The 144,179-nt window shown below is 37.4% G+C and overlaps 3 protein-coding genes across 9 annotated transcripts; 1 reads left to right on the forward strand and 2 right to left on the reverse strand.

The window, feature by feature from the left end:
- The first annotated feature begins 5,885 nt into the window (after positions 1-5,885).
- On the forward strand, positions 5,886-65,489 carry KPNA5 (karyopherin subunit alpha 5). 5 transcript variants are annotated; one of them, XM_033234383.1, is made up of 15 exons: positions 5,886-6,121; positions 6,275-6,334; positions 14,277-14,410; positions 16,588-16,689; positions 16,828-16,927; positions 21,291-21,385; positions 24,889-25,020; positions 27,931-28,019; positions 46,558-46,657; positions 52,275-52,438; positions 54,460-54,538; positions 55,916-56,041; positions 56,673-56,800; positions 60,048-60,226; positions 62,578-62,839. In XM_033234383.1, exons 1-15 carry the CDS (start codon positions 6,118-6,120, stop codon positions 62,763-62,765), a joined length of 1,680 nt encoding a protein of 559 aa, XP_033090274.1. In that variant the 5' UTR covers positions 5,886-6,117; the 3' UTR covers positions 62,766-62,839. The 5 variants fall into 5 exon arrangements, with proteins under 5 accessions (XP_033090274.1, XP_033090273.1, XP_033090275.1 ...); XM_033234382.1 differs by having other exon boundaries at positions 5,887-6,334; positions 62,578-65,489; XM_033234384.1 differs by lacking the exon at positions 6,275-6,334 and having other exon boundaries at positions 5,887-6,121.
- A 1,118-nt stretch (positions 65,490-66,607) lies between these two features.
- FAM162B (family with sequence similarity 162 member B) lies at positions 66,608-80,770 on the reverse strand. The gene is made up of 4 exons (XM_033234387.1): positions 80,154-80,770; positions 79,896-80,004; positions 76,449-76,557; positions 66,608-67,106 (listed from the first exon to the last, which is right to left on the reverse strand). Exons 1-4 carry the CDS (start codon positions 80,395-80,397, stop codon positions 67,008-67,010), a joined length of 561 nt encoding a protein of 186 aa, XP_033090278.1. The 5' UTR covers positions 80,398-80,770; the 3' UTR covers positions 66,608-67,007.
- Positions 80,771-105,364: 24,594 nt separating this feature from the next.
- GPRC6A (G protein-coupled receptor class C group 6 member A) lies at positions 105,365-134,153 on the reverse strand. 3 transcript variants are annotated; one of them, XM_033236527.1, is made up of 6 exons: positions 133,900-134,153; positions 123,343-123,646; positions 120,152-120,988; positions 114,312-114,524; positions 109,030-109,153; positions 105,365-106,536 (listed from the first exon to the last, which is right to left on the reverse strand). In XM_033236527.1, exons 1-6 carry the CDS (start codon positions 134,091-134,093, stop codon positions 105,422-105,424), a joined length of 2,787 nt encoding a protein of 928 aa, XP_033092418.1. In that variant the 5' UTR covers positions 134,094-134,153; the 3' UTR covers positions 105,365-105,421. The 3 variants fall into 3 exon arrangements, with proteins under 3 accessions (XP_033092418.1, XP_033092420.1, XP_033092419.1); XM_033236529.1 differs by having other exon boundaries at positions 120,677-120,988; positions 133,900-134,130; XM_033236528.1 differs by lacking the exon at positions 114,312-114,524 and having other exon boundaries at positions 133,900-134,130.
- Between the last annotated feature and the right edge of the window lie 10,026 nt (positions 134,154-144,179).

Here is a 144,179-nt window from a genome sequence, read left to right on the forward strand (position 1 = left end):
TATTTTGGAGCTAGAAGCAAAAGACAGGAGGCACTGGTAAGGGAAAGGTAAAGAATGATTCGTAAGTTTTTTTTTTTTTTGAGACACAGTCTCACTCTTTCGCCTAGACTGGAGTGTAGTGGCACGATCTTGGCTCACTGCAACCTCTGCCTCCCGGGTTCAGGCAATTCTCCTGCCTCAGCCTCCCAAGTAGCTGGGACTACAGGCACCCGCCACCATGCCCAGCTAATTTTTTTATTTTTAGTAGAGATGGGGTTTCACCATATTGGCCAGGCTGGTCTTGAACTCCTGACCTTGTGATCCGCCTGCCTCGGCCTCCCAAAGTGCTAGGATTACAGTCATGAACCACCACGCCCGGCCGATTCGTGAGTTTTTTAGCTGGAGTTTCTGGCTGCATAGTTGTATCATTACAGAGCTAAAGAAGCCTGAGAAAGGAACAAAGCGGAATGGGATAGAATCAAGAAACCTGTTTTGGCTTATTAAATTTGAAATGCCCATCAGACATCCAAATGGAGGTTTGATATATGAGTTTAGACCTCCAGGAAGAGGTCAGGGATGGAGATTTGAATTTGGGAGAAAGTGGTTTATAGGTAGATGGCTTTTAAAAATACAGGAGTATGTTGTATCACCTAGAGAGCCAATGCAGCAAAGTAAGAGGCCTGGCACCAACATTTATAGGTTGTTTAGAGGAGGAAGACCAAATAAGGAGGATGAGAAAGAGGAGGCATGAAGCTGAAAGAAGACCATTCATTTCTTTGTCTTTGGAAAACTGAAAAAGTATGTGTGGTAGGACCTTTGGTACACTGCCCAGATCCTTGTTCAGGACTAAAGGATTTTCTTCCCTCACTGATGAGGGCTCTAGGCCAAGTTCCACTTCAAAAACTGCACTCTGGTTAAAGGGAGCTGCTGCCTCACCCAAGATTAACCCTCCTCTCTGGATTTGATTCAGTGATATCCAAAGACTTCTTGATTCATTGATAGAAACATGACCCTCTAGCCTCAACAGTGACAATTCTGGAGGGCCATCCCAACTTCTGTACTTCCTGTAAGATTGTCTGAAGATTCTGTTGCTAATAATGCAACATAATTTATCTCTCTGTAGAATCCTGCCTCCTCACTCCTGACAGTTATTATTCCCAAAGAGCACTCTGCAATAAATATCAGGTGGCAATTCTGGAATCTCAGTCTGTTTCCCTGTGTTCTGTGAAAGGGCTGTATATGCAAAGCAATCCCCAAATGCTGAAGAAGCCAAGAACCCCAAAAGGCAGAAAAATCGAGTTCATTGGTCTTGGGTGATTCATTAGGGTAACTTACAGAAAGAAGTGTGGTCTTGGGTGGTTGCAAGACAGGTAGATCTCCATACCACTAAACTCAGGGCTAACCCTCTAAACCCAGGGCTTATATCTTGGGGAAAATATACATACTCTGGAAGGAATGTTTAGGTGGCTACAGGTTTCACAGCCTATGATTTCTGTGACAGCATCAAAGGTTGTTTTGGAGGAAACTTACAGTGAATAGGTGTTCCTACTTAAAGAGTAATACATCGACTAGACATTTTGGGAGCATTCCTGGACTTGGGGTTAGTCAGAAGTTACATGGCAGATTAGCATTTCAAATAAAGTCACTCTTGTCCCCACACCCTGGATCAGACCTATCGACAGCAGCAAGGATACATGCTGTTCTGTGGAATGACTTGTGCTACAGAAGTGACGGAAATGTAACAATAATTTACAACTTCAGCAATTGGGATGGTCATGTGTCCCAGTTTGCTCAGGACAGTCATCTCAAAAAAGTTATTAATAGTATCCCATTCCACTATCAAAAATGTCCTGGTTCACACAAATTATATGATCCTGCTACTAATAACTTTGAGTCTTCATCTAGTTCTCATTAAGATAAACTACTTAGGTACGAATCACAGCTGCTTCTTACTAGCCCTGTGACAGTGGAAAGTTTACTTATACATTCATCTGTGCCTCAGTGTCCTCTATCTCATGGGGTCATTGTAAAGTTAAGTATATCAAATTTTAACTTGGCAGTGATCAACAGGATCTCAGAAGAAGTATGTTCTTTTTTTTTTTTTTTTTTTTTTTTTGAGACGGAGTCTCGCTCTGTCGCCCAGGCTGGAGTGCCGTGGCCGGATCTCAGCTCACTGCAAGCTCCGCCTCCCGGGTTTACGCCAAGAAGAAGTATGTTCTTACTTTGATAACTTACCTGTTGCCTTATTCCATTTGGGCTGCCATAACAAAAATACCAAAAATGGGTTGACTTATAAACAGTGAACATTTACAGACAGTCCCCGACTTATGATGGTTTGACCTATATGACATTCCAACTTTACAATGGTGCAAAAGTGATACACATTAACAATAAACCATACTTCAAATTTTGAATTTTGATTCAAAAATTCTTTATAACTTTATTCTAACATATGCTTTGTGGTACACAACTTTGCCCAATTGTAGGCTGAGTGTCATGACCATGTTTAACGTAGTCTAGGATAAGCTATAATGCTCAGTAGGTTAGGTGTATTAAATGCATTTTTGACTTACAATATTTTCAACTTACTGATGGGTTTATTGGGAAATAATGCCATTGTAAGTTGAGGATCATCTGTATTCCTCACAGTTTTGGAAACTAGAAGTCCAAGATCAAGGCTTAGACAGATTTAGTCTCTGATGATAGCCAGTTTCCTCATAGACAGTACCTCTACCTTCACATAGTGAACGGGGCAAGGCATTTCCTTTGACCTTGTTTTACAAGAGCACTAATCCCATCATTAGAACTCCATCCCTGTGATGTAATCACCTCCCAAAGGCCCCACTTCTCAGTACCATCACTTTGAGGGTTAGGTTTCAACACATGGATTTGAGGGGGACAAAAATATTCAGACCATAGCATCTGCCTAAGTAAAAAGAAATTGTTGAACCCATGGGCTAGAAACCTTTCTTTTCCATCGTGGCCTGTGGAGGAGGTAATCTAATAGGGCAATAAGCTCTCTACTTTTGAGGCAGCAGCTTTTGGGACAAAAGGACCACTGAGAAGTGGATTTTATTTTGATAGGCAGATTGGGAAAGATGCCATAGAAGGTCAGTTCTTGGTAGGAAGTTGCTGTGATTGGCATTGCATACAACTAATGAAGTCAGCATCTTGATACCAATCCTATTCCTCCAGTTCTTTCCTGGATATGAAAAGCCAGGACTGTCTTAGACCCTTCTGAGCAGTGGTCTAAAAGACACCATTACCATCTCTTCTGCCATATCTATCCAGAGGGAAGACATGTCCAGATAGCAGGAATCTTCTTCAGGAGTATAAAAACAAGTGCAGACCATCTAAATGAGAACAAGCAAAGCCAAATTTATTTGGAGCTTACAATAGGAAGGGAGTCAGCCACCATCACTTGGCATTTGTCAGCGACTCAGTGGCAGGCAGAGGAGTGGGAAAGCTTTAGAGTGGAAAAAAAGGGAAAGCTTCAGGTATGCCAGTTCAAGGCTGTTGGCATGGAGAAGCTGCAGGTGGGCTAATTAAAAGCAGGGCATCCTGTGTAATTATTTAGGGATGGGTAGATATTTGGCTTTCTCTAGCTGGCCTTGAGTTGGAAGCCCAGACAAAAATTAGAGAAGCTGTCAGTTATTAATCACATCCTGGTCATTTGGGGTAGATGGCTACAAGGGTTATCGCTTGGCTTCCTGGACTGGTTGCTACATTTAGTAATCTGATTTCTTGGACTGGTTACTGGACATAGCAGGTTGCCTTCCTGGACTGGTTGTTGAAGATTACAGGTTAGTGTTCTATTTGTATATATTGTCTGGCCATTGCCTCTTTGAATTCAGTCTCCCAGGATGGAGGAGTAGGGAGGAAATAAGAAAAGGATAAGGTGACCAGGTGATTAAGGCAAGTAAACTCCTATCAATACTTTAATAGTGCTGTTGTCAGAGGCGTTTGAACCAGAGTGACTCCAACTTGAACAGGTGCTGGGTAGAATGAGGCTGAGACCTACTGAGCTGCATTCCCAGGAGGTTAGGCATTCTTAGTCACAGAAGATAGGCGGTCCATGCAAGATACAGGTCACAAAGACCCTGCTGATAAACAGGATGTGGTAAAGAAGACAGGCAAAACCCACCAAAACCAAGATGAAGACAAAAGTGACCTCTGGTCATCCTCACTTCTCATTATACGTGAATTAGAGTGTATTAGCGTTCTAAAAGACACTCCCACCAGCACCATAACAGTTTACAAATGCCACAGCAACATCCAGAAGTCATACAGTCTAAAAGAAGGTAGAACCCTAAGTTCCAAAAATTGCCTGCCCCCTTCCTTGAAAACTCATGAATAATCCACCCCTTGTTTAACATATAATTAAGAAATAACTGGCCAGGCTTGGTGGCTCACGCCTGTAATCCCAGCACTTTGGGAGGCCAAGCCGGGAGGATCACAAGGTCAGGAGATCGAGATCATCCTGGCTAACACGGTGAAACCCTGTCTCTACTAAAAATACAAAAAAATTAGCCGGGCGTGGTGGCAGGCGCCTGTAGTCCAGCTACTGGGGAGGCTGAGGCAGGAGAATGGCGTGAACCTGGGAGGGGGAGCTTGCAGTAAGCCGAGATCGCACCACTGTACTCCAGCCTGGGCGACAGAGCGAGCCTCTGTCTCAAAAAAAAAAAAAAAAAAACTATAAGTATACTCAGTCCGGCAGCCCAAGCCACTGCTCTGCCTATGGAGTAGCTATTCTTTTGTTTCTTTACTTCTCTAATAAACTTGCTTTCACTTCACTACATGGACTCATGATAACATGAGTTATCTTTCCTGTAACAGTGTCCCCGTTTCCTCTGTCAAGCTTGCCTTTCTCAGCCCTACATACTCACAGTTAAATAATCCCTTCTCTCCTGTTTGTTTTTTAACTATTGAAAATAGCAAACATCTTAAAACAATTTGTCTTCATGTTTTTCCTCTTAAAAAATTGCAAAGGTCTTCTGGGCAGGATTCATGTATTGTTTATCTTGTTTATTGTCTTCCTAGCATTGCATCTGGAACACAGTCTGCTTTCAACACCGTTTGTTGAACTCCAGGGTAGATTACAGGGCTGTGTGTTATCATCTACAGTACTTTAACTGAAGTTACTCGTTTACTGGTGACTACATTGTTGTCAAAAATCCACAGATGTGGCTGGGTGTGGTGGCTCATGCCTGTAATCCCAACACTTTGGGAGGCCGTGGCGGGCGGATCAGGAGGTCAAGAGATCAAGATCATCCTGGCCAATACAGTGAAACCCGGTCTCTACTAAAAATACAAACATTAGCTGAACGTGGTGTTGCATGCCTGTAGTTCCAGCTACTTGGGAGGCTGAGGCAGGAGAATCGCTTGAACCTGGGAGGCGGAGGTTGCAGTGAGCCGAGATCACGAGATCATGCCACTGCACTCCAGCCTGGTGACAGAGCGAGACTCCGACTCAAACACAAACAAACAAACAACAAAAACCCACAGATGTTACAGAATATAAAATTATAAATGACAAATTAAAAAGCTTGAAACAAAATGAGCAGAGCATATAAAAGGAAGTTAATGATGCTGAAGAAAACGTGAGCCTCTCTGTACACTCAACAAGGCTACGATTTTTACCATCTTTTTTGCACTGTTGTAGCCCCAATAATGAATCTAAAATGGTACTTGACACAGTTTATATCCTTAAGAATGTATGCATGCATGCACGCGTGAAGAATTAATGAATGAGGGGGTCGTCCCGTTGCACACACAGAGGTCTAGGGGCTGCAGAGTACCTACAGCCTGGCCACCGCAAGCGCAACTAAAATCTAGGGGTTGTCGCAGGCGCAGGCTCCTCCTTCGGTGGGTGGGGCGGAGGCGCGCACTTTCTCTACGCCCCACTGCTAGGATGTGCGGCCACCACTCCTTCGCCGCCGCCGCCGCCGCGTCGAGTGCAAGGGCTTCTGGGAGCCAAGCCTCGGGGTCTCGGAGAAGGGGCGCAGGTGGCCGCCATCTTGGATTGCAAACTGGGTCGCTAGGCTTCACGCCAGGGGCGGAGTGGCGGCCCTTCTGTTACCCGCCACACACGTCGCCGCTGGGGACTGGGAAATCAGGGCATCGGAGAGTGCCACATTAATGGGTAAGTTGGAGTGAACACGGGCTAGGTTGGGGGAGCCTCGGGTTTCGTCCCTTTGGGAACTACTAGTTCTGGAGCCATGGTTTTTATTTACCTCTTCCTTTGCGAAGGTCTCTGGAACCTGGCGGTGCCGGGTGTTTCTCATGTTTTCCCCAGGGCGACAGCGGTCGCGGGGGCGTGGCAGCCGGACCTTTCTCTTGCGGACGCGAAGGCGTGGTGAGTTCAGATTCTTTCAGCAGGTCGTCAGAAGGAGTGGTGGGCAACCGGTCTCATCTTCGCCTCCCCGCCTCACCGTTTCCCGGTAGTTCTTTTCAGTTAATGGAATTGCCAAACGTTGCCACTCATACCTGTTACCCAGCGGTTGTGTCCAGCAGCTTATGGAAATTCCACAGTGTCCAAAGAAGAGACAGGTTCCATCCCGGGGGCCTCCTAGCCTCGCCCTCTCCCTCCGCCAGCTGCCCTGCTCCACCTGCGTGCAGGTGCCTCTAGTGCTCATTCCCGACGACAAGGCAAGCCTGGGTTCCACGCTTCTAATAGTCGGTCAGCTCCGTTCTAAGATGAAAACTTAGTTTTTCATCGATAATGCATAAGAGATGGAAGTATTTGAAAGCTGTGAAATGACAGTGATATGTCTAAAGAATGTGACACTGGCAGCGGGCGCGGTGGCTGACGTCTGTAATCCCAGCACTTTGGGAGGCCGAGGCGGGCGGATCACGAGGTCAGGAGATCGAGACCATCCTGGCTAATGTGGTGAAACCTCGTTCTACCAAAATACAAAAAAAAAAAAAAAAAAAAAAAAAAAATTGCCTGGCGTGGTGGTGGGCGCCTGTGGTCCCAGCTACTCAGGAGGCTGAGGCAGGAGAATGGCGTGAACCCGGGAGGCGGAGCTTACAGTGAGCCGAGATCTCGCCATTGCACTCCAGCCTGGGCGACAGAGCGAGACTCTGTCTCAAAAAACAAAAAACGAACAAAAAAAAGAATATGATACTGGCATTTACTTTTGAGCTTTTTGGACACGTTTTTTAAAAAAGACAAAAACACTAATGATTTATCTCTCAATTACAACACCCAATAATGACTCATAATCTGTAGGAAAATGGCTTTCTTAGTAGGTCGGGAACAACTCTGTCCCTCCGACCTAAGTATTGCTTGTTTGGTTGTAAGGGCTCTCTAGTTGGCACTTTCCCCGCTTTGTGCAGTCTTTCACTTTCTCTAATGAGGTGTCCAGCCCTATGGAAATGAAGGCTTTACTGGCATAAGAAATAATGTTGTTTGATATTAAAGAAAGAAAATTGTAAGTTCAGATTCTAGTTATTTGCTCAACTTAAACATGGTTTTTCTAAGAGCCGTTGAAAGCTTATGAATGAAAAAAAATTCCTCTATTCTGTAGCTTTAAAGTGCCTGAATAACATTTCTTATATTTAAGTTTTGTGAGACCTCAGCCTTTGAAGTGCAGCCTTTAAATTTATTTTTCAGTGAAAGAAGCAATCCCATTGGGTGGGGCCCCTTTAGAGATAATTTCCCTTGATTTATTGTCCCCTTTAAATCAACTGCAGTGAGGATGGATGCAGGTGTTAAATCTGAAGCCGGAAGTCAGTACTATTGAAGAAAAAGGAACAAGTGATAGATGAGTTGTTGGGGCTACATTTATTTGGCTAAAATTCATGCTGAACAGGTTGCAATGTGGTTGCTTGGATTAATGGTATCATAAGTAGTGCCTTTGTGTGTGTGTGGTAGGGCACAAGATGATCCAGTCAGATGTGGTAAGAAAATATTAGAACTTCTATTTGTTTACCTTTTCAAACTTTTATTCTTAGAAATGTCTATTGTGAATTTTATGCTAGAGTAGTATATTAGAATAGTAATGCATGTATAGAAATAAATATATTGAGGATGAATGCACAAATACATTTTACATATGTAGGATGTGTGATTAAAAACGTTTACAGCCAGTGGCCTAGAATATGCTACATATATAGGTGATAAACATTTTAAGAGTTTTATTTCCATGAGCATTTTATTTTACTTAAATATTTTATACATATTGTATAATTCAACAACTAATACTGTGGTCAGTTTGCTCTGTAATGAACTTTGATCTCTATTTTTTTCCTTTCAAGAGTCTAGCATTTTATAGATATAAAATAGAGAATAATACCAAACATTGTTATTAGTAAAGTTATGTTGAGCAGTTCCCTCCTTTTCTTTTTTGAGACAGAGTCTCCCTGTGTGGCTCAGGCTGGAGTGCAGTGGCATGATCTTGACTCACTGCAAGTTCTGCCTCCCGGGGTTCATACCAATCTTCTGCCTCAGCCTCCCAAGTAGCTGGGACTACAGGCACCCACCACCACGCCTGGCTAATTTTTTGTATTTTTAGTAGAGACAGGGTTTCACCGTGTTAGCCAGAATGGTCTCAATCTCCTGATCTGGTGATCTGCCCGCCTCGGCCTCCCAAAGTGCTGGGATTACAATTACAGGCGTGAGCCACCGCGCCTGTCCCTTTTTTTTTTTTTTTTTTTGGAGCGATCTTGGCTCACTGCAACCTCTGCCTCCTGAGTTCAAGTGATTCTCCTGCCTCAGCCTCCCAAGTAGCTGGGATTACAGGCTCCTACCACCATGCCCAGCTGATTTTTGTATTTTCGGTAGAGATGGGGTTTCACTATATTGGCCAGGCTGGTCTTGAACTCCTGACCTCAAGTGATCGACTCTCCTTGGCCTCCTAAAGTGCTAGGATTATAGGCCTGAGCTACCCTGCCTGGCCATATTGAGCAGTTACTAATGGTAACTATTTGTAGGTGCACATAGTATTGCTGAATCCATTAAATATTTTAAAGAAGGAATTTTGGCAGATTAATCATGCATTTCTTTTCAATCATTCTCAAGGCCTCAGCCCCTTCTTTTCTACCTTGAGCTCCACCAGTAGTGAGATTTGTCTCACTATCTTTACCAGTGACATAATTACCAAATCTGATGCCTGATATGGTACTTGGATTATTACAGGCACTTTTATTTTCCGGATGAATCAATGAATGAATAAACCGAGTGGCCTGTTATCAGTGGTACTACATCTTAAATATTCCTTTATCTTTTGAACTCCTTTCCTTTGCAGGACTCTTATATTTTTCCTTATTCTTCTACTTCTCTGACCTTCTTCTTTTTGGTTTCTTTTGCTCTTGCTTTTTCCACTAAAATATAATTGTCCCCAAGGTTTCTCCTTTGGTCATCCTTCTTCTGTAGCTCTACATGATACTGAATGATCACTCCAGATCCCTGTCCTGAGTTCTGATCCATATTTTCAACCATCTATAGATCAGTGCCTCCTACATGTGCACCAAGTACTATACATTTAACATGTTTAAAACCGGAGTCACTATATGCCTATTAGAATGGCTATGACTGGGCCGGGCGCTGTGGCTCAAGCCTGTAATCCCAGCACTTTGGGAGGCCGAGATGGGCGGATCACGAGGTCAGGAGATCGAGACCATCCTGGCTAACACGGTGAAACCCCGTCTCTACTAAAAAAAAAAATACAAAATACTAGCCGGGCGCGATGGCGGGCGCCTGTAGTCCCAGCTACTCAGGAGGCTGAGGCAGGAGAATGGCGTAAACCCGGGAGGCGGAGCTTGCAGTGAGCTGAGATCCGGCCACTGCACTCCAGCCTGGGCGACAGGGAGACTCCGTCTCAAAAAAAAAAAAAAAAAAAAAAAAGAATGGCTATGACTAACAACAGCAACAACAAAACCCCTTACATTATCAAGTGGAGACAGGATGCAAAGCAACTGGAACTCTCATGCATTGCTGATGGGAATGCAAGATGGAATACTCACTTTGGAAAGAAGTTTGGCAGTTTCTTATGAAGTGAAACATAAACTTGCTATATTATCCATCAGTTCTACTCCTAGATATTTACTGAGTGAGATGAAAACTTATGTTTACACAAACACCTTTACATGAATGTATGTAGCAAATTTATTCATAACCTCCAAAAACTGGAAACCACTCAGATGTTCTTTAACTGGAAAATTGATAAACCATGACATGTCCCTACAGTGGAATAATAGCAATAAGAAAGGAGAGTTGATAGATGCCAACAACGTGGATGACTGAAATACCGCGCTAAATGAAAGAAGCCAGATTTATTTTGTTGGTTTTGTTGTTGTTTATTTTACCTTTTAGGCTCAGGGTCACATGTGCAAATTTATTATATAGGTAAACTCATGTCATGGGCGTTTTACAGATTGTTTTGTCACCCAGGTACTAAACCTAGTACCCAATAGTTAATTTTTTCTGCTTCTCCCCCTCCGCCTACCCTCCACCCTCTGGTAGGCCCCCAGTGTCTGTTGTTCCTTTCTTTGTGTCCGTGTGTTCTTATCATTTAGCTCCCACTTATGAACATGTGGTATTTGTTTTTCTGTTACTGCATTAGTTTGCTAAGGATAATGTCCTCCAGCTCCATTCATGTTCCCATGGGAGACATGATCACATTCTTTTTTGTGGCTGCATAGTATTTCATAGTATTTATGTACCACATTTTCTTTATCCAGTCTGTTATTGATGGGCATTTAGGTTGATTGCATGTCTTTCCTATTGTGAAAAGTGCTGCACCGAACATTCGTGTGCATGTGTCTTTATGGTAGAATGATTTATATCCCTCTGGATATATACCCAGTAATGGAATTGCTGGGCTAAATGGTAGTTCTATTTTTAGCTCTTTGAGGAATTACCACACTGCTTTCCACAGTGATTGAACTAATTTACGTTTGTTTTTTGACTTTTTTTCTTTTCTTTTTTGAGGCATGGTCTCACTGTTGCCCAGGCTGGAGTGCAGTGGTGTGATCATGGTCACTGTAGCCTTGACCTTTGGGCTCAAGTGATTCTCCCACCTCAGCCTTCCGAGCAGCTGAGACTATAGTCACGTGCCACCCTGTGTGGATAATGTTTTGATATTTTGTTGAGACTTGGTTTCACTGTGTGGCCCAGGCTGGTCTCGAACTCTTGAGCTCAAGCGATCCTCATGTCTCCAGCTCCTGAAGTCCTGGGATTACAGGGATGAGCCACCATACCTGACTCTTTTTGACCTTTTAGTAATAGCCATTCTGACTGGTGTGAGATAGCTTTTCATTCTGGTTTTGATTTGCATTTCTCTAATGATCAGTGATGTTGACCATTTTTTCATATGCTCCTTAGCTGCATGTATGTCCTTTGAAAAGTGTCTGTTCATGTCCTTTGCTCACTTTTTAATGGTGTTGTTTGTATTTTTCTTGTAAATTTGTTTAAGTTTCTTATAGATGTTGGATGTTAGACCTTTATCAGATGCATAGTTTGGAACAATTTCTCCATTCTGTAGGTTGTCTTTTACTTTGTTGATAGATTCTTTTGCTGTGCAGGAGCTCTTAAGTTTAATGAGATCCCATTTGTCAATTTTTGCTTTTGTTGCAATAGCCCCTTCGTCATGAAATCTCTGACTATTCCTGTGTCCAGAATGGTATTGCCTAGATTATCTTCCAAGGTTTTTATAGTTTTGGGTTTTACCTTTAAGTCTTTAATCCATTTTGAGTTGATTTTTGTATATGGAACGGGTCCAGTTTCAATCTTCTGCATGTAGCTAGCCAGTTATCCCAGCACCGTTTATTGAATAGGGAGTCCTTTCCCGATTGCTTGTTTTTGTCAGCTTTGTCAAAGATCAGATGGTTGTAGGTGTGTAGCCTTATTTATGGGCTATTTTGTTTCATTGGTCTATGTGTCTGTTTTTGTACCAGTACCCTGCTCTTTTGGTTTCTGTAGCCCTACATGTAGTACAGATTGAAGTCAGGTAATATGATATCTCCAACTTTGTTCTTTTTGCTTAGGTTTGCCTTGGCTATTCAGCCTCTTTTTTGGTTCCATATGAATTTTAAAATAGTTTTTTCTAGTTTTGTGAAGAATATCATTGGCAATTTGATAGGAATAGCATTGAATCTGTAAATTCCTTTGGCCAATATGGCCATTTTCATGATACTGATTCTTCTTGTCCATGAGCATGGAATAATTTTCCATTCATTTGTGTCATCTCTCATTTCTTTTAGCAGTGTTTTGTAATTCTCACTCTAGAGGTCTTTCACCTCCCTGGCTGGCTATATTATGAGGTATTTTATACTTTTTCTGAGAAGCCAGATTTAAAAGACTACATGCTGTATGATTCCATTTTTCTGAAATTCAGGAAAAGGCAGGACTGTAGGGATGAAGAATTCAGTTTTTACTAGATGTTAAGGGTCAGGGAGGGCTAATAGGAGCAGCTTGAGGGAGTTTTTGGGGGTAACAACTGTTCTGTATCTTGATTGTGATAGTTACATGCCTATACATTTGTTAAATTCATAGAACTGTATACCAAAAGAGTGATTTTTACTAAATATAAATTTAAAAATAAACTTAAAATAACGAAATTCATTATTCTTGTCTCAGAAAAAAGCCGATATGTAAACAGAACAACCACTATTCTGATCCTCCATCTGTATTCTCTGTCTTATGTTATCTTGCCATACTACTCAAATGGCTCAGTTAAAAACAATGGAGTCATCCTCAACTCCTTTTTCTTCCTCACCAGATATCTGTTACATTCATATGGCTTCTAATTTTTACTGAATCACTTTCAGAAATGTTTCTGTAATCCAACCTGTCTTCTATGTTTTCATTGTAGTAACTTGTTTAGTTCACGCCTTCAGCATCTCTCCTCTCTCTCTCTGAACTATGTAAAAGAACCTTTTCCTTAATTTCTTTAGTTCTGTTCCTTAGGATCAAGTCCAAATTTCACACCTGCATTATAGGAACCATACGGGCTCTAACCTACCTTTATAGCTTTATGTTCTCCCATGCATCCTCATTTTGGACACACTCAATCTCTTACTGTTCTTGGTTATGCAAGGCTTCTTCAAAAACCTTGCCTTTGCATATATTCCTTCTGCTTGAAATGCTTGATTCTTCCCATTTCTCTTTCCTGCTTTTCCTTTAAGGTAGGATACCCATGAAGCTTTCAGAAGTCCCTAAGGCACAATTAGTTGCCATATTTTCACTGCTCTCACAAGACTTAAAGCATGTATTTTAGTGTACTTTACTGCTTACAATAAAATTTGCCAATTCATTAGTCTGTTTCTTCAGTAACGGATGGTAGACAGATGCCAGCCTCTCCTTCTCTTGTGTTTACTTCATAAGCTAATTGGTCACAATATTGTCTCTGGTTAGACATGGATATGTCCTCTGAATTTAACAGAATAACATACTGGGTACTCACTATCTAATGTTAAACTGAAGTTGGCACCCTGCTTTAGGCTGATTTTTTTTGTGTGTGTGATGTATACATCCAGAATAGGATTTTTATTCTTATTCCTATAAGATAATATCAAGATATCAATACTGTTACATTGTTAAAAAGTTTATAATTCACTTTCTAAAAGTAAAACTAGCACATATATTTCAAATATATTGAAATATATTTGCATGTATTTTATGTATTTATAAAATATGTATAAAAATGTTGGTTTTAAAATACATTTGCAATAAAACTACTTAAAAATAAAGTATACATGTATTTTAGTATTTCAAGAGAACTAATTATATTGGAGTACTAAAAACTGATATTGTAGTCATAATTCAAGTCCTGACCCTTGTGGCCATAGCTCTTAAGGCAGAGCCTTCAGTAAGAAGCCAGACCCCAATAAATATTTGAGATGTGCTTACTGGAGCCTAATATCATACTCCGTTAAAAATAAGACACTTCAATGCTGGTTATTTCTTGATCTAGCCAGAAACTGTAATTTAGAAGACTTTTTTACCCAAATAATTCGCGATTATTTCCTGACGGTAATTATGTTTCAGAAAGGTTAAAACACTGTGGGGGCTAGGGAGACAGGAAAGGTTGTGGCATCTTAGAATCAATGAGATAGGGTAAACTTTGTCATTGTTTATTCCAAAATTATTTAAGATATTATTTCTCAAATATGTGGTCATTTTGCTCTAATCTTGATGTGGAATAAAGGGAATGTATTCTTTGTACATAATTTTTAGAATGGGTTTTGTTAGCCTGTTAATCAGTGAGCCTAAATTTAATTGTTAGATTAAGTGTCTCCTGTTGTTTTAAGAGAGTGAGTTATCAGTGTCTGTTTTCTTTTCTCCTTCCTTTAAGATGCCATGGCTAGTCCAGGGAAAGATAACTATAGAATGAAAAGTTACAAGAATAAAGCCCTAAATCCTCAAGAAATGCGTAGACGAAGAGAAGAAGAGGGAATACAGCTTCGAAAACAAAAAAGGGAAGAACAGGTAGGTGTTTTTAGCTATTTAATTTTGTTTTTTTAAAAGTTTAATTATTTGCTAATTATTGGATAATTTAAAATGGAAATGTTTTAAGAAATTGAATATAGCTAAATCTATTATTTATTAGACTCCAGACATCATAATTGCAAATTTGTGAAACAGAACTCTGTGCTACTTTTAGTCACTGAGAGAAATGGATTTTCTGTTTTATTGGTAAACCTGTTGTGTTAATTATATTTTTACCTCACTGCTAATACATTTTTCCCCTTGTGTCTATATAGATCACTTCCATTTGTCATTATAAAATTTGCTCCCTAAAGAAACATTATATATTATTTGCTGCTTTGTAGTTTTCAAAATTCTTGCCCATAAGTAAATTATTGTCATCTTCCCATGCTACTCATACTGTTCCCCCATTGTCTTATTAGCCGGATCTCTGCTTATACTTTGCATATGTGACATAAAGAATGTAAAATCATTTAAGAGAGTATATCTCGGGCCGGGCGCAGTGGCTCCAGCCTGTAATCCCAGCACTTTGGGAGGCCGAGACAGGCGGATCACGAGGTCAGGAGATCGAGACCATCCTGGCTAACCCGGTGAAACCCCGTCTCTACTAAAAAATACAAAAAACTAGCTGGGCGAGGTGGCGGGCGCCTATAGTCCCAGCTACTCGGGAGGCTGAGGCAGGAGATTGGCGTCAATCCGGGAGGCGGAGTTTGCAGTGAGCTGAGATCGCGCCACTGCATTCCAGCCTGGCTGACAGAGTGAGACTCCATCTCAAAAAAAAAAAAAAAACGATATTTATTTAGCTATCAAAAATAATATAATCAGATTTTGTTTTCCTCAAATTTTGATTTAGGAAATGTAGAGTCATCCCTTGGTTCCAGGATCCTCTGCAGATATCAAAATTCACTGATGCTCAGGTCCTTTATGTAAAGTGGCATGGTATTTGCATATTACCTGCACACATCCTCTGGTATATTTTAAGTCATCTGTAGATTACTTATAATATCTAATACAGTGTAAATGCTATGTAGTTGAGTTGTTATACTGTATTGTTTAAAAATACATATTATTGTCGGACTCAGTGACTTATGCCTGTAATCCCAGCACTTTGGGAGGCCTAGGTGGGCGGGTCACCTGAGGTCAGGAGTTTGAGACCAGCCTGACCAACATGGTAAAACCTCGTCTCTACTAAAAATACGAAAATTAGCCGGGCATGGTGAGCGCATGCCTATAATCCCAGCTACTCAGGTGGTTGAGGCAGGAGGATTGCTTGAACCCAGGAGGTGGAGGTTGCAGTGAGCTGAGATTGCGCCACTGCACTGGCAGCAGAGCGAGACTCCATCTCAAAAAATAAAATAAAATAAAAATAAAGTAAAATAAAATATGTGTTTTTTTTTATTTTCGTATTTTTTTTGTTGTTGATTTTTAAGAGATGGGGTCTTGCTGTCTTGCCCAGGTTGCCCTCCAACTCCTGGGCTTGCTCAGTCCTCCCACCTCAGCTTCTCAAGTAACTGAGACCAGAGGCATGTGCTGCCATGTTTGGCTTATTATTTTTTATTATTATCATTATTTTTGATCCGAGGTTGGTTGAATCTGGAAATGTGGAACTCACAGATATGGAGGGTCAACAGTACCTATAAATCTCCCTTAGTGAACTCACCATGTTTCTTTCTTCTTTTTTTCTGCTTCATTTTTATCTGCTTCTGAATTAATAAGCATAGGACTGTTACTCCTAAGAATTGTTTCCTGTTCCTTGTTAATCAGATATACTAAATCTGTTAATGTATCAGATGTTATCTTTCCTGTGTCACAGATGTGCTTTTTAAGTTTTCTTGCAAAAATTCTTAGATACCTCATAATCCAGTGTGGAAATATGTGCTTTTTAAAGTGCTATAAAATGACTATGTGTATTCCATTTACAGGCTTACTGTTGGTAAAAGATCTGAGATTTAAGTGATGTGAAGTAGTCTGTGCAGCCAAAAGCTAGCCCAGAAATTCTGACTTCTCATAAATACCTTACTTCCTAGTATAATGATTGGGAAATACTCAAATATTCAGAATTTTAAGTTATAAAATTGGTAGGATTTTTTTGTCCACTCAAATGAAAACATGGAATTCTATGGCAATTGAATATTTTATGGAAACTCAATGTGTAAACTGATTTCTCTTTATTACAGTTATTCAAACGCAGAAATGTCTCTTTGCCCAGAAATGATGAATCTATGCTTGAAAGTCCTATACAGGATCCAGATATTAGTTCTACTGTACCCATTCCAGAGGTATACTTTACAAAAATATATTTCAAATTATACCTCAATAAATTTAGCAATAGTGTATATATAACAAATATTTATGCATACAAAATTATTCATGTAAAATATTTAAATGTTGATTATATTTTTGTGTGCGTGTTTTAGGAAGAAGTTGTTACTACGGATATGGTTCAGATGATTTTTTCTAATAATGCTGATCAACAGCTAACAGCAACACAGAAATTTAGAAAGCTGCTTTCTAAAGGCAAGAATTATTTTCATTATGCTTATTTGATATTACAGGATTTTGTAGTAGAGGTTTATTTTATTTTATTATTTTTTAAATTTTAAAATGCCTTTCTTTGCTAGACACAGGTGTTATATTTTCTGTAAAATATATTGTAAAGTAACATCCATTTTTGAACATGATGTTACCAAAGTAACATATGTTGACTGTAGAAAAATTGTAAAAATATGAAAAAGTTAAAGAGGCAAATATGAAAAGACTAATCCTGCTGCCAAGAAATAAGGTTAGAGATATATATTTTTTAATTATTGTAGAAATATTTTTCAGACATGATTTTTTAAATGGTACCATAACATAAGAGTATGAACATAAAATGATGTAATCAGGCATTTAATAACAAAATAGTGTATTCAGGCATTTACATTTTTCTCAATTTTAGATTACCATAAACATGCTACAATAATTGTTAAGCAATATAAATTTCCTTAATATACATTCATAAAAGTGAAGTAGGGGGTCAAAGGGAATAAACTGTATTAATTTACACTCCCATCTTCAGTTTGCACAAGCATTCATTTCACTGTTTTTACCAACATTCACAATTCTCTTTTTCTTTTTTTTTGAGACAACATCTCACTCCCGTCACCCAGACTGGAGTGCAGTAGCAGAGTCACAGCTCACTACAGCCTCTACTTTCCAGGCTCAGGTGATTCTCCCACTTCAGCTTCCTGAGTAGCTGGGATGACAGGCATGGATCACCACGCGCAGCTAATTTTTTGTAGTTTTAGTAGAGTCAGGGTTTTGTCATATTGCCCAGGCTGATCTCAAATTCCTGGGCTCAAGTTATCTTCCCACCTTGGCCTGCCAAAATTCTGTGATTACAGGTGTGAGCCACCATGCCTGGCCTCACAGTTATCTTTAAGAAAAAAATGCTTATATAATAGTAATTCATTATTTGGCTTTTTTTTTTTTTGTAGTTAGGTGGAATATTTTGCCTTATTTATTGGTTCTTTATAATACATAATTGCCTGTTTCTGTTATTTGACCAATTTTATATTGAGTTAATAAGAATTCATTTAAGTAAAAATTTAAATCTTTGTCTTGTGTTTCATATATGGAATTTATTGAACTAGTAATTCTAATTTTATGGGATTTTATATATGAGCTGATAAGATTTCAAAAATGCCCTTAGTTCAACTGCCTAATCGTCCTAAGAGAGACAGGTTAGTGACACATGAAGAATGAAAGAAATCTTGTGATCAGGTTAGCATAGAATACAAGGCTTTCACTTTTGCTTTCTTACTGTAATTTATGTTCGTAAATTTAACTTTCAATTTCTGTTCCTCACATACCTTAGCAATGTCAAGAAACCCTTATGCAATCAAGAATGGCTTCTCTCTTCTTCACAATACTTCACAGTTTTGGTTTTTATAATTGGGATTATTTTCTGAGTCAGATTAATATTGTTAAATTGTTTTTTAATTATATTTCTTCAAGATTTTATTTTGACATGTCATACTGTTAACAGAATTTATTTAGATTTGTTTAAGAGTTTTAGAGTTTGCTGCCAGTGTTTTTGTACCATTTCCTCGTTATTGAATTCTTTATCTTGATTAAATTTTTATTAAAGCATTGCTTGAAGGATTTTCTACCCCTTTCTTACCCCTATTCTAGGAAAATTGCATTGGTATAATTTTTTTAAGCCTTCATATGTCTAAATACTATATTTCTGATGTCTTTAAGCAAGTTGTCTGGGTATCGAATACCTTGATCAGAAGATTTTGTCCTCATTTACTCTAATTCCTAAAGGTATTCTGTTTCCGTTAAACTGTACTATTTTTCACAGACACAATTGTGTTCTCTGTTTCTTCTTTGTAATGGAATTATGCTTGCCTAGTTGGACATACAGCAAGGAGTTAATAGATGTTTTCTTTCACTGATTGATGTGAGTTCCTGCCAAATCTATCAGGCCTAGAAAAATAATAGATTTACTGTATTTTTATTTGATCTGTCAAAGTAGGAAATACGAGAAAGCAAGCATCTAGAGCCCAGAACTGGAAGCAGAAACCACAGGAAACTTTGCCTCTTTTGCAAGCATTTCTTTATTGTAATTAGTGTTCTTACTGTAGACACTAGGAAGATATGAATATGTCCTGGGTACTGCACAGCCTGTCTTAGCTCTAGCTTTTACTCCTCTGACTTAAGTCTGTGACGGTGACCTTTTGTTATATCTTCTATTTATTTCCTTGTCATGGCCACTCTGTGGATGTAAATCACAAACCATCCTTTTCTTCAATCCCAGTTTTGTAGAACGTTCTCCAAAGCTTTTTTCTTTTGCTTGACTCTTGCTTAGTTTTCAGTTCTGAAGGAGATATTCCCCATATACTACTTATTGCCATAATGACTAAAAGTCTTCTCGGTAGCAGTTTATCACCATTATAAGATTATATAGACTATCATCCTGTCTATATAATACTAATAGTAGTTCATGATACCTGTTAGATTAGCTGGCAATCCAAGTGCACTTTAATTGCTTTCTTTTAGATGAAGATAAATATAAATGTGTTGCTTTTAATTTACCAGGAAGAAACTACATTTGGGTTCTAATGTGTATGTGTGGGTATATATCATATCGTATCTATATTTACTTTTATATATATAGCTGACAGTCTCAATGCCCACCTCGCCCTACCCGCCAGCCACAAAACCCTGTATTTTCTTCCTTCTCTCTCATCTCTTTCTCTCATAAAGAGCAAGGCAAAATTTCTGTCCATTAAATTTAAAACAAAATAAGATAATATATTTATGATTTTCTTTGGAAATAAAGAAAAAACAAGAAAGTGAAGGTGATAATTGCAATCCTATAATTTTGTTTTGATTTTTTTAAGGTGGAAGGTAAAATGATTAAGAATACTTACTGTTTTATCCTGTCAATGTTTTATAACAGTGTAAGTTAGGATCTGGAATTCATTTTTCCATTTTGAAGAATTGGGGCTTTTCATTTAGAACACCCAAACAAAACTTGATGGGTATAACTTTACTAACTTTGCAGAAATTTTCTAAGTTTTGCCCAAGTTAGAAGAATAGCAAATTTGTAGAAAAATGAAAAGGAAGAAGGAAGTCTGTTTCTAAGTAAATCTTTCTTAACAATTGAGAGCAAGGTTTCTAGGATTTGAGCTGACTTAAAACTTAATGAAAATATTTTTCTATATCAAAAAGAACGATTTGTACAGATCTTTTATGTCCACCATTTGCTTATTCATCCTACTCATTAAACACAGTATGTTAACATTAATATATGAGTTCTTTATGATCAGTAACACAGTCAAATAGAGTAAGTTAAGAAGAAAAGGAAGAATCAGAAGTGGAAATGAGTATTCTCTTTTGCATGACTACATGAATACATAACTCAGTAATATGCAATTTGGCTGGTGGATGCAGGGCAAGGGAAGGAATAACCATGATGATATAATGAGTTTGATTTTGGGTATGCTGCATTTTGAAAGAAGGTGTGAAAATACATTTTAAAAGGTGTGATTATAAAAATACATCTTATAGTCACTTAGGAATATGGTCTGAAATCTAGGAAAGGAGAATTCAGTTAAGGTTGTTAGGTTTGTGAATTATCACAAATAGTAATAATATCTGGTACTTGAATTAACAAAATAGGTATATTTTCTAAGATGAGAATAAGCAGGAATAAGACTATCCCAAAGGAGCACCAATAGGGAAGTTACTGAAGAACCATAGAGGGTACGTTTTGCTGAAGCCAAGGTAGAAGAAAGAGTTCTTTATACTTAGATGACCAGTACCTGAAATGTCTTTGTCTGGATTTTATATAAGCTTCCTAGATATTCTATGATTCTCAAAAACTGTCTGCATTTCATGAAAATTTATCAATAATTGTAGACAGTCCATTAGCATTTCTGTAAAAAATAATTCCCGGACAAAAAAGAATCTCGTTTGGCAGACATTAGGTAAATTGTGGTTGATAATGAAGGAGATATGCTTAGAAATTGAGGGTAGTACTATAAAGAATTAGTGGAAACTTTATTCCTCTGTTGGTATTTTGAGTTTTGGACAGAAATAATCAGTGTTTTGAAGGTGTCCTCAATAGCCTTCAATTTATAAAATTTAAATGTTTATGTAGGAAATATTTTTAAAATTTCTTGCAGTGAATGAGAAGCGGAATTTGCAAAATGTACAAAAAAAATTGTAATCTGGAGAAAATTTGACTTCAGTTACATCTAGCTAAGGGTTTTAATCTTGGGTCAGGGAAGCCTAGGAAAGAGTTATTTTATGTGCCCTGTTAATGGACACAGGGACCAGATTGTTTTCTTTTTGTGTCTTTGTAATAACTTAAGTCTTTTTAAATTTTTAGAACCTAATCCACCAATAGATCAAGTTATACAGAAACCAGGAGTTGTACAGAGATTTGTGAAATTTCTTGAAAGAAATGAAAATTGTACTTTACAAGTGAGTCTAAAGTTTTCTTTCTTTATTTTTCTCTAGAAATGACATGTTAAAGTTTCTAGTGAAAGCAACTGCTGCAGTATTGACTCTATTGTAAGCATTAAGTAAATACTTGGTAATTAAAAGAAAAGGTAGTGCCACCTGTCTTGCCTTGGACATGGTTGCAGTGCTAGTTTTTTCTAGGAATTGTTATTTTATTAAGCAATTTTGGAAAAAGTATATTAAATCATTACTACTGTTAATAAACAATTTATAGTCGTTAACCTTTAATAACTTTTTTGTTTTAGAAAACTTCGGACTAAAATGTTAAATTTATTTTGATTCTTAGCTAGCTGGGGTTTTAACTTTTACCTCTTAAAACACTTTTAGCTGATTAATTAGTTCTTTTTTTCAAAACAGAATAAATTAGTATTTAGTGTTATCTAGTAGAAATGTGATCAGAGTTAAGTTTGTCATAAAGAACATGGGTTCTCAACCATGATATAGTTACAATTTTAAAATGTCTTCCAAATAATTTGCTAATGGTAATTTACTGAAGTTTGTGAATATTTTAGTGTTAAAAAAAGATTGGTTTTCCCGACATTCATTGCTATGTATATTCTTAAGTCAGAGTACAGGTTGGAATTTTATCTATGTGTCAGGAATTGCACAAGACATACACCTAACTTATAAATGCTATTGTCAATAATGGAGGACTGTTACTTCAGTAACAATTATTGAATTTATGACTTAAGAGTAGTGGTCTACCTAGCTGAATAATTTGGGAAAGATCCTCACGTTTTAGGTATAAGCAAAGGAATGTATTGCATGTGTGAATGTGAGAAATTGTTGAGAATGTTTACAATAAGAGTCTCTAAGAGGCTACTTTAGTCATGTTACAGTTTTATTGTCAATTATTTTGAACTAGAGATCATGAAATCTGGTTCCATTGCTTTATACAAGCCGTAAGTCCAGACTAAAACCCAGACCCCTTGATACCTATTATTGGCTTTTTAATTCCAGTTGAATGAAAGAAGAAATGATTGAATGTGAATAAATAAAGTTATTGAGAGCTAGTTTGAGCCAAGCATCATCTAAGATATTGTAGTTCCAAAATTCAGATGTCCTGTCCAGAGAAATTCCTCACTTTCTCCTGGGAAAGACAGACACAAAAAAGATCTGTGGTAACGTCGTATCCTTAGTGCTCTAACAGAGCTATAAACAAAGTACTCTGGGGACACAGAACATAGTAACTTACTCTGTTTAGGGGAAGTTTAAGTTTAAGACTTCACAAAGGTAGTGTTGCAGGACTAGTCTTGAGGATGAAGGAGCCTTTGGCAGACTGAAAAGAGGGAAATTAATACTAGGTTTAGAGGATAGCATGTGTAGACAGCACAGTGTGGGGAGATTTGCTGGGTGTGGTGGCTCACACCTGTAATCCTAGCACTTTGGGAAGCTGAAGAGGGAGGACCTCTTGAACCCAGGAGTTTGAGACCAGCCTGGGAAAATAGTGAGACCTCATCTCTACCAAAAAAATAAAAGTTAGCTGAATGTGGTGGCATGCATCTGTATTCTCATCTACTTGGGAGACTGAAGTGAGAGTATAACTTGAGCCCAGACGTTTGAGGTTACAGTGAGCTGTGATCACACCACTGTACTCTAAATAAACACACACACACACACACACACACACACACTGAGAAGTTAAGCATTTATTAATCACTGTAATTAAAAACTATAGAAATTCAACAGTGTGGTCTTGGGACAGCTACATGTTGTGCCATGTTACCCAAGCACATGTGAAGCATGTTAGTTCATATGATCGGTCCATCTAACTAACAGGCCTCACATTGGGGGCCTACAAACAAGATTTGTTGGCCTGCACATGTTTTAAAACATGAATTAGATATTAAATGTTAAAAAATTGGGGGATTTCAAATGAATATCCAGGTTTTTGGCTCCTTTTGACAAATCAGAGGTGTTGGCATTGTTGTCAGATAGTTAAAATGAAAGGAGGCTGAATAGGCATTCTATCTCTCTTTTCTTTTTTTAACTGGAAAGTTTACCTTTTTTTTTTTTTAAATTGTAGCCACACACTCTAGGTTTTCACAGTTGTCACTTGCTTATCACTCGTTTTATGTTTGATTGGTTGCTGGTAGGCTTCTGACTTTACCAGTCTTCACTAAGGCTTTCTGGGGGATACTAGGGGCAAGTTTGTAGAGTAACCCTTTAGTTGTCTACTAGTTTATTTCATTATCTACAATTGGTTAGAACTATGGTCTCCATTATTTTCAAATATAAATTCCCTTTAAAATTTGTTCTTAATCCTACACGTAAAAGTAACTGTACTTTTTAGTATTTAGGTAACGCTTTTGGGTACATTTTTTGTTACTTATAATGACATCTACATTTATGTGAAAAGTTATTTATGTGAAATATTAAAAAAATTTTTTCATGGTTAATTTTATATGTCAAATATGTGAAATATTTTTTAAGCTATAGTCGCTGCTTAGTTTGCCTGTGGATTTGTGGGTTGCTTTCAGTAATTCACTAGTTCATTGTTTTGGAGCCATGGTTGAATTTTCTCTGTTGCTTTTATTTTAAACCCATAATGTATATGTATATTCAGATTTTAATTGAGTTGATATGAGTAACTTCTCAGAGACTCTGCAGCTTAAAAAAATACCACAAGTCCCAGCACTTGAAAGCTTGATGTTGGACAAATACCTAAATCTCTCAACTTCTAATTTTTTTGTTTCTTTTTTTTTTTTTTTTTTTTTTTTTTTTGAGGCGGAGTCTCGCTCTGTCGCCCGGACTGGAGTGCAGTGGCCAGATCTCAGCTCACTGCAAGCTCCGCCTCCCGGGTTTACGCCATTCTCCTGCCTCAGCCTCCCGAGTAGCTGGGACTACAGGCGCCCGCCACCTCGCCCGGCTAGTTTTTGTATTTTTAGTAGAGACGGGGTTTCACCGTATTAGCCAGGATGGTCTCGATCTCCTGACCTCGTGATCCGCCCGTCTCGGCCTCCCAAAGTGCTGGGATTACAGGCTTGAGCTACCGCGCCCGGCCTAATTTTTTTGTTTCTTAAATAAGTAGAAAGTTACATGATCTGTAGAGAAATAAGTACCTCTTATGATTCTAAGTGTCCTAAGTATGCCGTTGTTATAAGTAGTGTCTTGTATTTATTTTTAAACTGCTTGCTTTAGAATGCTTGACTCTGTAATAATAAAGAGGAGTTTTATGAATTATAAATTCAAAGGAGTTTATATATTGTTGATTTTGTATATTTTCATTACATTTTTATCAGTTATTTTCCCATATTAAAGAATACTTTTCTGTAATCAGTGATCTTTGATGACAATTACTTTTTTTCCTAAGAGTTTTTAATCCTTAACTCTGACTTCACAATGAACCTTATTAAGTCGGTCTTTCACAGTTGTTCTAGCAGGTCTTTACTCCCTCTCTTTCCTTCTTTGCCTTTCTGACATTTCTTTGGTTCTTTCATTTATTTTACATTTTTTCTTCTTAGTTTGAAGCTGCATGGGCATTAACGAATATAGCATCTGGAACTTTTCTGCATACCAAGGTAGTGATTGAAACTGGAGCTGTTCCAATTTTTATCAAACTTCTTAATTCTGAACATGAAGATGTTCAAGAGCAGGTACGTTTCTAATTTGTATTGTTATATGTACTAGAATTCAGTTTTCTCTTGAAAGTACCATTTGTAATTACGATGCATAATTCATTTTTGTTTCTAATTGCTGTATATTGCATTAAATTACAGTAGTGTTTTTGGTGTTAAGTTAGAAGGGAGGAAGAAGGAACAGTTCCAGACATAATCCTGGGTTCTCTATAAATGTGATTGCAGCTAGCATAGGAATTACTATTCCTTTTTATAAAAGTGCATACTGAGGCTGGGCATGGTGGCTCATGTCTGTATTCTCAGCACTTGGGAAAGCTGAGGCGATCAGATCACTTGAGGCCCGGAGTTCAAGACCAGCCTGGCCAACATGGCAAAATCCCAGCTCTGCTAAAAATACAAAAATTAGCCAGGCGTGGTGCCACAGCTCCTCAGGAAGCTGAGGCACAAGAATTCCTTGAGCCTTTGGAGGCAGAGGTTGCAGAGAGCCGAGATCATGCCACTGTACTTCAGCCTGGCTGACAGAGCGAGATTTGTCTCCAAAAAAAAGTGCATACTGAGACTCAAAAGTTAGTAACTTACCTAAAGTCACAATGAATGGCAGAGCTGGGTTTTAAAGCTGGACTGGTTTGACTTCTTGTTCTCTGCATATATGTAGATTATTTTGTTGCTTGTTTTAAGAGTATCACATTACTTTGAATAGAACCATTTTTTAATAATAAAGTTTTGTTGTAAGAGGGAAAATTTAATTACATATAATTGTACCATCTGAATAAAATCAAGTCATTTGATTGTTTTGTGTCATTTTTATGTATATAAATCTGTTGATCTCTCTACCATTTTATTCATTTCATTTTATAGATGTATTTTTTCAGTTAACACTAACATTGGGAGCCTTTTCTTATGGCAGTAATTATTCTTCCAAGGAAATTTTACTGATTAGTCAATATCTGCTCAGATATGTACCATAATTTGTTATCTATTCCTCAATTGTTGTACACTTGGATTATTTCTAGCTTATTGGTGTTGTTAATAATATGAATATCATTATGTGTCATCACTCTTTATGTGCCTTTTGATTATTTTACTAGGAAAAATGACTACCCTGTCAAAAGAAAAATTTTCTTTTTCTTTTTTTTTTTTTTTGAGACGAAGTCTTGCTCTTGTCCCCCAGGCTGTAGTGCAATGGCACGATCTCAGCTCACTGCAACCTCTGCTCCCCAGGTTCAAGCGATTCTCCTGCCTCAGGCCTCCCGAGTAGCTGGGATTACAGGCGCCTGCCACCACGCCCAGCTAATTTTTGTATTTCTAGTAGAGACGGGGCTTCTCCATGTTGGCCGGGCTGGTCTTGAACTCCTGACCTCAGGTGATCCGTCTGCTTGGGCCTCCCAAAGTGCTGGGATTACAGGCGTGAGCCACTGCACCCGGCCAAAAGATAAATTTTTTAAAGCTTTTACTATGTATTTCAAAGTCAGACTCCAAGAATGTTATACCAGTTAAGATCTCCACCAACAGAATATTATATTCCACAAGGTAGAAAATGTCTTTAGTTTAAAGGTTTTTCTTAAAAACAAACAGAAAAATCTTAGGTCTAGAGTAGATGTTAAAAATACTAACTTATATTTTAAACATTAAAATAAAACTTTCCCAATTGAAAAGTAACATGTCTACTTTTGTACTAACATGAAAAGTTTATGGTGAGAATAAAACAAAATAATTAGCATTTGCATAATTTCTTACCTAATTGAAATTTAGTAAATCAAATCAGTATGTGTTCTGAGAAACACATTTTCATCATTGTGCAAATTCCATGGAGTCTGTTTACACAGACCTAGATGGTTTATAGCATGGCCTTTTGCATCCAGTCTACAAACCTATACAGCATGTTACTGTACTAAAAATGCTGTAGGCATTTTTTTTTTTTTTTTTTTGAGACAGAGTCTTGCTGTGTCACTCAGGCTGCAGTGCAGTGACATGATCTCGACTCACTGCAACCACCACCTCCTGGGTTTCAAGCAATCCTTACGCTTCAGCCTCCTGAGTAGCTGGGATTACAGGCACCTGCAATCACACCCAGCTAGTTTTTGTGTTTTTAGTAGAGACGGGGTTTCACCATGTTGGCCAGGCTGGTCGCAGACTCCTGACCTCAAGTGATCTGCCCACCTCACCTCCCAAAGTGCTGGGATGACGGGCATGAGCCACTGCACCTAGCCTACTATAGACTATAGTGGTAAGTATTTGTGTATCTAAAAATACAAAAGGTACAGTAAAGATATGGTGTTATAATATTTTGAGACTACCATCTTATATGCAGTCTGTTATTGACTAAAATGTTATGCAGTGCATGATTATAATTGGAAAATTTGCTAAATATATTTAGTCTTTCCGTGTAAATTCAGAGTAAACTATGCTCTTTGTTGAACAGTATAGATATTTCACTAGTATGCAAGGAAAACTTTTTTTTTTGGAGACAGAGTTTTGCTCTGTTGCCCAAGGTGGAGCATGGCTCATTGCAACCTCTGCCTCCTGGGCTCAAGTGATCCTCACACCTTAGCCTCCCAAGTAGCTGAGATGACAGGTGCGTGCCACCACACCCAGCTACTTTTTGTCATTTTTTTGGTAGAGACAGGGTTTTACCATGTTGCTCAGGCTGGTTTTGAACTCCTGGACTCAAGCGGTCTGCCCACCTCAGCTTCCCAAAGTGCTGGAATTACACATGTGAGCCACCCTGCTCAGCTGGAAAACTTTTTAAATGTCCTATCTTTCAATTTGAATAAAAATACTAAATTGCATTTTAAAAGTTTTTCTTCTTTACTTTTTTTTTAACGTGTCACAAACTGTTACTTTGTTCATTCTATACTAAAATCTCATTCCTGAAGGAAACCTCTAATTTAAAATATTGTTTTAAGATAATTTTTTTTTTTTCCTAAGGCTGTTTGGGCACTTGGCAATATTGCTGGTGACAATGCAGAATGCAGAGATTTTGTTTTGAATTGTGAAATACTTCCACCTCTTTTAGAGTAAGTACTTTGTCACAATTAAGTATGTATCAAAAACTATATACTCCACTCTATTCTATATATATAATTAAGTTCTTCAGTCATACTTTTAAATTTGTCTTGTGGTTATCAGGCCTACAGTAGCTTGAAAGTAGGTAGAACCAAGAGAAATTTTCAAATTGTTGTCGGTGTCTTTTATGTTCTCTTAAACCACACTTAACAGTGGTCATTGCTCACTTGATGCTTACTGATATAAAATAATTATTCTGCAAAAACAAGGATATATAGTAGTTTATAATACAATAAAATTTACATATTGCTATAGCAGGGAATCCTTAATACTTGAACAGATAGTGTATTTAGGATGTTGGTATGTTTTAAATTTTATTAAAAGAACAAAGATTTTAAGATGGAGATTTTTCTTTCAGGGTTAGAATTTTACCTAAAGTGATTTATCTAATAGTTTCCTCAATTACTTTATGTATTTTTTTAAAAAAGAAATTACCCTGTAATGTAAGGTCCTTTATAGAAATGACATAAAAACTTTTTGAAAGACAGGTTTATACATATTGTTTATGATTAAGAGGATCTTTATGTAGGATAAATGCCAATGGCAGGTAGTGAAGAAAAATACTAATCAAGGAGATGGTTAGAAGTAAATATTTTACTCTTCATTTCTGCGTGGAGGTGCATTCTTCATCCTCTCCAGCTGAGGAATTGAATAGGAAGAATAAATTTCTAGACACTAGTTTTCAAAAAACGTTTTACTCTAGCTTTCTGTGGACAGAAGTTATTTCTTGGCATGGTTTCATTTAACCAATATTAATCGAAGATCTGTATGCAAACCACTGAACCACTCACTATAATTTCATTTATTATGGGCTTAAAGTTAATGGTCCATATTATTTGAGAATTTAGCTGAGCTATAAAAGAAAGTACTGATTTAGAGTTCAATATTAATCCTTTTGAAGTCTGTACTATTAAAAACATTTCTTAAAGTTTCAATTTGATACTTGTCTCACCTGATTTATGTGGTATATAAATTAACTGAGCAATTTTTGTTTTTGTTGTTCTGTCTCTATTTCATTTTATTATTTGTTAATATCTCAAGTACGTAGTGGTTTATGAAGTAGTAAACATTTCTTAGGTCTAATCTCTTTAAATGTCCTAAGGTACTTTTTAACCGTGACTGCAGAAACCAAACTAAAAAATAAAATGAAGGAAGAATAACCAGTACCCAGCTATGTAGTAATAGTTATAAAAACAATTTCAGGCTGGGCGTGGTGGCTCATGCCTGTAATCCCAGCACTTTGGGAGGCCGAGGCGGGTGGATCCCCTGAGGTCAGGAGTTCGAGACCAGCCTGACCAACATGGAGAAAGACCCCGTCTCTACTGAAAATACAAAATTAGCCGGGTGTGGTGGTGCATGCCTGTAATCAAGAGGCTGAGGCAGGAGAATCGCTTGAACCCGGGAGGTGGAGGTTGCGCTGAGCTGAGATCATGCCATTGCACTCCAGCCTTGGCAACAAGAGTGAAACTCCATTTCAGATAATAATAATAATATTATTATAATAATAATTTCCAAAAAGGGTATTAGAAAGTTGGAAAGTTTCAGAGTTTCATTATAAAACTTCATCTTAAAAGTTTCAAAGTATTTAAAAAAATAAGGTAGTTAAAAGGAAGTTAAGTTAGATACTCTCACTGGAGTTAGGCAAAAGGAAAAGTTTTCAGCTTAAAAAATGATTATGCATTATTTGTTGTTCACATTGTAATTCACATTTGGTAATGCTTAAATAAATGTAAAACAAATGTGTCATTTTATCTGTTCTGTTTGAGTGATATTTTAATTTATTTTATTAGTATTGATTTGATTCTCAGTAAATGTAAATCTTTTCCTACTATAAACTATCCTGATACAACTTTGCTGTAATTTAACTCAACTTTATAATGTAGCATATTTGTACTTTCTCATAATGACTCCATTAACACAAAAAAAAGAACAATAATATACAACAGAGGTTGGCCAGCTTTATCTCTTAGGCCAAATCTGGCTTGCTTCACGTTTTTGTAAATTAAGTTTTATCGGAACACAGTCACACCTATTCACTTACTTAATGTCTTTGGTTGCTTTCATGCTACATCAGCATAGGTGAGTAATAGAAACGAGAAAGAGGGCCTGCAAACCCTAAAATATTACTGAAAAAAATTGTCAACTCTTAGCATACAAAATCAGTATAACTATTTTATTTCCAAATCTGTTGTATTTTGGAGAAATCTCACATCTGTTTTTAGGAAAGCCTTTAGAACAGAAACTTTTCTTTTAGTGTGGTAGAATACATGTAACCAGTTTAACCATTTTAAAGTGTACAATTTAGTGGCATGAAGTAGATTTGCAACATTGTACAACTATCACTACTCTCTAGTTCCCGAATTTTTTTTACCACCTTGAACAGAAACCCAGTACCCCCATTAGCAGTGACATCCCGTTTTGCCATCACCTTGTGCCTTGGAAACTACAAATCTGTTTTCTCTCTCTATGGATTTGCGTATACTGTATATATCACATATGTGGAATCATACAATATATGACCTTTGTGTCTGGCTTCTTTTAGCTTACTGTTTTCAATGTTCATCCATATTATAGTGCATGTATCAGTACTTCGTTCTTTTTGTGGCTGAATTATATTCCATTTTATGCATGTGCCACATTTTATTCATTCATTAATAGATGAACACTTCAGTGTGTCCACCTTTTGACCACTATAAATATTGCTCCTATGAACATTCATGTACAAGGTTTTGTTTCAGTACTAGTTTTTAATTCTTGTGGGTATATAAATACGTAGGAGTGCAGTTTGCCAGGTAATATGGTAATTCTAGCTTTAATTGTTTAGGGACTACCAAACTTTATCACAGCAGCTATACCATTTTACATTCTGCTAGCAATGTATGAGTGTTGTAATTTCTCTGTATCATCACCAACATGTATTATCTGTTACTCTGATTTAGATCTTAGTGGGTGTAAGTTGACTTTTTCATTTCTATAAAAGGGTCATTGTCATTTTGATAGGGGTTTCATTTACTCTGTAGATCACTTTAAGCAGTATTGCCATCTTAATAATATTAAGGCTTCCAATTCATGAACCTGAGATATCTTTTAATTAATTAAGCGCTTTCATTTTAACAATATTTTGTAGATTTTAGTAAACAGGTTTTATACCTCTTTGGTTAAATGTATTCCAAAGTCTTTTATTCTTTTTATTCAAATGTAAATGAAATTGTTTTCTTAATTTCTTTTTTTTTTTTTTCTTTTTTATTTTTTTTTAATGTTTTTTATTTTTTATTATACTTTAAGTTCTAGGGTACATGTGCATAACGTTTATATCATGTATAACTCCCCAGTGCAATCCCTCCCTCCTCCCCCCTCCCCATGATAGGCCCCAGTGTGTGATGTTCCCCTTCCCGAGTCCAAGTGATCTCATTGTTCAGTTCCCACCTATGAGTGAGAACATGCGGTGTTTGGTTTTCTCTTCTTGTGATAGTTTGCTAAGAATGATGGTTTCCAGCTGCATCCATGTCCCTACAAAGGACGCAAACTCATCCTTTTTGATGGCTGCATAGTATTCCATGGTGTATATGTGCCACATTTTCTTAATCCAGTCTGTCACAGATGGACATTTGGGTTGATTCCAAGTCTTTGCTATTGTGAATAGTGCCGCAATAAACATGCGTGTGCATGTGTCTTTGTAGTAGAGTAATTTATAATCCTTTGGGTATATACCCAGTAGTGGGATGGCTGGGTCATATGGTACATCTAGTTCTAGATCCTTGAGGAATCGCCATACTGTTTTCCATAATGGTTGAACTAGTTTACAATCCCACCAACAGTGTAAAAGTGTTCCTATTTCTCCACATCCTCTCCAACATCTATTGTTTCCTGACTTCTTAATGATTGCCATTCTAACTGGTGTGAGATGGTATCTCATTGTGGTTTTGATTTGCATTTCTCTGATGGCGAGTGATGACGAGCATTTTTTCATGTGTCTGTTGGCTGTATGGATGTCTTCTTTTGAGAAATGTCTGTTCATATCCTTTCCCCACTTTTTGATGGGGTTGTTTGTTTTTTTCTTGTATATTTGTTTGAGTTCTTTGTAGATTCTGGATATTAGCCCTTTGTCAGATGAGTAGGTTGCAAAAATTTTCTCCCATTCTGTAGGTTGCCTGTTCACTCTGATGGTAGTTTCTTTTGCTGTGCAGAAGCTCTTTAGTTTAATTAGATCCCATTTGTCAATTTTGGCTTTTGCTGCCGTTGCTTTTGGTGTTTTAGACATGAAGTCCTTGCCCATGCCTATGTCCTGAATGGTACTACCTAGATTTTCTTCTAGGGTTTTTATGGTATTAGGTCTAACATTTAAGTCTCTAATCCATCTTGAATTAATTTTCGTATAAGGGGTAAGGAAAGGATCCAGTTTCAGCTTTCTACTTGTGGCTAGCCAATTTTCCCAGCACCATTTATTAAATAGGGAATCCTTTCCCCATTTCTTGTTTTTGTCAGGTTTGTCAAAGATCAGATGGCTGTAGATGTGTGGTATTATTTCTGAGGACTCTGTTCTGTTCCACTGGTCTATTTCTCTGTTGTGGTACCAGTACCATGCTGTTTTGGTTACTGTAGCCTTGTAGTATAGTTTGAAGTCAGGTAGCGTGACGCCTCCAGCTTTGTCCTTTTGACCTAGGATTGTCTTGGCAATGCGGGCTCTTTTTTGGTTCCATATGAACTTTAAAGCAGTTTTTTCCAATTCTGTGAAGAAACTCATTGGTAGCTTGATGGGGATGGCATTGAATCTATAAATAACCTTGGGCAGTATGGCCATTTTCACGATATTGATTCTTCCTATCCATGAGCATGGTATGTTCTTCCATTTGTTTGTGTCCTCTTTGATTTCACTGAGCAGTGGTTTGTAGTTCTCCTTGAAGAGGTCCTTTACATCCCTTGTAAGCTGGATTCCTAGGTATTTTATTCTCTTTGAAGCAATTGTGAATGGAAGTTCATTCCTGACTTGGCTCTCTGCTTGTCTGTTACTGGTGTATAAGAATGCTTGTGATTTTTGCACATTAATTTTGTATCCTGAGACTTTGCTGAAGTTGCTTATCAGCTTAAGGAGATTTTGGGCTGAGACGATGGGTTTTTCTAAATATACAATCATGTCATCTGCAAACAGGGACAATTTGACTTCTTCTTTTCCTAACTGGATACCCTTGATTTCTTTCTCTTGCCTGATTGCCCTAGCCAGAACTTCCAACACTATGTTGAATAGGAGTGGTGAGAGAGGGCATCCCTGTCTTGTGCCAGTTTTCAAAGGGAATTTTTCCAGTTTTTGCCCATTCAGTATGATATTAGCTGTGGGTTTGTCGTAAATAGCTCTTATTATTTTGAGGTACGTTCCATCAATACCGAATTTATTGAGCGTTTTTAGCATAAGGGCTGTTGAATTTTGTCAAAAGCCTTTTCTGCATCTATTGAGATAATCATGTGGTTCTTGTCTTTGGTTCTGTTTATATGCTGGATTACGTTTATTGATTTGCGAATGTTGAACCAGCCTTGCATCCCAGGGATGAAGCCCACTTGATCGTGGTGGATAAGCTTTTTGATGTGCTGCTGAATCCGGTTTGCCAGTATTTTATTGAGAATTTTTGCATCGATGTTCATCAGGGATATTGGTCTAAAATTCTCTTTTTTGTTGTGTCTCTGCCAGGCTTTGGTATCAGGATGATGTTGGCCTCATAAAATGAGTTAGGGAGGATTCCCTCTTTTTCTATTGATTGGAATAGTTTCAGAAGGAATGGTACCAGCTCCTCCTTGTACCTCTGGTAGAATTCAGCTGTGAATCCATCTGGTCCTGGACTTTTTTTGGTGGGTAGGCTATTAATTGTTGCCTCAATTTCAGAGCCTGTTATTGGTCTATTCAGGGATTCAACTTCTTCCTGGTTCAGTCTTGGGAGAGTGTAAGTCTCGAGGAAATTATCCATTTCTTCTAGATTTTCTAGTCGATTTGCGTAGAGGCATTTATAGTATTCTCTGATGGTTGTTTGTATTTCTGTGGGGTCGGTGGTGATATCCCCTTTATCATTTTTTATTGCGTCTATTTGATTCCTCTCTCTTTTCTTCTTTATTAGTCTTGCTAGCGGTCTGTCAATTTTGTTGATCTTTTCAAAAAACCAACTCCTGGATTCATTGATTTTTTGGAGGGTTTTTTGTGACTCTATCTCCTTCAGTTCTGCTCTGATCTTAGTTATTTCTTGCCTTCTGCTAGCTTTTGAATGTGTTTGCTCTTGCCTCTCTAGTTCTTTTAATTGTGATGTTAAAGTGTCAATTTTAGATCTTTCCTGCTTTCTCTTGTGGGCATTTAGTGCTATAAATTTCCCTCTACACACTGCTTTAAATGTGTCCCAGAGATTCTGGTATGTTGTATCTTTGTTCTCATTGGTTTCAAAGAACATCTTTATTTCTGCTTTCATTTCGTTATGTACCCAGTAGTCATTCAGGAGCAGGTTATTCAGTTTCCATGTAGTTGAGCGGTTTTGATTGAGTTTCTTAGTCCTGAGTTCTAGTTGATTGCACTGTGGTCTGAGAGACAGTTTGTTATAATTTCTGTTCTTGTACATTTGCTGAGGAGTGCTTTACTTCCATTATGTGGTCAATTTTGGAATAAGTGCGATGTGGTGCTGAGAAGAATGTATATTCTGTTGATTTGGGGTGGAGAGTTCTATAGATGTCTATTAGGTCCGCTTGGTGCAGAGATGAGTTCAATTCCTGGATATCCTTGTTAACTTTCTGTCTCGTTGATCTGTCTAATGTTGACAGTGGAGTGTTGAAATCTCCCATTATTATTGTATGGGAGTCTAAGTCTCTTTGTAGGTCTCTAAGGACTTGCTTTATGAATCTGGGTGCTCCTGTATTGGGTGCATATATATTTAGGAGAGTTAGCTCTTCCTGTTGAATTGATCCCTTTACCATTATGTAATGGCCTTCTCTGTCTCTTTTGATCTTTGATGGTTTAAAGTCTGTTTTATCAGAGACTAGGATTGCAACCCCTGCTTTTTTTTGTTCTCCATTTGCTTGGTAGATCTTTCTCCATCCCTTTATTTTGAGCCTATGTATGTCTCTGCATGTGAGATGGGTCTCCTGAATACAGCAGACTGATGGGTCTTGACTCTTTATCCAGTTTGCCAGTCTGTGTCTTTTAATTGGAGCATTTAGTCCATTTACATTTAAGGTTAATATTGTTATGTGTGAACTTGATCCTGTCATTATGATATTAACTGGTTATTTTGCTCATTAGTTGATGCAGTTTCTTCCTAGCCTCGATGGTCTTTACATTTTGGCATGTTTTTGCAATGGCTGGTACCGGTTGTTCCTTTCCATGTTTAGGGCTTCCTTCAGGGTCTCTTGTAAGGCAGGCCTGGTGGTGACAAAATCTCTAAGCATTTGCTTATCTGTAAAGGATTTTATTTCTCCTTCACTGATGAAACTTAGTTTGGCTGGATATGAAATTCTGGGTTGAAAATTCTTTTCTTTAAGAACGTTGAATATTGGCCCCCACTCTCTTCTGGCTTGTAGAGTTTCTGCCGAGAGATCTGCTGTTAGTCTGATGGGCTTCCCTTTGTGGGTAACCCGACCTTTCTCTCTGGCTGCCCTTAAGATTTTTTCCTTCATTTCAACTTTGGTGAATCTGGCAATTATGTGTCTTGGAGTTGCTCTTCTGGAGGAGTATCTTTGTGGCGTTCTCTGTATTTCCTGAATTTGAATGTTGGCCTGCCCTACTAGGTTGGGGAAGTTCTCCTGGATGATATCCTGAAGAGTGTTTTCCAACTTGGTTCCATTTTCCCCCTCACTTTCAGGCACCCCAATCAGACGTAGATTTGGTCTTTTTACATAATCCCATACTTCTTGCAGGCTTTGTTCATTTCTTTTTCTTCTTTTTTCTTTTGCTTTCTCTTCTCGCTTCATTTCATTCATTTGATCCTCAATCGCTGATACTCTTTCTTCCAGTTGATCGAGTCGGTTACTGAAGCTTGTGCATTTGTCACGTATTTCTCGTGTCATGGTTTTCATCTCTGTCATTTCGTTTATGATCTTCTCTGCATTAATTAGTCTAGCTGTCAATTCTTCCACTTTTTTTTCAAGATTTTTAGTTTCTTTGCGCTGGGTACGTAATTCCTCCTTTAGCTCTGAGAAGTTTGATGGACTGAAGCCTTCTTCTCTCATCTCGTCAAAGTCATTCTCTGACCAGCTTTGATCCGTTGCTGGCGATGGGCTGCGCTCCTTTGCAGGGGGAGATGCGCTCTTATTTTTTGAATTTCCAGCTTTTCTGCCCTGCTTTTTCCCCATCTTTGTGGTTTTATCTGTCTCTGGTCTTTGATGATGGTGACGTACTGATGGGGTTTTTGTATAGGTGTCCTTCCTGTTTGATAGTTTTCCGTCTGACAGTCAGAAGGACTGTCTGTTGGTCTGTTGGAGATTGCTTGAGGTCCACTCCAGACCCTGTTTGCCTGGGTATCAGCAGCAGAGGTTGCCAAAGATAGAATATTGCTGAGCAGCGAGTGTACCTGTCTGATTCTTCCTTTGGAAGTTTCCTCTCAGGGATGACTCCACCCTGTGAGGTGTGGGGTGTCAGACTGCCCCTAGTGGGGGATGTCTCCCAGCTAGGCTACTCAGGGGTCAGGGACCCACCTGAGCAGGCAGTCTGTCCGTTCTCGGATCTCAACCTCCGCGTTGGGAGATCCACGGCTCTCCCCAAAGCTGTCAGACAGAGTCGTTCGCCTCTGCACCGCCCCCGCTGCTTTCCCTATTGGACCTCAGCTGTGGGCTGTCCCCAGAGGTGGAGTCTACAGAGACAGGCAGGTTTCCTTGAGCTGCTGTGAGCTCCACCCAGTTCGAGCTTCCCAGCGGCTTTGTTTACCTACTTAAGCCTCAGCAATGGCGGGCGCCCCTCCCCCAGCCTCGCTGCTGCCTTGCGGATAGATCGCCGCAGACGGCTGTGTTAGCAGTGAGGGAGGCTCCTGGGCGTGGGACCCTCCCGGCCAGGTGTGGGATATATTCTCCTGGTGTGCCTGTTTCCTTAAAGCGCAGTATTGGGGTGGGAGTTACGCGATTTTCCAGGTGTTATGTGTCTCAGTTCCCCTGGCTAGGAAAACGGATTTCCTTCCCCCTTGCGCTTCCAGGTGAGGCGATGCCTCGCCCTGCTTCAGCTCACGCTGGTCAGGCTGCAGCAGCTGACCAGCACTTATTGTCCGGCACTCCCTAGAGAGATGACCCCAGTACCTCAGTTGAAAATGCAGAAATCACCGGTCTTCTGTGTTACTCGCGCTGGGAGTTGGAGACTGGAGCTGTTCCTATTCGGCCATCTTGCTCCGCCCCCCTAATTTCTTTTTTGACTGTTCCTTGGTAGTATATAGAAATACAACTGATTTTTGTGTGTTGATTATTTATTTATGTATTTATTTTGAGACAGGGTCTTGCTGTGTCACCTAGGCTAGAGTGCAGTGGCGTAATCTTGGCTCACTGCAGCCTATGCCTTCCAGATTCAAGTGATTCTCATGCCTCAGCTTCCCAAGTAGCTGGGATTACAGTCATGTACAACCACACCTGGCTAATTTTTGTATTTTTAGTAGAGACGGAGTTTCACCATGTTGGCCAGGGTGGTCTTGAACTCCTGGCCTCAAGTGATCCATCCCCCCCTTGGCCTCCCAAAGCTCTGGGATTACAAGTGTGAGCCACCACATCCGGCCTGTGTGTTGATCTTGTATCTTGCAACTTTGTTGAATTTATTAGCACTAATAGTTTTTTTGTCGATTGTTGTGGATTTCCATATATTAGATCATGTCATCTGTCAATAATGGTAGTTTCACTGCTGAGCATAGTGGCATGTGCCTGTAGTCCCAGATACTTGGGAGGCTGAGTAGGGAGGGTCATTTGAGGTCAGGAGCCTCCTGGGTTCAAGTGGTTCTCATGCCTCAACCCTCCCAGGTAGCTGGGAATACAGGCATGCACCACCATACCAGACTGATTTTTGTATTTTTAGTAGAGATGGAGTTTCACCATGTTGGCCAGGCTAGTCTTGAACTCGAATTTGAGGTCAGGTTCATTTGAGGCTGTAGGGCACTATGATCATGCTTATGAATAGTCACTGCACTCTAGCCTGTGCAACATAGCAAGACCCCATCTCTAAATTTTTTTTTTTTTAAGATAGTTTCATTTCTTGCTTTCCAATTTGGTTGTGGTTGATTCTTTTTGTTGCACAATTGCTTTGGATAGAGCTTCCATTACAGTGTTATTTAGAAGTAGCAAAAATGAGTGTCTTTGTCTTCTTATCTTGGAGTAAAAACTATAACTCTTTCATCATTCAGTGTGATGTGAGCTATAGTTTTTGATACATGCCCTTTATCCTGTTGAGGTAGTTTCCTTCTATTTCTATTTTTTTTTTTTTTTTTTGAGACAGAGTCATGCTCTGTTGCCAAGCTGGAGTACAGTGGCACGATCTTGGCTCACTGCAGACTCCGCCTCTTGGGTTCAATGCTCCTGCCTCAACCTCCCAGGTAGCTGGGACTACAAGCGTGCACCACCATGCCCAGCTAATTTTTGTGTTTTTAGTAGAGACAGGGTTTCCCCATGTTGGCCAGGATGGTCGTGATTTCCTGACCTCATGATCCACCTCCCTCGACCTCCCAAAGTGCTGGGATTACAGGTCTGACCTGTTTAGTGTTTTTATCATAAAAGGATGTTGAGCTCTTTTAAATACTTTTTGCATCCAGTTGAAATGGTAACTTGTTTTTTAAATTCATTATATTAATATGGTTTATTATTTTGATTGATATTTGTATATTGAACCTTCTTTGCATTCGTTGGTTAAATGCCATGTGGTCATAGTATATGCTGCTAAATTCAGTTTCCTAGAATTTTGTTGAGGATTTTTGTATGTATAATCCAAAGAAATATTTTTTCTTTTGTAACTTTTGTTTTGATGTCTTTGGCTTTGGTATCACAGTAATGCTATCCTCATAGAATTGATGAGGAAGTGTTCTCTTATTTTTTAAAGAAAAATTTTGCAGTTACATAGTAGGTGTGTGTATTTATGGGGTACATGAGATGTTTTGATATAGGCATGCAATGTGAAATAAGCACGTCATGGAGAATGGGGTATCTATGCCCTCAAGCTTTAATCCTTTGAGTTACAAATAATCCAGTTACATTCTTTCCATTATTTTAAGTTTTCTCTTATTTTTTGAAAGAGTTTGAGAATTATTCATTAATGTTTGGTAGGATTCACTAGTGAAGCCATCGGATGCTGGACTTTTCCTTTCTGGGAAGTATTTGATTAGAATTCTATATCTTGTTAGAGTTCTATTTAGATTTTCTATTCTTAAGTCAGTTTGGTAGTTTCTGTGTTTCTAAGTGGTTTTTCATTTCCTCTAGCTTATTTTTCTTGGCTTTTGATGATAATATTCTCATATAGTTGTTTTTTTGTTGTTGAAATGCTGATAGTAGTGTCTCTACTTTCGTTCTTAATTGTAGTAATATGATTATATATGGAGTCTTGCTCTGTTGCACAGACTGGAGTGCAATGGCACGATCTTGGCTCACTACACACTTCACCTCCCGGGTTCAAGTGAATCTTCTGCCTCAGGCTCCCAAGTTGCTGGGATCACAGGTGCACACCACCACGCCTGGCTAATTTTTGTATTTTTGTAGAGACGTGGTTTCACCATGTTGGCCAGGCTGGTCTTGAACTCATGACCTCAGGTGATCTGCTTGCTTCAACCTCCTGAAGTGCTGGGATTACAGGTGTGAGCCACTGCACCCAGCCAAACTGTAGTAATATGAATCTTTTTCCTTTTGTCCATCTAGATAAAGGCTTGTTTTTGTTGATTTTTTTTTTTGGTCAAAGAACTACCTTTTTGTTTAATTGATTTTCTGTAGTGTTTTTCTATTCTGTATTTTATCTCTGGTCTTAACTTTATTTTCTTCCTCCTGCTAGCTGTAAGTTTCATGTACTCTAATTTTTCTACTTTCTGAAGGTGGAAGGTTATCTTTTTTCATATGGGTGTTAATAAATTTTTTTCTGAGTATTAATTTCACTACATCCCTTAAGTTTTGGTGTGTTTTTATTTTTATTTATCTCAAAATATTTTATCTGTGTGTCTGTGTGTTTTAACTCGCTAGTTATTTAAGAGTATGTTACTCTACTCATAGTTCTGAATTTTCTAATTTTCCCTCTTTATTTTTAGTTTCATTCCATTGTTGTCAGAGAAGATCCTTTTTATGATTTCACTTTTCAAAAATTTATCAGGGCCAGAGCCAGACATGGTGGCTCACGCCTGTAATCCCAGCACTTTGGGAGACCAAGGCAGGTGGATCACTTGAGGTAGGGATTTGAGACCAGCCTGGCCAACGTGGTGAAACCTCATTTCTACTAAAAATACAAAAATTAGCTGGGCTTGGTAGTGCATGTCGGTAATCCCCCAGCTACTCAGGAGGCTAAGGCAGGAGAATTGCTTGAACGCAGGAAGCAGAGGTTGCAGTGAGCGGTGATCATGCCACTGCACTCCAGCCTGGGTGACAGGGTGAGACTGTCTCAAAAAAAAACACTTATTGGAGCTGGGTGTGGTGGCTCATGCATGTAATCCTAACACTTTGGGAGACCAAGGCAGGTGGATCACTTGAGCTCACGAGTTCAAGACCAGCTGGACAACATGGCAAAACCCCATCTCAACACAAATACAAAAATTAGCTGGGTGTGGTGGTACGTGCCTATAGTCTTAGCTGCTCAGGAGACTGAAGTGGAAAGATAGCTTGAGCCCAGAGTCAGGCAGAGGTTGCAGTCAGCTGAGATTGCATTGCTGCACTCCAGCATAGGCAACAGAGAACAGTGAGAACCTGTCTCAAAAAAAAAAGAAAAAATTATTAGATTTGCTTTGTGATCTAACGTATAATGTATTCTGGATAACGTTGCATATGCGCTTGAGAAAAAATATATATTCTGCTATTTTTGAATGGAATATTGTCTAGATGTCTGTTATATCTAATTGATTTATAGTGTTGAAGTCCCCTATTTTCTTATTAATTACCTACCTAGAAGTTCTATTATTTGAAGCAGCATATTGCACTCTCAAATTTTCATTGCACAACTGTCTTTTTCTCACTCCAATTCTGTCAGTTTTTGCTTTGTATATTTTGGGACTTTCTTGTTAGACCATGTAAGTTTTTTTTTGTTTTGTTTTTGCTTTTTTTTTTGAGATGGAGTCTTGCTCTGTCGCCCAGGCTAGAGTGCAGTGGCGTGGTCTCAGCTCACTGCAAGCTCCGCCTCCCGGGTTCAGGCCATTCTCCTGCCTCAGCCTTCCTAGTAGCTGGGACTACAGGTACCCGCCACCATGCCTGGCTAATTATTTTTGTATTTTTAGTAGAAACGGGGTTTCACCGTAGTAGCCAGGATGGTCTTGATCTCCTGACCTTGTGATCCGCCCACCTTGGCCTCCCAAAGTGCTGGGATTACAGGCATGAGCCACCGTGCCTGGCCTAGACCATGTAAGTTTTTAAGTAATACTTCTTTTTTTTTTTTTTTTGAGACAGAATCTTGCTCTGTTGCCCAGGCTGGAGTGCAGTGGTACAGTCTCGGCTCATTGAACCTCCGCCCCCAGGTTTAAGCTATTCTCCTGCCTCAGCCTCCTGAATAGCAGGAACCACAGGCACATGCCACCAAGCCCAGCTGATTTTTGTATCTTTAGTAGAGATGGGTCTCACCGTGTTGGTCAGACTGGTCTTGAACTTTTGGCCTCAGGTGATCTACCCACCTTGGCCTCCGAAAGTGCCGGGATTATAAGCATGAGCCGCTGCATCTGGCCCATGTGTTACTTCTTCCTGATAGATTGACTTGTTATCAATATATTGTGTTCTTCTTTGTCTCTGAAAACAATTTTTGACTTACAGTCTAGTTAGTCTCATATTAATATAACTGTTCTGGCTCTCTGTTATTATTTACATGAAAAATCGCTTCTCGGCCTTTTGGCTGAGATCAAGTGTATTATTTGCGTGGAAGATCTTTTTCTATTTCACTTTCAACCTATTTATGTCTTTGATTCTATGAGTCATTTGTAGACGGCATCGTGGACTTATTATGGGTTTTGTTTTGTTTAATGTATTCTGCTAGTTACTGACTACTTTTGAGAGTTTAATTCATTTACATTTAGTATAACTACTGATAAATGGGGACTTACTGTTGCCAGTTTATTATTATATTATTATTATTATTATTTGAGCTTTTGTAGAGACAGAGTCTCATTATGTTGCCTAGGCTGGCCTTGAACTTCTGGCCTCAAGCGATCCTCCTGTATTGGCCTCCCAAGGCAAGGGGATTATAAATGTGAGCCATAGCACCTGGCCATTGTTATTTGTTTTCCAAATGTCACTTTTGTTTTTTTTTAATAATTTACAGTATTGATTCCTTTCTTGTTTCCTTTCCTATTTTTTTAAAAGTTTTTTTTTTTTAATGGTTACTCTAAGGAGTATAATTAACACCTTAAACTAGTAACCATCTTGATTGAATTACTTGCAGTTTACCTTCAAAATTATACAAAGAACACTACTCCTATACATTTCTGTCTCACCCTCCTTAAGTTGTTATTGCCATAAATTACATTATTATACATGGTGTGCCCATTACCCTAGATTTATAATGCTTTTTTTTTGCATTTTACTTTTAAAAAATTATTTATTTATTTATTTATTTATTTTGAGACGAAGTCTTGCTCTGTTGCCCAGGCTGGAGTGCAGTGGTGTGATCTCGGCTCACTGCAAGCTCCACCTCCCAGATTCATGCCATTCTCCTGCCTCAGCCCCCTGAGTAGCTGGGACTACAGGCGTCCGCCCCATGCCTGGCTAATTTTTTGTATTTTTAGTAGAGATGGAGTTTCACCGTGTTAGCCAGGATGGTCTCGATCTCCTGACCTCGTGATCTGCCTGCCTCGGCCTCCCAAAGTGCTGGGATTACAGACGTGAGCCACTGTGCCCGGCCCCTGCATTTTACTTTTAAGTCATGTAGGGAAAAAAAAGAGGATTTACAAACCAAAAATTCCGTAATACTAGCTCTTAGAGTTACCTATGTAGCTATCTTTAGCAGTATTCTTTATTTCTTTGTATGGTTTTGAGGTATTGTTTATTGCCCTTTCATTTCAGCACAAAGGATTCCCTTTAGCTCTTCTTGTAAAGCCAGTCTGCTAGTGATGCCTTTCCTCAGCTTTTGCTCATGTAGGAATCTCACTTTCTCCTTCTGTTTGGAAGGATTGTTTTGCCAGATATTCAAGTCTTGGTTGAGAGTTTCTTTCAGCACTTTCAATATGTCATCCCATTGCCTCTGTCCTTCATGGTTTTTGATGAGAAATCAGCTATTGATCTTTATGTGGAATCTTTGTATACTATGGGTCACTTCTCTCTTTTTGTTTTCAAGATTCTGTCTTTGTCTTTTGATTACATGTGTCTTCGTGTGTATCTCTTTGAGTTTATCCTTAGAGTTTATTTTGCTTCTTGGATGTGTAGATTCATTTCTTTTATAAAGTTTGAAAAATTTTCAATAATTATTTCTTCACATATTCTTTTCACTCCTTTTCTTCTTGGATTTCCATTATGCATATGTTGGTATGCTTGATGGTATTTTGCAGCTTTCTTAGATTGTGTTCATTTCTTGTCATTCGTTTCTTTCTGCTCCTCGGTTTGAATAATTTCAGTTACTCTATCTTAGGATTGTGGATTCTTTCTTCTCCCTGCTCAATCTGCTGTCATACCCCTCTAGTGAATTTTTAATTTCAGTTTTATACTTACAGCTTCATAATTCCTATTTAGTTCCTTTTTATAATGTCTGTTTCCATAGTGATGATTCTGTATTTGTTGAGACATTGTTTTTATAGTTTTCTTTAGTTTTTTTTGTACATAGGTCCTTTAGCTGTTTTGAGTGTATCAGACAATGAATTTAAAATCTTTGCATAGTAAATCCAATGTCTGTGATTTCTCAGGGAAAATTTCTTTTAATTTATGTATTTCACTGTTAATGGACTACACTTTTTTTTTTTTTTTTTTTTGAGGCGGAGTCTTGCTCTGTCCCCCTGGCTGGAGTGCAGTGGCGCGATCTTGGCTCACTGCAAGCTCCGCCTCCTGGGTTCACGCCATTCTCCTGCCTCAGCCACCCGAGTAGCTGGGACTACAGGCGCCCGCCACCGCGCCCGGCTAGTTTTTTGTATTTTTAGTAGAGATGGGGTTTCACCGTGGTCTCGATCTCCTGACCTTGTGATCCGCCAGCCTCGGCCTCCCAAAGTGCTGGGATTACAGGCGTGAGCCACCGCGCCTGGCATGGACTACACTTTTAAAATTTCTTTGCATGCCTCATAATTTCTTGTTGAAAAACTGGACTGATTATTGTAACTGTGGAACTATGGAAATCAGATTCTCCTCTCTTTCCAGGTTTTCGTGTTGCTCCTTGTTGTAGTTATTTATTTGGGGACTTTTAAAATTAATTTTATAAAGCCTGTATTCCTTGTCATGTGTGGTCTCTGAAATCTCTTTTCCCTTAACTCAGTGGGTAGCTAATGGTTTGACAGCAGAGAGTGCTTTAAATATCTGGAGCCAAAAATAAACAAAAAAAAAGTCTCCAGGTTTTTAAAGATTGGCCCTGCATTGAGCCACCTCTTCAATGCTTAGTCAGGCTGATTACAGCTGTGACTTAGCACTACTTTACTCCCTGCTGGTGCTAAGTCTAAAGGAAAACTAGAAGTGAAAGCGTAGGTCTCTTCATGTTTTTTCTGATTGTGGACTCTGCCCTGGACATGTGCATGGGCCTTCAGATTGTGTTATATATGTGGGAGCTTTTCACATCCCTCATAGCCCAAGTATCTTACTCCCCTCCTTTCCAGACAGGTTTTCAATGTGTCCCTTGTTTGCCTCAACTATGTCTTTTGCTCAGGTGTCAACATCTCATTCATTTGCCTTTTAATGTTTTTGAGGACCATTCCTTGTTTACAAAGCTGCTTTTCCACCCTGAGAGAATTCCCAGTTATGCAAAACAAAGGCAAGCCCTTTGCATCAGTTTTTCAGGGGGCCTCCAAATAGGTCAGAACAGACAAACACAATTCCTTGGAAACAAGTTCTGCTCTACTCCTTTCTGAACCAGGAACCCACAGTGAGAACTCAGACTGCTGTCTTAAAGGTTGCTGCCAGGCTGGGGAGGGGGTTGGGTAAGAGTAGGTTAAAATGCTGGAAACCTTTCCTACCACATTTCAGCCCTTTCCTGGTTAAAAGTTATCTTAGTTGCCATAAACTTTCGACTATCTTCAGAGTTCTAATCAACTTGATTCTGACAGTGTTTGCAGGTTTCTTGGTGTTCCCCCAGGAACAAGCACCTGGAGTTCTATTCTGTACCATATTTGCATATGTCACTCTAAAACAGGGATTTTTTTAACCTAGGTTCTTTGTACTTCTAGCAGGTTTGTGGAGGTCCTTAGGAGGTTAACAAACTCCTGAAATTGCATGCCAAATTTTGATGTATGTGCTTTTTTTCTGAGGTAAGGATCCATTATGGTCTCAAGGGGGTCCATAATTCTAAAAGTTTCAAGTACTACTATTTTAGGTGATCTCCTATTTAAATATAAATAGCTAAAACATAAAGTTATGCTTTGAAAAAAAAAAACAAACAAACCTGTAAGTAGTAACTCCTTAGGAGCTGAAGAAGAAAAATTCTCATTTTAAATACTCAGTTTCTTAGTAGATACCAAGGTTCATTGCAAACCAGGTAAAAAAATACTAAGACATACTCCGTTAAAAACACAACAAAAGAACTTCCCTTGTCAGTAGGTCATCTGTATATAATTTGAAACTGTATTCCTTGCTTTCTGAATTCATATAATATATTATTTTCATGATTAAAAAAATTAATCTGGCCGGGCATGGTGGTTCACGCCTGTAATCCCAGCATTTTGGGAGGCTGAGGTGGGTGGATCATGAGATCGGGAGTTCAAGACCAGCCTGGCCAAGGTGGTGAAACCTCATCTCTACTAAAAATACAAAAATTAGCCAGGTGCGGTGGCAGGCGCCTGTAATCCCAGCTACTCAGGAGGCTGCAGCAGGAGAATCGCTTGAACCCAGGGGGCAGAGGTTGCAGTGGGCTGAGATTGTGCCACTGCACTCCAGTGTGGGTGACAGAGTAAGACTCTGTCTCAAAAAAAAAAAAAAAAAAGAAAAGAAAATTAATCTAGTATTCTTTCTTTAATATATATAGAAATAAGTAAATTTCCCATGACATCCTCTTAAGAATTCAGATTGTAGATTCAAACTTTAGAAAATAGAACTGTAATATGCTTATTTTGCTTCTGAAAACATAATGAATTTTAGATTCTTTTTTCCAATTTTACTAGTTTGAATATCTTATAAAATATATTGGAGAGAAATTTTATGTTATGATAGCTGAAGAGGAGAAATGAATGTAAGGTGATAATTCCTTTTTTTCCTTTTTCTTGTCAGGTTATTAACAAATTCAAACAGACTCACAACAACAAGAAATGCTGTGTGGGCCCTCTCAAATTTATGTAGAGGCAAAAACCCTCCTCCAAACTTTAGTAAGGTATGAGTAAAATACACAAATTAAAAAATCTGTTTCCATAAACCTAAGTTTCTATATAATAGCTTTTTGATGTTTAAGGAACTCCGCTTTTTGCTTAGTAATTATTTTCTTTATTGACCATACAATGTTTGCACGTATACAACATTCAAAAGCTTTGCAATACAAAGGAAGTATCTCTTGTACTTTTCCTAACACACCTTAAATTCCTGTGCCCAGAGGCAGTCACTGCAACCACGTGTATGAGGGAATTGACTTTGGAAATCTCCTAGTCTAGTTCTCTCATTTATAGGAAAATAAGTCCCCCAAAAGATTAAATAATTCCTTTAGGTTCACTGTTTGTACTTTTCCGTTGTAACTTTTATCTCTTAGGATATCTGTTTCCATATCTACTGCATTTTGCCTCTAGAAATACAGATGATTAATTAATTCCCAGTTTAGTTTTATTGTTTAAGATGCTGTTAGGAAGGTAGAAAGGGGGTACATTTTTAGAATACCATTCTACTTCTTTTGAATTTAGTATCTAAATTTAGTATCTAGCACTAAGAGAAGTTTAAACTTTGGTAAAGTTTCTGGGGATAAAAAAATAATACATTTCTAATTCACAACGGTAAATCATGAACTAGTATGCCTTCTCATTTTTACTTTTCATTTCATTTCATAAAATATTCAAAGGACATAAACTCAAGAGTTGAGATTTAATAAAAGTAGTAATTTTTACTGTCTATTCACATAAACTCTTAAATAAAACTGGCTCTTCCCCACCCACTGCCCTTTTAACTGGAGGTGAAGAATACAAAGATATGCAGTACATTTTGATACCGCTGCTGTGATTTGTGCTGACATGCCAATAGTTTTACCTGCTAGTGTTTTTGTACCTTTAGTGCAAATGTCAACAAAATGAAAAAGACGAGTGATGTCTTAGTATTATTATGAAAATAGTTTTGATATCACATATACCCCCAAAAGGGTTTTAGGAATCCCCCAGGGGTCCATGGACCACACTTTGACAACCACTGTCTTACAACAGTCTCCTTGTAGGTAACTACTTGACTGATTCCCTCATCTTTGTTTGCTTAGAAGTCACATTTTTTATGAGCTCTACTGTTACCACTATTTTTAATAATGTAATCTGTCACTGTGGTGCCAGTGGAAGGTATCCAAGTTACTGGTGGCAAATCCCTATTGGTCTGCAGCAACCTCAATTCTTGCTTCCTCAGAAGAAATAATTCAACTGAGAGCATTAGGTAGAAAAAGAGACCAAGGCAAGTTTCAGAGCAGGAGTGGAAGTTTATTTAAAAGGCTTTAGAACAGGAAAGAAAGGAAAGTACTCTTGGAAGGGACCCAAGCAGGCACTGAGGTCAAGTGCCATGTTTAAATTAACCTTGATCCTAGGACTTTATAGACTGGCCCCTTTCCCATGATTCTTCCCTTAAGGGTGTGCTGCCTCCAAGCCCAGTGCCCTGCTTACCCTTGGGAGGTGAGCATGAGCAGTGTGTTTAGGAAGTTGTATGCATGCCCATCTGAGGCTTTCTTCCCTTTTCCAATAGTGTGCCTCCCACCCCTGGAAAGTTATACTCTGCCATTTTGTCTCTTAATGCACATGCCTGAGAAGTTGCGTCTCCCTGGTAACACTTTAGTGCAACAGGTGAGGATCATCAGGAAATGGCCTCTTCCTGGCATCGGCTGCCAGTTTATCACTTTTAAAGATGCAATGTGATAATTGCCAAATCATCACCTGACATTCCTAGTGGGTGGGGGAGCAGCCCTCTCATGCTCCGCTTAAGCCTGTCTACCTACTATAACAGCTGCCGTCAGCCCATGAGTATACCTGACCTTCTTCGTTCTTACTCTATTTTTTTCAAATCACCTTTTAACATAATATATGTGTTTTTCTATTTATGTATTTTAATTTATTTTTTATTTATTTATTTGTTTTTTGAGATGGAGTCTCGCTCTGTCGTCCAGGCTGGAGTGCAGTGGCACTCTCTTGGCTCACTGTAACTTCCGCCTCCTGGGTTCAAGCTGTTCTCCTGCTTCAGCCTTGAGAGTAGCTGGGATTATAGGCACACACTACCTCGCCTAGCTAATTTTTGTATTTTTAGTAGAGACAGGGTTTCACCATGTTGGTCAGGCTGGTCTTGAGCTCCTGACCTCAGGCAATCTGCCTGCCTCGGCCTCCCAAAGTGCTGGCATTACAAGTGTGAGCCACCGTGCCTGGCCCTTATATATGTATTTTAATTTTTAAAAATCTTCCACTAAAATGTGAACTCCTAAGGGAAACTTTGTTGTTTACTTATGTATTCCAAACTTATGAAATAATATCACATTTTGGGGCTTAAGACTTGTTTGTTAAGTACATTTTCTGTAATTTTATATGAGAGATTTGTTTTTTAATCATTCACTTTTTTTGAAATTTTCTTTTTTTTTTTTCCTTTTTTTTTGAGATGGAGTTTCGCTGTGTCGCCCATGCTGGAGTGCAGTGGTGCGATCTCAGCTCACTGCAACCTCTGCCTTCCGGGTTCAAGCAATTCTCCTGCCTCAGCCTCCCAAGTAGCTGGGATTACAGACACCTGCCACCACGCCTGGCTAATTTTTATATTTTTAGTAGAGACAGAGTTTCACCATGTTGGCCAGGCTGGTCTTGAGCTCCTGACCTCAGGAGATCTGCGCATCTCAGCCTTCCAAAGTGCTGGGATTACAGGTGTGAGCCACCACGCCAAGCTGGAAATTTTCATTTCTACAATCATATTTTATCTTTTTAATAACTAGTTTTCTTACTCTCTGGTTGCTCATCTTTAGGTAGAATTCTGTTCTTTTATGGACTCAGCAAATTGTCATATCTAAGGATTTATAGTGTTTTTGTTTGTTTGTTGGTGTCTCTGTTTCTTTGTGCTTTTTTTGTTTTGTTTGTGGTTTGTCTTAATCACTTTAATGTGATAATCTTCATTTATCTGGTGATCTTTGAACAAACTTTGGAAGAAACTAAAAAGCTGATTGGAAGATGAGTGTACAAATGGACTTCATTGTAGGACAATTGGGCAGCAAAACCATGTTTTCTTTGAGGAACACTAAATTTCAGTCTCTCTTCAGAGACCGTTCAGTTCTTTCAGAGACAGATTTTCCATTCTCTTGCTGGAAGATGGGTAGATTGGGTTGAGGTATAGAGTAGGTAACATACCTGGCTACTAAATATCCCGCAGCTGGGCACTGTGTCTCATGCTGTAATCTCAGCACTTTGGGAGGCTGAGGTGAGAGGATCGTTTGAGCCCAGGGGTTCAAGGCCAGCCTGGGCAACATTGTAAGAACCTGTCTCTACAGAAAATGAAATAATTAGCCGAGTGTGGTAGCACATGCCTGTACTCCCAGCTACTCAGGAGGCTGAGATGGAAGGATTGCTTGAGCCTGGGAGGTTGAGACAGCAGTGAGCTGTGATCATGCCATTGTACCTCCAGCTTGGGCAACAGAGCAAGACCCTGTCTCAAAAATAAAAAAAATACAAATAATAAACATCTGGGAACTGAGTATTGGAAGAGAGCTAGAGGTTTTCAGTTGTCAGTATGCAGACTTACACTTATCTCCTACTTTCTAGTCTAGTGCTTCATTTCAACCTCCACTGTGCTTTATATCCCGAAGTTCAGTTTCTGTGATTCACATTTTGTTGTCCAGTTTCTCCTTCAAATAAACTTCCAGTCTTTGGTAGCATTGAGAATGCTAGTCACCTACCTTTGTAGTAGGGACCCAAAGTCTAATCTGCTGCTTATCAGATTTTTAATCTCTTCCTCTATTTTAGCACCGTTTCCCCTGCCATCTGTGATACCTGATGCCTCTGATTTCTAAGCATTTGGAGGTGATGGTGGGGAGATAAATTAGCTTTGCTCTTATTGGTAGTTCCCTCTCCTGGCATTAAGGTTCCACTTTTCTCTCCTAAGTCAGTTACTGTTTCTTTATTCACTTTTGTCTTTATATATTGTGGACAGGATTATTAATGTCTACTGGCCTTTTCAGAGTTGGAATTTGTATTTCTGTTTCTTTTCTTTTTTCCTGAGAAGATACTGGGACAGAAATGTTTTTACTTTGCTCACTTAATACTGGAAATATGTATTAGTTCATTGTTTTTTAACTCAGCGAAAAGACATATGTCAGCTATATTAATTTTTTTAACATGCTTTATATTTGCTTTAAAAACCTGATATTTGGCTGGGCATGGTGGCTCATGCCTGTTATCCCAGCACTTTGGGAGGTTGAGGTGGGTGGATTGTTTTGAGCACAGGAGTTCTAGACCAGCCTAGGCAACATGGTGAAACCCTGTCTGTACAAAAATTAGCTGCGTATAGTGGCTCACACCTATAATCCCAGCTACTCAGGAGGCTGAGGCTGGAGGATTGCTTGAGCCCAGGACGTGGAGGTTGTACTCCAGCTTGGGCAACAGAGTAAGACCTTGTCTCAAAAACAAAACAAAAAAAAACAAAACAAAAAAAGAAAAACAAACCCTGATTTCTCTGTTCAAGGAAGAGGTGGTTGGCAAGGGTGGAAGCTTGATGGTTGGGGAGGGATCCAGTTGTGCTGATTTTATTTGCCCACTAACAGATGGACATACCTATTTTGTAAGCTAACTGATGTGTGTACATGAGTCCTAGGGTCATCTTTAGAGGACAGGCCCAGCAGAGATGGTAACTGCTTTCAGAAGAGAATGGTTTATATACTGATAATCTTTAAAATATGGTTAAAGGGAAAAGTCATCTAAAATATTAGAACATTTAAGAAAAATGTCATCACTTTTTATTTGTGGGGTACATAACATATAGTTCTTTTTTTTTTTTTTTTTTTTTTTTAGTAGAGATGGGGTTTCTCCATGTTGGTCAGGCTGGTCTTGAACTCCTGACCTCAGGTTATCTACCCGCCTCGGCCGCCCAAAGTGCTAAGATTACAGGCGTGAGCCACCGTGCCCAGCTTAACATAGTTCTTAACTGAGGAGAAAGACTACGGGATATGTTAGGTTGCTTATTTTAAAAAAAACAACTTTAAGGAACATAGCATCAATAGTGATCATGGGAGTTAAAAAAAAAGCCAACATTTGAGTGGCTACTCTATGTCAGGCACTGTTCTTAGGTGCTACATGCATTCTTATCAGTGTAATAGTTTATTAATGACTTCCACTTGAGTACCCTTCACAAATATATTTATTTTTGTACTTTCTGTACCTTAGTTCCTCAAATGATTAGTAGATTTATTTCCAGATAAGTACATGTAATGAGTAAAGTGAAGCTCATTAAAGTTAGATTATATTCTGTGATCCTCATAGCAAACACTTAACTAGAACTTTTGAACTTCTCAATTTTGGTATGCTTTTTTTGTGGGAGTGTGTATGATTTAGACACAGACAAGAGATCCCAAATATTTTACTGTTTTTTAAAACAAATTTTACTACATATCTTATTCAATATAAGATTAACAGTAGTCATAATCAGCTTCATATTCATATATCTGATTATAATTTTAAAACAATATAAATTTTTATAACATTAAATTTTTGTTTTAAATTAATTTCTATATTTTTCTGAGGAAACTTGGTTTTAAATAGAGAAAAAATTTAAATATGCTCTTTCTTCCCTTACAGGTTTCACCTTGCTTAAATGTCCTGTCACGACTGTTGTTTAGCAGTGACCCAGATGTGTTAGCAGACGTGTGTTGGGCCCTTTCTTATCTCTCTGATGGACCCAATGATAAAATTCAAGCAGTCATTGATTCTGGAGTCTGTCGAAGATTGGTGGAACTTTTGATGTAACTATAAATAATTTATGCTTAATAATTGTATGATTGGGATTAAAATTAGCAATTCAAGTAATAGCTTTGTAAATATCTCAAGAGTCACTGTCTTCAGGGAAAATTAAAAAGCTACTGACCCTACACTTAACAGAATAGACACAATCCTAGAAAGTTGACCCTAAAATTTGGAACTTATGTCCTGTAGTTGGGACTAATTATTTTCTAAATGAATTTCCTTAGTTTAATGTGATCTCTTTATGAGTTAGAGAAACTTAATTTAATAAGTGTTTATGGCATGCCTGTTATCTGCTAAGGTGTTGTGTGAGACATTGTTAATGAAGTATAGAACATAGTTTCTCCTCTCACAGAACGAATAATCTAGTTTATTTTTCATTATAATAATTAATTTGAGTAAAAGTCCATGTAGTGAAAACCATTTAGTATTTCATCTCTATTAAAGATAACATGTTTCTCTTTGCTGGGCTGTTATAGCTATTTTCCTTAAAAAGAACAGCTTTTCTATACAAAGAAGTTAAAAACATTTAAGAAAACTTGTTTTAAAAAGATGTTATAACTTCATAACTTCATCTTCTTACCTTCTTTAAAAAATGTATTATCTTCCTTCCTTCCTTTCTTCTTTTGTCAAGAAGCCATTGTAGGCCCAAACAAGGTAGATGGCACAAAGTGAGGTCTGATAAGGAGTTGGGGTCCCAGCATGAGGACAGCATCAGAGGAGAGTGGGCATGCAGGTTCAGCAGGGGGGATCAGGGCCTAAACTTGATAATGACACCCACTGGGGTGAGCAGATAAGCACACTGGAGCAGGGCTTGGAGCCAGCACATCGTGAGATACCAGTCTAGCTAAGGTAAAAGATTGGCTGATATAGGGAGGTTAGGAAAATAGAAGCTATTTCCTGTTATCAGAGAATAGAGATAAAAATATGGAAGAGGAGAAAGCCTGAATAATTTAATGATTTTAGATTAGAACTAAAAATATCAGTGTGAACTCATGGCTCTTAACATAGCTAGGTATAGAAGTAAATATATATGTGTGTAAGTGTGTGTGTGCATCCTCTTGAAGGGCCTGGGAGCAGTAACACTTCTACATTAATAAGCTAAGGAAACTGAAGTTCAAATTGAAGTTTCTAAACACTACTCTCCATTAAAAGGAACCAAGATTCTTGGAGAAATGACTGGTTTCAGGGCTGGGACTGAGAAAATGTAAGATGAATGCAGGAAGTAATGAATGCTCAAATAATGCACAGATGTCAAAAGGACACAGAAGCCTATTTGAAGGGGTTCTCACTATCCAAACCTGGGACAATTTGTGCTTTGAAATAAATTATATTAATGTATGTTTTACTGAATAAAATACGAAACCCATAAGTCCACATTAAAGCATGTAGTTGGAATGATAGTATTAGAAATACATCACTGGTAATAATACTAATAATTACCAATGCTTCAGAATAAGCATCAAGAGATGCTAAAACCTAGTGGCAAAAGTAGGTTAAGGAGTGGGATTTTGCATTATCTCAAAGTATTTTGTTGCAAAATATTAATTATATTAATTATAAACGGGAAAACAATAATGGTAAAGTGGAAAAGTCTAGCAGACATCATCGTAATTAGTGACCAGAATTCAGTACCAATATAATGGGAAAAAACAGACTGGGATATAATGAAAAGTTTATAGCACTTATGATATCCCCCAGCCAAAGTATATAACCTGGGTCTTAATCATGAAAAACATTGGATAAACCCAAATAATGGGCTTATGATCTTCAAAAATGGCAAAATCATGAAAATCAAGGGAAGACTGAGAAACCATTCTGGAGAGACTGGAGAGACATGAAAACTGGCTGTAGTGAATGATCCTGGATTAGATCCTTTGTTACAAAGGTTATCAGAATAATTAGTAAAACTTCAATGGGATCTTTGGCTGAACACCCTGCAGGAGTTTGTAGTGTTGTTGTAACTTTTGTGTAAATTTTAAATTCTTACTAGTATTTAGGTTCATGTTTTTATTATTTTTAGGCACAATGATTATAAAGTTGTATCACCTGCATTAAGGGCAGTTGGTAATATTGTGACTGGTGATGATATTCAAACACAGGTGAGTTCAAACTTGAGTATCATAAGTTGTTAACATAAGGGACTTAAAAAAAATTATGTTTCATACAACTTGATTACATATTAATCAAGATTTTAGCATCACCATAATTGTGTGTGTGTCTGTATCTGTGTCTTGGAGGATGGTGAGATGTCAAAGGAGATATGCTGTCAAGATCGACTCCAGCCAGATTTGGGTTACAATCTTATTATTTATTTATTTAGTAAGTTAGTTAGTTAGAGACAGGATATTGCTCTTTCCCCTAGGCTGGGGTGCAGTGGTGTGATCATGACTCACTGCAGCCTTTGCCTCCCTGGCTTAAGCAGTCCTCCCGGCTCAAGCAGTCCTCCTGCCTCAGCCTTCCAAGTAGTTGGGACCACAGGTGTGCACCACCACACCTGGCTAATTTTTTTATTTTTTAGGGACAGGGTCTTGCTGTGTTGCCCAGGTTGGTCTCAAATTCCTGAGCTCAAGCAATCCTCCTGCTTTGGCATCTCAAAGTATGACTTACAGACATGAGTCACTATGCCCAGCACAATCTTTCTTGAAGATAGAGAAACTTAAATTATTTAACACGTTAGATTCTCCTTTGTTTACTGCTTTACAGTATATTTTTTATTCTAACTTACATATTTTCTTTCAGTTTTATCTTTTTAAAGGCCTATTTGGATACTAATCAAAGTTATTAAAGAGTTGCTCTTTAGTAATTGACAGTCATTCATTTAATACAGCTCTTTAAATGAAAATGCCATTCTAGACATATACTGTAATTTTCAGTTGGATTTCCGGTGCACTGCTCCATACTTCTTCATCAGATGAATTTAATGTAAATCATTGGAGTATTTTGAATATAGGAACATAATTAATCTTGCAATGGAATAAAGAATATAAAGGGACAATGCAGAATATACTTGTTTACGGAAGAAGAGTGAGATAGTAAAAAATTTTATGAAGCCAATTGATTCTCCATGCTAATGTTTTTAATGATTGTAGATTTAGATTTTTTTCAGACTGTATGATATATATATTTTTTTCAAAACAATTCATTTGGCAAAACTAGAGGTTAGATCCTGACCTCAAGTCACCAAATCTTTTTTCAGTTTTATCAGTTGAACTCTTAGAACATTTGTAAATATGAAGGATACACCTCTGATTTTCATTTTATTGGGTTGAGAACAGGACACTTCCTTATAGTGGCATGAGACTAGGTTTACCAATAGCAGAAGTGTAGAAGACAGCAAATTTTCCTTTGGGAGGAATTTCTCCTTTCTTAATTTCATTTTCTAGAATGTTTTTTGTACATCTAAATAATTCATTAGTAGATTTTCACATAGGTTATTTACTATAAAACTTTTTGTTTCCATTTCTAACTTGTTTTAGGTAATTTTGAATTGTTCTGCATTACCCTGTCTCTTACATTTATTGAGTAGCCCAAAGGAGTCAATTAGAAAAGAAGCCTGCTGGACTGTTTCTAACATCACTGCTGGAAATAGAGCTCAGATTCAGGTAACTACCCTCCAGATCTGAGAGTAGAACAGCAAGGTCTAAGAAACCAGTTGGGACAAAAGTTAACACTTTTTAAATGTTTTTTATTGAGTTACTAAAAAAGATTCCTTTTTAAAAAGATACCAAAAAGTATTTTAAAGAACATAGCCTTTCCTCCTCTAAAATAATAACATTTACTTGTAGTATTCTAGTGAAGTATAGCAAGTGTGTGTGTGTGTGTTTAGCATAGTGCCTGACACATAATGGTTTGTCTTTAGAGATATATATATTTTTTTGCATTAGTTTTAAATAAGTTATGCAATAATCTTCCTCTCAAAGCTTTTAATGATTTATTAGGGTCCTATCAAGCTTCTTGTGTCAGTGATTACTTATCCATTTTGATCAGTCACATGCCTTGTACTTTATCATCTCTAAAATTTATATTTTGTTATTCTCTAGTCTTTAAAAAGCCAATTTCCTATGTAAAAAGAAAAATATTTGAAAGTTTGCTGACAGAATAGAAATTAAAAATTCTTGGAAAAGTATTTCCAAAAACCTTGACATTTTGAAGCCATTGAGTTTCAAGATTTTTTTTACTGGTAATATTTTAGAAACAATATTTGTACTGATTATATATTTTTCCCCCTCTCAGGCTGTTATAGATGCAAATATTTTTCCTGTTTTGATTGAGATTCTTCAGAAAGCAGAGTTTCGTACCAGAAAAGAAGCAGCTTGGGCTATAACTAATGCAACATCAGGAGGTACTCCAGAGCAAATAAGGTATGATATAAACTTTTTAATTGTTTTTTAAATGTAAATGAGACAAAAGTTGAAATAAAGCATATTTTTATTTACTGATGCAACTAAAGTATTATTTCTAAGTCAGTTTGATAATATGAAATGACAGCATGTATTATATCAGTTACTTATTCACAATGTTTTTTTTTTTTTCATTTAAAATATAACATCATTCTCCTTGATAGGCTGCTTATGAAAAATCAGAGATTAAAAATCCAAATGGGAACAATCTATATTAATTTGCAGAGTACACTGTCATGGGCATTAACTATTTTTTAATCACAAAAATATAGCTTTATTATATAGAAATGGCTAATAAATTTGAATATCCACTTTAAATAAAAAGTGAGATAGACACTGTTTATATGGTGATGTTCTGCTCCTCATTGATTGTTAGCCTTGCCTATGGATAGTATCTTACTTTTATTTTTCTACACTAGTTACCTTTTTTAAATATTAGCTTTTTGAGTCTAAGCTTTTTAAATTTATTTATTCTGCCGACAATATAAATAATAGATGCATGGGCTTTTAAGTCAGCCTGATTTCAAATACTGCTCCTTCAGTAAAAGTTGTGTGGTCTTGACAAAGTCATTTAACCCCTCTAATCTAGTTTCTTCATTTTAAAAAATGAGTTCCAGTAACAAATAATAATGGTAGTATAGTCAGCCTTCCATATACTTGGGTTTTGCATCTGTGGATTCAACCACCTTCAGGTCAAAAATATTAAATAAGAAAAAAACAGTAAAAAATGCCAGTACAACAATACAAAATAATACAAATATAAAAACAATACAACAATTAGTAACATAGCAATTACATTGTTTTAGGTATTATAACTAATCTAAAGATGATTTCAAATACATGGAAAGATATGCATAGGTTGTATGCAAATACTATGCCATTTTATATAAAGGAATTGAGCATCTGTGGATTTTGGTATTGAGAGGAAGGGTGTCCTGGAACCAATCTCCGATGAAACTGAGAGAATGTATCTTGATAGTTAAGTGAAATTTATGTCTTTGAAGTGTCAGCATAGTTCCTAAACATGTTATTAATAACTAATAGATAATAACTAAGAATAGCTACTATTATTATTTGTAATCATCATACTTTTTATTATCAGTATTGATTCCTGAATCTCTTTTTATCATGTACTTTCACTCTTTTTTATCTGACATAGCAAAGTTTCACTTACACCTCTATTAAAAGCTTTACTTCTACAGTATTGTCTTGTTTGGAGGATCCCTCCGTGAAACTAGACTTCTTAGAAAATATTTTCTAATGCATATTTGGTTTATTTTTCAATTTATAAAAGAAGTCAAATTACAATGCTATTTTATAAATCACATGATTTTGAAATCTACCTATTGTTAAATTGTCTTTTATTGCCTTCATTTGTAGTATTATCTTGCTTTCTCAAATTTGTATCGCTGTATATTGGTAACATTTGTCTCTGCCTTTTATTTTCTATTCTCTTTGTTCTAATCAGTATTTCCACTTTGTGTCATGGATACAAGCAGTAATAAATCAAGACCCTTCCTTTGTTCTATTTTGTATTTTTTTAATGCTGATGTTATTTTTATTTTATTTGGGCTGCAAGTTTGTTCACTTGCAAATAGTTGTATTTTTTCAATTAATTTTTGTGGTTATATCTATTATGTATATTATTCCTTTAATTTATTAGTATGGATCAAGTACCCAAACTGAGAAAATTATTTTTCTAACCACTTTAATCATTTCATTAAGTCGGCATATATGGGAAAAGACCTCTTGATCTCAGATTAAGTTCTGCATCCATACCACTAGTTGAATGCCTACTATTGCCAGTTATTGCGCTAAGTAAGTCATTTCAGTTATTGAGCACCAGCAATGTATCAGGTACTTTCATGTATTTTATCTCCTTTAATCTCTTAACTGTGAGGCAGTTATTCATTCAACAGATATTTTTGATCAATTACAGTACAGTATAGGGCAAATGAGCACTCCAGTGAAGGTATATACTTTTTTTTTTAAGAGGGACAGAAACTTTTATTAAATGTCTATTGTGTTCCTACAACAACTCTCTGAAGTTGGTACTATTATTATTCCCATTTTTAAGATGGGGAAACTGAGACACAGAGTAATTGCTCAAGGTCACAAAACTAATAAGGAGTGGAATTGGGACTTAAAGGCACACAGCCTGGCTTCATAGTATGTTTTTAACCTTTGTACTTAATATGGACTGTTTGCCAAGTGAACAAATCAGTTACTTAATTTACATTATAGAGTACAGAAAACCAGGCAATAACTAGAAAAGGACACGCATTCAGAAATTAATGGGGTTTTTTTTTAATGAATATTATTTATGAAAATTATTCACAAGAGAGCCTGTTTTGTTCCTCAGGCCTTCTGCGCTTCTGAAACATAGCATATGTTTTAGAACATTAGCTGTGATTTTTTTTTTTTTTTTTTTGAGACGGAGTCTCGCTCTGTCGCCCAGGCTGAAGTGCAGTGGCCAGATCTCAGCTCACTGCAAGCTCCGCCTCCCGGGTTTACGCCATTCTCCTGCCTCAGCCTCCCGAGTAGCTGGGACTACAGGCGCCCGCCACCTCGCCCGGCTAGTTTTTTGTATTTTTTTTTAGTAGAGACGGGGTTTCACCGTGTTAGCCAGGATGGTCTCGATCTCCTGACCTCGTGATCCGCCCGTCTCGGCCTCCCAAAGTGCTGGGATTACAGGCTTGAGCCACCGCGCCTGGCCGCTGTGATTGTTTTTATGGGAAATTTTCTCAAGTTTAATTTAGATGTCTTTTCTTTCTTTCCATTTCTGTCTACCCCCATATGACCTCTGTGTGTGTGTGTGTGTGTGTGTGTGTGTGTGTGTATGTGTGTGTGGGCTTGCCTTTAAAAAACAAACAAACAAAAAAAAACCTTTCGAACCTACATTTAGTGCTCAGATGAGCACCATGAAAAACAGGCCCAAGTTCCAGTTTGTGTGTGTATTTTATAGTCTTTGCAAGATCATTTATTGCTAAGTATGTTAAATTAGAGAGTAGTTGAGTAAGGAAAATTTTAAGTTTCCTATGTGAGAATTTAAATATGTGTAATGTTTACATTTGTATAGGAATACTTTTTCTTAATTGCTTATATAACATTTCACTATGAAAAATATTTTTGCGTTATTGTTACAAACAGTACTTAAGTCTTTTTAAATCTTTTTTTCCCATTTCTTGTCTTTTAAATTAATCTGAAGGTATTTGGTAGCCTTAGGCTGCATTAAACCACTTTGTGATCTTTTGACTGTTATGGACTCCAAAATAGTCCAAGTGGCTTTAAATGGACTTGAAAATATTTTACGTCTTGGAGAACAAGAATCTAAGCAGAATGGAATAGGCGTTAATCCATACTGTGCTCTCATTGAAGAAGCATATGGTAAGCAATCAGTTAAAAATTTGCAATTATAGTCAGTTCTTAACTATCTGTCATAGATACTTTCCCCTTCCAGTTCCCTACATTTTTTTTGTTGTAAAAGCAGTATATATTTTTTTAAGTTTTAAAATATCACTCATAATTTTATTACCCTAACAATTTATTTTTATTATTTACCTTTTTAACATTGTCTTTATGCACAAATACTTTACATTGACTTAATTGTATTGTATGTATAGTTTTATGTTCTACTTTTTAACATTTGGAGAAATTTTAAATTTCTACATAATTTTTATTATAATGGCCACATAATGTTATTATATAGTATATATAAGTATGTAATTTTTTTTTTTTGAGACACAGTTTTACTCCGTCTCCCAGGCTGGAGTGCGGTGGTATGATCTTGGCTCACTGAAACCTCCGCCTCCCAGGTTCAAGCAATTCATGTGCCTCAGCCTCCCGAGTAGCTGGGATTACAGGTGCATGCCACCATGCCCGGCTGATTTTTGTATTTTTAGTAGAGATGGGGTTTCTCCATGTTGGCTAGACTAGTCTCGAGCTCCTGGCCTCAAGTGATCCGCCCACCTCAACCTCCCAAAGTGCTGGGATTACAGATATGATCCACCATGTCTGGCCATAATGTTATATACTGAGTGAAGTTTTAGCCATTTGAATGGAAATTTAACCATAACCTGTTGTTGACCATTAGTTTGTTCCCAGTTTATCACTTTCTGTATACCAAAATAAGCATCTTTCTGTGTATAAATTTCTTTCTTTTATGGAATTAATATCCGGGGATAAATTTTCAGGAATTCAGTTGCTGAGTCTTAGGCACTGACTTCTTTTTAAGCTTTTGATATGTCTTCTCATTTTGCTTTCCAAAGGCCTGTTGCTGACAGAGTCACTGGCATTGTATGAATCTATTCTACAACCTCATACTTTTTTTTTTTTTTTTTTTTTTGCGGACTCAGCAGATGTAAAATAGTACACCAAGTTGCTTTTATGTACATTTTTTTGGTTTACTTACTATAGATAGTAGTATGTATTTTTCGTGAGTTAGTCTATTTCCTCATCCAAATTGCATATTTATTATACTTTGGTTATCTATTTGACTTTTTTTTGGTAAAAATTTGAATTGTATTTTATAGTAGTTTATTTTTATACGGCTTTTTCCTAGGTCTGTTTTTTTTTTTTCAGATCGTCCATTGAATACATTCTTTTATTTTAATAAAACATCCCATGTCCATTTATGTTTAACATAAATAACTCAGTCTAATTTTCTATTCTTTCAAAGTTTACAAAGTCATTGCCTCCACAGAGATTTGATGAAAATTAATTTTTTTATTTGCCAAGTTTTAAAAATTAGGTTCTTAAAACTTTTAACTTAATCATATGGAATTTATTTTAGATAAGGCATGAATCTAAATAGATTTTCTTTTATTTGCATTAAATATTCACTTTTCTGTATTAAGTCCTCTTAGATTATATGGCTGATTCAGACTTTTACTTTTGATTCTTAAAGCCCATGATATCACTTTGTCTTTCTTTCAAATTATATAACATCACTGGATAAGATATTACATGAATACAAGATTTAGTCACTGATTTAAGAGTATTGTCTTACTACAGTCATTATTTTGACCCCAAGTTAGACTAGTGTTTGAGCTATTCTGTGATCATATATAGATATGACTTCTTTGCTGCTTTTTTATTCTATGATAATCTGATTGAAGTGGTTTATCTGTAATTAAATGAAATATATTTTCAGCACTACCTAGACTTATGTGTAGAGCTTTTTCTGATAAGCAGTAAAATCTATTGCTATAGATTCTTGTCATCCTTTCAAAATGAGGCCTTTCAGTTTCAATTGTAGTTTGTAATTCTGTTAAATCGTACAGCAGCCGTATGTTTTTTATTGTATGGGTTTGCAAATTTTACACATTTATTTCATACTGATATTCTCTGGCTCAGCCTCATTTAATTTGTTTTGTTGCTTTCCCTTTTTGCGCTATGTTAGTTACTCTAGAAAGGATCTGTGGAGTTACTTTATCTAAAACTGCCATTTTACAGTTGAGAAACAGAAGAACTTACCTGGCCAAGATCACACACCTAGCAGGGTGGTGTCTGTGATCTTACTCCCAGGCTTATGGTCCTTCTTCATATCACACTGCCACATACTCTCATTCTTGAAGTATAAACCATAAGTGATGGCTATCGATATGTGCAACAATTAGATTAAAATAGCAGTCCCATTGCCAGTGAGGTGATAGATGATGTTCATTTATTATTTTGATTTAAACATATACTGAAATTGTAGTAATAATTTGTTTTTATATATATGCTTTGTATAATAGGTCTGGATAAAATTGAGTTTTTGCAAAGCCATGAAAATCAGGAAATTTACCAGAAGGCATTTGATCTGATTGAACATTACTTTGGTGTAGAAGAAGATGACCCCAGCATTGTACCTCAGGTGGATGAAAACCAACAGCAGTTTATATTTCAGCAGCAGGAAGCACCAATGGATGGATTTCAACTTTAACGTACTGGAGGAAAAAAATTTACGGCTAAAAAGGGTAGCTTCAGGTAACTCCGCTTTATTGCCAGCGTCAGTAAGAATGTTTCTTTTTTTTACGTAGAACAGAAAAGAGAATTTGGTGCACTTTTAGAAAGCAAAATGAAACAAAAATTTTCATTCAGATGCAGCCTTTCATTGTAGTTTGTTGTTGTTTTAGTTTTGTTGTTGTTGTGCCTGTATTTATATCTTCTATTGTTTGGATTTTTGTATCTATTTGTGAATAATTGAATATGCAATTATTTAGTAATTTAAGCTTGAAAAGGAGAACTTTGGTGAAGTATTACTTAGTAATTCTGAATTTTTTCAAGCATTCTTGGAAACTGCACATCAGCAGTAAACCTATTGATAATTGCATTTTGGCAGTAAGTCTTACATACTCAATCTCTACTAAATCTACCTCTATCTTGAAGCAGAAATAAAAACAAAAAAGCTTCAGAAGCGTGAAATGATGCAAATGCTAAATTAGAGTGTGAGAGTGTTTATTACCTTGAATTATATATATCACTGTGCTCTAGGTTATACTTTGCAAAAAATTGCAACAGAAAACCTATAAAATTTATTTATAAAACAGAAGAAATATTGTACTGATAATCCATTCAAATGTGGCAATTGTGAAGAGAGAAGCTGTTCTTCATGTTGAACACATAAAAAGATTACAAAACATTTAAATATTTCTGTTTTTAACATATAAGTGCTACGTATATTAGTATATTTTGTATTTCAACCAAATATGCTACCATTTTTGAAACAGTGTTTGTTTTTCACTCATTGTTTTAAAGAGCATCATGAAAGAGATGTCATCATGAATCTAAAGTAGTGCTGCATATCTAAAATAATAACTAATTATTTCTCTGATTTTTCAGAGCAGTAATTGAAAAGTTTCATTTTTTATATAATAGTAAGTTTAGGTACTTGAATGACAAAATTATCCTGAAGAAATAACCTTATTGTGTGTTAAATTTTATTAAATGCATTTAACATTTGGATGCTAAATGATGATGATAATGAAAATTGCTAGATTCTTTAATATGGTTCAAATCTATGATAAACTTTTTTCTTTTAGTAATACTCAGAGGGTCATACTGCTGCTTGTTATGAATCATAGATTACATTCATGTCAGATTGGTCAATATGTGTGTTTTATGATTTAACAGCAAAAACCTCTTCAAACTGTAAATTTAAAAGAAAGGTTTCAATAGAAAAATTATATATATATTTATTTATACATATATATGTGTGTTCGTTACTCTCACAGTTCAACTACTGTTGAACTCAATCTTTTAATTTATAGTTATACATAGGCTATTTACGTGTCCAATTATATACCTAGAACACTTACTTAAAACTTAGTTTACAACTCTTTTTAAGATGAGAACTAAGGCAATTTTGATATGATTCATGGTCTGTTCTTTAAAGAAAGATTTCATTTATGATAGTATTTGTAATGTTTCTGCTGGAAATCAGAGGCACGTTCCAAGAGGAAAATGTATATAGGAGTACTTTTAAAGAATATATCACTTTGTAAATTACATATCATGAAACTAAACTTTTGACAAGACACTTAAAACCTACAGGTGTAAAATACAGGTTTAAATGGTGTTCGTAATGCTGAGTGCATCTGCCAGCCCTTTTTTATTATTAAGTAGAAGATTGTATCTGTGCCCCTTTTTTCATAGTGGAAGGTATATAGTTGAGTATAAAATGGTTTCCTTTTGCATTATCTGTATTAAAAAAACAGGGTAGTTATATTAAAGCTTACCAAATTGATGATGAATTTATCAGATAAACATTTTTGTGGTGCAGATGGTTCTAAGTATCAGGTGACAGGGTATTCGACTCTTTCTAGTCAATTAAAATTGATAATGCAGCATGATTCATAAACTGACCAGCTGTGCCTCCTTTTATTTTGAGGACCCTGTAGTCACTATAATAAATTTCTAAGCCAAATTTTTCAAACAAAATAGTTCTTATAGAAGGAAAAATAATATATATGTGTGTGTTCATGCATACACACAGAATGACCTATGAAAGGGAACTTAAATTTTGCCGGTAAAACAAACATATCTCTACAGACTCTGATTATACTTTATAAGCATTTAAATACAGTTATATTTATTTCCTTGAATATATTACTTGGGTAATTAATTTTATATTTGATTGCAAAGAGCACTATATAGCAGTTGGGACCAGCTCTTGACTTGGCTTGCCTTGGCTTATTATGAGTTTATTGGATCAAGACTAACAAATACTTTGTTATTAAAATTCTTCAAAAATATAGCTACTCTTTTCAAGTATACCATTTAAAATATTTCATCAGTTAGAGCCCTGATCAGGAAAAATGAAAGAAAGAAAAGAAAAAAAATAAAATGCTCCAAAATGTATTTTCATTAGTCTTCACTGGCCCTTGTGGGGGGAAAAAATACTTTTTTAACTTGCTTTTCTAAGATTTGTTATATTTATATTCAGGATAAACTATGCCAAAAAAAAGTGTTATAAAGAGGAATGCATGTAGCATTAATGCAAATATCAAGAAAATACTTGAAAGAGTCCTTTTCATTTATTTAATTAAATTTGGTGTTTTATTTTTGTCTGAATCTGAATTTCTCCTGTTTAATCTATGCAATTATGCTTGTTTTATATTTATAAGCACTTGACTGACTGGTGTGGTCTTTTTACTATGTTTTATTTCAAAACGTTGTTTTAAGTGATAGTGTTCTTAAATTTTAGTGTCATTTGTTCAACTTACTGGTAACACCAGAACAAGAAAGCAAAAAAGTAATAAATTCTGCTGGCACGGAACTGACATATCATTTGGTAACTGTAAAACCTATTTGCAGTTAAAGGTTGATTTATTGGATAAAGGACTAAAAGAAGCATATATTACCTTTGCCTTTATATTTTTTTTCTTCTTTTAAGACGGAGCATTATGGAAAAATAAATATAAAAAAGTCTTAGTGAATTTTTGTTGCGGTTCTCAATTCAGCAATCTACTGGCTGCTTGTGAAACTGTGAAGTCAAACTGTTCTTAACCTTTATTCACTACATGGTTTTATGAAATGTGACATTTTAGGAGCCAATATAATAGAGCTCTAAAAGGATAGTGTATCTTTAAATTCTGACTGGGGAGTAAGAAGAGAAGATATTCTTACCCTACTAAATAAACCAACTTTTGAGCAGTATGCAATATTATGAAATGTTACAACACTATATTAAAAAATAATAAAATATTTTAAAATTGCATTTATATAAATGTGTCCATTTCATTTTTTCTTAAGATTGTTGTTTCCTAACAGAACAAAGACAGATGCTATTATTGGTTAAAAATCCATTTACTTTCTAAAACCAACAAAGGAGAAAAAATAGAATAGAATTATAAAGAGTAGCTCATCCAAAACTAGACAGAAAAAGAGAAAAAGCAAATGAAGATGGAACAAATAGCAAGATAGATCAAACTCAGTTATATCAGTAATCACAGTAATTACTAATGATTTAAACATGCCAATTAAAGTGCAGAGGTTATCAGTTTTAATAAAAAAGTAAGGCCGTATTTTACAGTGAAATTTTAGTTGAAAATTAGTTTTGATTTTAATGAGCCCTTAAAGATGAGTTCAACCTAATTTTAATGACATACACAATGTGCTCATTTTAGCATTATATGTAGTGGCCAGAAACTGTGCCAAATAGCAAAATAAGTTGTGATATGTTTATCAACAGAATACAGCAGTAACAATGGATGAACTAATGGTACACACAATTTGTGGGTTAACCTTATAACTAATGTCAAGTAAAGAATCCACACAAGTGCATAATGTATAAATCCATTTATATAAAGTTCAAAAACAGGCAAAATGAATCAAAGGTGATGGAAGTCAGAAAAACTGCTATGTTTGGGACGTGATGGCTGAGAAAAGGCAGGAATGAAGCTCTGAGGTGTTGCCGATATTCTACCTCTTCACCTTGGCAGTTGTTACACAGGTGTTCACGACATAAATATCTATCAGACTGTATACACTTTGTCCACTTTTTGAATGCATCGTATACTTCAGTAAAAGTTTACTAAAAAGTAAAAATAAAAAAGACGTTGTGCTTCTTGTTACCAAAATAAAACCATGGCAGATATTTTGGTAAATATTCAATTTTTTCCCATTTTCTACTGTTGCTGATGACAGGGATGGTATTCAGGTGAACACTTTGTTATTTATAATATCATTTAGCTTTAGCCTGTGCAGCCAGTGCAGCTTCTTCACGCCACTTAGCTTTCTTTGCCAAGTTCCAACTTGTTAAGGATTCATGTCGTTCTACAGCCTGTTTGGGGCGGGGGGAGAAATATATATAGTTATATATATAATATGTAAAACTATATATATTTATATATTATATATTTATAATTTTTATATAATATAAATTTTTATATTATATAAATTATAAGTTTTATATAATATAAATATATATAATATATATTATATAAAACTATATAAATATTTATATATTTATATAGTTTTATATATTATATATATAACTGTTACTCTCTGGAAACTGGAAAAATTTGTATTTCAGATAGAAATACACAGGAGAGAATAGAATTAGAAGTTCTAACATATGTTAATAATGAGAAGAGAGAATAGACTGAATGGGTAAAGAGGCCATATTCAAAGTTATGACAGCATAGACTTTTTCAGAAATGAGGAAAGCTATAAGTCCTCAAACTGAAAGACATACAAAGTCCTTAGGGAAATAAATAAAAATTTAATATATATTGATGGATACCTAGTATGCATCTCACGCTTGATATAGCCAAAATAGAGAGCTGACATATTTTGTTCCCCCTGCCTACCAGTCTTTCCCTAGCCATACACATCTCAATAAATGGCAGTATCATCCACCTACTTGCTCAAGTCAAAAAACCCAGGCCTTTTCACTTCTTTATTCCATTTTCTTTTCTGCTTCCACAATGAATTCACCACAGAGTTCCATTCTTTTTACTTCCCCAAACTTATCTGAACTTGCTAACCTTTTCTCCATCTCCATCTGCCACAATTTCTTTAAGGTACATGCATTGTTATTAAAAATGAAAAATGAACTGGAGACGGGCAAGAGGGACAGTGGTGGGACCATTTAGAAGATATTACAATGAACCAGGCAATAGATGTATATTGGTATGTCAGGAGAGATACTGAGGAGTGCTCCAATTTGGCTATATTTTGAAAGTGGAGCCAATGGGGTTGCTGATGACTTATCCACGAGCAGCTAAAAAGATAGAGTTGACATCAACTGAGAGGAGGAAGACAGTACAGAAAACAGTGGCTCAGGGTTGTCTGGGGGAAGATCTAGAGTTCAACTCTTGACACACTAAGTTTGAGAGGTCCATTAGACATCCAAAGGGAAATGTTAGATAAGCAACTGACTATATGAATTTGAAGTGTGGAAGGAAGATGTTAGCTGAAATACAAATTTGAGAGTCCTTGGAATGTAGAAGGTATTTAAATCCAGAAGACTTGGTAAGATCATCAAGGGAGTGGGTATAGATAGAGAATGGAAAGACTAAAGACTGATCCATGGGGTGATTCCACTGTTGTGAAGTCCAGGAGAATAGGAGAAACTGGCACAGTAAACTTGGAAGACGTGGCCAACAGACAACCTACGTGAGTGTGGTACCACGGAAACCAAGAAAATGTTTCATAAAAGATAAACGATTTTCATTCCCAATGCTCTCACTTCAGAGCTTCTGAGGATTTTTATGGAAGGACAATGGCTAGTATGCATTCTCCAACAAAGGGTAAGTGAAAAATGCCACATTGGCCTATTCCCGTGTTTTTCATATATCCATTTATAACCAGCTATTTCCCTACGTGCCAAAAATATTCTTTTCTTGGTTGAAGAATGGGGAGACTGGCTACTGTGTGCCAGAATTCCTTCAGAGGGGTGACTTTGAGGTGTAAGTAGACCAAATTCCTTTATAATCCTGATATTCTCAACCTAGACATATTTTCAGCAGCTCCAGTAGATTGAACTCAGATTGAGCAGAATCCAAGGGAAGGAAGATACTGATTCGGCAGAAGAAAATATTTGCTAATCAGCAGAATTGTCAACTGCCTCTCCAAAATGAAATGAGATTTATCAGCACCCAAGCATCCAAACATAGTGTCATATTGAGTCTAAATAAACAGTCTTCAAAGTAGGATAAGAACTACAATGTCCACTGAGGTCAAGAAAGCAATAGGAACACATTTCATCTTTTCTTAAAAAGAAAAACTGCTAACATTTAATAGAAGAGTTGAGAAATAGAGAATCCCTATGTCAGAAGTTAGAGATATCTTGAGGAAGCTGTGACCATTCTATAATACAGAAGAATATAAAGGCACATCTCACTTTGTTGTGCTTTGCTTTATTGTGCCTTTCTTTCTTTCTTTCTTTCTTCTTTTTATTTAAATTGAAGGTTTGTGGCAACCTTGCATGGAACAAATCTATAGGCTCCATTTTTCTAACAGCATGTGCTCACTTTGTGTCTCTCACATTTTGCTAAATTTTGCAATATTTCAAACTTTTTCATTTTCATGACATCTGTTATGGTCATGTGTAATCAGTGATTGCTGTTGGTACTACTGTACTTGTTTTAGGATGCCACAAGTTGTGCCCGTATAAAAGAGCAAACTTAATTGATAAACGTTGTATGTATTCTCATCACTTCACCCACCGGCCAGTCTCCCATTTCTCTACCTCTCCTTGGGCCTCCCTATTCCTTGAGATGCAACAATATTGAAATTAGGCCAATTAATAGCCCTATAATGGCCTCTACATGTTCAAGTAAAAGGAAGGGTTGTACATCTCTCACTTTAAAAAACTAGAAATGATTAAGCTTAGTGAAAAAAGGCATGTTGAAAACCAAGATAAGTCAAAAGCTTGGTGTCATGTGCCAAACAGTTGACCACGTCGTGAATGCAAAGGAAAAGTTATTGAAGAAAATTAAAAGTACTACTCCAGTGAACACCTAAATAAAGCAAAACAGCCTTATTACTGATATAATTTTTAGTGGTCTGGAAAGAAGATCAAACCAGCCACAGCATTCCTTTAAGCCAAAGCCTAATACAGAGCAAGGCCCTAACTGTCTTCAGTTCTGTGAAGGCTGAGAGAGGTGAGAAAGCAGCAGAAGACAAATTGGAAGCTAGCAGAGGTTGGTTCATGAGGCTGAAGGAAAGAAGCTCTCTTCATAATATAAAAGTGCATGGTGAAGCAGCAAGTGCTGATAGAGAAGCTACAGCAAGTCATCTAGAAGATCTATTATAGCTAACATCGTTGATGAAGGCTATGCAAAAAACAGTTTTTCAATGAAGACAACATAGCCTCATATTGGAAGAAAATGCCATCTAGAACTTTCAGAGATAGAGAGAAGTCAATGTCTGGCTTTAAAGCTTCAAAGACAGGCTGACTCTCTTGTTAGGAGCTATTGGCAGCTGACGACTAGAAGCCAATACTCATTACCATTCTGAAAATCCTAGGACTCTTAAGAATTATGGTAAATCTACTTTGCCTGTGCCATGAATGGAACAATGAAGCCTGGGTGACAGCATATCTGCTTACATAGCTTTCTGAATACTTTAAGCTCACTGTTGAGACTTACTTCTCAGAAAAAAAAGGTTCCTTTCAAAATATTACTTCTCAGTGACAATGCACCTGGTCACTCAAAAGCACTTATGGATATTTACAAGGAGGTTAATATGTTTTCATGACTGCTAACACAACATCCATTCTTCAGCCCATGGAAAAAGGTGTCATTTCAACTTTCAAGTCTTGTTATTTAAGAAACACATTTTGTAAGGCTATAGTTACCATAGATAGTGATTCCTCTGATGGATCTGAGCAAAGTAAATTGAAAACCTTCTGGAAAGGAGTCACCATTCTAGATGCCATTATGATTATGAATATTTGTGAATCATAGGAGGAGGTCAGCATTAATAGGAGTTCAGACAAAGCTGATGCCAATCCTCATAGATAACTTTGAGGGGTTCAAGGCTTCAGTGGAGGAAGTATGAGGAAGTAACTGCATATGTGATGGAAATAGCAATAGAACTGGAATTAATAGTGGAGCCTGAAGACAGAATTGAAGTGCTATAATCTCATGATAAAACTTTTGGCCGGGCGCGGTGGCTCAAGCCTGTAATCCCAGCACTTTGGGAGGCCGAGACGGGCGGATCACGAGGTCAGGAGATCGAGACCATCCTGGCTAATACGGTGAAACCCCGTCTCTACTAAAAATACAAAAAAAAACTAGCCGGGCGAGGTGGCGGGCGCCTGTGGGAGGCTGAGGCAGGAGAATGGCGGAAACCCAGGAGGCGGAGCTTGCAGTGAGCTGAGATCTGGCCACTGCACTCCAGTCCGGGCGACAGAGCGAGACTCCGCCTCAAAAAAAAAAAAAAAAAAAAAAAAAAAAAACTTTCACAAGATGAGTTGCTTCTTACAAATGAGCAAAGAAAGTGGTTTCTTGAGATGGAAACTACTGCTGGGGAAGATGTTGTGAGCATTGGTGAAATGAGAGCAAAGGATTTAGAATATTACATAAACTTAGTTAATAAAGTAGTGGCAGAGTTTGAGAGAACTGACTCCAATTCTGAAAGAAGTTCTACTGTGAGGAAATGCTGTTAAACAGCATTGCATGCTACATGGAAATCTTTCATGAAAGAAAGAGTCAACTGATACGGCAAACTTCATTGTCATCTTATTTTAAGAAATTGCCACAGCCACCCCAAACTTCAGCAACCACCATCCTGATCTGTCAGCAGCCATCAACATCAAAGCAAGACCTTCCACCAGCAAGAAGATTACAACTCATTGTGTACTGTAAACATAACTTTTATATGCATTGGGAAACCAAAAAATTGGCATATCTCACTTTATTGTAATATTCACTTTATTGTGGTTGTCTGGAACTGAACCTACAATATCTCTGAGGTATGCCTGTTTTCATTCATTTCAATACTGTTAGAATAGATATTAATAAATAAGAATGGTTTCTTTTTTGGCCAGAAAAATGACATGGGATCTTTAAATACTTATATGGATAATTTTGTAAGCTTAAACAAAGTCTCTAAACAATTTATGCGGTTTTGAATCCATTTGGTACAAAATTCAAAACTACTATATCTTCCAATGATTTTGCAAGAATAAAATAGCTGAAGAACATCAGGGAGGGTAAGAAATTACTGGGCACATTTCAACAAAAGCTTTGGCATAGTTGGTGGATAAAATTAAGTATTAGCACCACCATTTAGTAATCACAGCTAAAGAGGCATTTCTTTTACTGGATCTGTGTACCAACAACATGTGCATATTTTCAATTACAATATTATAACAAATATAAAATTGCAAAATTGTAGACAATAATAAAGCATTTCAATTATATTGTTATTACATGAAAATATTATGTTAATATATAATATGGTATATTACATGTCATATATATTAATAAAATTTTAGGGAAAATGTTTTTGTGTCATTCACAAACAAAGTACAATTTATTGGATGCATACAGTGGTTCATGCCTGTAATCCCAGGACTTTGAGAGGCCAAGGCAGGAGGATCGCTTTGAGCTTAGGAGTTTGAGGCCAGCCTGGCTAACACGGCAAAAACTAATTTCTACAAAAAATACAAAAAAATTAGCCAGGCGTGGTCATTCATACTTGTGGTCCCAGCTACTTAGGAGACTGAGCCTGCAGAATCCCTTGAGCCTGGCAGGCAGAGGATGCAGGGAGCCAAGATCGTGCCACTGCACTCCAGCCTGGGTGAGAGTGAGACCCTGTCCTCCTCCACATCCCGCTCCCCCCACCCCAAAAAAAAGGAAAAGAAAAAACAACACAAGCAAAACACAATTTATATAAATTAAAGAAAAAAGAGGTGGACAGACCAACTGTGTCAAATGCTGATAGGTCAATGAAGATGAGTGTATCATTGGTGACCTTGAAAACAGCAGTTTGGTGGAGGGTTTGAGGCACGAGCCTGATCAAACAGGGAATGAGACAGGAAATCAGAGATAGTGTATATAGACAGGTCTACTGAAAAGGTTTGCCACAGAGAATGCAGCTATACCAAAAGAAGTTTTGTTTTTGGTTTTGAAGAGGGAAATAGAAACATTTCTATGTTTTGATAAAAAATGATACAGTAGAGAAGAAATAAAACTAATGATGAGCAAAGAAACCTGAGAATTCCTGGAATGAAATCCTTGAAAAGGCAAAATGGAATGGGATCCACAGCACAAGTAATAAGAGCTTCTAGATTGGAGCAAGATCATTTATAATAGGCAGAAAAGCAAAATATACAGGATTATGTGTCATAAGACTGGAAACTGCTCCTTGGGCTGCTACAATTCTCTCAGTGAGGTGGAAGGAAAGGTCGTCAATGGGGAGGACTGTGGAAGTGTAAGGTCCGAGGAGACAGAAAGCATGAACTAGTTGGACGGCTAGACTTCTTTTCCTGTGTTTAAGAGGCATGTGCATTTTATTTTCTGCAAACTTTGCCTTTTTGTATCTTTTACCCATTTTTTTAAAAATAAAAGGTTGTTGCTGTTTTATTTAGTGGAGCTCCCTATAATTTAAGAAAATTAGCTCTTAGTTTGTGATCTATTTTGTATTTCTCCCAGTTTGTCATTTGTGTTTTTACTTTATTTATGGCACTTTTTTACCAAGCAGAATTTTAAATACATTTATATGATTAAATTTACCTATCTTTTCTTTTGTATAGCTTCTCAGTTTTGTTCTATATTTAGAAATGTCTGCTCAACTACTCTAAAGAATTCTCTCACATATTCTTTTGGTGATTTTAAGGCTTCGCATTTAATGTGAAAATCTTATATCCAACTGCAATTTATTTTATATAGAAAGTATAATTGGAATGTCCCAATATCATTTCTCGACTAATTTATCTTTCTCCACTCATATACAGAGTCACTATTTCATATATTAAATCCTTATGTAGTGGGTTATTTATGTGATTTGAATTCAGTTCTATTAAGTTGCCTATGTGTACATCAGTACTGCAGTTTTAATTATTGTTGTTGTTTTGTTTTATATATTTTAGAGCTAGTCCTCCCTTAGAACTATTATTTTTAGTATTTCTTGTATATTTTGCTTATTTTTGTATATGAATTTTAGGCTCAGTTTGTCTACCAAAACAAATCCTATTGCTATTTTTATTGCAGTTATGTCAACTTTACAGACTTAGAGAAGTTTGCTCTCTTTAAAATGTCAAGTCTTCCTATTCCAAATAAAAATGTCTTAGGTTATACCTTCTCTTGTGACCACTGGTAGTGTTTAAAAGTTGCCTTTATATAGATATTGCATGATTTTTAATTTCATTCTTACATGCCTTAGTTTTTTTGTTTGTTTGTTGCTGTTTTAAGTAGGGTCCTTATTTCTGATCTTTCTTTTCACTGGGTTTTGAATAAAGAGGAGAGTGAAAATTTTTAAATCTTGTCACTATCTTGCTCAAAACTCTTCATTGGATTCCCCAATGTATTTTAAAAACCCTGAACTATTTGCAGTGACCCATAAGCCTGATACTATCTGGACTCTCCCTGTTTCACACCATCTTCTCTTTGCTCATTATACTCCATCCACACTAGCTCCTTTTTGTTTCTTAACACACCAGACCCTTTCTCATCTCTAAGCTTTGCACATGCTGTTCTTTCCTTCCCCTGGTCTTCTCATGGCTAGCTAATTCTCATCCTCTTCAGAGAGGACTTGCCTGACCACTGCATCAAAAATGGCATCTCCTAGAGTGTTACTATTTTATCATCCTGTTCCTTTCCTTCATTGCACTAAGAATTCCTCAGATCTTTTTAGTTTGTGTTTACTTGATCACTCTCCATTTTCCCTACTACAAAATACCTGTATTTTAATTCCATGATATTCTAATAATAAAATGCAGAGTGCCTGGCATGTCTCAGGTGCTCAAAAGTATTTAGTGTATTAATGATTGAAAATCAGTGTTTGCTGTCACACTTTTGGAGAAGAGGAAACAGCAATAACTAATGCTATACATAAAACTCAATATATTCTCAGTTGCTACTTTTTGTGTCAGATTCACACAGAGAAAAACCCTGGCTATTGATTTATAATAGAATTATATTTGAAATATGGAATTTTAATAGGAAATGAAAAAATCTTTCCTTCAATTCAAATCATATGTATTGAAAATAAAATGATGACATCAGTAGATCTCTAATATGCCAACTTGCTCATAAAATATATATTAAGTGTAATTGGTCTTAATGTCTCATTTGGAAACTTGTGATTACCATTAAAAAACATTAAAGTGCCATTATAAATGAATTATTAGAGGGTGATTCTAAGTACACAAATTGTCTAATTAATGTTTATCTCTTTGATGTAGCTGAGGCAATACACTAATCATCAAAATATTCCTAGAAACTAGAGAATCATCAATTTGACAGGCAGTCATTTATTTAAGGTTAGGTTAAAAACAAAATATTATCAAAGTTATTTATTTACATGTTTGAGTGTTGTGTAAACATTAAAAAATTTCTCATTTGGTGAGAACAATTTCATAGCATAGATTTTTTTTCCCGGCTAATAGGAATGAAAAGACATTTATATAATATCAGTAGGCTTGTAAGTCCTAATTCCTGCGTGAAGTTAGTGGGCTCAGATATACTTGGGCACCTGAGGAGTAAAGGTCAGCATCACAGAATTGGGCAGAATAGTAAATAGCTAAATATGCCCAGAGAGTGAGGTTTATGGAGCCAAGCAAACTATTACGAATGATATGTATGCACTATTGAAACGCAGTGTTCATAATCAAAAATGTTATAATCCAGGTCTAATGGCTTCAGTTGCAGGTGCCACGATGAGGAGGGGCACTGTTAAAATGGAGTGTGTTGAGAACAGCTCCAAGGTAGAAGGAAGTTGTTAGAGTGCTTAAAACTGAAGAAGCAAATACTCTTAAGGATGTGTTAGAAATGTCAAAACACTTGTGGGGCTGCTCTTTGTGGTAAAAAGTGACCAGTAGATGGAAGGATTTGGGGAGGCAGAAAACAAAATTAGAGGGTAGTCAGCTCTTAATTTCTCTCTAGAGGTATTAAACAGAAACCATACATTGGGAATGGCAAGGAAAGGGGTGACATACAGGATCCAGACAAACTAGATGACCTTGGCAATCACTTCCAACCTCTGCATTTCTAACTAGTTCATATCTCTGTGCAACAGCTAATTGAGTTCCTGATTTAATGAATGACCTAGTCTGGATAACCTTCAACGACAAAGTTCTCCGTCTTCTGCAGATTTTAAACAGGGTGTGAATTGTCTTGTTTTTGTTTTTAAGTTGAAACAAGCATGTGTCCTTCCCAGCCATATAGTGTTGATTTGTTGACTCAAATTTCCATGAACGAATTTGTCTCCAGTATTTTATATATATATGACTTCAAGTCTCAAGGACAAAATTGTTCTTATATTAAAAGACAGCAGTAATCCTGAATCGAGAACGATGTCCATGACATTTCTTAAAATTTCCCCTTTGGTCTAAGGAGGTACTCACCCTTTTGGTGAGATACTCTTTTAAGGAGGTACTTAAAAAGAGGTACTCACCCTTTTGGAGGTACTCACCCTTTTAACTGACTTGCCCTTTCAAGGAGGTACTCACCCTTTTGGCTGACACTATCACAGCAAAGCAGGCGATAATTGTGAGGCCAATCATTATGTAACAAGCTTTCACTCGAGCTTTGTTTCTTGCAGCGACTATCATTTCTGGCCTAAACGAAGATGTGTATTTTGTTAAATATGTAAAAGTAATATGGTTTTCGGACAGGCATGATAGATAATTTGCCTTGTAAACATTCCAAAAAATTCCCTGAATGCAAACTGCATTTGGTGACATTTTCATGTGAAAGACATTGAAATGCTCGCTGGTTATTTTTACCAATTTCAAATTAACAAGTATTTATTCAGATCTTAAACTAATGTTAGCCATTATGAAACCACTGTATAGAATATTAGTTTCTAATTCCGTAAAATATAACTACTAAAGATGCTAACTTGCTCTCCGTTGTTTTTATTCACTAAGTTGGATAAAGGAAGAGTTAAAGCATATTTAGCCTCTTTGTTAAGTAGGCTTTGTTTTCCATTTGAACAGTTTTTTTTTTAAACTCATTTTTATCACTTTGTTTTTTTCACTGGCCTCCCAGTCTCTTGCCCCTTCACATGCTACCCCAAAAAGACACTATTATCCAGTTCGTGAGAATGTCTGTTAGAAAAATATTTCCTTCATGGGTTTTGCAATAATTTTTTTTAAAAAGTGATCAAAATCACAATAATTTGCCAAAGAAAAAGATAAAAGAGACCTTCATTTTCATGTTATTATTATTCTGAAATTTGATATACTTAAATTTTAGATATTCTTATTCATTCATAGTTTTATGCATGTTGTCCAAGATTTTAATAATGCTACTTACAAAGTAGTGATACAAAAGCCATCATGCCTGTGGGACTTTTACGTTGAAAGAAACTTTAACAATTTTCAATAATATGAAGTGGCAGTTTATAAATATGCATAAAGAATTTCATTCATAAGAATATATTCATTGGCAGTCTTTCCTGTCTATGTGAAGTTTAAATAGAGTGTAGTTACATTGAAAAAAAAATCCAGAAAGACAAAGTTGCATTTTCTTTTAAAAATAGAAAACTTTTTAACTTTTCCACTGGTTGAAAGACTGTAGAAAACTCCTATGTAGCCTACTTTCTTTAGATTTTAGGCAGAATGATGTAAGTTTTAAGATGTTAGTTGCAAACAGGTCCAATTAGTGAGTATGGAGAAATTATTAGATTATATTTGCTGCTAACTTTTGTTCCAGATGGAACCTAGAAGCTCTGATCTTTTTTACCCAGTCATTTGGCTTTAATCTATTATAACAAATTAGTTTAGCACTGAGAAAAATAAGACAAAGTACAGTTATTATCAAACATAATTAGTGTATGATACAAAAATTATAGGTCACTTGTTCATTATATGTCCATTAAAAGGTAAAAGCTGTTCACATTGTAAGTGTGACACTTAGTTTAACAGGAATCTATCTCTTAAATAGTAATGCTTAAAAAATTATAGAAAAATAATAAAATGAAAAATACTCAAATACTTTTTGTTTCCAATGCAAAACTGCAATGCTTTTTATAGGCATCTTGTTCTTAGTGAAGTGTTCCTGCTTATAATACATCTTTTGACTATGATCTTGGGGAAATTAAATTATTTCTGTAAAATGAGTCTGTTCACACATACAGCTATGTTAAATGCAATACTGGGCATAGGTTTTCTCGACAAACAATATACAATAATGTTGGTTCTTTACACTCTTGATTACTTGGTTAGGCCACTAGAAATAAAAATTCAAACCAATTGAGGGTGGTGGCTTATTTAATTATTTTTTACTTTTGTTTGGCATTTAATGTATTAAATTTTCAGGCATCAATTACAATTTGATAACCAGAGCTTATGATGATAAAGACTTTTGTGAGGCTAAGTTTTGCTTTCAGCTAAGTCTGTAGTTTGGAGTGTATAGATCTCGAGGAAAAGTAATCTTAGAAAGTGCGTCTGTAGTTGAATAAATACTGAAAACGGATTCAAATGCAATGTTATTTCAAATTCCATGTCCATTTCTCATTTAGTGACTTGCTCCAATAAAAGAACGAAAATGCTTCAGAATTCATTATTGAATGTACATTTCCCGCCATGTTCTCCCACCCCAGCCCCATCTATCTGAGATGTTTTGCTAACTGGTAAACTGCAATTGTTTATAAACAATAACATTGCAGGCACCATGTGAAAAACAGAAAAATAGGCCCAGTTTCCATTATCCATTTTAATAGGCATTCATTACATTGTACAAATACACAGAATCTCTAAAATCCTTCTTTCACGTTATGGCTTTAGTATTTTTTTTTTAAAGGTAGACTTAAAAAGTAGTAGATTGGGCCGGGCGCGGTGGCTCAAGCCTGTAATCCCAGCACTTTGGGAGGCCGAGGCGGGCGGATCACGAGGTCAGGAGATCGAGACCATCCTGGCTAACACGGTGAAACCCCGTCTCTACTAAAAAATACAAAAAACTAGCCGGGCGAGGTGGCGGGCGCCTGTAGTCCCAGCTACTCGGGAGGCTGAGGCAGGAGAATGGCGGGAACCCGGGAGGCAGAGCTTGCAGTGAGCTGAGATCCGGCCACTGTACTCCAGCCTGGGCGACAGAGCGAGACTCCGTCTCAAAAAAAAAAAAAAAAAAAAAGTAGTAGATTGATTTTATTCTTAGTTTCTGTCCCTCTCTTTTTTACCCAATCCCTTGTAAAAATGCTGCAAATGTTTTTGGGCTTGGCAGAAACAGAAGCTTTGGAAAGATTTTTTTTACAGGTTACATTTACTTATTATTAGCATTTATTTTACAGGTTACATTACTCTAGAGGGGGAGTTATTAGCTTGAGTTTTATCTTCTGTCTTGGTGGGTTTAGCATGCTGAAGAGGCCCGTGGTGCTGACACTCCCGCGCATCCCACCCTGAGTAAACCCGGAGCCTAGAGGGCTGCAGAAACGCGTCCGCCAGGCGTCTCCTGCCCCAGAAGACTAGGCCGCATGGATGCGGCTTTTTTTCCAGAGACTCTGCCCGGCCCCGCCGCCCCGCAAGCCAAGATCAGGGAACCCCTTCCTTGGGTGGGGTAGGGGGGCGCCCCCGGCCAAAGCCTGGATTGCCGTCTGGCGTCCCCGCAGCCATCCGGATGCTCGCGAGGACCGTGGCCTGTTTGGCACAGGAGCCCCACTGCCTCCCCGTTCGGGGCTTGCTGGGGACCGGCAATCTGGGCGATGCTGGAAGTGTCCCCCGAGCCTCTCAGTTTTCACCCACTTTCTGCAATCTCCCTGAAAGCTTAGTTGACTTTTGACACACCGCCCTGGAGGCGGGGTGCGTGTGTAGGTAAACTCCGTGTGTGGTGGGTGTTATTGCTAAGTGTTGGCACTGCGGCCGCTTTCGCTTCTAGGTGGCCGCAGTCGGAAGGTGGGTGACCCCGCACCCTTGCGGCCGGGGACCGACTCCCTTTCGCGCGGCGCTCGCCACACTTACGGGATCCGAGGCGGGATCTCCTCCATCGATTTGAAACGTCCCGTCCACAGCAGGATTTTCTTGTCGAACTGCGAAGGCCGGCGCTGCGCGGGAACTCGGTGAATCTCCCCTGCAGCGAAAGCAACCCAGGTGGACGAGGGAACTGGCTGACTGGCACGGAGGATCAGCGCGCCCTCAATCCGACTCCCGGGCCGGCCCCTCGCTGCCCTCCCGCAACCTCCCAGCTCCCAGGACCTCCCCGTCCGAGCCTTGGCTCACCGTGACCTTGGGGCCCAGAATTGCTGGGGGCCCCGCCGCTGGAGTAGCTGGGGAGACCCCGGGGCGGAAGAGCCTGTGCGGGCAGCCGCGTGGCCTCGAGAGACCCCCCGGAGCCGCAGCGGACTGTTAGCCCGCGGCCGAGGCGCAGTAGGCTCCCGACTGCCCTGAGCATGCTGCCCGCTTGTCCCGCGCCACACCCGCACCTCCGGACCCAGCCACAGGCGTTCTCCCCGCAGCTCTCCATGTCCCGCCCTGCAGCGCCCCGGAGAGCCTGGGACGTGCAGCTGGAACCCCTGGCGCTCGCACACTCAGTTCGCTGTCCCCGTCTCCGCCCCCGGCCAGCGACCCAGGATCAGGGCGTCAAGCCCCTAGGGGCTGGTTCCTCAGGAAGTCAGCCTGCCTCCGTTTGAAACAGGCTCACCACCGCCTGAGACAGTGCGTGCAGCTCCTTTTGAATTCTTTGTATTGAGTAGAAATGTGTTTCCGCTAGGCGTTTAGCCTTTGAGTCCATCGTTTGTTCCCCAGGAGAATAAATCTAAATCCTCTCCTCCAGGAAGAGACAACAATCCTCCAAGTGCAGGAAACTGAAGACATTTCCCAGTAAGTGTAAGGGCACTCCACGAACTTCCGGATGAGATTTCTTGAAGTTAGCTCCTCACTTCATCGTCTCCCACCCCCATACCTTTTCTTTCCTATGGAAAACAACCTCAGTTCCTCCAACTGTCTTTCTCTATCTTCTTCTTTTCAGAGACAGCCGCTGGCTCTGTCACTCAGGCTGGAGTGCAGTGTCATGCTAATAGCTCACTGTAACCTCGAACTCCTGGACTCAAGTAGTCCTCCCGCCTTAGCCTCCAGAGTAGCTAGGGCTTTGGTCGTGCGCCACCAAGCTCCACTATTTTTTTTTTTTTTAAGAGATAGGATCTCACTATGTTGCCCAGACTGTTCTCCAACTCCTGGTCTCAAGCTATCCGCTGGACTCTGCCTCCCAAAGCACCGGGATTACCGGCATGAGCCGCCATGCCAGCCTCCTACCTCTTCATCTCTTAACCCACAAACTCTCCACACTCTCTTCAATATGTGTCTTTCTTCTGTCACCTCCCACCATCTCCTCTATGCTATAAGGTAAAAGAATCTATTATTTTCAGGCATTGAATGGTAACAGGGATTCAGATTCAATGATGGGAGAGAAGCGTTGTACAAGCAATTTACTGATCTTGTTCCACAGACAACAGACCTCCTGCCAAGTCAAAGTGCTCATCAGCCCAGCACCAGGCCCAGCTCACCCTCCTCTCCTGTCACTGCCTGTGAGTTTCCCTCCTTATCTAGACACTGCTTTACCCTTGTTGGATTTCTAGATATTTTTCTTCCTAACTAGACTGTCAGGCTCTTGAAGGCAATAACTTTTCTGTAACTGCCAGCCCAGTTTTTTTTTTTTCTTTTTACATAACACTGTTAAACAAAAAAGGAGGGGTTAATAGCTCTGTGAAGACATGCATTTAGAGGAGCGCTTGCAGAGGGACCATGGGCTTTGCCTTCACACCTAAGTTTAAATCCCAGATTTGTGACTTAAAAGTTGCACAATCGTGAGCAGTAAATCATTTAAGTTATAAGGCTTGGTCTCTTTTGTAAAACCAGAATTCCTATCTTTTAGATTTATTCATGCAATGACTACCAATAACCAACTATGTGCCGGCTACTTCTCAGAGCTGGGGATAGAGCAGTGATAACATCAGGTAAGGATGAAGAAAAATAAAACCAGGTGAAAAAAAATAAGCAGGAGTAGAGTGAGAAGATATTAGAAAGCATGGTTAGCAAAGTCCCTCTAAATGTCCCTGGTGCATAATAATACTTCAGAAAATAATGGTTTCTTTCCCTTCACATTGTTTAGTCCCAAAACACAAGGGTATTTTAACTTACGATATCTCCTCTGGGGAACTAGGAGCTCCCTGACCTTCAGGATTTGTTATTATATTCCCAAGATATAGCTGAAAACTTGGCACTTAGTAGACATTTAATAAGTATTTGTTAAATAAATGAATAGATGAATACAAGTCTTCAAAAACAGAATAGTCTGCACCTAGGCTAGTTTAAGAAAAGACGCGGCCAGGCACGGTGGCTCACGCCTGTAATCCCAGCACTTTGGGAGGCCGAGGCGGGAGGATCATGAGGTCAGGAGATCGAGACCATCCTGGCTAACACGGAAAAATCCCATCTCTACTGATAAAAAATAATAATAATAAATAAAAATTAGCCTAGGTGTGGTGGCAGGTGCCTGTAGTCAGGCTACTTGGGAGGCTGAGGCAGGAGAATGGTGTGAACCGGGGAGGCAGAGCTTGCAGTGAGCCGAGATCACACCACTGCACTTCAGCCTGGGCTACAGAGCGAGACTCAGTCTCAAAAAAAAAAAAAAAAGACTGAGATGCTTGAGGACAATCTATGTCCTTTTAAGCTTCATATGTCCAGTGTATCATGTTCCTTACCACATGGCAGTCTCCAAATACATATTTATACAATTCAACTGAATGAATTCCTGCCTGAGAAAGTATGTTGCCATAGCTAATATTGCTCTCCCATTATTAAATGTGTTTTTTTCTATTAGTATTTTATTTGTCTTCACATCACTGAGAGGGAGTATCCATAGAGCTAGAGAAAGCCACCTCTGAGAAACAACCAATGGTTAATAATTCACTAAGAAATATTAAACAAGGGAAATATGTTTCTTTCCCTGGAGGGAATTGAATGTCATACATACACACAAGGTTTCTATTTCGAGCTTCTCCAGTATTGCAGAACTACAGGTCAACAGAATAAGCTCAAGTCATGAGAGAAAGAACAATTTGCTGTTCTCTGTCCCTGACAGGATTAAAATATCACTATTTGGCAGTGGTCTTCATAAAATAAATTGCTTAAAGCTGCATTAGAGATTTTTTTTCAGTTCTATAATTAGAACAAATTTAAAAAATTTGAATAAACTTTTAATATAATAATACATGAATTATATTCCTTTATTTCTTTTTCTAATGAGGACAGTACATTTTTATTTTATTTATTTTATTTTTCGAGATGCAGTTTCCCTCTGTTGCCCAGGCTGGAGTGCCGTGGTGTGATCTTGGCTCACTGCAACCTCTGCCTCCTGGGTTCAAGTGATTCTCCTGCTTCAGCCTACCACTAAATGGGATTACAGGCGCCTGCCACCACACCCGGCTAATTTTTGTTGTTTTTTAGTAGAGACAGGGTTTCACCATGCCTAGCCAGCACATTTATTCACTAAACAAATATTGATTGAGTGCTTCCTATGTGCTGGATACTGTTTTATTCCTGAGGTTATAGCAGGTAACCAAACAAAAATCTCTGTCCATTACAGAGCTTATTAATCCATGTGGTTTTAGTTTACTCACTCTGTTCTATATTATTTTTCATTTCAAAGGTTCATGTAATTTGCAGTTTGTTTGAACATATGATTGTCAGTATTGTTCCTTCAAGCCTTGTTTTTGATTAGAATGGCTCACATGTTCATTTTCTATAGCTAATTTAGTTACTTCTTAAGATACACTGTTATAACTAGGACTAGATTTTAAATAAAGTAATTCCATAAACACTGGAGAGTGTGGGTAATTTTTTTTTTTTTCTTAATTGGAAACTGTGTGCTTCTTGCTGGACTAAGGCAGAGGATGCAGAGATAAAGCTGTAGTGCTGCTCCTGAGGCGTTCTCAGTCTATCTGGGATGAGGTTCCCTCATCAGGAAATGACTTGCTCCCAAAGGAAGGCCTGAGCGGGACTTTAACTAACTTGTTTTTCAATCCCCTGCTAGTCTTTTTTTTTTTTTTTTTTTTGAGGCGGAGTCTCGCTCTGTCGCCCGGACTGGAGTGCAGTGGCCACATCTCAGCTCACTGCAAGCTCCGCCTCCCGGGTTTACGCCATTCTCCTGCCTCAGCCTCCCGAGTAGCTGGGACTACAGGCGCCCGCCACCTAGCCCGGCTAGTTTTTGTATATTTAGTAGAGACGGGGTTTCACCGTGTTAGCCAGGATGGTCTCGATCTCCTGACCTCGTGATCCGCCCGCCTCGGCCTCCCAAAGTGCTGGGATTACAGGCTTGAGCCACCGCGCCCGGCCTCCCCTGCTAGTCTTTCTATAGGGAAAGTGCTAAAGTGACAGTTTATCTCTAGACTCAGCTCATAGGGGTTTCCAGTGCTTGGGGTAACCTTATTAAGTGGGTGGTCCAAATGAAGGCCTGATTGTTCATTAGGCACTAAGCATATGCTTAGGACACCAACAACAGAAAAGGCACCGAAAACATGAGGGAGCGTTTTTAAAATTATTCTGAAATTTAGAATTAAAACAACAACAACAACAACAAAAACCAAAACAAACAAAACAAAACAAAAAAAACCTCATAAGGGCACCAGAAATTTGTAAAATGTCCTCACACTTGTTTTCTGGGTTGATGAAGGCCGTAGCATTTTCAGCACTGAGGATGCCAAAGGTCTTAATTTGGCCTAAGTTCTTAGGGTCAGAGCTGATGATAGCATCAGAACTTATTCTAGTTGTGATCTTTTTTTAAAAAAAAACAACCATAAATCAGATCATCTATTTATCCTGACAAAACATTCCAGTGGTTCCAAGCACATTGTGCTTAGAATAAAATGGAAACTCTTTACCAGGGTCTATAGGGCCCTGTATGACTCAGACGTGCCTACCTTTTCAAGCTCAACTCCAGCCACTCTATCTTTTCTATATGGTCCAGTCACACAGGTCTCCTTTGACTTTCTCAAATGGGGAAAGCTTGCTGTCATGTCAGGGTGTTTTCATTTCCTTTCATCTCACATGCTCACCTCTTCCTCATTTTTTTTTTTTTGAGACGGAGTCTCGCTCTGTTGCCCAGGCTGGAGTGCAGTGGTGTAGTCTCGGCTCACTGCAACCTCTGCCTTCCAGGTTCAAACAATTCTCCTGCGTCAGCCTCCCGTGTAGCTGGGACTACAGGTGCGCGCCACCACGCCCAGCTAATTTTTGTATTTTTAGTAGAGACGGAGTTTCACTATGTTGGCCAGGATGGTCTCAATCTCCTGATCTCGTGATCCACCTGCCTCCGCCTCCCAAAGTGCTGGGATTACAGGCATGTGCCACCACACCCGGCCATCTTCCTCATTTTTTAGGTCTCAGTATAGCTGTCACCACCTCCTAGAGGCCTTTCCCGTCCAAGCTAGCGAAAGTTGCCCTACCCCTCCTCCCACCCTCTATTTCATTACCATGTTTTCACCTTGGCAATTGCCAATCTCTGTGTGTTTGCATACATGCTTTGTCTCGGAATGCAATCTCCATGACCAGGGGAACCCTGATGGTCTCGGGCCGTCACTATATGATGGTCAGGATATAGCACAGTACCTAGCACACTTACAGATTCTCAAATATGTATTGGATAAAGGAATGGATGGATGACAGATATTGCCTGATCTCATTCCAACAGAGCTCTCAGAAAAGAAGCATATTTTTAATTGTGTCCATTTTTGTCTTTTCCTGTTTATACCTCAGCTCTTGGTGGTCTGGCTTTTTACCCTGTAGTTCTGCTCAAAATGAGATGTCAAGCAAGACCAATGAGCTCTACTTACAGGTCTTCATGTTACTCCTCTTGATTCCCTGTTTTACTTTTGTAGTTCAGTCTTTTATCATCTCTCAACAATCCTATTATAATGACCTCCAAAGTATTTTCCCCACTGCTGGTTAATTCTTTCTCCAATCCTTCCTTTGCATAGCCTACAGAGAGCTTTCTATAACACGGTTGTAATCACGCAAAACTTTCATGGTGCCAAGCTCTTCCCTATTCTTTCTCTAACCCTAACTCTCAAATCTCTATCCACAGAATACAAAAACAGCCCTGAGGCCAGGCATAGGGGCTCACACCTGTAATCCCAACACTTTGAGAGGCCGAGGCAGGAAGACTGCTTGAGCCTAGGAGTTCCAGACCAGCCTAGGCGATATAATGAGACCTCGTCTCTACACAAAATTAAAAAATAAGCTGGGCATGGCGGTGCATGCCTGTAGTCCCAGCTACTCAGGAGGCTGGGGTGGCGGGATTGCTTGAGCCTGGGAGGCAGAGGTTGCAGTGAGCCAAGATTGCACCACTCCACTCCAGCCTGGGTGACAGAGTGAGACCCTGTCTCAACAAAACAAAACAAAACAGAAAAACGACCTGAAAAAAATCACAATGATTCTGGGAGGGTTCTTCCAAAGTCTGCTTTGATACTTTGCATGGTCTGATTCAAATTCTCTGTCCTTGTTATATCCCCAGACACAAAATATCACTAACCACAGGAAGGTAGGTCACATTTAATTACTCTGTGGTACTAATAGTGATGTACAGCAGCTATCAACTAACATAACAATTTAGTTCTGGCGTGGAGGGCTGGGGTAAAAATTGTGTGTGTGACCAGTGCTCACTAGGGGATGACTGAGTTGGTTGAGTTGCTTGTTGTCCCATTGTTTTAAACATTAGTCTGAGAAATACATTCAGGAGAAAGGAGGTTTGAGTAACTACTCCTGCAGATAAGAACTGTTCAAAGCCTTTCATATTTTCAATAATACAAAGCTTTTGTTTTAGAAGTTGCAAATCTGAAATACATGCACATTGGAACAAGACAGCAAAAAAGCATAAGTCCATTTGCAAGGGCTATGTCACTCCCATTCTTTAGCAGAAAGGTTATGTTTGTCTAGTTATGTAGTCTAGTTCAGTAGCTATCAAGACTCTCTTATATATGTCAGATTGTGTGCAATCCCTAATCACTTTATGGTGAAGCAGCCTCTGGACTCAATGATTAATTTCAAACTCTTAAGCTCTGAGTAACAATTTTGCGGCCGGGCGCGGTGGCTCAAGCCTGTAATCCCAGCACTTTGGGAGGCCGAGACGGGCGGATCACGAGGTCAGGAGATCGAGACCATCCTGGCTAACATGGTGAAACCCCGTCTCTACTAAAAAATACAAAAAACTAGCCGGGCGAGGTGGCGGGCGCCTGTAGTCCCAGCTACTCGGGAGGCTGAGGCAGGAGAATGGCGGGAACCCGGGAGGCGGAGCTTGCAGTGAGCTGAGATCTGGCCACTGCACTCCAGCCTGGGCGACAGAGCGAGACTCCGTCTCAAAAAAAAAAAAAAACAATTTTGCATGACAAAGTTAGCATTTTACCATTCCAAGAAAGTAAATCTGCTACAGGCTTTCCACCCTTAATCCACAATAATGACTACATGGTTCAAATCTGCATGCTTGGATAGAATTTTCTTTTTCTCTTTTCTTTGAGATGGAGTCTTGCCCTTGTTGCCCGGGCTGGAGTGCAGTGGCGCAATGTCAGCTCACTGCAACCTCTGCCTCCCAGATTCAAGCGATTCTCCTGCCTCGGCCTCCCAAGTAGCTGGGATTACAGGCATGCGCCACCACGCCTGGCTAATTTTGTATTTTTTTTTTTAAGTAGAGACGGGGTTTCTCCATCTTGGTCAGGCTGGTGTTGAATTCCCGACCTCAGGTGATCCACCTGCCTAAACCTCCCAAAGTGCTGTGATTACAGGTGTGAGCCACCACGCCCCACCTGATAGAATTTTCTGATGACTTGCTAGTGCTTCTCCAGCTCCTTCTTCATCCTATACCACCCCCTCATAAACATAGGTGTAAGCAAAATTAATCACACTCATAATAGATATACAATGTAATTTCCTACTTATGTAGTTACAGTAAAAGAAGGTTGTTCTCTCCTAATCACCATGAATGATGCCACCTCAGATTATCTTAAGACAACTACCCCTTGTCCTATATGCATTGGTATAATTCCTCTTTAATTACTGTAAACCACTTGGCTCTCTCTTGGATTATAAGGCCATGTTCTCTTCGAAATTGGAAACCGGCCGGGCGCGGTGGCTCAAGCCTGTAATCCCAGCACTTTGGGAGGCCGAGACGGGCGGATCACGAGGTCAGGAGATCGAGACCATCCTGGCGAACACGGTGAAACCCCGTCTCTACTAAAAATACAAAAAACTAGCCGGGCGCGGTGGCGGGCGCCTGTAGTCCCAGCTACTCGGAGGCTGAGGCAGGAGAATGGCGTAAACCCGGGAGGCGGAGCTTGCAGTGAGCTGAGATCCGGCCACTGCACTCCAGCCCTGGTGACAGAGCAAGACTCCGTCTCAAAAAAAAAAAAAAAAAAAAATTGGAAACCAACCTATTTGAACATTCTGCCTATTCAGGGGTAAAAATCAGCTCATCAAAATAATTTTTTTTCCTGTTCCAAATCTTTTTATTTGAGACTACTCTTACTGATTTCCAATTTGCAGTGTAACTTTTTTTTATATATATTTCTTGTTATACCACTATCTACAAATACTAACTTAATAGTTTATCATCATGATAACTAAAATTTACCATAAAATTTGTTAAAGATAATTGGCAAGGAACTGTTACCAAAAATCATTTAATTATCAGTGCTCTCTAACAAGACCTCTGTGCTGGGTTAAAGTACCAAAATTTAGGGAAGTTTTTCAAAATTGAAACTGGATAACCTAAGGTACAGAATGTTTTAGGGATTAAAAATCAGCTATTATATTTTGCTCATTCAAATGCAAAGTGTCAAACGTTTACTCTCAGAGGCCTAGCACTATACGTATCTAGCCAAAAATCTATCTATACTATGCTATCCAAAAATCAAACCCTAAACATCGAAACAGCTGCCTCCTTGAATATATACTTAATTATTTTTGGAATGTCAGTGTCTACTTTGACTACATAATAACTCCAAAGAGAAATAATTTATGGCACCTACAGAATGAGGTGTATTAATTCAATAATGAAGCTCTGCTAAAATCATGCAAAAATTTTTGATGGTGATGGAAACTCTTGTACTTCAGCATCTTTATTTCTATTACTACCATTATGTTCTGAATTTGAAGTGTTTCCAACGTTTTTCTAATAGTCACCTAAAACCTTCAAAGCTAGTTCCTAAAAAGCTAGACTGCTCTAAAAGACTCCTTAAAGAAGTGTTTGAAGCACTTGCTAGTTGTATAAGTGCTTTATTTAAAAATTGAATTGTAAGGTCGCTTTTATATATGCTATCATAATTGCTTTCATAAAATAAATTTAGTTATGCATAAGTGAAAAATGTCATGCCTCGTATAGTAATTGGTTGCATTAAGTACAAGATGAATCTCTATCACAATGTACAAATGCACAAAAACATACAAAGAGTATACAAAGGAGAAAAATATAAAATTTTAGGGAAAGACTAAAATGTAAATTACATAATGAAATACATTAAAAATGTTAGTAGTAGTCACTAAATACAAACTATGGCTATTATAATAATTGTAGAATATCAGGCTATATGAGGAGGCTCAATAAATGACACCTCTGTTTCCCGTCAATTTTAAAGCAGTTGAGATATAAAAGAATAGTCTGCTAATAGCAAAGCAAAGTTTACCTTTATTATTCATAAAGTTGATGGAAAGATATGGCATCTGCAGTCAAGTAGCCTTCCTAGTACTGAGCCCTAGAATGACATTGACTGACTTATGAAGTCCTAGACTACTTGGACCTGCAGACCCCCCAACCATGCCAGAGTCTACTTTATGAAATGAATGGCATAAGGAATAGACCAGAATGTGTCATTCCTCTTTGCAGGCAGCAAGATTCATAGAAGGGACTGGGCCAAGTAGGCTCAGTTTTGTTTTCTTCCCTCAACTTCAACAATCACTAGGAGACTTCCCTAGGGTGAGATCACAATGTTCTAACATTGTTTTCATTATTCAACAAATGTTTCTAACAAATGTTTTCATTATTCAACAATGTCTGTGAAATGTATCTATATTACTACTGTTGCACTAATACATTCATTTTACATGCTCTGTAGTCTCCTATTTGTTTTATACATTGCTTGCCTATTCTGTTTTTCAATTTTTTACTATTGTAAAAGATGTTTCAATGAGCGTTCTTGACAAATTTCATCGGGTACATGTGCAATAGTTTGTTTTGGGGTATTTACCTAGAAGTGGAATTTCTGAATGGAAGTGAATGAAAATCTTTATTGTATTCATTATAAATGAAAAGTAGGACTTGATAGAGCATGACAATAAAGCAACTTTATTCTCCTAACTCCCCTGCACCCACTCCTCATGCTATTCCTTGAAGTCCATTCTGTGGACTATTTGTTCTCTGCCGCTTGGATGAAATATTTTGCAGGTTTTAAACATTTTAGTACTTTTAGAATCCATTAGTCATTTTTAGTGATAAGAACAATCTCCATTATCCCTGCCTACTCATAAATGGGGAAAAAAGAATAATCTCCATTTTTAGAAATTAAATATCTAAATCAGTCCAATACTAGATGTTATGAAGCTTATTTATTTAAATTAAAAATATTTATTTATCTATTCTCCTTTTTACCTTTCTAAAAAATTTATTTCAATAGTTTTTGGGAAACAGGTGGTATTTGGTTACATGGAAAACTTTTTTAGTGGTGATTGCTGAGATTTTTGTGCACCCGTCACCCAAGCACTGTACGCTGTGGCACATGTGTAGTCTTTTATCCATCAGCTCCTCCCAATCTTCCTCCTGAGTCTCCAAAGTCCATTATGTCATTCTCATGCCTTTGTGTCCTCATAGCTTAGCTTCCACTTGTGAGTGAGAACATGCAATATTTGGTTTACCATTCCTGAGTTCCTTTATTTAGAGTAATGGTCTCCAGCTCCATCCAGGTTGCTGTGAATGCCATTATTCCTTCCTTTTTATGGCTGAGCAGTATTACATGGTATATATATATATACTATACATATATTTTTTTAAAAAAACATTTTCTTTATGTTGATTGATGGGCGTTTAGGCCAGTTCCACATTTTTGCAATTGCCAATTGTTCTGCTATAAACATGTATGTGCAAATATCTTTTCCATATAATGACTACTTATCCTCTGGGTAGATACCCAGTAGTGGGGTTGGATCAAATGGTAGTTCTATTTTTAGTTCTTTAAGGAATCTCCATCCTGTTTTCCACTGTAGTTGTACTAGTTTACATTCTCACCAGTAGTGTAAAAGTGTTCCCCTTTCACCATGTCCACACCAACATCTATTATTTTTTGATTTTTAAATTATGGTCATTCTTGCAGGAGTAAGGTGGTATCTCATTGTGGCTTTAATATGCATTTCCCTGACAACTAGTGATACTGAGCATTTTAAAAATATATTTGTTGGCCATTTGTATAACTTCTTTTGAGACTTTTCTGTTCAAGTCCTTTGCCCACTTTTTGTTGAGATTTTTTTTTCTTGCTGATCTGTTAGACAAATCAAACACCAGGGTTTGATTTAGCTCGGAAGCTCTAGCATTTCACATAATTTCCTTCCATGAAGGCCATAGCTATGATCAGCATGGAGCAACTGACGCTTTGTTCCAGGAAACTAACTTTATATGATGCATACATTTCGAATGAAGAGTTTTAAAGACTTTGAAATTGTAATTTTTATTTCATTTATATGTTGAAAATGCAAGTATATCTTTAGCATCAAAGAAACACTTGAATTTAGTACTGAATGCAAAGAGTTAAGCTGGGAAAATCAGATGACATTTAGTGTTTATTATAACAACCAGTGAGCCGGGACACACATTATGAAAGATACTTGAAATGCTGAAATAATTTTTCTTGTTGCTTGTACCAGGGGTTGAATATTGTAACACTGGAAAATGTTTAATGAATGAATAAGTAGTGAAAAAGTTAAAGAATATTTAATGATTTTTTTTTTTTTTTTTTTTGAGACGAAGTCTCGCTCTGTTGCCCAGGCTGGAGTGCAATGGCTCACTCTAGGCTCACTGCAAGCTCCGCCTCCGGGTTCACGCCATTCTGCTTGCCTCAGCCTCCCGAGTAGCTGGGACTATAGGCGCCCGCCACCACGCCTGGCTAATTTTTTTTTTTTTTGTATTTTTAGTAGAGATGGGGTTTCACTGCGTTAGTCAGGATGGTCTTGATCTGATCTCGTGATCCGCCAGCCTCGGCCTCCCAAAGTGCTGGGATTACAGGCGTGAGGCTTGGCACCCGGCAATGATGATTTTATTCGTATGCATTATAATATTTGGAAGAAAGGACAATTTTTTTTTTTTTTTTTTTTTGAGACAGGATCTTGTTCTGTCTTCCAGGCTGGAGTGCAATGGCGCCATCTCGGCTCACTGCAACCTCCGCCTCCCGGGTTCAAGCGATTCTCTTGCCTCAGCCTCCCAAGTAGCTGGTACTACAGAGACCCGCCACCGCGCCCGGCTAATTTTTGTAGTTTTAGTAGAGACGGGGTTTCGCCATTTGGGGCAGGCTGGTCTCGAACTCCTGACCTCAGGTGATCCGTCCTCCTCGGCTTCCCAAAGTGCTGTGATTCCCAAAGTGCCACGCCGGGCCATAAAACATATTTTTTAGTTTTATTGCCTGTATTCTTCAGTATTGTAATAAACGGAAACATCGATATTAGTGCTTATCACGAAATTGTTCTATAAATACTCCGTGAGGGTCTTAGTTTCAATTGCACTGTTCTGTCTATAAATAAAAAGTAAAAATATAATTGTCCACAAGGTGGCAGCAGTATCTTCAACTCGTTCTTTAAATAACCAAAGAATGGGGCATTTTTCTAAGTTCCTAGAGTTGTCCTCCCACTGCCCTCAACTATCTCACAGTTTGTATTCTGTAGCTCAAATATATATTTTTTCCTTCTGTCCTTTTTCTTTATCTTTTGGTTGTTAAAAAGTCTAAATATGGGCTATTCTCAAGCGTCGGAAGGAAAAGTGAGGCAATTAGAGTCATTTTGCCTATGTCTGACATGCCTGGAATCCAATTAAGAGTTTAAAGTCACTCACACAAAAGTTAATCTAATAACATTCTACGATAGTCTTTTCACTAAAAATATACATGGTTTCAGGCATGTGTTTTTTCATGACTCTTCTCAGCCTCCAGACAATGGCAACTGGCATTCCATTTACTAGAAAGTGATTGTGCTTTTAGGACATCCAGTTCACATTTATTATATTTCTAGTGTAATTAGTGGCAATACAGCTTTAAGTTGACCAGGAACATCTTGTTCTTGTCATATGTGCAATTTCAATAGATCCCATTAGGTTTAAAATATATATTGTTAAATAACATTACAGGTAGTATAAAATTATCTCATACTCCCACATTCTGAAGACAAACTATTTTCTATTTCTCTATGCTTCTTTAGAATCCTTATCCACATTTATACAGAGTTCTGTTTTTCCTCTTTATCCCACATATAATCATTCCTAACGGAAAGTTCTAGAGCACCTATAACATTTTGAAATTTTCACTTATTATTTCATAAACATTTCAATTTTGCAACATAATCTTTATTTTTGTAAATGGCGTCTTAATATTGTGTTATAAAGATATAGTTCATTTTATTTCTATGGTGGACACTTACATTGTTTTTTATTTTACGTGTTGCAATTAATTACAGTATGGATGATGTTCTGGGTGGGTTTCAGTTCAGATATTTTGTTTAATTCTGACTATAAATACTCTAATATTTGTCAAAGCATGTGTCCTGAATTTGATTTGGAATTCCCACCACCTGCAAAGAACTATGTAAACGTGTGTGTGTGTGTGTGTGTGTGAGAATGCCAACAATTTTACTCTGGGATGTTGAGTTAAGGAAACAGTTCAAATGAAAAAAGTATCTGAGTAATACAATGTTTCTTTATACTTAAATTCTGGGAATATCAGCATCTCTTTGTTATGTGTGACTAATGCTTTTTTTTTTTTTTCTTTTGGCGTTTTTTTTCTCCTTCTCCTTTTCAATCTCCTTCTTCTTCCTCTTCTTCTTCTTCCTCTTTTTTTTTTTTTTTTTTTTTTTTTTAAATAACAGGATTTCCTTCTATCACCCAAGCTGGAGTGCAGTGGCCTGATTTTGGCTCACTGCAACCTTCACCTTCAGGCTTAAGTGATCCTCCCACCTCAGACTCTAGAGTAGTTGGACCACAGTTGTGTGCCGTCACACTTGGCTAATTTTTGTATGCTTTTTGGTAGAGGCCAGGCTGGTCTCGAACTCCTGACCTCAGGTGATCCGCCCACGTTGGCCTCCCAAAGTGTTGGGTTTACAGGCATGAGCCACTGTACTCAGTGTTCTTTTAGGATTTCTGTTTCCAAATAATTGACATGGTGTTCATTTGGTGTGTAAATTTTAGATCTAAATCAATCTTTTCCATATTGTAGTATAAATGCCCCTTTCTATTAATTAATGTTCATTTCCTGAAATCATGTGATTCTTATTTTGTCAGATATTTAGATATAAAACATAAATGAATATATTTGGATTTTTAAAATCCCATTTTATTTATATTTATTTTTGTATCAATATTGCATCATCTAATTATTGTTACTTTATCTGGAGGGACTTGTGCTTCCTGACATTTCTTCCACCTTTATTATTTTTTAGAATATTCCTTAGCATGTATTTTTCTATTTTCATTATATAAAGTATTTTAAAAAATGATTTTCATTGTGATTACACTAAATCAGTAAATGGACAGGTTAAGAAATGACATTTTATTTACATTTTTATTCTGAAATAAAACATGTTCATTGTAAGGAAAATTGAAATAAAAATGAAATATAGAAAGAGAAAGTCTACTCAATCATTCGCTCTTTCTTTTTTTTTGAGACGAAGTCTTGCTCTTGTCCCCCAGGCTGGAGTGCAATGGCGTGATCTTGGCTCACTACAACCTCTGCCTTCCTGGTTCAAGCTATTCTCCTGCCTCAGCCTCCCGAGTAGCTGGGATTACAGGCACAGGTCACCACGCCCGGCTAATTTTGTTTGTATTTTTAGTAGAGATGGGGGGGGTCTCACCATGTTGGGCAGGCTGGCCTCGAACTCCTGACCTCAGGTGAGCCACCCATTTAGCCTCCTAAAGCGCTGGGGTCACAGGCCTGAGCCAACGTGCCTGGCCAATCATTCACTCTTTAAGGGAAACCAGCATTATCAGTTAGATACATGTCTTTCCACTCTTTACATATATCATACATGTGAAAATTTTGCTATTCTGCAAATACCTACTCATATAAGCTTACCTCACTTTTAAAAATGGCTGAGCAGTCTTTTCAATAAAATGAATCATAGTTTATATAATTCATTCTTTATGGATATTTGTTGTTGAAATTTTTGAAATGTTAAGAATTATTACAAAGAGCCTCCTGTAAATAAATATATCTTTGTGTAGTTGAGAATTTGTTTCTGAGGTCTAAATTTCTAACAGTGGATTTGCTAAGTCAGAGACTATGTTTTTTACTATTTTTTATTTATTTTATTTATTTATTTATACACAAGATCTCGCTCTGTTGTCCAGGCTGGAATACAGTGACGTGATCATGGTTCACTGCAGTCTCCTACTCCTGGCTCCAGCCATCCTCTTGCCTCAGCCTCCTGAGTTGCTAGGACTACATGACATGCACTAGGCTACTTTTTTAATTCATTTGTAGAGATAAGGTCTTGCTATGTTTCCTAGGCTGGTCTCAAGCTCCTGGATTCAAGTGATCCTCCCAACTCAGCCTCCCAAGGCACTGGGATTACAGGCATGAGCTCAGCCTGTATTTTTCTTTAATTGTGATAGATATTAGCAAATCTAGATATTTAGAGACAAATTGATTTCCAAAAATTGCTCTGAATTATCTTTTCATTGATAGTACATAACAATTCCTACTTCCAAACCAGTAAATTTAACATACTTTGAAGGTCTAAGAATATCTGTATCTTTGCTGTTGGGTGAACACTCTGTGAAACCTATCCTTTCTTCTTGTTCAATACGTTGTTTTGATTGATTCATGGAAAAAGAGGTTTATGACTCTAACCTGATCCATTGACTTGGATGCCTGTAAAAATATCTAATCTCTCTCTGTTTCCCTCTGTTTCTTTCTTTCTTTCAAGTTTAAACAACATAGGTAAAATGTATTAAAAAAAGTGTTCATATAAAATTCTGGAAATTTTTTCTTTTTTTGATTTTCATTGTATATGACATGGTGTTCTAGAACCAAGTCAGGGTGTCTGAATTCACTTCAACTTGGACACTAAATAGAGATACAACTTTAAGCAAGACAATTAATCTTATTGTTCCTTAATTTCCTCCTTAGTAATAGTTACCCACCTCACAAGATGTTGTGAAAACAAATACTAACAGTGGTGAGGATAGTAATAATATTTTGGACAGTGATTTATAGCTTTTGAAGTCCTTTAATGTGCATTATCTCTTCTGATCTTTGTAATAACCTCATATGGTAGATTGGATAGACATTTTTATCATTTTTCAGGTGAAAAATGAAGACACTGTTAAGTTTCCGTAATAGCAAGAAAAGTTTCTTAGGGAAGTTAAAAGTATCGCACAACTATAATATCAAGAACAAGGAAATACAGATGTTTTCCTGGCGAGTAACATCAGAGAAGGCTGTTTGTATGGCGTTTCTCCTTCCAACATGCCTGAGGTTATTTACTAGGAGGAAAAGACAGTTCTGTGACCAACCTTTCTCCCTCACTTTTCCCACCAAAACTCCTTGTATATGGTTCTAGGGAAGTTAACAGAAAATAGTAGAAGTTTGTGTGTGTGCGTGTGTGTATGATTTATAAGTATAGCTACTATATAAATACTGAGACTTCTTGGACAATCATTACTTTTATATAGCAATTCATCTCACCCATGCCCACTGACAATGGGATACTCAAGTTTTCTTCCCTCTGTCACCACTGGAACCTTCGTTATGTATCTAACTGCCAGCTTCTGTCTTTTCAGCTGATGCTAGAACTTCATTCCAAGCACTGCCTTGGGATCTTGAAAAATCTAATCTGAGTGAGTCGTACACTAGGTTATTAGGGTAACAACCAAAGCACAGTACACACTGTGTCTTAGAGAAAGGAAAAGAATCCATTCTCATGTGTCTTAGCAGAGGGACTTCTTATTTTCTCCCCCATCCTGGAGGGGCAAATGGCGTGTGTGTGTGCATGTGCACACGTGTGCAAGCACACTTGTGCATGCACACTCATTTACATATATATGTGTAGATATAATTGTGTGTGTAAATATATGTATATTCTGTGTGTGTGTATGTGTATGTAAAGGGTACCTGAAAGTAAAGGAGGTCTGAACATAACCTTTAGCAGAAGTATGAACTAAATTTCTAAAACTTGGCTTATGCTTCTTTTAGCTACTGATTCAATAAATCCTTTTACTTTTTCCCTGTTTTCCACAGAGCAAGAAATATCAAATCTTAAGTTAATTATAAATGGAATGATTAATAATTTTTCTCTCTAGCTTGGATTATGTCAATAATAAATAACTCTTTTGAATTATTATATTTACCATGGTATCGGATCAATAGTACAATGTGTATTTCTCATAATTTTACCAACATTATTAGTATTGTTATTATCATTATTACTATTTTGAGACAGGGTCTCACTCTGTCATCCAGGCTGGGGCACAGTGGCACCATCATGGCTCATGTCAGCCTCAACCTCCTGGGCTCAGCTGATCCTCTCACCTCAGCCTCCTGAGTAGCTGGGATAACAGGTGTACACAACCACATCAGGCTATTTTTTTTTTTTTTTTGAAGAGACAGGGTTTCCTTATGTTGCCCAGGCTGGTCTTGAACTTCTGAGCTTAAGCGATCACCCACCTTGGCCTCCCAAAGTGCTGGGGTTATGGGCGTTAGCCACCGCGTGCAGCCTCACCAACATTATTTAGCTCCCTTTCCCTGGAAGGGAAACCTGTGAACACGTGCTTGACACTGTGTTTTATTAGAGATACAGAGGGGACATAAGAAAGCAAAAATAACAGAGGTAACTGCTTTACAAAAGGCTAGGTTTAAAGAGTGGACAGACCATTTAAAAAATTTAATACAAGAGATGGTTATTCAGACCCTACTAACTGCCAGAAATTCTGTCTATCAAAACAGGTAAGATAACAGCCTTGTCCTAGAGCAATGCACAATTAATTCATAGCTGTAAAATTTTAGACTCAGAAGGAAATCTGAGATAATTTGGTTCATGCTTTTCATTTTACAGGTGGGAAAAGGTTAACCATTGATGTGAAGCGCAAAGGTTTTAGTTATGATGCTTTAGTTTCAAATCATAGAAATCCAAGTAAAATAAGCTGAATATAAAAGGGAACATGTATTGGCTCTCATAGCTAAAAGGTCTAAGGATAGTTCAGCCCTAGGCACAGCTAAATCAAGGTGGTCATGTAATTCTCTCTCTCTCTCTCTATCACTTTACTCGGCTTCCCTGTTCATTTTACCTCATTATCTCCTGCCTCAAACAGGTTTCCTTCATTTGCGGGAAAGACGATTGTCAGAAATCCTATCATTCACAAACCTAAATCAGAAGGAGTTTTTCTGTTTCTCTCCGAGGCCAGAAAGGACCCACAAAAACTCTTATGGCTCAGTCTGAGCCACTTTTCCAACATTCTGGTTTGACAGCGTTTCCAGTCGCACATGGAGTGGGGAGATTCCTAAAAGAATTGTGAAGAGGGCGGGGAACTTACAGAATTACCCAGCAGATAGGCAAGGAGCTGAGAACAGAAAACAAGCCTCCTAGACTAGAAAATTTCCAGTATCATTGCAGGCTGTACCTGTTGAGGGCTGGGGTGTCCACTTCTATTGGCTGCTGTGACTTCCACTGCCAAATTCTGTACAAGAGAAACCATTATACCTAGCCTAGATTTCAATGATTATTATTGGCCTTGTTCTGTTATATATTTAATTGTAAACATCTTTAAGAACCTTATTCATTTTCTTATTGTAAAATTAATTTCAATCTAGTTTGGAAATAGGTGGCGGCAAATGCAACAAATTAACCCTGTCAATACTTCACTTTTTCTTTTCTGTTTACCATCATAGGAGTCTTACTAGCTGCTCTCATTTCTATTTAGTCTTATGAAAGGACATAGCAATTCTTCTAATTTCATTGGTGTTACACTGGCAACTCCCAGAATTTTGCTCTCATGTTTTCTGTCGGAGTATTTACAATGGATAGCCCTTTAGATGAGAAATATACTACCACAGACTCGCTGGTTAATTAGGGAACAGAGGAATACTAATCAGCCTTACAAATGGGGAAACCATGTTGTTTGTGACAACATGGATGACCCTGGAGGACACTGTGCTAAGTGAAATAAACAGGCACAGGAATACCGCATGATCTCATTTACATGTGGTATCTCAAAAAAGGTGACCTTATAGAAGTAGACAGTAGAATGGTGGTTCTCAGAGGCTGGGGAGGGGAAGGGTAGATGGGGAGGAGGAGATACTGATCTAAGGGTAGAAAGTTTCCATTAGACGGGAAGATAAGCTTTAATAATTTATTGCACAGAATGGTGACTATAATAAATAATAATACATCGTATATTTTGAAATTACTTGAAGCATAGATTTTGAAGGTTTTCACCACAATAATGATAAGTATGTGTGTTTGTTAATTAGCCTGACTTATTCCACATTGTAAACATACATCAAAACATCACATTGTACCCCATAAATATATATGTCTTATTTGTCAGTTAAAAATAAAGTTAAAAATATTTACAGACTGGATATTATACTTTATTTAGGCTTCTTTACTTTTCAGTCATGCCCTTCTATGTCTAACAAGCTAAAACACAGATCAAGTCCACGTATTTACAGATGTGAAAAAATGGCTATATGTAAAACTGTGAATTTATTTGATTCATTTGTTTTAAGATCTGAAAATTTCATTTTCTGGTAATCTAATTTTGTCTGCAAATGTACTTCCAGGTTACTAGAAAAATTAAGAGAAGTTATAAATGTAAGAAATTTCAATCACTTGAGATTTTCCTATGATAGACTCTTGAATGTAAGTGCATCTACTTACCATGTTGATTCTCCCATTTTTCATATTGTTTCTGTGGTTGATCACTCATTAAAATAGACAGGAAGCCCACACGTGAATATAACAGGCTGTTCTTGTTCCGTATGCTCTAAGCATAAAGGGTGCAGCGCTGAAAAAGCAGCTCCAGAGTGTTGGTGATCAAGTCCTCTTTCATCTTGTTGCTTTGTTCTTTTCACCTTGCAGATTTCATCTCATGGTCCAAGATGGCTGGTCTACGTTTGCATAGCGACTGGCAAGAAGGTAAAAAAAAGCATGGCCTGGAGATACTCCTTTCCTTTCTATGTCACAAAGGAAGTTCCACTTTTCACTCCTGTGTTTAGTTGTCTACAAGCTTATTCTCCATCTTCCTTTCACCCAAATTTTGAGGATTATGCATTAATTGTTTTCCATTCTAACTTTCTGTAAGTCTTACTTTGCTGACAATGGCAGTAGGGGCCTATCTGAGGGTTTAAAGACAGTTTAAGAGCTGTGGAGATTCTAATATCAGAGGGAGGGTCGGGAAAAGTACTCGGGTTACTGTGTTGAACAAGATTTCAAGAATATTCATGAGAATGTTAAAAGTTACTCATTCAGTATTTATTGAGTACCAGTTTTGGTGTGGCCTTGTACAAAATCTAGAAACATCATAACAATTACAGGTGGATCTGGCTCTTGTGATCGTCACAATCCGAGTTGACCTGCTTCTCATTTCATCCTGCCAATAAAAGCTATGGTGCAATGTGTGTTATTCCCTCATTCTCCATTTTAGCAATAAAGTGTTTTACTATGGGTGTCCCTGTGGGCAGGGTAAGGGAATAACTATATGAGTCAGTCTGACACTACATTCTAAATACCTTATCCCCCGCCCTGCCCCAGATTAGTTTGTCTTGACTAATGGAAAAGTTTCTATCTAAACAACTATTTGGACTTATCAAGACAAATTTTAAAGAGTTGAATACTTATATAGTGAAGGATTGCTGAATAGTTGGAATGATAGGCATTTTTTTCACTTATTTTTATTTTCTTATTTTAAAAATAATATTTAAGTATAGCCTTTATAATAAAAGGGGATGAAACCCTTTATTCCAAAAAGAGTTAGAAATTATTCAGTTTACACCCAATTGAATTTAAGGGCCTCAAAAGTTAAAAGAAAGGCTGGGCGCGGTGGCTCATGCTTGTAATCCCAGCACTTTGGGAGGCCAAGGTGGGCAGATCATCTGAGGTCAGGGGTTTGAGACCAGCCTGGCCAACGTGGTGAAACCCTGTCTCTAGTAAACACACAAAAAATTAGCCAGCCATGGTGGCAGGGGCCTGTAATCCCAGCTACTCAGGAGGCTGAGGCAGGAGAATCGCTTGAACTTGGGAGGCAGAGGTTATAGTGAGCTGAGACTGTGCCATTGCACTCCAACCTGGGCAACAAGAGCAACACTGTCTCAAAAAAAAAAAAAAAAAAAAAAAAGATAAAGTAAAATAGTCATTCTCTTACTTGTGTTTTTTCGAATGATGACAAAGATATAGTTTTGGCTTCAAGGAATTTAAAACTTAATTTCTTAGATGAAGTAGGATTTTTTTCCTCCATAATAATTGTTGAAAGCTATGTAATTGCAGTAAAACTCACAACTCTTATGAAACAATATTTCTTTTATTGTTCTATTGGCACAACAGTGCTGCGATTTTTGTTTTGGAAGACAACACTTAAGAATATGAAAACTCTCCTACAACTTTGCTCTCATGTCAATATGAGAAATTGTTTTCATATCAGCAGACCAGTGAGTCAATGAAATCATAAACAGAATAATCATTTCTTAACATTTTCATGTATATCAGAATATTTTCTCTCCTTGGCTGGGCGCGGTGGCTCAAGCCTGTAATCCCAGCACTTTGGGAGGCCGAGACGGGCGGATCACTAGGTCAGGAGATCGAGACCATCCTGGCTAACATGGTGAAACCCCGTCTCTACTAAAAATACAAAAATTAGCCGGGCGAGGTGGCGGGCGCCTGTAATCCCAGCTACTCGGGAGGCTGAGGCAGGAGAATGGCGTAAACCCGGGAGGCGGAGCTTGCAGTGAGCTGAGATCTGGCCACTGCACTCCAGTCCGGGCGACAGATCGAGACTCCGCCTCAAAAAAAAAAAAAAAAAAAGAATATTTTCTCTCCTTAACAATTTTTATGGGACATTATCACTATATTGAATATGAATAAATGTAGGATAAGGAGAAAACTAAAATTAATATCTTTTTTTAAAAAAAAATTCAGTTTGTGTTGAAGCAAGGCTGCACAAGCTCTTGCTTAGCAAGGCAGGAAAATTCAGCTTAATTCTAAGGACAATGGGAGGTTATTAAATTTTTCTGAAGAGGAGCTTGATAGTATTGGAATGAATTTGAGAAAGATTGATTCCGCAATGATGTATTCTATGTATTAGACTGCAAATCCTAAGGTAGGTAACTAGTTTGGGATATTTCAACAGCAGAGATGTGAAGTTGTAAGAGCCTCAATTGGGGTGATATTAGTTGTGGTGACAGTAGTAGTCCTAGAGAGGAAAGAGCAGTTGAGAGATTATTAAAGAACTGACTCCTCACTGCAAAATGGTGAAAACACTGGAATGTTAACTCTTTGAGAGCAGAGAACTTGCCTTTTTCTAAAAAAAAAAAAGAAAACTTTTTAACAATCCCGGTGCATAGAATTATGCCTGGTATGCATTAGAACTCAATAAGTGTTAAATTAAGATACAAGCAAGTAAATGCAATAAAATGTAATATGTGCTATAACAGGAGCAGAAAAAAAGGCTTCATAGAAGAGGAGATACTTGAATTGTGTCTAGTGGATTTAGCTAGAGTGTTTCAGAAAGACAAGAAGTGGAGAGGATATCAAGGCAGAGGGAAGAGCCCAGGTTTTGAGGCCTGACACAGCATGGTATGGGGATGAACAATCAACAACAATCACTAGCAGTTTGCCAATTCTGAAGCATGCTTCACTAAGCAGGAAGGAACAGAAGTTGGTGCTGGACTTGAAGAGCCTGGGTATCAAGATAAGGAGTTTTGACTTATTATAGATTTTTAAATAATTTAGTAACATGAAGAGGTTTTTACTACAGAAGAGATCTAGTGGAAGTGAATAGAAGGTGTAGCAATACCTCCTCTATATTTAGAGTAAAACATTTGAGGCCAGAGTCAAATGAGAAGGCTATTGCAACAATCTATAAAAGAGGTGATGAAGATCTGGATTAAGGAAGTGATAACAGGTATACAGATTATGGCAAGGTTTTGAGAAAATGTAGGTGTTAGAAAATAAATACAGGTGATGAATTAAAGGTGTAGGACAGTGAAGCAGGCAGCAGAGTCAAGGATGCATCCCAGGGGCTCAACTAACCCAAAGGTGGTACTATTACATACTGAGAAATGAAAAACAGGAGGAGGAGGAGTAAGGAGAAGGAAAATATGGGTTACATTTTATGAATATTGACTTTGAAGTGTGATGGGGGACAAGCAGCTGGGTTGGTTGGAGAGTGACCTGGGCCAGAGATATGGTTTGGGGAGTTGTTTGGGTCAAAGTTAAGACATAGAGCTGGGTAATATTGTAGCAAGAGAGTGTGTTACAGGAAAACAGATGTAGATTGAGGATGAAACTCTGGGAAATACTCACATTTAATAGTCAAGTAGAGGAAGACAAATCTGCCAAGGAGACTAAAATGCAGTGGCCCGGGTATCAGAGTAGAACCAGAAGAGCCTTTGCATCAGACTTAAGAGTTTGACTCATAGAAGGCTTTATAAATTACAGAGGGAAGCAAGAAGGGGAATTTCAATGAGGAAGAGTTAAATCAGAAATATCATTAAGATTCAAGGGAGATAAACACTTAAAAATAATCATCAAGTTTGAGAGATAAAGAGTAACAGGTAAACTTTCCATGAACTATTTGATCAGAGGTGAACTAGTAGCCAGATTTTCAATGAACTGAGAACTAATAGGTCACAAGTCAATAATGACAATCTTCCTCTAAACAATCTATTGTGAGATGGAGGAAGAAAGAGGGTGACAGCTAAAGAAAAAGTAAAGATTGGGCACCGTGTTATTTTGTGTATTTATGGTTTATACAGATGGGAGCAATGTGAACATGGCATCCAAATCCTTATCACCAGCCCTGACCACCATACCCTGAGCTCACGGTATTTTGTTTATGTGAATATTCGAAACATCTTAAAATTCTTCCAGGCATCTCAAATTCAACATTCCATCTTCTACTCTAAGTTACTTCTTCTTCCTATATTACATACCACCTTTCAATTAAACAGACTAGAAGCCTATAACTCATGCTTCACCAACCACTTCAAATAAATTACCACATTCTATATAGATTGAATTCACATACATATCCCCCTTTCTATTCCCTGGTACAGATCCTAATCCGCTCTTAACTAGACTCCATCCTCCACCTTGTATCAGAGTGATCATTCTGGGGACTTTGAGCTACTTGTCCCTTCTGTGCCAGACACTTTAATGGCTACCCACTGACCACAGGACAAAGACCCATGCTCCTTAGCAAGAAACTCCAATGGGTAGAATTCTCTCATGACCTAAGCTCTACATACCAAAGAGGGCTCCTCTCAAGTAATATCAAAAAGATGATAGTTCCCTGAACGCACCTTCTTGTCACACTTTCTGCTGTTGCTCCCACTTTCCTCTTTTATCTAGAATACTTTTCTGTGCTTTCTGTAATTAGCTAACTCCTACTTATTTTTCAGGGTTTCACCTAAACATCATACTCTTTATTTAAAGTCTTCTCTTAAGCCCTCCCATCCTCTCCCAGTGTGGTTGAGTGCCATTTCTCTATACTACTGTAATGCTCTATATACATTATAATCATAGACTTCCTCACACTGATTGAAGATGTCGATATGTGCCTGTTTCTTCTTGGATTTTGAGCTCCTTGAGATCAGCAATGACACCTTGCTGCTTTTATACCTTGTTATTTAGCATATCACCTGGTTCATAGTAATTGCTCAAATGCTTGTTCAACTACACTTAACAGTGGAAGAAAAGTAAAAATGCTCAACAGAGGAGAATCCAAAGAGATTTGAAAAGAAGTGGTTGGGAATGGAGTAAGGATGACACATTATAGGACAACTTTGAATAGAAGAGAAGTCTTTAACGATGTGCCTAAGAGGAAGCAGGTAAAGATGGAGACCAATGAAAGAGGTAGGAAATGAAGGGAGTTTCAGGCTGAAGGCTCAATTCAATAGGTGAATGAACAGAGTGACTGTTCAACTAAAACTTGGTAAAGATGGTGGCAAGGAAATATATGTGACATATTTGCTGGGAAAGTAAATGCATATCTTAGATGCAAAGACCCTGGAAACATTTTATTCTGGAATGTGGCATCTCCTAAGGCTTATTCATATACTTGAAATTCTTTTTCGAGGCAAAGTTTTTGATACACTTGTGGTATTTTCTCTGCGTGTGTGTGCAAATACTTGTGCCTGAAGATCTTTGCTTTTCTGCCAGGTTGCAGACTTGCCACTAGAGCTGAGATTGGTCATTGTGACATTGCCGTTCATGGAGTCCAGTGAAGCATGACTCACGGCAATGCTGCTCACGCTATGGGAAGAATAACTGTAGATCATCTTGAGAAAGGCAGACTTTGTGTTAATATCTTGCTTACAAATAATAACATAGCATTTGGGGAAGAACGTGCAACACAGGATTCCATAGTTAGATATTAATATGACAATAATCTCCACAGCTGGTACATATTTGCCAAATGTGGTAGCATAGATAGGGATGAATGTGATCCAAGCTATGAAGTAAATGAGCATGCCAAATGTTATGAATTTGGCTTCATTGTAATTCTCAGGTAATTTCCTGCCTTTGAAAGCAAATATGAAGCAAATGAAGGCCAGGATGGCAATGTAGCCCAGCATGGTGCCAAATGCAAGTATGGATCCCTCCTCACACTCCAGGATGATGACTCTGGGCAAGGAGACATTCACCTCTACAGTAGGTGCTGCAAAGATTAGCCAGAGTGTGCAAATGACAACCTGGATGCCCGTGCAAGTGAAGATAATAAGGATTGGTTTATAGAGGAACTTCAGAAATTTCTGTAATTTGGGATCAAAGCTGAAGGCTAGCAAAATTTTCAGGGACTTCGTCAAAATGCAGGAGATGCAGAGAGTAAAGCTCACTCCAAACAGTGTCTGCCTGGTTTTACATGTGAAGTCTTGTGGTTCTCCAATGAAAAAGCTCGTGCTGGCAAAATTGAGGAAATGACAGAGAAGGATCACATAGCAAATTCTTAATCCCCCAGATGATTTCACAACAGGTGTGTTCAGGTTTCTTGTAAATATTATGCCAACAACCAGAACAAATATGATTCCCAGTAGGGAGAGGATCAAGAGCAGGATGGCCAAGGAGTCATTCCAGATGAGATATTCCACTTCCTTTTCAAAGCACATAGTGCTCCTAACAGGGGCCCAGTGAGTTTCGTTGTTGCATAAAAGGCAGTGAGGCATATCTAAAAGACAGAGGAGATGCAGTTACATTGTCAACATTTAAACTAGGTGATAGTCCACAATACTACAAATGAGATTCGCCTTCTGTAATAGTTCTGACTAGAGAACAGATATAGATGATTGTCACGTTGGTTACTTATTAAAATAAAGCATGCTCAAACTTAAAGAAAGTGAGAGAGAAAGGGTAAAATTGAAGAGAAAGGAAAAGAAAGAGAAAAAAGAGAAAGAAAAAAAAGCCAGCTGGATTGTGAATGTTTAGGAGACGAATATACTCAGAATACATGCTAGCTTCTTATGCATTTGCTATTATAGATGACGGTTCCAGCACTCTTAAGAATAAGGCTTTGGAATCAGACATAGCTTTTCTTATCTCTTCCACTTACAATTCCTGTAAACTTGAACAAAGTAACAGAACTTTCTGAGCCTGTTTCAGAATCTCCCATATTTCAAAAAATAATAAAATGAAAAGACTCTGCCTTGTTGGGGTGCCGTACTCAATGAGATAATAAATGTAAAATGCTTCACACAGACCATTACACATAGTAGACCCTCAATGTATTGGAGCTGCTATTGTGAATAAGGGTGCAATTCTTTTAAAAGCAGAGGCAATATGGCTAGGTTACTCTAAAAGCTTGAAGTCTCTTTCTAAAAGTGAGATAATGCAAAATTGCAGTCAATGGCAATTGATGAAGAATTAAAGTTTATTTTTCCTCCAAGTAGTGGGTAAATCGGAGCCTCTCGTACTGGAAATGATAACTTTGAAAAGTATTTATGCTGATTCTGGCTGCAGAGCAGCACAAACAGTTGACATTAGAGTTGTGTCTCTAGAAGTGATATTACATTTGCTCCCCATTCCAGTCACCCAAAGTTGGTGAGTCCCAGCTGCAACCAAAGGGCCTCTGTCAGGGCATTCATCTGATTACACCCCACAGTGCCTGTACAACTCTTTAAAAATTTGTGTTCTCTTCTTTATTAACCTCAAAGTAAGGTTGTATTTCTGTTTATAAACTTCATGACCCTTCCAGCCTCCTCCTCTTTCTGAACTCTATTCCCCTAAAAATACCTGTTCTATTCTGTTTGCCCCGTAACCACAGTTGCTAGTGTCTGTCATTTCATTCGTCCAGTAGACATTTACTGGCCTCATCTAGGTATGAGAGCTGTGTGTTAGAGAAGTAGAAAGGAACAGCAGATGGTATCCGTTTAGGCTTTCCTAACTCCTAGCTTATCCTCCAAGTTGTCTTCAGTCTTCTACATTTCTACATTTGTTCTTGGAAGCGACTTACCCTGGTTACCAAAAGAAAACCCAGATACAGCCTTTAAAGAGTCCTGTACATCTTTATGGAAAATAAGTTACATACTCCTTGGTGTTTTTATTTCTCTCACTTAGAAGATAGTTGCAAGTTACCATGTTGCCTGAAAAACTCCCTCCCTAATTATCTAATTTTTAGGCGGTGGTACAGCATTTTTATTTATTGATCATTTAAATGCTCATTTCCACTAATATAAACATTATTAAACATACCGAGGAATGGGAAAATTTTAAATGTGAGATAATAAAATGCAGATACATATAAAGTTCTGATACTCTCAGGTTGGAATAAATGGCATTTTTTTGTGACACAATAACAGAACATGAATCTTGGAATATTTTCATTGGTATACTTTTCTCCTTGAAGCCAATAAGCAAAAAGAACAGGCATCTGGGGACTATTCCAGTTCTGGAGTTCTCAGCTTTTCTACAAGATGAATGGGAATGCTCTAACAAACAAGGAAATATGATGCTTTTAAATTAGGCTTAACTCCAGGGAAAGTGCTCATAGTTTTTTTTAGGCTCCTAAGACTGCTGACCTCACTCTCATACTTTAATTTGTGTATTTTGCTTTCATCTTGTGAAATTTTTAAAGATAGGGTTGGCAAACAGTTACCAGCATCTCATCCCTGTCAATAGTTGGTCCCTTGTCTCACAGAAGAAGTTGCTTTCAGGTTTAACTTTTGCTTCTTGGTAGACATAATAAGATCGCCAGGATGTGCACACCTGTTTCTCAACTCCAGGTGCTTCTGGGTTTCTATTATGTTTAGTTAATTCAACGTTTACTTATTTGTATTTTTTTGTACCTCAGTTACAAGCCAAGCACATCTGTATAGGGATACATGGACAAAATTGATGGAGAAGTTGCATCACTTTAAGAGTTGCATACTTTAGAACATATGAGTGAAGGGATGACATTTTCCCTTGGAAGTAAAGTAACTTCTACATCTCTATTGTTTATTGGCTGTGCACCTGTTGACACAAGAGAGCAAATTCCAAGATAAAATGAAACTTCACTGGAATTTAATTTCACAGGAGCATGGGAAGCTTTTTAAATTTTTTCAAATGAAAATTTTTCATTTTTCAAATGAAAAAACAAACCAAAATCAAATTCATGCAAAGAAAAACAAAACCTAAGAGGAATGATTCAGATGTATCACTGTCCATGTGGAGTGACTGTAATTACCTGTCTGATTACTGTAGTGATTTTCAGGACAGTTCTCACATTCATAGCAACAGATGTGTTGACTTCTTGTAGTTTTCTTCATTTGCCCAGGACTGCATTCCTTGGAGCATTTAGATTGAATTTGCTATATTAAAAGTGAAAAAAAAATCACAAGTAAATTTGTAAAAAGAATTATCCTAATCAATTATCCTCGGCTTAATTTAAGATATATTCACTAAATACTATTTTGGTCTGTTTTCATAGGATTATAGAACCTTTTTGCCATCTTGGGAAATGTAAACAAGCTTTTAAGATAGAGAAGCTGCTTTAAGAAGAACACAGTTTTTGTCGCATTAAAAACTTCTGTAAGCAAATTATGGAAATTAGCCCTTTCAGAAAGTCCCTAGTAGAGGGAGAAATGTGTAATGCTAGAACTAAAGAAAATAATGATGGTTTGGAAAGTTTCAATCCCATGTTGAATGACAGATTCCACTAGATAAGAAAATAGCGGCTGGGCGCGGTGGCTCAAGCCTGTAATCCCAGCACTTTGGGAGGCCGAGACGGGCGGATCACGAGGTCAGGAGATCGAGACCATCCTGGCTAACACGGTGAAACCCCATCTCTACTAAAAATGCAAAAAACTAGCCGGGCGAGGTGGCGGGCGCCTGTAGTCCCAGCTACTCCGGAGGCTGAGGCAGGAGAATGGCGTGAACCTGGGAGGCGGAGCTTGCAGTGAGCAGAGATCCAGCCACTGCACTCCAGCCCGGGCGACAGAGCAAGACTACGTCTCAAAAAAAAAAAAAAAAAGCAAATGGCTAGATTTTTGTATTCTTTAAAAGAAAGTTCTTATCATGCTGGCAAGGAGCATGTCCTGTCTGACTCTAAAAAATACAAAAAAAATTGAGTTTAAAATAAAATTTAAAATTTAATACTCTAATATTAGAATATTAGATTTAAAAGACAGCCCTAAATATATAATATTTAAATAATCTTGAGAATTCAAGTTATAATTTGTATGTCACAATTTGAATTACATGCAGTGTTCTACTTTTATGGAACCCTAGCTAGCAATTCTTTGCATTTCAGCTATGTTATTCTCTATTCACAGTCCCTTTTTCATGGCATATCTTGTGAGAGAAATCTGCTTTGTCTTGTCACTTTTACCGTTGGAGCAGGGCAGAATGGTTAAATGAGTCTTTCTCAAGATTCTCTTATCCATTATTTCCTACTCTGGAACACAATTGAAGTACTAAGCTAACCAGTCTTTCTCTGGAAGATACAAACGATCTGTCTGAGATAGAAAAGAAAAGACTCAGTAGACCCTGGGTCTGCAAGCACTGGTTTTCTTCTTCTCTCCACTTATTGCTGACCTGGGTTTTCAGCAGGTAGTATATATGCCTTGAGAATTCCCCAGGGTAAACTTTTGAAGTATCCACTCTCCTGGAGGGTGCTCAGAGGACACGAAAGGATTTAACTACGAGATAAAGCCAGACATTGTTAGGGTCCCTTCTCTCCCTCCGCATCAAGAGCAAAGACAGTCTAAAATCTTGTACTGATGACTTTAGGCTTCAATTGATTTAGGATTATCTGATGTTTTGTACTATGAGTTCTTGTGACTTACCAGAAATGTCAATACCCCAACTAGCCTACAAATTGACAAATCCAGAAATCTGACCTAAATGATTTCAGATATTGTTGACTTTTAGTGTATCCTTGAAATAATTATAGGTGTCTCCATCAGAAAGGAAGACTTGTCTCTCTGTTCATAGTGGTCAGCCCCTTCCATTTAGTCACTAAGAGCCTCACATAATTACCTGTCATTCTATCACCTTCTCTTCATTAAGTGAATTCCCTACAGAGTCTGGAGATAAGTATTGATAGCAATTAACAGTGTTTCTTGCAAAAATAATAGCCATCTCTGTATTCAAAAAGAAAATGAATCAGAGCATGTTTTAAAAGTTTCAGTGTGAGTTACGGTGTTTAGCAGAGTGCTGGGTTCGTAATGTAGTTGTGAGGATAATGGTAAGAAAAATGAAGATGATGACAGCGAAAGTTTGAGAACACAGAAGAATGGCTACATTTCTGTCTTTCAAGGAAAAGGTGTCTTGCTTTACAGCCAGGGGAAATCAGATGAAGGAAAATGGTTTACAGCATTACTATGTTCATTCTTTCATTCACCAAATATTGGCTGAGTGCCTATCTATGTTAGGCACTGTTCTAATTGTTGAAGCCACAGTGGGGAATGAAACATAAATATTTAGCTCATAGAACTTAAGTTCTAGTTGACAAGAGTGACAGAGTTAAAATAAGCAAAATGTACAGAATGACAGAAAGTTATAAGCTAAGGAGAAAAATAAGGATAGGACAGTGAATAAGAACTACTAGGTTGATGCTGCAATTTTTAAATAAGGTGTCCAGAGAAGGCCTCTCTGACGTGGTGACATTTTAGAAAAGACAGAAAGAAATAAGAAAACTAACCACATGAACGTCAGAGAAAATTGTTATAGGCAAAGGAAATAGCAGGGGCAAAGTGCTTGGGCTATGAGAAGGGAAGACATGCATGGAAGACAAAAAGCCTGTGGGGATTGCAGGAGGCGGATACAGTAAGGGGAGGGTGGGAGATAAGGTGAGGGTGGTACTGGGGGTAGATTGTGCAGAATTTTTAAAGACACTGGCTTTTACCCTCAGAGAAATAGGATGCCATCAAAGGATTCTGTGCAGAGCACTATGTTTTACAGGACCACTTGTATCTCTGTTTTGAAAACAGACTGGGCCGGGCGCGGTGGCTCATGCCTGTAATCCCAGCACTTTGGGAGGCCGAGACGGGCGGATCATGAGGTCAGGAGATCGAGACCACCCTGGCTAACACGGTGAAACCCCGTCTCTACTAAAATACAAAAAAAAATTAGCTGGGCGCGGTGGCGGGCGCCTGTAGTCTCAGCTACTCAGGAGGCTGAGGCAGGAGAATGGCGTGAACCCGGAAGGCGGAGTTTGCAGTAAGCCGAGATCGCGCCACTGCACTCCAGCCTGGGTGACAGAGCAAGACTCCGTCTCAAAAAGAAAAAAAAAAACAGACTGAAGGGGGCCGGCGCGGTGGCTTACGCCTGTAATTCCAGCACTTCGGGAGGCCAAGGCAGGCAGATCACGAGGTAAGGAGTTCAAGACTAGCCTGGCCAACATGGTTAAACCCCGTCTCTGTTAAAAATATAAAAATTAGCCAGGCATGGTGGCGCACACCTGTAATCTCAGGTACTCAGGAGGCTGAGGCCAGAGAATTGCTTGAACCTGGGAGGCAGAAGTTGCAGTGAACTGAGATCGCGCCACTGCATACCAGCTTAGAAGACAGAGCAAGAATCCATCTCGAAAAAAAAAAGAGGAAATAGACCGAAGGGTTAAGAGAGGAGGCAGAAAACCTTCTGCAATAATCTGGGTGAGAAGTGATTGCAACAGCACTGGAGGAGGTAGTAAAAAGTGGTCAGGTTTTGTAAACATTTTGAAAGTAAAACTCATTGGTTATGGAGTGTGACCGAAAGAGAGGCGACAAGAATCCCAGCAGATTTTCTCATGAGCAACTAGGAGAAGGGGGTTGCTGTTTATTGAGAGGCGAGTAGGTTGGGAGAGAATATCAGCTCTGTTTTGGCGATTTAGGTTGACTGCTACACGTCCAGGTAGAGAGGTCAATTAGGCAGTTGTATATTTATTTGGGTTAGAAGTCAGAAGATAAAAATCTAGTAGTCATCAGCCTCCCATATAATGATATCATTTAAAGCCCCAAACCTGGAAGAGATCACTAAGGAAAGGGGTAGACAAAAAGAGGAGCAGTTCTGAGCCCTGGGCACCTGAATGATTAGAGGTAGTGTGAATGATGAGGAACTAGCAAAAGAGACAGAGAATTAGTGGCCAGATGCACAGGAAGAAAATCAAAGGAATGTAGTGTGATGGAAGCAAACACGGAAAAGATGTCATTGAGGGTAGAATAATTAGCTGGTAAGTGATATGTATGATGATATTCGGCTTTATTAACTTTGGTGAGCTAGACAGAAACAATTTCGATAGATTGAAGAGAATTCAAAAGAGTATGGGAGGAGAGAAATTGGGGCCATTAAATGCATTCAACTGTTTCAGGGAGTTTTACTGAAGAGAAATAGAGTATACAAAGAAAAACTTGGGGGAACAACAGAGGTTCTTTGTTTGTTGAGATGAGAGAAATAATGACCTATTTATTTCATTAAGTGGATAATATAGAAGAAGGAATGATTGAGAATAAGGAGAGAGAGTAAAAAATTAATGTAATGTCTTTGAATAAGTGAAAGAGGTTGGAACCCAGAGGTGAAGTGGAGGAGCTGACCTTGGCTAGAAGCATAGACAGTCCGTCTATAGTGCTAGATGGAAGGCAGGGGTACTGGCCTTCTGTACCCCTGATGTGGTGGCAGGGGCCACTGGAATTCTCTTCTGATGTTTCAGTTTTGTTAGAACAGAAAATAGAGTTAACTGAAGTGAGAACAGGAAAGATGTACTGATCTCAGAGGATACAAGAGAAGGCATAAAATAGCCATCTAGGAAAGTGAGTGAGTTCAAGAACTAGGGCAATAATCTGATTGCCCTGCAGCATTAAGAGCCCACTGGAAGCTAGAGACCACAAATTTAAAATGAGACTACTCAGCAACCTCCCCTCCCTCCCTCCCTCCCTATCTCTCTTCTATTCTTCTCTTTTCTCTTCTCTTCTCTCTTTTCTTTTCCTTCCCTTCCCTTCCCTTCCCTTCCCTTCCCTTCCCCTCCCCTCCCCTCCCCCTTCTTTCTTTCCTTCCTTCCTTCCTTCCTTTCTCTTTCTTTCTTTCTTTCTTTCTTTCTTTCTTTTCTTTCTTTCTTTCTTTCTTCTTTCTTCTCTTTCTTTCCTTCCTTCCTTTCTCTTTCTTTCTTCTCTTTCTTTCCTTCTCCCTCCCTTCCTCCCTCCTTCCCTCCCTCCCTCCCTCCCTCCCTTCCTTCCTTCTTTCCTTCCTTCCTTCCTTCCTTCCTTCCTTTCCTCTTTTGCCAACTTCAGCTAAAAAAATAGGAGCTACATTGATTAGGCCGAAACTTGATTAACAGGGATTTTGCTTGGCCAGAAGAGTATGATGAAGAGAGGGGCAGGGGAATTGAGGGTGTACAAGGGGGAGTTAAATAGTTGACCATGGAATTTGAGGAGGAAAGGTGGGGACAGTAAACAGGCAAGGGGGTCACTGGAGGTCTTGGTGGGGCAAGGACGTTTGCAGTTGAGGTACCAATTGCTTTGAGTGCTACAAAGCAGCCTACAACAAGATTACCTTAAGATTCCTGAACTCATTTTTTGTTTCCTGATCTGGGATGATGAAGACATCATTCTGTAGGTCATATTCTGCCATCTTGGTGACAGTCATGTGTCCATTGATCTCCTTCCAGAGCACAACATCATATCCAGTATTTAAATCCCCATGAGCATCAAAATGAAATGAATTTCCTCCGTCAGTGAATGTCACATTTTTTAGCACACCAAGTAACTATAAAAAATAAAAACAGAAATAAGCGCTTAAAATAAATGTTGCAAGTGTGTTCGTTATTCTAGTGATAACACTGCCTTATAAAGTATATCACTTAAAAATGAGAAGAAAAAGATTACAGATTACTGGTTTGAGAATTCTTAACTATCTGGCAACAAATTGAGAATGAATTTCACTTGGGTTCTAGCCTCATTTCTGCCTAACTTTTGCCGTATAAATTTGGAAAAGCAAGTTAATTTCTATGAATCGTTGTTTCTAAGTATCTGCGTTTATCCTACAGAATTTTAGAATAGGCCCCTGGTATAGACACCTGGGATCTAACTGTGGTTCCATCTCTCATCAATGAAATCTTGGCAGGTACAATTACTTTCTATCTTACTATCTCCAATGGTTCTTAAGTTTGTTTCAATGATTGAGTATGTAGTAAAGTGATCTCTAAATTATATTTCTAAGTTAATTCACAAAATGATTTATTTTTTAACTGGAGAGGAAAGAAATATAAGGATAAATTACCTGTCTTGCTACCCAATTTGTACAGTGAGAACTTGTATACTACAGAGTTAGGACAAAAAATATTTTTCTTACAAATGGGGTAGCCATACTGAGGTTGTGCTGTAGTGGAAGAACAATAGACTGGAAGGTAGGGAAACAGGCTGCTGTTCTGGCTTCAACATTAACTTAATATGTAAGTATGCCAAGTAAATATCCTCTCCGAATGCTTTCATAATGGCCCATTTATTACCTAAATCTATGGTTTTATGTGGCTTTTGTTGGGTATAAAATCTACAGAATAAGGCAGAAATTTTTCTATTTGAAGACAATTATTCTATTCTCATTCTTTTAAGTTAACTTTTTATGAGTGTTTCAATTTTTTGTCAATAGAATATAAAAAATAAGTTATATTTTCAAGTAAATAGATTAGCTATGATAGTAACGTCAATGAGAAATGTTTCTTTAGCAGAATCTCTATGTGTTTGTATTTATTTTATGTCTCCACAGATTTCTTAGCTCTTTTAATGGATAACAATTAATTAGTGTTACTTTAAAGAAGCAGGATATCAGATCTAACATGGTGGAATTCACTAACAAAATTTTATTCTAGCAATTACCTGGAAGAAAAAAAAAAAGGAGAGAACAAAAATAAAAGAATACGCAAGGGCCTACCTCCAATGTTCTCACTTCTATCTGTTGACTGGTTTGTTTCTTCTGTTCTTTCCTTAAGCAATATATACATGTAAACCCCAGTGACTCCGTTCTTTTGGGAGCATATCCTCTTCCACACAAGTGTTTGAACTATAATTTCTACCTCTTTTTTTTCCTGTGCTTAATTAGGCTTTATAGGCTAAAGTTCTGATACCTATTTGTTCTGTAAATAATCATAAAATTATATAATGTAAATAAACTTCCACAATTTTATGCTTGTTCTTACAAGAAACAGGGTGGAAGCAAATACAATGGTATTTTCATTACTCATTAAATATAATAAAACATTTGCTATGAAGTAAGGTAAATCTTAAGCTGTTACTAAGCTGTTAAATTCTTTTTCACAGCATTTAAAAACATTTTTCATGGAGACTCTGAAATTCACCATTAATTGACACTACAAATTTAGAGAATGGGATTTGCATTTCAACTATCATCTTATTCACCTGTGTATGATAATGCCCAGTTTTTAAGCACACATGGCCAGGAATCACACCAATTAAGGTGATATGGTTGATATTGTTTTCCATTGTTCTAACTGTGCTGATGGCTGCTCTACCTCCATAAGTAAGGTTACTGTGGAAAGAGATATCTTCATGGCTAAGTTAGAGAAGAGCAGTGGAAACAGCCTTGCATCTGTGTCCTGATGCCCAGACTATATCTTCTTTTGTGAAATTTTTCATTGTGTAGGAGAAAACAAATTGATCTAAGGCTGGGGCAGCAGTTTCATTGCTAACTATGTGAATCACCATGGGATAGATCTTTACTGTTAAGGTTTCTTCCATCTCTAAACTCTGACAAGTCTTGGTCACTAGAAACACTTCTTCTTACCACTTCTTCAAGATGCAATGTAAAGAGGATGAGTTCTGTTGGCCTACCATATTTTATAAAGATTAGAGGTGGTGTATATCAGTATCTAGAACCATATGTTTTAAAAATTATTAGTTATTATATCTTACCATGCCAAAATTACTCTCATGTCTCTCTTGACTTGTGGACTAATATGCAACTACCTTGCTACACCTACTAATACATATTTCATAAATTCATCAAATTCAACATCTCCAAAATGGAATGCTTAATATTTCTTACTCCCACTAGACCTCCACTTTTCTCTATGTGTCCAGCTTGACAAATGACACCAGTTGTCCCATATTGGAATCATCTGCAGCACTTTTGGTGCTCTCTGTCATCATTTACATCCAATCGACCTTCAAATGCTCTTCATCCTCCCTCTTCAATATCCACGTATACATCTTTTCATCCTTATTGTCTTACCTGTAGGCATTCTTATCTTATGTCTGATTTACCAAATTGGTCTTTCTCCCTTCAGTCTTGTGTCCCTTTAATCAATTCACCTTGGATGGAAAAAATATCATATCACTCTCTTGCCTGAGAATGTCTTTAATTAGCTGCCCTATCCTCTGTCAAGTTCAAACCTTTGAACATAATTTGCAACCTTTCCATTTAAGGGGGTGTCCCTATACTAGCAGTATCAGCATCATCTGGGACATTGTTAAAAATGTAGACTTTTCAGTCCCACTATGGAACTAGTGAATTAACAGATAATAAGATTCCCAAGAAAGTCAACTGCACATCAAAGTTTGAGACGCCCTGATAGACAAGGCTCTAATAATATGTCTTTCACTAACTCATTCAGTTAGTCCTGCACTAACTCATTACAGCTCTCTTGCAAGACTCCAGTCATGTGGCATGATTTCCTGCTTCCTGAAGATGCTGTGCTTTCTTTTCTCTCTTTTCTGGGACTTTGCTGTAATATTTCTGTTCTGGCTAACTGCTACCCTTCCTTGCATTCACACAGAGGTCATGTTTTTCAGAGAATGTTCTCTGAATTGGTAATACTGGATTAGCTGTCTCACTTAGGTACTTCTCCGCCATCTTGTGTTTATATGAAACACTGTAATACACCATCCTACATTGTAATCAGCTCCTTAATTGTTTGATTGTACACATCACTGGACAGATAATTCCTTTAGGGAAGGAATTCTGTCCTGTTCTCCATAATATCTTCACCACTCAACACACTGCCTGAAACATTGAGACACCAAACATTTGCTAAGTAAGTATATGAATAGAATTTTAACTATTAGACATTCTTTCATCTCTCACACATCACTTACTACCTTATATATCATCAGAAGTAAAGGAAAACCAAAAAGAAAACCAAAATCACTGGTCACAGCAAGGAAGTGGTATCCTCCACACACATCTGAGGAACATTAAAAATCTGCTGAAGTAAAACATGCATGACTGTGCTGTCCCTGAGTATGGCTCACAAATATCACCACATATAGGGTCAAAGTAAGTACTATCCTCAAAGTTTTAAGTTAAGTTAAAACTTAACCCCTTTAAAATTATTTGAATCTAAAATCATTTAGAAAGTACTCTTTAAATATTAGTGAATTTTGCTAGGGTACAAAGAAATCCTTAAGAATGTATCATTGACTAGGGACCCTAAATGTTGCTGATCTTTAAAATTTAAGTCTACAGAGATTTCTTTATAAAAGGATAACTCTTTGTATTATTTGTCTTACTGACTCTTGCACTGACTTGATATGGCTCACTCATGTCATGATCAAAGGAGCAAGTCATCCCCCTGTTCTTCCTTTCCAATCTGTTTCTGTTTGTTTCTAGATTAACAGGCTCTGGGGGCAAAAAGAATGACTCCAGGCTCCTAGTGTTTAAATAAAACATTTTAGGAGACTCTGCTTAGATGATTTCTTCCCAAATCTTATCATCAACATATTTGAGACTTATTCCTAATTTAAAATACTTTCTCTATTTTTCCCCATATGTTCAGGTGGTGAATAACTCTTGCTATTTGTGTTTCTTTGTCCTTATGAGGTTCTTCATATAACTGCCCCCCGGCTCCACTTTATGTCGTCTGTCTCCACGACTGTTCTCCATTTCTCTTTCTCAATCTCTTATTTCTAAAATTCTATGTGGTGGTATTATTATTGTAGTCTAATTTTAAAAATTAAAACTGTTTTTCTGCAGTGCACCAGGCCAAAAGCCTTGAAATATATTAGAAAACTTTGTACTGACCTTGGAATATAGTGAAGAATGATGATCTAAAAAAGATAATTTATGGTTTATACCACCATCATTAAAGTTTTATATTACAAAGAGAATGCTTTCATATAGGTGTCTTAAAGTCATCAGACATAACTATATATATATATATATAATATATATATATATATTTAAAAGAGTGTTTGCAGTTGAGAAAAGGTCCTAATCTCTAGTTTTACCTCTTTATTAGATTTTTGGCTTTGTATTTATAAGGCAAAAGTAGTTTAAAAGTGAGCAATTTAAAATACCCTCCCACCATTGCATGATCCTCCCAAATGTTGACAGGTAATACCAGACCTCAGAGACGGTATTTTTGGGTGTTTAAAGTAAAAAAAATGACAAAAGTAGAAAAAACTTGTTCTAGATATCCACTTGTATGATCAGAAGAATTGTCTTATTTCTTTTACCTTCTTTTGTCTTACAAATTTAAAAAATATGTATTTTGTAACATGATTCTGCCTCAGGACACACAAGTTTGTCTTTGAATACACCTTATTGAGAAATTTGTTTCTAATAAGTAAAACATCATTATTAAAGGAAGCAATGTACTTTTCAATGCCTTGTTCAAGGGCATTTGAGAAAGCACAATGGAAATTTTTCTCTAAATGAAGCCATGTTAAATTTTAAGTTTCCCCAAACTAATCAAAGAGAAGAAAGGGAAAAAGTTCTTTTACACACAATTGCTGGTTTCTTTAAACCTGGAATATCATAACTGACCTAACAACATTCCTTTGATGAATACTGGAGTCCAAGTCCTTTACGTATATACATATACACATAAAGACTCTAATGGTCTTATGTGTATGTGTATTTATTTACTCTACCTCCATCCTGATTGAGAGTCTTAACTATAAATGTTGGGATTATAAAACACCAAAGACAGTGAAAAGCAAGGAAGGTGGATTCAGAAGACCCAGACTGCAGTTGTATTTCTGGTACTTCCTAGTTTTAGTTTCCTCATCCATCATATTTAGTAAAAAACAAAAGGATTATTAAACATGTCAGCTGTAACTCTTGTGTTTTTTTAAGAGTATTTAAAAGTGATAATTTATATGACTCAAGGAAAATAGCATCATCAAAATAATTTTCGTGGGAAATAAAAGAATACAACTTTGGTAGGTCAGAGTAGGAAGTGAAGATAAAATACATCTCTATTATCTTCAAGAGTAAGGCACTATGATAGAAATGCAGGTTATTTAAACACTGAAAGCGTCTATTTATAAAAGGAATAGGATTAAGAGCAATGAATATAAATCTTTGCAAATTAAAACAAGGAAAGAAATGCAGAAAATGATGGTAGGAGAGTTTTTCTTGGATATGTGAGTTAGTACCTCCCATGGTTGAAAGGCGTTGGGTTTCTGACAGTCACGAGCTTGACACAGATCCCGAATGGCATAACCAAGGGCAAACACTGCAAGTTGAATACTATGAATGAGTCCTGGCTCAGCATAGTCCCGGAGGAAGTCATTTCTCATGAAGAAGTTCCTTTCTATAGCCGTGTTAGCCTTGTAGACCAAAGTCCTTTGAGAATGATTGAAAATGCATTGACTCAAATCAGTGTCCTTGACATATGTGCAGGCAGATAAATGCATGGCATATTCATGTAAGAGTTTGTTACTGTCACTGGGAAGCAAGTGCAGATTTTGAAGAAAGGAATGGAAAGAGGATATATTCCCTCTTCTAAAGGTAAACCCCACAACTTTGCCAATGTTTTTAACATTAGGAATGGTGGTAATCTTGGTGGCAGTTGACCAATTATCACTAGCAATCCACATCTTATTTATATTCATTTCAATGGCTTTATTGAAGAGATCGAAAACATGGAATTGCCTCAGAAATACCACAATGACATTAACCTGGGCTTCTAAAATGATTTTCTCCAGTATCTGATTGATTCTGACTTCAATGGTATTATCTGAAAGAAAGGCTGGAAGAACCTCTTTGAAGGCTATGCACACATTATTTGCTTCAGCCTGAATTATAAAAGTGTTAAGAGCCAATCGTCCATAGTCATCATCTGTGGTTATGATGCCAATCCAGTTCCAACCAGATTTCTGAATCAGGTGAGCCATTGCTTTAATTTGATGGAAGTCACTGGGCACAGTCCGTAAAAATGAAGGAAAGCGAATTTTGTCACTCAGGATTTCTGCAGTTGATTCATAACCCACCTGGAAATAGACAGAATATTGTAGTTATGGTGTTGATGAACTCCACGTGACTGTTCACGGTAGGTGCTCCTCTCTTTGATTGCCGTAAGTTTTCATGACTTTCCTTAAATTCTCTAGTCTTTTTCATCCTTCTATGAATTACTACTTTATAAACAGCTTAAATCATGATACTTAGCCCCGATGATGGTTTAGAATCATGACTTTCTAATTATTTCATACTGTGTTTAGTACAGGCCTTCTGAGAATTCAGGCTCTATCTCATTTTCCATTTACACCTCTATATTCCTCTATGTCTATCTTGTATCTCTGGCAGGGGGTCAAGAGTGGATATTATTCAAATACTTAGAGGTAAATACAGGAAAAATGCAGTTCATCACATAAGCAAAATGCAGTTTGGAACATCAGTGTGTTCAAAATCTTGTCTAATGCATAATTTAGGTGATTTTATTCTAGGCAAAGTCAATCAGTCAAATAATCATCTTGTCCAGGGGTCTGCAAAATTTTCCTGTAAAGAACCAGATATAAAATATTTTAAGCTTTTTTGGTCATGTATAGTCTCTGTCATATCTTTTTTTTGTTGTTACAATGTTTTAGAAATGTAAAAACTATTTTTAGCTTGGAAGCTCAAGAGCATGAGAGCCACATTTGGTCCACAGGCTGTGGTTTTCTGACTCCTGATCTAGTCAAATAAGTATCAGCATTTTTGGAAGACCTACTTAATGTACACAAAGTTTTGCCTGATTCATAGCTTTGGTGAATTATTACCTTCTACAGATGCAATAGCAACATGTCACTTGTTTAGCATTTCTTCTTTTTCTTTCTTTCTTTCCTTTTTTTTTTTTTTTTTTAACTACTTGCAGCTGCCATGTGGTGTGGTGGAAAGACAATAGGCTTGGGAACAAGATAAACTGTTAGAATCCCAACTCCAATAAAGTTGGGAACGTTATTTAATGTTTCTTTACTGTAAAGTTGTAAGATTCTTGCTAAGATTAAAGGAGAAAAATTAAATAGATATGAGCACACTTTCAGTAAACCTAAGGGACCTTCCAAGCACCTGATGTTGCTATGCTCAGCCACATTAAGAGCTGAACTTTCTTAAAATTAGTGTTACCCATGGAACGTCCCCTTACCTTTTCTGCTGTCTATTACAGAAATTGCATTTTTGCATTAGCCAGTTGTTGTTAAGTTTGCTTTCCTTACTTATCACCTAACTAGTATCATACATAGTCTAGAAATTTTAAGCCAAAGCCTTAGCTTTGATGTGTTTGATAAATAGTTCTTTTTGTTTAATCATTTTGGATTACATTTTTTTATTACCCATGTCACTATAATATAATGGAACTGTAATAGTCTATATGTATATGCATTTATTTACTCTACCTCCAAAAAGTTATGTATTTTGAATTCTTATACACATTCATTATGTTATATATATATTTTTTCTGTCTGCTCACTTCTATCAGATGGTCATTTCTTAATGATCTGAATATAAACCTTTTTCTTTTCTAACTTTTGGCTTCTCTTCTTCCTTAAGATTAGAAATCAGTGATATAGAGAGTTACAAAGTAGTATGATTTCAAAATGAAAGCCAAAGAGACTTAATTGACTCTGAGCAATGTTCAAGAACTTAGTACACAGTGCTCTGATATCTGATTTGTTTTTTTCAGAGAACTTTTTGCTACTTTCTGGTTATTGGCTTGCATTCCAGGGAAATCAATAGCTCTACAGTCTTTGCTGAATGCCTTCCCATCATATTCAGAACAACCATGCAAACTGTCCCAGGGCTTACAAGATGCTACATGACCCAGGCTTTGCCTATCTCTACAAAAGCATCTCTTACTATGTTTCCTTTTGCTTCAACTGATCTAGCCAGATTGGTCTTTTTGCTATTCCTCAGGCATTCCAACTTCGCACTTGCTACTTTCTCAGATACTCTTTCTCCCTTCCCTCATCCTCTCTTCACACGCCTCACTCAAGCTTGAGACTAAATGTCACTTCCTCAAGAAGTCTTCCTTTGACCTCTCTGTCTCCTTACTCCTGAGTCTCTTTAGTTTCTTCATAGCATGTGACTGATGTTATTTTAGAAACAAGGCAGTTTAGACCCAAAGATGTTTGTGTCTTATACAAATCAAGCTGAAAACAGTCAGAAACTAGACCTGATAGACTGAGGGGTAATTACTCCCTTAGTACTTTTCCACTATATGCTCTGTAATGGTATGCAAACTTTCTTTAACTAAAGAGAAAGAAAGGTTAAAGTAAAAGTGACTCCCTAGCTAGTTTCCTCAGGCTTCCCTGATCCTTTCATAATAACAAATGTGATCAAAATCAATGTATGGAGGTAGCACAAAACCTACCTGTGGCATGAGCTGTAAATTCAACATCCTGGAGACAGCCATTGTTATTTCTGAATACCCAGAACCTATGACAGCCTTAACTCTTGGCATGTAGCTGGAATAGTCACACTTAAACTCCACAGTTTCTTTGGAGCAGTTGAATTTAGAAAGAAACCTCAGAGTGGCTGCCATTGCCACTGTGACTTCTGTACAAGTGTCATAGATTTCATACCCCAGTTTGACTCCAGATAATAGTGTTGAATTGTTGATCGTCTCAATGCTGTGTATCATGGCAAGAGTTTGAAGAAAGACTGATATTTCAAAGCTGTTGGGAAACAAGTTTTTTTTTGAAATCAGAACATAACTCTTCTATGGACATGCCCATATCTCATTTTGCCTACATCTCCTCATAAAAATTTCTGGATGAGTGAATCTTATCTCTTAAAGGATCTAAACTTTATTTAAAAACAATTTTTCATGAAAGTATTTATAAAGGGTAATATAAGAACCCACAGTTTCTTAAAAGGAGTCTATGCTACAGGATTTAACCTTTTCTTGATGATTTTTTTGATCATTTTGAACAATGCAATATGAAGATATGTTTGATTTTTGTTCCTTTTTGTAGTTAGAGATCAGCATTTTACTGCTGTCAATATGCTTGCTTTTTAGACTCATAAGCCTGTCTTTTAGTTTCTGATTCTAATCTGTGGGATTGGAAACCAGATAAATAAGACTCTTAAGAATTACATTTAGACAGCTTTGGTTAAAGCCTAACAGTCTGCTCCTAGATAAAGTGCCTTATTTTAGTTCTGAGGCATAGCTATTTCCACATTCAGAGGATATTTTTTATACATCTTGATCTGTGATTATTTCAGAGCACTGAGTTGTCTGATTACTGATTTACTGTTAAGTTTATTTCATCCACCACTGTATACAAAATATTACAAATAGTGTCTAATATATAATAAGGGTTCAATACACTTTTTAAAAATGAATAAAAGGCGATATTATTGTTCGGGGTTTGATATTCTAGTTTCTTTTTAGTTAATTAAGTTTTGATAATTAAACTATTGGAATATTACTATTTGTCATTGTGAACCATGTTTAGATGGTTCTATCTCTACAAATGCATCTCTTGCTATGTTTCCTTCAGCTTCACTGATTTAGCCAGATTAAATTTTTTGCTATTCTTTGGACATTCCAACTTTGCACTTGTTGCTCCTTGGCCAGATACTCTTCTCCCCTCCCTAAAATAATAAAGTAAGTAACAATAAAAATATATTAATAAGTTAAAGTATTTGAAGATTATTATTTGTCATTGTGAACCACGGCTTGCAATGACAAATAGTAATATTCAAATAGCTTAATTTAGCAAAATGTAATGAACTAAAAAGAAACTGTAATATCAAAACCCTGAATAATAATATCTCTCTTGAGGTGAAGGACCTCTTCAAGGAGAACTACAAACCACTGCTCAATGAAATAAAAGAGGACACAAACAAATGGAACATTCCATGCTCATGGATAGGAAGAATCAATATCGTGAAAATGGCCATACTGCCCAAGGTAATTTATAGATTCAATACCATCTCCATTAAGCTACCAATGACTTTCTTCACAGAATTGGAAAAAGTACTTTAAAGTTCATATGGAACCAAAAAAGAGCTCACATTGCCAAGACAGTCCTAAGCCAAAAGAACAAAGCTGGAGGCATCACGCTACCTGACTTCAAACTATACTACAAGGCTACAGTAACCAAAACAGCATGGTACTGGTACCAAAACAGAGATCTAGACCAACGGAACAGAACAGATCCCTCAGAAATAGTATCACACATATACAACCATCTGATCTTTGACAAACCTGACAAAAACAAGAAATTAGGAAAGGATTTCCTATTTAATAAATGGTGCTGGGAAAACTGACTACCTATAAGTAGAAAGCTGAAACTGGATCCCTTCCTTACACCTTATACAAAAATTAATTCAAGATGGATTAGAGACTTAAATGTTAGACCTAAAACCATAAAAACCCTAGAAGAAAACCTAGGCAATACAATTCAGGACACAGGCATGGGCAAGGACTTCATGTCTAAAACACCAAAAGCAATGGCAACAAAAGCCAAAGTTGACAAATGGGATCTAATTAAATGAAAGAGCTTCTGCACAGCAAAAGAAACTACCATCAGAGTGAACAGCAAACTTACAGAATGGGAGAAAATTTTTGCAATCTACTCATCTGACAAAGGGCTAATATCCAGAATGTACAAAGAACTAAAACAAATTTACAAGAAAAAACAAACAACCCCATCAAAAAGTGGGTGAAAGATATGAACAGACACTCTCAGAAGACATTTATGCAGCCAACAGACACATGAAAAAATGCTCATCATCACTAGCCATCAGAGAAATGCAAATCAAAACCATAATGAGATACCATCTCACACCAGTTAGAACGGCAATCATTAAAAAGTCAGGAAACAACAGGTGCTGGAGAGGATATGGAGAAATAGGAACACTTTTATACTGCTGGTGGGACTGTAAACTAGTTCAACCATTGTGGAAGACAGTGTGGTGATTCCTCAAGAATCTAGAACTAGAAATACCATTTGACCCAGTCATCCCATTACTGGGTATATACCCAAAGGATTTTAAATCATGCTGCTATAAAGACACATGCACATGTATGTTTATTGCGGCACTATTCACAATAGCAAAGACTTGGAACCAACCCAAATGTCCAATGACAGACTGGATTAAGAATATGTGGCACATATACACCATGGAATACTATACAGCCATAAAAAAGGATGAGTTCATGTCCTTTGTAGGGACATGGATGCAGCTGGAAACCATCATTCTCAGCAAACTATCACAAGAACAGAAAACCAAACACCGCATGTTCTCACTTATAGGTGGGAATTGTGGGGTAGGAGGAGTGGGGAAGGATAGCATTAGGAGATATACCTAATGTAAATGACGAGTTAATGGGTGCAGCACACAAACACGGCACATGTGTACATATGTAACAAACCTGCACGTTGTGCACATGTATCCTAGAACTTAAAGTATAATAAAAAAATTTAAAAAGAAACAGAGCAAACAAAAATATCCCTCTTTACTAAAATTTTAAATTTAATTAAGAAATTTTAATTCCTTAATTAAAATTTTAATTTTAACATTACAATTTCTATTTAAAAAGAGAGGTAAGCCCAGCTTATCATTGGCACAACCAACATTAGCGAGCACCACTCAGGACTCAGAGGGTCATCCTGTCACTGCCATTGCCATCATGCATGCCACACAAGTGTCCCAAGAGCCCAAGAAATCACCCACTTGCTGGTTCCGTGGCTTCCACTACCAGTATTTGAGTAAGGCACCTGGAGGCCCAAGAATTGGCCTGATTTGACCTAACACTGCTGCCAGAGTATGCTGCCCTGGGACACAAGGATGGGCATATTCAGCCCATTGCTAACACCACTGGGGCTCAAAGACTGGCTTACTTGGCATTCCAGTTACCAGCAAGACTGCATCATAGTCCCAGGAATAACTGTACCCTAGGCCACTGAGGAAATGTCAGATGGCACTTATGCTAGTCATGGCCAAAGAAGTCAAAGAAATTATACTACTACTGCAACCGGAATAAAAGTCAAAGTACCCTGCCCAACCAAAACTATCTATTCATCCTTAGGAAACGTTCTCCCCCTACAAAAACAAGTTTTTAAAAATTGGAAGAAGCAACTAAAACATCAGATGTACATATACTAACATAAGAACACAGGAAACATGAAAAAGCCAGGAAAGATGACACTTTTAAAGGAAGATATACTATAATAATGGTCTTTAAGAAAAAAAATTTAAATAACTTTAAAAAAAAAGAAACACAATAATTCTCCAGAAACATATCTCAATCAAAAAGCAATTAATGAAATTCCAGAAAAAGAATCCAAATTACAGATTCTAAAGAAGGATAGTGAGATACAAGATAATTCTGAAAAACAATACAAAGAAATCTGAAAAACAATTCAGAATATGAATGAGAAATTTACCAAAGACATAGATGTTGTAAAAGAATCAAACAGAAATTCTGCAACTGAACAATTCGTTGAATGAACAACATAAAACACTTGAAAGCTTCAACAATAGATTAGCTCAAGCAGATGAAAGAACTCTGAGCCTGAAGACAGCTCAGGTTCAACTTTTGAAATAATCCAGCCATGAAAATATAAAGGAAAAAAAAAGAATTAAAAAAAGCTAAACAGGCCTGGTGCAGTGGCTCACGCCTGTAATCCTAGCACTTTGGGAGGCCGAGGCAGGAGGATCACGAGGTCAGGAGATCGAGACAATCCTGGCTAACATGGTGAAACCCTGTCTCTACTGAAAATACAAAAAATTAGCCAGGCATGGTGGCGGGCACCTGTAGTCCCAGCTACACGAGAGGCTAAGGCAGAAGAATGGCATGAACCTGAGAGGTGGAGCTTGCAGTGAACTGAGATCACACCACTGCATTCCAGCCTGGGCAACAGAGCAAGATTCCATCTTAAAAAAAAAAAAAAACGCTAAACAAAGCCTTCATAATATGTGGAACACCATAAAGTGATCAAATATACAAATTATTGATATCCCAGAAGGTAAAGAGATATTGAAATAGTTAAACATATATAACAAAATAATAGATAAAAATAATAGATAAAAACTTTCCACATCCAGTAAGAGGTTTAGACATCTAGATACAGGAGGCCCAGCAATCCCTAAACAGATACAATGAACAAACTCTGCACAGCACATTATAGTCAAAATGTCTAAAGTCAATGACAAAGAGAATTCTAAAAACAGAAAGAATTTAGTCACCTCTAAAGGAAATCCCATCATACTAATGGAAGATATGTCAGCAGAAACCTTATAGACCAAAAGAGAAGGAGATGATATATTTAAAGTGCTGAGGAAAAAACTCTGCTAGTCAAGAATACTATATCCAGAAAAATAATCCTTCATAAATGGAGGAAAAATAAAGTTGCTCCTAGACAAGCAACAACTGAGGGAATTCAGCACAGCTAGACTGGCCCTACAAATGCTCAAAAGAGTTCTATACCTGGAAGTGAAATGATGATGCTTATCATGGTGAAAACACAACAAAGTGTAAAACAATGGTAAAAAAGAGGAATGACTCAAATGATACTACTACAGATATTCATCTACAAAATCACAATGACAAAAAATGAGAAAAAGAAAGGAATACAGAACACATATAACAAACAGTAAGCAACAACATGACAGGAACACAGCCTCATATGTCAATATTAACCTTGAATTTAAAAGGATTAAATTCCCTTCTTAAGAGATACAGACTGGCTGTCAATATCATACTGAATGGGCAAAAACTGGAAGCATTCCCTTTGAAAACTGGCATAAGACAGGGATGCCCTCTTTCACCACTCCTATGCAACATAGTGTCGGAAGTTCTGGCCAGGGCAATCAGGCAAGAGAAAGAAATAAAGGGTATTCAATTAGGAAATGAGGAAGTCAAATTGTCCCTGTTTGCAGATGACATGATTGTATGTTTAGAAAACCCCATCATCTCAGCCAAAAACCTCCTTAAGCTGATGAGCAACTTCAGCAAATTTTCAGAATACAAAATCAATATGAAGAAATCACAAGCATTTCTATACACCATTAATAGACAAAGAGCCAAATCATGAGTGAACTCCCATTCACAATTGCTACAAAGAGAAAAAAATACCTAGGAATCCAACTTACAAGGGATGTGAAGGACCTCTTCAAGGAGAACTACAAACCACTGCCCAATGAAATAAAAGAGGACACAAACAAATGGAAGAATATTCCATGCTCATAGATAGGAAGCATCAATATTGTGAAAATGCAATTTATAGATTCAATGCCATCCCTATCAAGCTACCAATGACTTTCTTCAGAGAATTGGAAAAAACTACTTTAAAGTTCATATGGAACCAAAAAAGAGCTCACATTGCCAAGACAATCCTAAGCAAAAAGAACAAAGCTGGAGGCATCTTATGCTACCTGACTTCAAACTATACTACAAGGCTACAGTAACCAAAACAGCATGGTACTGGTACCAAAACATATATAGACCAATGGAACAGAACAGAGCCCTCAGAAATAATACCACACATCTACAGCCATCTGATTTTTGACAAACCTGACAAAAACCAGAAATGGGGAAAGGATTCCCTATTTAATAAATGGTGCTGGGAAAACTGGCTAGCCATATGTAGAAAGCTGAAACTGGATCCCTTCATTACACCTTATACAAAAATTAATTCAAGATGGGTTAAAGACTTAAATGTTAGACCTAAAACCATAAAAACCCTAGAAGAAAACCTAAGCAATATCATTCAGGACATAGGCATGGGCAAGGACTTCATGTCTAAAACACCAAAAGCAATGGCAATAAGAGCCAAAATAGACAAATGGGACCTAATTAAACTAAAGAGCTTCTGCACAGCAAAAGTAACTACCATCACAGTGAACAGGCAACTTACAGAATGGGAGAAAATTATTGCAATCTACCCATCTGACAAAGGACTAATATCTGGAATCCACAAAGAACTCAAACAAATTTACAAGAAAAAAACAAACAGCCCCATCAAAAAGTGGGCAAAGGATATGAACAGACACTTCTCAGAAGAAGACATTTATGCAGCCAACAGACACATGAAAAAATGCTCATCATCACTAGCCACCAGAGAAATGCAAATCAAAACACAATGAGATACCATCTCACACCAGCTAGAATGGAGATCATTAAAAAGTCAGGAAACAACTGATGTGGGAGAGGATGTGGAGAAATAGGAATGCTTTTACACTGCTGGTGGGAGTGTAAATTGGTTCAACCATTGTGGAAGACAGTGTGGCAATTCCTCAAGGATCTAGAACTAGAATTACCATTTGATCAATCCCATTACTGGGTATATACCCAAATGATTATAAATCATGCTACTACAAAGACACATGCACATGTATGTTTATCGTGGCACTATTCACAATAGCAAAGACTTGGAACCAACCCAAATGTCCATTAATAATAGACTGGATAAAAAAATGTGGCACATATACACCATGGAATACTATGCGGCCATGAAAGGATGAGTTTATGTCCTTTTCAGGGACATTGATGAAGCTGGAAACCATCATTCTCAGCAAACTGTCACAAGGACAGAAAGCCAAACGCTGCATGTTTTCATTCATAGGTGGGAATTGAACAATGAGATCACTTGGACACTGGGTGGGGAATATCATACACTGGGTCCTGTAGGGGGATGGGGGACTTGGGTAGGGATAGCATTAGGAGAAATACCTAATGTGAATGATGAGTTGATGGGTGCAGTAAACCAACATGGCACATGTATACCTATGTATGAAACCTGCACGCTGTGCACATGTACCCTAGAACTTAAAGTATAATAAAAATAAATAAATAAATAAAAGAAAAAAAGAGATATAGATTGGTTGTATAAATTAAAAAAAAGCACGACCCAATTATATGCAACTTACAAGAAATGCACTTTACATATAAAAACATATATAGAGTGAAAGTGAAGGGATAGAAAAAGATATCTCATGCAAACAAAAACCAAAATTGAGCAGAAGTAACTATATTTATATCAGATAAAACACACTGTAAGCCCAAACATAGTAGACAAAGTAAAATAAGGTCATTATATAATGATAAGGAATCAATCCAGGAAGAGGAAATAATTTAAAATTTATATGCAAGCAACACTGAAGCACCCAGATTCATAAAGCAAAAATTACTAGATCTAAAGAGAAAGAAACTGCAATACAATAATTGTGGGAAACTTTAACACCCTATTCAGCATTAGGCAGATCATCTAGACAGAAAATCGGCAAAAATATAACAAACTTACGACCACATTCACCCTTGTAATCCCAGCACTTTGGGAGGCTGAGGAGGGTTAAAATAAAAATCTCTGCACAGGAAAGGAAACCATCAAGAGTGAAGAGACAGCCATTGAATGGGAGAAGATATTTGCAAACTATTCATCCAACAAAAGACTAATATCCAGAATATACATGAAATTGAACAACTCAACAATAAGAAAGCAAAATCTCATTAAGAAGTGGTCAAAGAACACGAACAGATGATTCTCAAAAGAAGACATATAAATGGCCAACTGGTATATAAAAAATGCTCAGCATCACTAATCATCAAAGAAATGCAAATTGAAACCACAATGAGATATTGTCTTATGCCAGTTAGAATAGCTATTACTAAAAAGACAAAACAAAAACAAAATCAAAAACAAAAACAGATGCTGACAAGGACATGTGGAAGACAGAACTCATCTACACTGTTGGAGAAAATGTAAATTAGTACAACTCCTATGGGAAACAGTATGGATATTTCTCAAAAATCTAAAAATGATAAATGTAATCCAGTAATCCTACTATTGGGTATCCAAAGAAAAGGAAATCAGTATACTAAAGGGATACCTACACTCACATGCTTACCATAACTAACACTATTTGCAATAGCAAAGATATAGAATCAACTTGTGTTCATCAATAGAAGAACAGATAAAGAAAATGTGCTATATACACACAACAGGATACTACTCAGCCACAAAAAGAATAAAATCATATCATTTGCAGCAACATGGATGAAACTGGAGGCCATTATGTTAAGCGAAATAACTCAGGCACAGAAAGATGAATATCATATGTTCTCACTCATATGTGGGAGATAAAAACATTGATATAAAGGTAGAGAGCTGACATTATAAAGGTACTAGAGGATGGGAAGGTGGGTGGATAAAGACGGGAAGGAGAGGGGATAAAGAGAGGTAGGTTAATGGGTATAAACATATAGTTAGATAAAAGATAGAAGTTCAGTCATTTGACAGCCCAGTTACTCTAGTTAAGAACAATGTATTGTATATTTCAACGTAGCAAGAAGAGAGGACTTGAATTGTTTCCAATATATAGACGTAACAGTACTCAAAATGATGGATACCTCAAAAAGCCTGACTTGATCATTACACATTCTAGGCATATAACAGAATACCACATGTACCTCATAAATTTGTAAACTAATATGTATCAATTAAAAGAAGAGAAACATAGAAGAGAAAAAGGGTAAACGAATAGGTTGTCTGACATTAAATTGTATAATATTTTCAGAGTCCACCACGGGTAAACTCCATTAGAGGTGGAACCTCCTTGGTGTATTCACGTTGGTGTGCCAGTGCCTATAATAGGGTACAGGTAATGCAGACAATTAATAAGTAGTTGTGCAATGTTGAGTGAGTACCATTTCTCTTGATGAGTGACAAAAAGGTAGGAGATTTTCAACCGAGTGATATTTTAAAATAGGAAATTTCCTTATTTGGTTAAATAACTATTCAGTGTTTTCCATCCTTAATTGTTGGCCTGCAATTGAGGGCCTCAACTCTGCAGCCATTCTTTGTGTGCCAAAGTAGTGCTCTGAAAATCTTCATTAATTATTATTATGTTTTTTACTATTCTCTGGTATTCCTGCTAATCAATGATTACGATGACAATAGCTAAAAGTGCCTAACTTTTAGGGAGAATGCCAAGAAATCTTAGTATGACAGGGGATCACATTTTATCTAAAAGTATTTTTAGAGGGCTTGGGAAATACTTTGTTGATAAAGAAAGAAAGAGAAAAAACAAGATCAAACTTAGACACAGAAACATAAAAACAGAATTATACTTTTAGAGTTGGAAGGAGGCATGCAGAGCACATTCCATAGCAACAGCAGCTGATGCTGCCTGTGTCCTTAAAGATTATCCAGGCCTTTGTTTTACAGATGAGAAAATATACATGACAGTGAAACTGGAACTCAGAGTTTAAGTGATCTACCTAAGTTTACAAAATTAGCTTGTCTCAAAACTGAAATGAGAATTAGAATATCATCTTCTCCTTAAGGAAAATCCATTTGCAACACCTTCCACCCAGCTTTACCTTTCCACATTATACTGTGCCAGTGAAATGTCTTTCTCATAGGTAAGCTCTCATGACACAAAGTGTTCATCCAGGAGGAAGGAGCACTTTGAGTTGAGGAGGGTCTTAATTTATCAGGGAAGAGTTAGACTATTTCTGGAATGAAATGAATGCAGTGCTGAAAAAAAGTGTTAGTAAGAAAAAATTCAACTACAGTCTATTTTAAACAAAGCATTAAATAATAGATCTGAGTTTAAAATAAAATACATGTTTTCTGTGATAGAAATACATGTGGGCTATGTATGCTTGTAGTGAAAAATAGGCCACAATGTCTTCTCAAGTGACTTCAGGCATTGTTTTATAGGGCAAAATCTAAATAAATATATTAATGAAAAGCATTCATATCCTCTGCACTTGGAGGTTGTTTCATTATCCATATAGGGCTGTTACAGTACTCTTTTAAAGAAGGATTGCAAGATTAACCATATGCAACTTGAAAAATATATGAGTTTATTTTTTAAAATAATTTAGATATTAATACAAGTCAACATTTATATGTCCTAGTCTCATGACAGCATCCTGAAATCTAAATGTGTTTTTTGAGACTTTACTCACCCAACACACTTCTGGATTTGTGGTCGTCTGGGATAGTCTTCTGAGGACAACATTTTTTCATGAATAGCAAACAAACCTCCAATTATGATATGTCCCGGAGAAGTGGCAGCCACAAAGTCATCAGGGGTCTGGCAAGGCTGTGAAGTAGCAAGAATAATCATAAAGCAGGTAATTCGTATAATTAATAATGCCATGTTTCTATCTCATTTGCTCAGTTCATGTGACTTCTTAAGTGCATGGAGTGCCAACAAGATTCCTATTTCACCTGTAAACACCTTATAAGGTATAGGACAGTGTCAAGGGCCAGAAACACTCAGTATTCAGATACTTGATGATAGTCAAAACAGTTATTTCACCAATAAGAACATAGACTTTTTAACACTCCAGTGTTAGAGATCATGTGATAGCAGTCATGTGATGTAAAAGCTGACAGAATTATAAACACAAGTCTCACTGTAATGGTACTTTTTCACTCTAGTGATATGTCAAGGGCCCTGAGTCACGTTGGCATTTCTTTTGAAGCAGAATGTAGAACTTTCAAGAAGCAGCAGTTTGGAAATGTTTTTCCACTTTAGAAATAGACAGTTCTGCATTTCAAAAAGATATCACATTCAAGGCACAAATAATTCAATATAGTTTATCAGGTGTTTAGAAAAAAACATCCCGCTTTTATTTTTTCCTGAAAAGCTCTATTTAAAAAATGAAATTCAGTTAAATTTGGGTATTTGTCACTTCCAGTTTCTTTGTGTTAGAAATACATAGCTTTTGTGAAGATGGGTAAAACTAAAAACAAGATGAAACTTGTCTGATACAGTATTTTGCTTTGAACAAGAAAGATCTGTTCATAGATCATTGCCATTTCCTCTATTGTGGGTGCTATATTTTAATAAATTTGGGACTAATTTCAGGCTATATATTCTTAAATACTTAGGAATCTGAACTAACATAATTTGATGGGTGTCTTTTGGAATTTAACAGAGAAACTTCAATGACATAGTCACCATTAAGAAAAAGTTCAAAGTTTTAAAATTTATTTAATAAAATCAGTCTTTTAAAAATATTTTATTAAAAATGAATATCTCATGGGCAAGCAGTTTCAAATCCAATACATCCAGTTTGTTTGATGGGTAGCAGATACATTTAAAGAAATTTCAAAAAATGAAAGAGTGCAATGGCCACTGTGGCATTTTTTCATTATCTAAATTAGCCTTAGATTCCATGGCTAATTTTTTAAAATAATCCAGTAGGGTTATGCCAGCTGAGGAGTGGAGAAGTCACAGCTCATCATGCAGCTTCAAATGTTTTCTTAAGTCTTAGCATTTTTACTAATGGCAGGATTTTCTATTAGAATGAAAACCAGTTAACTTCAGTTGCCCAGAAAGTTTAACAAACATACATGAGTCTGAAGACTCTTGAAATATTTAGCAATTACATTTTACTCATCTTAATCATTACTTACTGGTGTATGTGTGTGTATGGTGTCAGATGGATTTATATTTTCATGAATTTAGTTATTTTTCTCAGATAACCTCAAAGGTCTTATGTAATTACAAGTTCAAAAATGATTTCTGGAAAACTAAACCAAAAAATGAGAAATCCAGATAATTCCCAGCAAAATTATAGTAAGTATTAAGCAACTCAGAGTGATTCTGAAGATGCATTGTTCAGATGACATTTATTTGAAAAATCAGTGACAAAAGTTATGCCAATAATGTCTTTTAGGTTGCAATTTCAACAATATTTAGGGTCTTTGTAATCTGATGAAATGAAAAGATAAGGCACTTTTTAAATTTTAATAAATATAATCTAAGTTTGAAGAACTATGTCTTTAAAGGAGCCTCTGAAGGTAAGAAAACAAAACATCTAAAAAGACTTTTGCGCTGTAAAATGAAGTATCACGTGGTAGAAAGGGTGCAAACGTTGGAATCAGATAGACCTGGGTTGCTCTGCCCACTACTTAGCTACGTGATGCTGAATGAGTTACCTACCTTCTCTGAAAAATAATTTTCTCATCTATAAAAGAGTTGAGGTACTCTAACGAATATGTTGTGAGACAAGCTAGTTTGATTTGCAAGGCTCCTGTATTCTAGCACACACTGAATAATTAGTTCGTTTCCCTTCTTTCCCTTCCAAAAACTAAACTGAAAGTTATCATTTCCTAAATTTTTAGAGGTTTCTTTCTTTTTTTTTTGAGATGGAGTTTCGCTCTTGTTGCCCAGGCTGGAGTGTAATGGCACAATCTCGGCTCACTGCAACCTCCACCTCTTGGGTTCAAGCTACTTTCCTGCCTCACCCTCCCGAGTAGCTGGGATTACAAGCGTGTTCCACCATGCCTGGCTTATTTTTTGTATTTTTAGTAGAGACAGGGTTTCACCATTTGACTGGGCCGGTCTTGAACTCCTGACCTCAGGTGATCCACCCGCCTCGGCCTCCCAGAGTGCTGGGATTACAGGCACGAGCCACTGCACCCAGTCAAATTTGTAGTGCTTTCTACAGCTGGCTAAATCATTGTTCAAAGATTTTTCTCAAGCATTAAATGCATGGTAGAAATGACTTTTATAATAGTACTACTAGCTGGTTGTTGTCATGTTGGAATGCAAATCCACTGTTAAGCTAAACTTGAAGGAAGATATAGAATATGTTAATTACTTTAGAATTTCACTGGAAATATTATCGTCACTGTTGTAGTTTCCATTATTGGGAACAGAACTTTTAGCCATAATTTAGAATGTACAGTTACTATATTTTTTTCTATTTAAAAAATCATTATAAATGACAGCAATAACTACTTCTATTCCAAAAGATTTTGATTTTTATCTTAACTAACTATTTCTGGAGGGTAAAACCTCTTAAAAATTTTTGAGATATGAATTACTGATAGGACTAGTTTATTGCTCCTTTTGATCTCAAGAGTCTATATTTCTTTATAATTAGCCTTACCTGGAGGGCTATCTGGTGAAAACAACTTAGAGGGAAGTAAGAAAGTATCACTCCCCAAGTAATTTTCATAAAGATACCATTATCCTGGTTGAACAAGCCTAGTAGGAAAATACCGTCAATGATTAAAGATACTTTATTCTAAAATGGTGAGATTGTAGCACTGAAGATGGGATGGCTTCCCAGTGATGAAAGGCTGTATGAAGATGGGATCAGGCTGGAAATGATACTCTGGGAGCAGGGGCAGGGAATACCACATTCGCACTCAAGAAAGACCTCAAGAGGGTGAGGTTTGACACACGTCTTATTTTATTTTAACATTTTATCTTTCCCTCCTGTTATTCCGGCTTCCCACTCACCCTCCTCTATTGCACACCTGTCTTTCATACTTCATTGAGTTTCAACTTAACAATGACACTACAAAATTATTTTCAGTGCTATTTGCATCTGCAATAAGATTTTTAAAACAGAAACGTCTTCAAGATTAAAGGAATACATTTATAACAATGGAATTTCAGTTGTCTGCAAGAGGGGGTCAAGGGAGGTAGAGCGTGGCAGGGGCTCACGGGGGATCTCTAGTCCACACTAGGCAGGCAGCTGACTGTGCCGCTGCACACGGAGTCAGCCTGATGGAACAGGTCAGAGTGTGGCCGCTGGAAGGGAAGAAGCCGACACCAGTGTTATGAGGGTAGATGCCAATATCTACAGCTTAGGGGGAAAATAAACAGAACTTAAGAATGACTTCTGACCCATCATTCCATATTGTCAAACTGCTTCAGTTTCCTTTTGTTTTTCAGGGCAGCATGAACAAAAATATATTTAGCCAAAACAAGCAGGTATTCAAAACACAATTTTCCAATTCCGTTTTATTTCATCAACATTAAATTTGAATGCATTTTTTCCGGCTTGTGGTGTGCCTGTCTTTCTCAATAATTCCTTATCAAGAAGTCACAACAGGAGAGATTTTGCCCTTAAAAACACAACCATAAGCCCTGAGCCATGAATCCTACAATTAGGCACGTTCAACTGGCATCACTTGTGCTACTAGCTTACAAGCTTATTTAATCCTCCCATTATTTTCTAATTTTTCACGTGCTTACTATTACCTCTTCAACTAGATTGAAGCTTTTTGAAGATTGAGATAAAAGTTTTATACTTCTTTGTGTATCGCATAGTTCAAATGGCAGGCTTTTTTATTAGGACAACTTTAGTTGTCCAGAAAGTTTAACAAACATATATGAGTTTGAAGACTCTTTAAATGTCTTGCAATTACATTACTTATTATAATGTTTTTACTTGCGTATGTATGCGTTTAATTACATTACAAATATATTGATCAGTTTGCTCATCTTAACAGATCATCAATGAGCTCATAGTAGATAGATGAACCCCAGAAAATGAATCCAAGCTATAGCTCTCACTAGATATGATCAGCAACTTTTACAGTCTATTGCTATTATCATTTACCCAAGAAAATAAAAATATCAATTCATATTGCTTAATAAGTATTGAATGCTAGAAGGATATCACTGCACCTTAAATAAAGAGTTCAATAAAACCTCTTCTAGAGGTAAAATTACAAGCAAAAGCCTAAATCCCCACTGGGCCCCACTGGATGCATAGCTAAGAAAGTTATTTCATTTAGCTGAATTTCAAATATGTAAAAAAGAGAAAGATTGGTGCTTAACAAGGTCATAAAATAACCAAGTCAGATTTTGGTTCTCTCATATCCTTTCCCTCACCAGGTGCCCTGTTTCCCTGTACTTGCCCAGCTGGCTTATTATTCCATCACTGCACTATTTAATATTGAACTATCACTGATCACTGCAACATTCTACTTCATCCTGCTCCATTTTCTTCTCCTGCTATACCTGGTCTGTAATTGAAATCCCCCCTAGCATTTCTTATTTAATATGTAGTTTTAACATTAGGTAATTTTCTTTAATGGGCAACATACAGCATTTTATCTTACTTAGGGTACCCTAGGAGGTCTATGGATGGACTTCATGAGAGTCTGTGAATCTTTTGAAATTGTATAAAAGTTTTGAGTGAACATGCATATGTAGATTTTTCTGGGGAGAACATTCAGTGCTGTCATCAGGTTATCAAAGGGACATTTAGCCCCAGAAATGTGAAGAACCAATGTTTTATTAGAACACTGTCAAATCTATTAGAACAGATTTGAAGCCTGCTTTCCAGGAAACACAGGAATGTTTTCTGAGATAATGATCCTGCCTTTGTTGTTACCTGTTTGTAATTCAAATAATCCTCACTAATCTCCCACCAACAACTTCATGCGCCTGATACACAACACCATTTAATACCATCAGCGAAAAGATTGTTAACAATGTATTATTGTCCACAAATCCCTTCTCATTCATCCAAGTGTAGAACTCAGCTAGATCACTACCCTAAGACCAGACCTGCTTACCTTACCATGAAATAGTGAAGGTGGCAATTTTCTGGTGAAGTTAAGCAGTAGTAATAATCTATAAGGTTTTATTAGTACAGAAGAAGTCAAGTGTTCACTTTTCAAAGCTATTTTCTATTTTTTAAAATTTTATTTTAAATTCCAGGATACATGTGCAGGACATGCAGGCTTGTTACATAGGTAAACATGTGCCATGGTGGTTTGCTGCACCTATCAACACATCACCTAGGTATTAAACCCAGCATACATTAACTATTTATCCTGATGCTCTCCCCTCCCCCGATCCGCCCTATAGGCCCCAGTGTGTGTAGTTCCCCTCTCTGTGCCCATGTGTTCTCAATGTTTAGCTCCCACTTATAAGCGAGAACATGCAGTGTTTGGTTTCCTGTTCCTGTGTTAGTTTGCTGAGGATAACGGCTTCCAGCTCCATCCATGCCTCTACAAATAACATTATCTTGTTCCTTTTTGTGGCTACATAGTATTCTGTGGTGTATATGTATCACAGTTTCTTTATGCAGTCTATCATTGATGGGCATTTGGGTTGATTCCATGTCTTTGCTATTGTAAATAGTGCTGCAACAAAAAATTATTTTCTAACAATCATACAAAAAATCAATTGTTATTAAAATACTTTGTTGTAAATTGAAGATATATATACATATATATAAATATATGTGTGTGTATATATGTTATATAATTGTGTGTGTATATATGTATATATACATATATATACACACACAATTCACCCTTGGACAACATGGGTTTGAACTACATGGATACATGAATTTTCTTCTGCTTCTGCTATACCTGAGACAGTAAGACCAATCTCTCTCCTTTTCCTCCTTCTTCTCAGCCTACTCAAAGTGAAGGTGACAAGAATGAAGGCCTTTATGATGATTCATTTCCACTTAATGAACAGAAATATATTTTTTCTTCCTTATGATTTTCTTAATAACATTTTATTTATTTTATTGTAAGAATATAGCACATAATACATATAACATATGAAATATGTGTTAATCGATTGCTTAGGTTATTGGTAAGGCTTCTGGTCAACAACAGGTTATTACTAGTTAAGTTCTGGGATGCTTCGTACAGGGAAGGTGCAGCACCTCTAACCCCTGCATTGTCCAAGGGTCAACTGTATGATTTTAATATATACGTATATACACGTATATGTTTCCACCACTTCAGGGAAGAGCTCTAATCTTTTAGGATACTATCCAGCTCTTTCGTTGTCTCATATAGAATGGCAACATGGTATTCCATCATCCTCTTTCTTAGCCCCGATATTACACTACTGGCCATAAAAATTACTTCTTTCATCCAACTCAGCACTAATTGTAAAACAAGCAACCCTCCACCCCCCAAATCCCAAAGTATCTACCAGTTACTCAGCTTAGTGTTTAATCATTGCCTCATCTTCTTTTTGGGTACTGACTGAATCACTCATATTGCAACTGTATTTTCAGTAGAGTCAGTAAAAAATACCAAAAGGTTTCAGTCTTTTTGTATAGCAAGTTGCATTAGCTTAAAAACCATTTTGATATCAAGCTAAAGTATACATTCAATGAAAAATAAATCTGCCAAATTACTACTTTAGTGCCGTTGATACAAAAATTAGCTGATTGAATATCTCTTTTCAATTTTCTGATGTATATACACATAGTCCAATTCAACAACTAACTAACTTAGCTGTCTTTTCTATCTAGTAAATAAATAATATAGGATATATAAAATAAACTTTCTTCAGAAATCACAAACTGTGCCCCTAGATCCCCACAATCTGTGATAGAACATTCCACACACAACAGATGCTTAAATTGGCAAGAAACCCAGATTACTGTGTTGGACTCAAAGTTGAGGACACATAAATCCTGCAAATGTTAATACCAGAGTATTTTCACCCTTCTTGGGTTTGATTTTGGCTTCAATGTGACTTTCCTCAGAAAACGTGCTCATTTTCTTCACAGCATTTATCAATATCTATCATTGTTAGTTTTTTGTGTATTGTCTACCTCCTCCACTATTTTAAAGCTCTATAAGAACAGAGATTATATGCACATATTTACTAAAATATATCCAGCATCTTAAACAGAACTTATGAATGGTAGACATTCAATACTAGTTGTCAGATGAATGAACGAGTACATTGAAATAGCACAGGCATGAGTGATTACAGCTTAGACTGCTTTTCTTAGCCGGGTGGATGTAGCTTTAGGAAACCTGCAATACCTGGAACAGCTCTGAAAGCTGAATGTTGGTGAGGAACACTCAGAAGCTAAAAGCAGAAACTCCAAGTTCACATTGGTTTTCTCCAGTCTGTGATGTCAGAATGAGGATTTGTTTGGGAGAATCGGTAACACCTGCTTTCCTATTTATCCCTTCTTTGTGCTCCTCTCCTAATGAGACAATATAGTCAGCACCTGCCTGGTTGTAAGCCCAAAAGCCTTCCCACTACTTACTTGTTATTTGTTTTCAACAGACATATCCCATCATCCATCAGGTTCACAGTTCATGTTGTGAGTGTGGCATGTTTATGTTTTAAGGATAAATAACCTTTTATATGTGCTACACATGCCACTTTAGGCTCTGTTCGGTAGCAAGAAACAGGCCAACTCAAATGAAAAGTAATTAGACAACAGATTCAGAAATTCTTTCATAAGGAATAGGCTATCAGTGAAAAGATTGTAAGAGACTGTTCAGGAATAGGAGTACATGCTATTATAGATTTCTACTTAATGTAAGGAAAAATATGAGGCTGGCAATTTTGAGTGGGAAATAGGACATTGTGTGACAGACAGTATCAGGTCTTCTTCCTTGAGATTCTAGGCAACCAACAGATTTAATCCCTTAAACAAATGCAGACAACTATGGTTAGACCAGCTTGGTGAATTATTGATGATCTAGCTGCTTCAGCTGACCAGCAACCATCGAGAGTTTCCTTCGAAAGCTTACTTGTAGGACGAGATACTAGAACTCTTAAAAAAAAAAAAAAGAAAACCAGGTAGAAAACCCTCTCTATTATGATTAGAAAAGACAGTGTAACAGATAACCAATTTAAAAAGATAACAAATTTACCTAGGACTGCTGTATAGAATTCTGGTTGATTAGATTCTTCAATCAACAGTAGTTTTGTTTAACTGAATCCATCGATTTGTCCTTAAATACTGTAGAAATAAATGTGTATAATCCTTTAAATTGGTAAAGTAGAAAATGCAAGTTGGAAACAATAAATGAGGTTGAATCATAGATATACTTGTGCTATTACCAAATTTCTTGTGGTACAGTCGCAGGTAAACTGATTACGTAGCAATTCAACGCTTTAGGAATGTATAGAGAGAACTTGGATCATTTATATCAGCAATTCGGTTGTGAGAATTGCTTACTTTATCTAAATTAGCCTCGGATAATTACCTAGCAGTTGATCAAAGTTACTTTTCATTTGCTTATAGATGCTTTCTTTTCTTTTTGAAGAGGCATATTAAACCATGCCTATGATATATTCATTTATTCATCAAATACTTACTGAGTGTCTACTACGTTTTAGGCATTGTTCTTAGTGCTGGAGAAACAGAAGCGAACGAAATAGGATGGAAAAAACTCATAAAGTTTACATCCTGATAGGGAAGGCAGGCAATGACAAAAATATATATTTTGTAACATCTTAGAAGGTTTTAAGAAGATTTTGAAAAGTAATAAAGCAGTGAAGGGCATAGGAAGTTCTAGAGTAGGGTTGACATTTCAGTCAGGCAAGTTGGTCAGTTAAGAAGATGATATGTAAGCAAAGACTTAGAGAAGGTCAGGAAGGGAAGCATGTGGATGTGGGAAGTAAAAGTGATACAGGCAGAGGTGAGTACAACAACCTGAAGAGGGAGCCCAGCAGAATAGCACAGGGATGGGTGATTTGGGGTAAAGAGAGCAAGGGGAGCATAGAGTGAGAAATATTAGAGATCTGACAGCCATATCGTAAGGGCTTTTTCAGGACTTTGTTTTTTACTCTGAAATTGGAAGTCACTGGAAGGTTTTGACTAGCAGAGTGATATATTCTGATTTAGATTTTTAAAGATCATTTTGTCTCTGTTGAGAATAGATTGCAGGCTACTTGGTAACTCTTGCAATAATTCAGGCAAGATGATGTTGGCTCTGATAAGGCTGGTAGTGGTAAAGGAAGTGAAAAGTAGGCAAAATCTGGATGTATTTTAAAAAACGGAGCCAACAGGATTTGCTGACATAATGCACATAGGATATAAGAAAAAAAATGAGGAGTCAAGGATGACTACAAATTTTCATTCTGAGCAACTGGAAGCACCAAGTTGCAATTACTTCAGAAGAATAGAATGCAGGAGTAGCAAATTTAGAGTGAGAAATCCCAGAATTTCAACATTGGATCTTTCAGTTTGAAATATTTATAATTCATATTTAAATAAAGGTGTCAAGGCAATAGAATATATGAGTACAATATTCAGAAGTGATGTTTGCATGAGAAATATAATATGAAAAATCATCATCATGTATATGGTGTTAAGGCCACGGAACTAGAAGAGATCTTCTCATCAAATATTAGTGAAGATGTTAAAGAGATGAGGTCCAAAGTCTGACTCCTGAGACACTCCAGTGTCGAGGATAGAAAAGGCAGAAGAATGAGCAGAAGCGACCAGTGAGGTAGGAGAAGACTCAGGAGGTAAAGAACAGTTTTGAGGATTGATCTATATTGTCAAATGAGGACTAAAAACTGAGCACTGGGTTTAGCAATGTTAAGGACATTGATGACCTTGACAAGAGTAGTTTTGGTGAAGTAGTGGGGGATAAACTAAATGTTTGTTAGTTAGTTAGTTAAATGGCCACCTTCAGACTGATGCTTAGGTCACTGTAGATTTATCAGGTTAATATGGTAATGTTTGAAATATTT

Source organism: Trachypithecus francoisi, unplaced genomic scaffold, assembly GCF_009764315.1.
Source record: "Trachypithecus francoisi isolate TF-2019V2 unplaced genomic scaffold, Tfra_2.0 Lachesis_group15, whole genome shotgun sequence".
Lineage (NCBI taxonomy): Eukaryota > Metazoa > Chordata > Mammalia > Primates > Cercopithecidae > Trachypithecus > Trachypithecus francoisi.

Excerpts from the sequence above, each read along its gene's own strand:
- KPNA5 (XM_033234382.1), top strand. The coding sequence starts at position 6,262 with ATGTTTTCCCCAGGGCGACAGCGGTCGCGGGGGCGTGGCAGCCGGACC. Across the intron at positions 21,386-24,888 it reads ATGAAAATTGTACTTTACAA|TTTGAAGCTGCATGGGCATT; the intron begins GTGAGTCTAAAG and ends TTTTCTTCTTAG. Across the intron at positions 60,227-62,577 it reads TCTCATTGAAGAAGCATATG|GTCTGGATAAAATTGAGTTT; the intron begins GTAAGCAATCAG and ends TTTGTATAATAG.
- FAM162B (XM_033234387.1), bottom strand. The coding sequence starts at position 80,397 with ATGGAGAGCTGCGGGGAGAACGCCTGTGGCTGGGTCCGGAGGTGCGGG. Across the intron at positions 76,558-79,895 it reads GAGATCCCGCCTCGGATCCC|GCCAGAAATGATAGTCGCTG; the intron begins GTAAGTGTGGCG and ends ATCTTCGTTTAG. Across the intron at positions 67,107-76,448 it reads TGATAGTGTCAGCCAAAAGG|GCTGTAGAACGACATGAATC; the intron begins GTGAGTACCTCC and ends CGCCCCAAACAG.
- GPRC6A (XM_033236527.1), bottom strand. The coding sequence starts at position 134,093 with ATGGCATTATTAATTATACGAATTACCTGCTTTATGATTATTCTTGCT. Across the intron at positions 123,647-133,899 it reads CAAATCCAGAAGTGTGTTGG|CTTTGAAATATCAGTCTTTC; the intron begins GTGAGTAAAGTC and ends GTTTCCCAACAG. Across the intron at positions 109,154-114,311 it reads ATGAGTTCAGGAATCTTAAG|CAAATTCAATCTAAATGCTC; the intron begins GTAATCTTGTTG and ends CTTTTAATATAG.